Consider the following 144,179-nt stretch of genomic DNA (forward strand, 5'->3'; position numbering starts at 1 on the left):
GATAGCGTTAGCACAGTAGCCACAGCTCATGGTGGACGTAGGGAGATCTGAGCGCTGCTCTTCAGCTTCAGGGAGCCAGAAAAATACAAAGTGCGTACATGACGTGCATGGAGTTCTGCTCGCACACAGTCTGCAGTAATGTAACACTAAGGCTGGGCAAGAATTCAATGTTATGGTTTATCAGCTCTCAGTAGATTGGCATTATTACAGGGATAGAAAATAGTTAAGTTAATGAAATTGAAAATTAAACTTCTTGTCTAAATAAGAGTCGTGTGCAAATTGAATTCATGCGCTGAAAAACACAGGTCATTGCAATAAATATCCCTTTGTGTACTTAACACGTGATTTGGCCTGAATGACCTATATTGTGAAGTTTTTTTTAATACCACAATATTGATTTTCAACTATAGAGCCCAGCTCGGATAATTGCACCTGTTGGATGCGATATTCACACTGAATATGTGAATATCCCCCCCCCCCCCCCCCCCCTACACAACTCGCTGACCTCCCCGTGCCCCACAGTCACATGGCGCGGGCGAAGCCAAAGAATGCATATGATACCGTTGCTTACACTGGCAAACAGGCACAGATACAGAGGCCAGCACAGTCCAACATTGGGGGTTTAAGGTCTGTGCTGGGCAATGGCAGGCATTTAGTTCAAGACACACACGCACCATACGGAGCACATACCACAACACACATACAGTGCAGCGTGAAGACCAGCACAGACCGGCGCACATCTACTCCAAAAGAGAAGACTGGACTCTTATGTGAAGCTCGTCTTGTGTTTGTTTACTCTCCCCCCCCCCCCCCGAAGCCGTTCTGCGGTCGCCCAGCGAGCCGGGGCAAGGTAATCCCCGTAGGTAAACAGAGGCAGAGCAGGGGCCTGTCCAGTCATACCAGCCTCTCCACATCCCACCACGACACCCACACACCCCGGCTGTGGCTCGGGGCTGAAAAACTGCTACACCCACACAGTTAAAAGGGACGTTTCTCTGAGAGCGGCATTGCTTGGCCACGCCTTTGAATGGATGCAAGGATGAGTAGGTGAAAAGGCTTTTACATCTTGATGCCATTTTTTTGTTGACAGATGCCGTTGAGGTTCGTCAAAAAGCAGGGATGACGAATCTCAACAGGTACTTTACAATTATCTTAACAGGGATTCCTGCTAATCGCAGACATTGCGTACATTGTAATTGCCTGAAAATAATCATTCAGTGACGGAGGTGAGCTCCTCATCTCTTGTTTAAAACTAGTTATGACCATGCATACACCTCGGCCTCTTTTCTTTCAGTTTGCCAAATTGCACATGCACCACAGTGGTCTCAGCATTAACCAGAGGGAATGTTTGGTGTCAGAGAAAAACAAATCCATGACAAAGCTGGTTTCGAAAAATAACATTGTTTGAGGGGGAAACTGCGAAATGGTATTCAAGATCAATTAAAACTACTGGTGCCCAGTAAATTTGTCCGTATTATAACTCAACACACACGGTGCATTTCCCCGTTGTACTCCTACTTCCTGTTGACCTGTGGGCTACTACACTTCCTCAACCATCACATAGCTCATGTAAAATGTGAGTTTCCAGTTAGGTTGCTACAAATGACACACAAAAAAATGTACATTATAGACTAGCGCGTTACTGTGGGCATTTGAAGCAATCCCATTATTTTTGTGTATCCAAACATACAAAGCTGGTGTTTAACAAATGTCACACTCTTATCCAAACTGCTCATGGCAACATTGTTTTTAGGCTCAGCAAACTGGCGATTAACCATTGCGATAAAACGCTGGAACAAGTAGGTGACAAACAAGAGAAAAGAGAGGCTGGATTCTTTTTAAAAAAAATGCAATTTGTATTAAAAGTCTTGTTTTTTTTTTTTTCAAACAGACAGCCCACTGTTTAAAGGCTGCTCTGAAGTTAAACTTACAATCAGGTTAGATTTTGTCAACGGTACATCATCACATTTCCTGTTAAAAACAACAAAATAAACAGAACAAACTGAATTCCTTTGATTTAAGTGGTCTGGCAGGCGAGCGCCTGGTGTTGTCGTCACGTCTAGGGGGTTCCAGTACCTGTTCATTTCAAGATATAGGTTCGGCCAGACCAAGCAGACATTGCAAAAGTGAACACCTTAGACTCCAAAAAGGCCAACGTAAAACATACAGAAAACTGCCATTCCATCAACAAAAAGCCTATTGTGGGGTTTTTTTTCGTGTTTTCTTTTTTCCCCCCCAAGCCTCCACCCTTACAAGATTATCCCGGAGAACAGTTCACTAGTTTGAGGATTGCCACGCCGAGGAGTTCTTTTGGTGATACATGAAGGTTGGCACTAAATCTGAACAGCTGATTTGTTTTTGGAAAGGCACTCGACACAAGGGCGATCAGGTCGCCGTCCCCATGTCACTTCAGTTGAAATGTCCTCTCACGCGGCGAAGAGGAGATGAGGGGGGGGGGGGAAGAAAAAAAAGTGGCACACATCACGTTTACTCCACCAGCAGATAAATGTGTCAGTTTCTTTTGACTTTGGAGAAAAATAGGATTTGGAGTGTAGTGGGGCATCGCTCCGAAACGGGTTAGGCAGAGACATCACGTAAATCTGTACCTGCCCCCAGACTGTGCAGTCGTTTAACAAAATATACTCTCTCTCGCTGTGTCTTCTTCTTATACAGAAATATCCATTTATGAGAATCTAAGTGTTGCTCTCCGTATCCTTTCCATCGGGGTTAAGTTCCAGTCGAGAGTACAGTTGGAACTGGCGGGAGGGGGGGGGGGGGTCTGACACTGTGTTGACTTCGACGGTGGACACCGATCGTGCAGCGGAGTTACTCCAACCCAGCAGAATTCCTGAAGAGTGGACCCCTCCCTCTGTCTCAGTTGCTCCCCCCTTCTTCTTCTTCTTCCTCCTCCTCTCATCCCCCCTGCAGCATTCTTCCCTTCATTTTCCTCCAAGGCCGGGCGAGACACGAAGAAGAGTACACACTTGCTGCAACACACTGAGATGGGGGGTGGGGGGGGGGGGGGGGGGAGAGACAAGAAAGTCATGAACGAACCACAGAGGAGAGAAATAGATTTTCGTCTAGACTGAACAAAAAGCCGACTTGCTGTGATCCCTGAATGTAAGGCCTCACGGGGTCACACTGGGATCTCCCAACGCCTGTTGATCAGAATTCTGATTTCTGATCAACAGGCGTTGGCAGATCCCAGATCCCGCGTGTCAGCGTGGGAAAACTCCATCTGATCAGTCGTGAAGCGACTCCAGACGGGAGGTGAACAAACGCCACCGCCAACTCAGTCGGCCACAGCTTGCGCCTCCACTTCTGCAAATGAGACGGACGCCTCGTCTGTCGGCCGCGGGGCCGGTCTCAGAGCTACTGCAGTTGGAGCAAGAAGTGACAATAAACTAGACCCAAACAACCCCGACACGAGTCCAGTTCGTCCATCGTCAGTCATGGCCCTGCTCTCCACTCCGGTGCGATGCCTGGACGTGTCTATAACAAGTCTTCAGGTTGAATATGATTGGTGTCACCTACTGAGACGACGGGGTCGGTGGCTCCACTCACCATTGCAAACTTAAAACCGAGCAAAGAATAAAAGTCAATGGTTGTCCTTGTTGCCGCCGTTGTTTCTTTAGAGTATGACACAGGACGAGCAGCACTGGTCGTCGCCGTTCGGGGTCGAGGCATAGTTCATCTGCCGCACGATCTCGGCGAACAGTTCGTCCACGGAGCTTTTGTTTTTGGCCGAGGTTTCCATGAACGGGCAGTTCCACTCGTCCGCCAGCGCCTTGCCCTCGCCGGACGACACCTCCCGCTCGCCCTCCAGGTCCACCTTGTTGCCCACCAGGATCATGGGCACCCGCTCGTACCGCTTCACCCGGATGATCTGGTCCCGCATCGGCTTGATGTCCTGGAAGCTCTGCTGGTTCACCAGGCTGTAGACCAGGATGAAGCCCTGGCCGTTCTTGATGTACAGGTCCCGCATGGAGGCGAACTGCTCGGTGCCCGCCGTGTCCAGGATCTCCAGCACGGACGGCGACGAGTCCACCTCGATCTCCTTCCGGTAGAAGTCCTCTATCGTGGGGTCGTACTTCTCGATGAAGGAGCCCGTCACGAACTGCACGGTGAGCGCGGACTTGCCGACCCCGCCGGATCCGAGGACCACCACTTTGTACTCCCTCATGGCTCCCCGCGCGGCCGACGATGCTGCTTCCTCTGCGCTGTGCGCGCCGCTAGCCGCCCTGCTGGCTTCTCGACCCGCCTCGCCGTCGCGTCTCCGCCAGCAGTTTCGCCCGGGCTCCGGTCGGTGGATGCGGGGCGTGGCCGCCAACTACTGCAGCTAAACACGGTCGTTTGGGACCCACGCTCAGCGTTCGCCTTGTGGCATGTTTGACTCGCCGACGTCCGCCCGGCCGGTTCTTGTGCGAGCTTCCCCCGTTTTCGTTCAAGTCGCCACCGTGTGCCCGTCGCTCTCTGTGGCGGAGTCAAGTCGACCGCAGCCCAGGAGCTCGACTTCCCGTGTCGGCTTTCACAATAAGAGTGCACTCGCACACTGTGCCCTACAAAGTCAATTCCAGCGGCGGCTCTGCTACTTTATAAAACAAACAGCTCACACAAGGATCTGCCTGAACTGCCGCGGCTTTGTATAGTCGCGTTGGTGACGGCTAGTTTAAAACAACAGGTAAATTATTTTGAAAGCAAGCGTTTTGATTTCCTGTCTGGACGTCCCTGCCTACAGATAACACTGGGCTGTGAAGTGTCTGCGCTTCCTGCCCACACTCAGCACGCTGTCGACGTCACACGTCACTGACGACTCTCCCGTGTTGAGTTTTTTAAAGGTGCAGTGCGGCTGTTATCGCGCAATCAGCGCGACTGCTGCCCTCAGGGCCCACGCAGACCTGCTGCTGCCACACCTTAGTTTCGACATCACCGATCCTCCGGGCTTACTGCTGCTGCTTGTCTGACTCACACGCAAACAACTTACCGGAAAGTTTAATCTTCTGCAATTTCACTAGTCATCGCGTTGCATAACTCCTTCGTGCAATGTGGCACTTTGGTTCCCCCAAAACGCATCACACAAGTTTCCAAAGAAATGAAACAAGTCAATGTGGATAAAAATGTGGATAAAGCGATTAACTATGTTAGATAGAAAGTGAAGTTAAAGTGTGGACTTCCACCACCGTGATTCAAAAATAGCAGCAAACCTAAATGACATAACAAGCACTGCGAAGAGGAAGTTACTCACACCAGCCTGACCCCATATGTGACACATTCTAAACGTTTTGTCTTGCATGTCTAAAATCTCCTGTGCTTGTGTTCTTGACGCAGCCCCGTATCAGATACATCTTCGTTCCCTTGTTCAGTGACTTGTGCCACTGTCATTTTTCTGTAGCCGTGTTGTCAGGTCGATATCTGAGCCACACTCACACCTACCAGGAAGTAAGTTCCCTTGGCTGTTTCTCAGACTTACTCTGAATCTGGAAGTTATCCATGACTCATGACCTGTGGTGCAATATTTGATCCATGTGCAAAAAAAGCATGTGATGAGCTTTGTTATAAAATCAATTATCTTAGTAATCAAATTTCCCTTCATGCTGCGTGCATGTGGGTGTGTATGAGTTCATCAGTTTGTCCCATTGTAAGCCGTGAAATAACCACTGTTTCCAATCAATGCCCATAAGCGCAGCGCAGTGATGACTAAACCCCAGTGGTGACCTCGTCACCTCGGGGGATGGCTGGGAAAACTCAGCTCGATCAATAGAGTTTTAATTCATCAACAAATCCCCGCCAGCGATACAGTAGATTGCAGACAACAGTGCGGTTAGACCCAAGAATGGAGAAGCAAATTTCTGAGTCATAGTATCACTTTGGTAATTGAAGTTCAAAGCATATGTAATGTTGCCACACAAAGACAAGATTGTCTCATACTAGATAACACACAGAAACAAACGCAGGCACAAAACACTTGATTTCTGTGGTGTTTTAGAAGGGGGTGCCCGCCATATTTTTTTTTAAATTTTGAAACAAAACTTAACCTTTGAAATAGAAATTCCACCCCTGGGTGACAGTAAGTGAAATATGTGGATTGGCCCATCATGTGGGTTGTCTTTTTGGGGTTTTTTGCCCTGAAGCCAGACCCTCCTAACATCCCATCAAAGCAACAACAAGCCAAAGCCTATACAAAGACAGTCAGCCCTGTGCCTGCCCCCATGGGGAGCGAGGGGGTAATGTGACCTAAAGCCTTGTGATGTGGATTGTCACATCTGTGAGAGGGATCACCCTGGATGTAAAGAGTAGACTGTCAGAGCAGATTTTATTCTCACACACCATTGATAATTAGATAGAAACAGCCACTTATCAGTTAATGGTAGGTGAGTTCTCAAATACAATCCAACTGGAGCTGGGTAAAGGTGACGTGTTGCCTTTGACACAGCTGCCACAGTCTACACAGGAAACAAACACACAAAAGTCACATGAACAGCCCAATTTCGCGGACATTCTCCGGATTTCATGTCTGAAAACAGCTTTTTAGAGTTTTGTGACTGGCCGCTCTGTGAACACAAGTCCAATCTCCATCCTCCTTTCAGCTCTGCTTTAGGTCTGCAAACTTCTATGTGTAAATAATTGGTTCTTTAGTTTCTAAATTCTCTGCTATATATTTATCATTGAGTTCCTAACTATATGGCACTTGGTGTTGGGTCGGGTTGGGTGTGTTCCTTTAGTCTAATGTGCCTTTTAGCTGAAAACTGTTGCCCTGTGCCGCGTGGGAGTGACGCGGATGAGAGCAATGAATCTGAACCAAACATTAAAGTTGCAGAAAGTCCACAAAACCAAAAACAACGAGTTGAAAGAAACGCTTTATAGGACTAAGGCGAGCTGCAGTCATTGGTGATTATCTGATTGGTGACATCATTGTCGCTCGATTGTCATTTGAACGACTGTTGATGGAAAATATTGATTCTAGGAGCTTCATGGATAGAGACCGTGAGACAAGAGACCCCTGAATTCTTTAAATTTTTCCTTCACATCTGAGCTCTCATGTGAAATAAAAAGGGGGAAAAGGTCTCTATTCAACTTTGTTTGCTTTGCTAACATAGTTTCTTAATCCACAGATCTTAGCTTTCCTCACAGCTCCTTGTAACCTTAAGTGGCCTTGGCTCATCGCTCGTCACCTAAATACCACTTTCTTTTCATATCATCCCCAGCAGGCTCTAATTGAAATAGCTTGAAATAGCCTGAGGACTGCCTGTGTGTGATCCATTCAGTAAACGGTGAAGATCTGCTGCCACAACACAATGAGGTGTACAGCGACAGGTCCTTAATCCCCACTCCTGGTCCTGTGAGAGTGACAGCAGACTGATTCAAATGTCTGAGATGACGGAGCTAATTGATGATAGAGATAAATCCTCTCCAATGTTGTCATCCCACAGGGACTCGGAGGCCTTTCACACACCCAGAGGTTTCAAAGGGGAAAGATTTTGTTGTCACTTTGTTTGGATGTTCTGTTTATAGCCTCCCGACTTTGACTTAATTACTCTATTTCCGTAGTTTATTCTAACTCATCCTCTGTGGCAGTGTGTTTGTGCGTGTGTGTGTGTGTGTGTGTGTGTGTGTGTGTGTGTGTGTGTGTGTGTGTGTGTGTGTGTGTGTGTGTGTGAGTGTGTGCGTGTGTGTCTTGATTTATGAATTATTCAGATGGTGGAAGAGGCCCATTCATCATTTCAATAGTCATCCCAGTGCACAGTGTGAATGAAATATTTTCCAAAGCCAACTTGTTATTTCACAATTTCATGATTCACAACTACAAAGCCAGACTTTTGGCCAAACTGTGGCCAAACAAATGTTTTACACATTATGCATTCCAAGTGTTACTCATTACAGATGATACAATAAACATAAGCCAAGAAGGATAGTTACATCTAAATCACCTCCTCTTTTTATCCTCATAGCTGATCACCACTATTTCCAACACATTTAACATGTTTTATCAGAGTGAGAGTGAATTCAATTATTTAAGAAAAATCGTATAAATGTGATTTTGAACTGATGGAATGTTTCAGGAGTTCAACAAAATGACAATTGACACCTGTCTGGGGTGAAGCACACATATTAAACAAGGAATTAAGTTTGAGCAAACTGCATTTGCATTATTTGGGCATTATTATTTGCACACTGTCCAAACTCTGCCTTGAACAGCGATTCAAATCTGCTCCTCCTTTCTGCAGCGAGGGACGTTGTCCAGTGGAGGGCAGCAGACGTACATCCAATTCCGAGTGCAGACATTTCCTGCTATGAGTTCAGATGTTTTCCACAGCTCAGGTGAGCCAGAGACTTGACACTGAGGCGAAAGTGCTGTGAAATGTGCAGCGTATGTGTCATTTGACACAGATTATAGGATTGCATGAATAAAATAAGCGCAAAAGAAGCAATTCATTCGGATACATGTCAGAACATGTTTTATTGATAAATATGTAACATAGCTGTCTTCGAAATTCTGAAAGAGACACAAATGTAATGCATGAACACAGCAAGGAGACGATTGTTTGCCGACATGCTTAAGAATTCAGAATTCTCCAGAGAGAAGGAAGACAAAAGACAAAACGTCATTATGTTCCCAAACAAAGCCGGGACAGTCTGGAGAGAAACTGTCATTGACAGTGACATCTAAGTTTTCAACCAAACTAAATTACAGTGAATTGTTAAAAAGAGAGAGAGAGAGAGAGAGAGAGAGGGCAAGAGAATAGATGATGTAAGACCCGACCGAGAGCAGAAAACAGAAAGAAGCAGCAAATAGAAAAGAAAAGAAGAGAGAATAGACACAGGGTCTTTCATCCAGCCCACAATGCCAGCCTTTCATGTGTGGAATCTGGCCATCATTAATAATACATACAGTTCTATCCAGTTCACCACAGTTGGCCACTGGGGGTTAAAGTTCAGGGTTGAGAGTCACAGTAGTAGCCATCATCATCACAGAGTCTGACATTCTCACTTCCGCACTGAAGCTGACGGGGGGAAGTTCATGCTAATGAGGAGAGAAGTGCGGTAAGCCGGCGTGATCTTTTCATGGTTTGGGGCTCGAAGGTTGCCCTCAGGAGGCTGCGGCCGCTTTGTGAAGTCCTCAGGCCGATGTGAATATTCTTGTCACAACCAGATGACAGTCTGGGCGCAGCAATGTCCATGGTTCGACGTCGTGGCCAGAGGAAGAAACAACAAGAACCAGAATCCCAGCAGCAACGTAATTATGGCCAACACATTAGGAGCAATTCAGTGATTAAAAAAAGGACACACACACACACACACACACACACACACACACACACACACACACACACACACACACACACACACACACACACACACACACACACACACACACACACACACACACACACACACACACACACACAGTTGGACTTTGAATAGACAAATCAAACTTGCAGGAAGTGCTTGGGTGACATTCAAGACACATCCACACTAATAAGAAGAAGGCATTTGGTCTTTTCCTGTGAGCACTCTTGGATTGTTTTCTGTGGTGTATGAAAAGGCAAAATACTTCTGAATATACACTTTGCTCTTCTTTGGGGAAACATGTTTATTTCCTTTCTTGCTGAGAGTTACACAAAACCATCAATACCTCTCTCACGTTTTTTGTGATGAATACGAGGCTCCAGTCAGGAGATAGTTGAATTAGAAACAGGAGGATCGGCAGCAGAGGGAAACAGCCTTTGTTCATAGCTAATAGAAAATCTTAATTATTAACTTGTTATAAAACTTAAGTGTAAAACCACTCGTATGCCAAACTATTTATTGTCCCTGCGTTTAGTGACCCCCTCCATTCATTCCATCACCCTGAGGTTGTTAGACAACCAGCTGTTTCCCCATGATCCCCGTCCTTATCCAATCTTTTCATCTAACCAACTTTGGCTATAGATAGCAAATAATTATATTTCCCCCAGTGCCAAACATTTCATCCTATGGCTGCATGTAAACCACAAAATGGTAGTTTGACGATCCTGACTCAAGGACTTCAAGGCCTTTTCAGGAGCTTCTGGTCATATTTCATGTTCTTCAGCCAGTTTGCTCAGTTGTCATGGAACTGGATCTGTTGACATGAGAGCGGAGTAATGATTTTTAATCCAGAGCAATTTTTAGGACTTTTCATCTAAGTTGGCTTGAAAGTTATAGAAAGTTAAGCAATTAAAGTTGGGCAAAAAAAAGGACCCTTAAGAAATGAATCACTACATTTTCTGCAATTATACAGACTTCATGTTTGAAAACATGCTCAGTAATCTCCCAATTCATATATGGGTACACTGACTTCTACACTTCCTTCTAGACTGTGGCCACTCTTCTTGAAAAAAAGCTGAATCTTGACTTGATCACCCCCCAAAAATATTTCAAGCGACACAAATTGACATAAAAAGACTACATACACTATGCAAATGAATTCAGAGAAAGAAGAGCAACTGAATAAAGCTGTCTTAACGATTTCGAGACCATATGGGACATAAGGGAGGTGGGTGACCGGACAGCTGGGACAGGAAGAAGGGAGCATGGCAAGTGGGAAGTCAGGAGAAAGAGTAAGAGCAGTAGTCCACCTCTCTGAGTGGCAGTGACCATGTCTGCAGCTGTGGCATCTCCTTCGATCCTGAGGTTATGCACCTGTATGAATCTGGAGTAGTGACTTGACCGAGGGTCATGATGACAACTGTGTTTTCTGGATTCATCATTGACATAATTGATCAACTTGGCCTTTTTCACAGCTAAATGGATTTTATGAAATGAATAAACAGACGGAGAACAGTCTCTATCGGTCAGAAAGACAGGCTGGCTACAGTCGGCAGGCCAAAATTGACTCTTTAAAGTGCAGCCTCTGTGACTCAGCGCAGCCGTCCACCCTCGTCCCGTGCTGGATCAATAGTCATTGTGAAGTTCACGTGGCGTGAGATCAGCAGGCTGACGCAACAGGCAGCCAGGCCTCCTTTGCCCCGACAAAAGTGCTCATCCACGGCCAAGATCAGCTCAGTGAGCCATGCTGACGACCACTCAGTCATGACCACAGTCACTTGGCTATGTTTAGCAGGGAATCCAGGACAAGTGGATCAGCTTACAGGCGTGCACGCACATACACGCGCACACACATAGACAAACACAAACAGACACACACAAGAATAAGAATACACACACGTTTTAGGCCAGACAGGAAATCACAAAGAGAGAAAACCTGGTGCACAAGCAAAAACTGTTCAAGCGATTCAGTAGTGTTTTTCTGAAATAGTTTTTCTCTTGTCACACTTGAGTCGTGGGGGTGTAAAGCTGTTGTAATCTGCCACAGTACTTTCACAATGATATTCCTCTTTAATGATCCACGGCGCATTTTTAAAGCGCATCATTCCACATCATTTTCACTACATCCCCATTTCACTTCCCTCCGTGAAACGGTCGAGTGAGAGAGACACAACCTTCTCCAGGCTGAAAACCCACCCTCCCGACAAGATGTTAGCAGGACACCTGCGCAAGGTACGTGTGTGTGTGTGTGTGTGTGTGTGTGTGTGTGTGTCTCCGTGTGTGTGTTGCTATTTTTCACTCGGCCTGACGCAGGCCATTAATCACGCGCGGACATTTGGTGGCCACTACACTCTCGCACTGGTACCACTTACAGCTTTTACACACACACACGCACACACACACACACACACACACACACACAGACACACACACACACACGCACACACTGAAGTGCAAAGATTAATAGGGTGAGGCAGCCAAGCATAGAATCTAAACAACAAAGCTAGAAGGGAAGAGAATACAAGAAGGGAGGTTTTCTGGAGAGGTCAGGAGAGGGGAGCTGAATTTATGGTCAGGAGGGAAAGGTCAGAGGTCAAACCGGCATTGGATATGAAAAATATCAATCTAATGTGGTCAGAGTGCTTTTTGTGTCTTTCCTTGATAAACTCTCACTCTCTGGGAGCAGTTTCAGAGGGCAATGTGTTTTGTCAGCAATTTTCGGCAGAATGCACTCCACTGCTGATCATCTCTTTAGGGATAATGGAGGAGTGCGTGCTTATGCAGTGTATGCACGAATGTGTGGGGGCTCAGTAATATTTTGCACGTGTGTGTCAGGAGACTTCAAAGGAACTACAGTTCAATTGAGAAAGTAGAAGGTCTGGGAAGAAATTGGAGCAAATCTGATGTCAGAAATCAAATAAAAGAGTGTTTATTGGGTTTGTTTTTTTGTTTTGTTTTTCTTATTTTTCAGTCAGAAAAAATACATTGGCGAATGACAAAATCTCCCGATGGTACATTTCATACACACCTGGGCCAATAAAAGAGCAGCTATAAAAGAGAGTCACCTGCTGAGCACGCAGGACAACACACAGGGGAGGTTTGACTGTTGGTAGACTATGACAAACGAAGCAGTATCGGACAGAGAAACTGGAACTGTGCGCACACACACACACACACACACACACACACACACACACACACACACACACACACACACACACACACGGGAGAGGGGGAGAGATAATGAAGACACATAATTAAAAAGAACTTTGAAGTGTTTAACTTTGAAGAACTAAATCAAAAACACAAAGTTAAAGTTAAATGCCAATTAGCAGCCTGTGTCAGCATTAAGAGAGATCTGCTATCACTGCTTTTCCTTTCGGAAACTTCAGAACCGCAGCTCTTTAATAAGATTGTAAAGGATTTTCAAGCCCTTCATGGACACTTTAAGACTTTATCAGTTTTTTGTTATGTTTGAAATATGTTTGAATTCTAGGTCTACGTGATAGAAACTATTTGATTTTTAATGTAATCCAGCGGATGCTGCAAAGCCCATGGTGTAGACAGGCCATTGACACTAAAAAGGCTATGCGCATGAAATTATTCCTTTCTTTTGTTTATTTTAACAAAAACAAATTACATATATTAAAAAACAAAATAGACTTGTTCAATTTGGGTTAAATTGGGCTCCAAAACTTTGTTCCCATTGGAGAAGAAGCAACTTGGTGAATAATTGTTTTTCTTAGCCTCACAAAACCCTGAAAAAAATTCTTCTTACAATCAGCTTTTGATACATTTATCCCCCTCACACTCGGAAAGTGTAAAAGAGCCATTTGAATGAATTATTCCATCCCGACTGAAAGCCAGAGAACTCTGCCAGTAGTTTCATAAACACAGTTCAAGTCAGATCTAAACACAAACGTCTCCTCACCGGGAGGCTGTGTCACAGGTGTGGAGATCTGCTAATCCCTCACAGACACAGAGGTCTGCGTCTTCCCACGCACAGCTCAAGACTCGGCCTGACAGTTTTTCTTTCTTCTCCAATTCAATTGTGCATGTGCTACATACATGCCTCCACACCGCTCTCCTCTCTTTGCACACTCCTGTGTTTGATCCCACTCTCCGTAACACACGTGCCAACAGGCTGCGAACACGGAGCAGTGGACGTACTGTAGTGTATGATGCTATACATAACTTTTCCTCTGCAGAGATTAATCTTGCAGCCCGCAGCAGGGCAGTGGGCGGAGGGTCTGTTTGCCAGCTAATAAAAGCATCGGACTCTCAGTTGAGTGCACAGCTCATCACCCTTAACAATAGTTTCACAACTTGCAGAAACACTGCAGACGGAGCGTAGCTTGTTTTTCGTAGGTTTTTGTTTTTAGGTCACAGTTGTCTACACAGCATGGTCTTCCACTAAGGCCCTCTGTATATAATTAGCAGTTTGATGGTTTATTTAATGTATTTCTTCAAACTCTTTTAACTTCTTCTTGGCTACATGAATGGCCCTTGGTTTTCTATATACCTCCCCGAGCCTCTAATCACACTGTATATTCTGTATATCTACAAATTATATATATATATATAGTACAGTACATATGATACCATATAGTACGGTACATATGCTACCACTGCCCTAAGTCGATTAACCTTCACGTGTTCTTTCATTTTTAGCTCTTTATCTTTCTTAGTGCTTCTTTCTTTTGTCTTTCTGCTGAAGAGGTTTTTCTTTCTTTCTATGCCTACAAATTGGGTATTGTCCTAGTTCTCAGCTTCTTGTTCTCACACCTCGCCTTATCTTGTCTCCTCCCTATTTCCTTCCTCCTTCCAAGCAGTGGGCACCCGGTTATTTAACCTTAGTTCATTTCAGAGCTACACCTCCTATCTCCAAACTGTTATCAGACACGTCTGCGCTCTGAAAAAGGCTCTTGTCACAATCTGTTTGCAAAACTGCCTCCTTTGATATCTGTTACATCGGCCCTACCTTTTATTCAATGTACACGCTGTATACAGTATATCACGAAACATATAGGAATATTAGAACAACCTGAAAATGTGGTGCGACCATAACCAAGACAACCCATTTTTGGATCATTGTGACCACGTTGTATGAAATCAAAGTCGGGTCGGTTTTATGGATGTCATTCCACTAAGCCGATCGTTCAAGTTGATGGATGACGATGCCATGCAGCGGCAGAAAATCAACAAGAAGCCACGCGGGAGTGGCTGCACAGATATCGATCATAAGCTTCATGACAACCAAAATATGACAGCCCCGGCTCTGTCTCACACACTCTCCCTCACCTGTTCTTTCACCTGATCCAAATAATCCTCGTTCACCTCATATGATACACCCTTCTAATAATGTTGTTACTGGCAGCAGTCCAAGCCTCGGCGATGTCATTACAGCACCCATCGAATTCAAAAGAAGGACAGGTCCTGTTTGTCATGTCATCTGTAAAAACCGCGGAACAAACAGTGTCCTTCAGTTTTATTACACTTGTCCATAACAGTAGTAGACCAACACCTATATTTGCCTTTTACTCCCCGACGTGTATATGACTGACAGCATAATGAACATGAAGTCATTTCATGTTGTCAGAGTAGACCAACACCAGAGGCGACACCAGACATATTGCACCGAAATCTCATTTCAAATAGCTTTTAGTGTCAAAAGCAGCCTCACCCCAGGACATCTGATGGCACATCATTCATTCTCTGTAGCCGTGTGTGTACATATATATATATATGTATTTTTCCCCTTTATCTTGTCAGTGTTGCTGTGGACAGCGGCACTTTTGATTTAGATACAAACATAACATAGTATATGGTTGCAACAGATCACAGTGGAGGGTCATTTTAGATGGAATTTTTCAACAGAAATCTTCTCAAGACTCTTATATTCCTTTGCTTTTGTATTTTACTTTTTCTTGACTGTGTTGTTGCCCTGGTGTTTGTTGCTATCCATATCGGCCCTGCAGAATCTTATCTGTGATGTGTACCGATAAATGCGCACAAACGTGCTTGTTAGCATTGTGGGGCGTGCAGCGACAGCCTGAATCAGCTCACAAGTATTTTGCCTGTCAGTGATGTGCGAGCTCTTCTTACCTGGCCGGCACAGTGTTTGGGCTGAGTCCAGGTCCTCTTGTCACGAGTAGGCTGCCGGTTGGTGCAGGTGTGTTAAACGGCAACATTTATGTTTCGACATTTTGAAAAAAAAGATCACACAAACGTTCAACTTATGTCAGCAGGGACTGAGATTACCATATAAGTGCAACGACGAGTCACTGAACAAAATATTTTTCCTACATGTTTACTCAACTGCTGCAGGCGGAAAACTTGCTTGTGTGGCGTCTTCTGAAAAACTGCAGTGCTTTTTACAAACAGACACCACATTGCATAACTGTTAGACTGTTAATCTATATGTCAAGTGCAAAAAGCATGCACGAGTGTAACTTATTATGACATCAGAATGTACCATAGGGGTTCAGGATGCTGCATATGTGGTATGATATTGCTATGATACGGCAACAACGATGGGATTTCTGTCCAGTATGGGAGTTTACAGTGTCTCATTTGTTTTTTTTCCCGACACTCGGGGTCACATGGTGTCAAGGGATGCACTCGAATTTGCAGCTCAACGACACCACTGTCATCGCATAATTAATTGTATCAGGGGTCGTTCACCAAGGACCACACACTGACATTTTGATTAGTTTTGGGGGGGTTTGTGTGGTTAGCGGTAGTTTTGGACTCAGGCAGACACTCGAGCCCCTGTGATGGATGTGGTTGTCTCAGCTCGTACTGTAAATCTCCAAGAACAAAGCTCAGTATTTTAGTTTAGCCGCCCTGTGATTAAACTGCCCCCCGCCCCTACCCCCCACCCCCCTCTTCCTCTGGATCGACACACAAACAAACTTTGTTCTCCACAACTGCCATTACTTCTCACATTCATCTCTTCCCTCTGTTCTCCTTCGTGTCTGCTATTCAAATAGTCTTCCCCTGAATATACAGTGAAGAGAAAAAAAGAGATTTAGTATAAAGAGACGTGAGAGAGAAAAAGAGGTGAAAGGTGGCCGAGGAGGGAGGGAGGGAGGAGATACTGGCATGCATCCCAACTTTCTGCAAGTCAAGATTTGACACACTGGCACAAAAGCACTGACGCTGGCTTCAGATATGGTGCTGGCTGAATCCAGTCTCACGTTCGTCGAATCACGCGTACACAGGGCACAGAGGATTTATATCCCACGAGTAGAGAAAACAGATATAAATATGTATTAGTATGCCTGTGTTGCATACGCATGTCACAGTGGCTGCATCTCACAACACAACAACAAACAGAAATAACAGCTTAAAGAGCCACCTAGTCGAATAAGGTCTCCATTGCCTCCGGGCTCTACAACACAGAGACACACCGACACACCGACATTTGCCAAAGCCAGCTATGCCGTTTGCACGTTAAAGTCAGGAAATCAAAAGCCGTTTGTATTCCCGGGCGGTGTTTGGAGGGAGAGGGCCGGTCAGCTTCCTGTGCCCACAACACCCTCGGGTCCTGGCGACAGCCTCACACCCCTGTCTGCACCAATAACACCGCACCATTGTGACGGACACAAAGGCTGTCTTAGGATTAGCCAGGAGAAAAAGGTGCCACTTTTTATTCCTCCCTCGTCCGCTCACTTCCTCCTGGCTGTGCTGAAAAAGAAAGTTAACAGGGGGGCGCGCGCACACACACACACACACACACACACACACACACACACACACACACACACACACACACACACACACACACACACACACAGAGAGAGAGAGAGAGAGAGAGAGAGAGAGAGGAGGGGCAAGGCAGCGAGAGACAAAACTCTGCACAAAAGGCTCCAAAGCCAGCGGTGTTTGTTCACTCCCAACCGTGCACACATGAACACGGTGACATAAATTCTACAAATCAGAGAGAGAAAAAAAATACCCACAGTAGAATTACGTGAGTCTCATCACATTGCCGGGCGTGTTATAAATATAAAAGTTTATTGACAAAGATACACGTGGCCCCAGATTTCCTGTACAGGCGATTCACTTCCTTTTCTTGACAACCTTTGACCACATTACAGATTTACAAATGTATTAGTAGAGACATCAAACATCTATGTAGTCCGGAGTGAATATATATATATATATATATATATATATATATATAAATATGTGTGTGTGTGTGTGTGTAGAGAGAGATAGAGAGAAATAGCTCCAGGTTCAATTCTCCAGAATGACTACAACAGATTCAAAATAATGGTTATCTACCAAAGCACAAACACAGTGCAGTATTTCCTTTGAGGTATCTCATATGAACAAAAAAACTCTTCAATACTGATGGAGTCAAAAAGCAGGTGTGTGTGTGTGTGTGTGTGTGTGTGTGTGTGTGTCTCTTTTGTTCATTTATAAGCTAATAATCCCTGTGCAGTTGAGAAGTTAGAACCTGCCGTGGTTAGTCAGTGTCTCAGTGATGGGATGTCATATTGGACTTGTGCACTAAAGGTTTTAGTGATACCGACTTGAGCAAAACAGTTAACAACACTGACTCAACTGGAACGTCACAACATTCTGTACAGTGCACCTCAGAAAAACACACGCTCATTGCAGTAAATGTACACAACAATACTACGCGTATTATTTTCTGTTGTTTCGCTTTTTTTTTCCAGTATAGGGAACAAACAGGTTAACAAGGACAGAAAGGCTGTGGTTCCGTAGCCACTGCAGACCTTAACCTCAGAGCTGTCAAAAGTCAGTAATGGATGGAGAAAGAAATGAAGAGTGATAGGCAGCCCTCTGCGCAGAGAGTCCCTGGTCATAGTGCATTACAATGTCTGCATGGACACAACCATGCAGCAACCTCCGGTTCAGTGCATTCACTTTTTTTTTTTTTTTTTTCTTCTGGTAAAAGCCATCCCAGGTACATTTCCTTTACGGCAAATTCCCATCTGCTTAATAGCTATTGATTAAGCATAAACTCGGAGAAGGCGCTATCCATTCTCAGTACAATTTTTTTTTAATTTTCCTGAACAAATTGATGCACAGGACGTCATTGCCCGTAGGGAAACCTATTTTCCCCTTTCCCGCCTTATCATGATGTTCATTTTGTTGACATGACGTGAACGCAACAGTAACGACGCAATAAGAACGGCGAGTAATGGCTCTAACATTTAGAGTACGATATGTGTACAGAACAATACAGTACTATAGGTCATCAACATCGACAGGCTGCAAGCAAGCGATGGTTATCACAGGGTTAATGGACTATTCATCCTACAGTTCTATAAAAACACCGGCCGATAGATTCTCCATACAGCCTTCAGTCCAGACAGTGCATTCACTAATTCAATACCAAGTCCATCAGGTTTTCTAAAGTCAATCAGGATCCTCAGCCTGTACTAGACACTCGGGACCAGTCCTATCACTGCCTCCGGTCCCCATTCTCCACATACTCAGCCAGGCTGTTGAGCGCCGTCTCCTCGCTCTTAGACTGCAGGACGGTGTCCCCCTTCCTGGAGTTCTTTTTAGTGGCCCGCGACAGCTTCCTCCTGAAGGTGTCTCCTGCAAGGAAGTAAAGAATAGGATCCACACAGCTGTTTAGGCTGGCCAGCCCCCGTGTCACCTGGTAGGTGGCGTAGACGCGGTTGTTAAACTCGCACATGTCAGGGCCCTGGAAGTACAGCCTGGCCCTCATGTTGAGGTTCTTCATCACATGGAAAGGCATGTAGGAGACAGCGAAGACCGCGAGCACGATGATAACCAGGTGGATTGATTTCTGCCGCAGGGGCGCGTTGTTCATATCATTGTAGATTAACGCTTTGACAATCATGCCGTAGCAACAGAATATGATAATAAATGGGATGCAAAACCCAAACACAGTCAAAGTCATGCTGTAGATGAAATAACCGGGTAACTCATCCTCAGTTGTGGTGTCATAACAAGTGGTGGCATTGCGCTTCAAGCCGGTCCTGGAATAATACAGGATGGGGGAGATAGCTATGACGACCACCACCCACACCAGCGTGCTGGTGATAACTGCATTTTTCTTCTTCAGTCGACCCAGAGACTTGAGCGGGTGCACCACGCCGGTGTACCTGTGAACACTGATGCAGGTCAGAAACAGAATACTCCCATAGAGATTCACGTGGAATATGAAGCGCTGCAGGCGGCACAGCACATCCCCGAATATCCAGTCTGTTTTGTTGAAGTAGTAGAAGATGAGGAAGGGCAGGGAGAGGACGTAGCAGAAGTCAGCCAGAGCCAGGTTGAACATGTAGACGGAGATGCTGCTCCAGGGTCTCATGTGGCACACGAACATCCAAATAGCCAGGCTGTTGCCCACCAGCCCCGTGACGAAGACCATAATGTAAACAGTGGGCAGGTAGTAGAACTGGAAGCCCGTCTTGGTGAGGGAACATCCTCTTGTGTGGTTGTGGAGATCCGTGACATTCAGCAGGGAGGTGAAGTTCAAGTCTGTGGTCATGGTGTCAGGGGCAGAGGAGGGTGCTGATACTGCAGGGGGGTGGACAAATGAAGGCATGTCAATGCTTCACTCTTTCATCAGGTATTTCTCATGCAATCATGGACACAGGACGACATTAGATTGGTGCGCACGGGTGTACGCAACCGCCTGGTTTCGATTTAAATGACGTTTGCTTTCTAAAGCGGTTGTTCACATGCAGACGTTCAAGCCCCCAAACTTCATTTTGCCGAACGCACAAGGCAACAAACAAACTGGGGGCGCGCGCGCGCGCACACACACACACACACACACACACACACTCCGACGCACGACGCACGATGAACGCATTACCACACTCACCGCTGACACAGATTGATATCCCACATTCCTGAAGCATTCACAGCCGAGAAGGTTTCAGTCAACACGCGGGTGGGGCGTCGCGAGCTGTCAGGTGTCTTCATTCACCTCCTAACACTGTTGGAAGTGCTCTTTAAGTGGCGATATCCTTCGGCTTTGCGCTCGCTCTTGCGCTGGACCCAAAAGAAAAAGAAAAAAAAAAGTCCTGCGTCGGTTAGTCATGAGAGGCGACGGTTCCCCACAGCAGCGGCGGAGGGACGCAGCAGGGACAGCTGCAGGCTCTGGCACGACAGGCAGGAATTGCAAACAGGCTCCGCGCAGCGAGAGGAGGCTCGTTACGCGTGGGGAGGGGAGGTGCGCGCCACAGGGAAACACAGCTTCCCGTCTCCAAACGCGCTCTTTTCTGTTCCTCCCTCCTCCCATTGGACCCTTGACGGATCTGACCTGCCTGCACGGGCGGGTTATTGGGGAGGAAATATGAATGATCACCTTCCTAGTCCTGGTTATCAAGAGTTAAGATGATTAGGGGGAGTTAAAAAGAGAAAAAAATCCCAACGGTTTCATTTGGCACCCTTGTCTAACCGCGGCAAAATCTAAGATTTATGTTGTGTAGATTTGCGCAAGACAATGACAATATTAGGCTAAAGATGCACAGATTTTTCAGAAGCCAAAATGTGCATTGATAACAATACTGCTGCTTTTCATTTGAAATGCTTATCATCAGGCCACAGAACACAGTGCAAGGAGGAATTCATACTGCAGCGTAGTTGGACCAACAACTCATACAATCATCATTTATCGACTGAATTGGAAGAGGACAACGCTTAATGGACCACAGCGATATATCATGGATAGGAATTTGTCATTGCATCTAATTTAGCATGAAACATCCTTCCACAATTAGCCCCTGTCAGCGGACATTGATTGAAACGGAAATGAGAAGGTTAGACGAGGCAGAAACATTTATAAAAAGATAAAAAAATAAATAACATTAAAATGTCTGTGTTGTGCGACAAGATGATCATTTTGTGTCTCCTGAAAGGCGGAGGCGGACAGCTGGATGTGTGCGACATCCGCCAAGGACAAAGCAGGCACTGGCAGGGACACAAGAGAGGATGGTGGAGAATAGAGAAGCGAACGGCCACTGAGTGAGAGAGCCAAAGGTTAAATTAATTATGCTGTGATGCCAAACATCTTCAAAATGGTGAGAGTGGAGTGAACCAGAGCCGTAGCAATAATCTAATGGATGCTATTAATGACAGAGGATAAATATCCTCCGTAAACTTGGTAGATGTGCATTATAGTCCATCAGAGGATATGAGCTTAAGCGTGGTGTGGTGGCCTTGTGTAGCCATGATCTATATATTCAGGGGGGTTTTATATATATATATATAAAAAGAAGAATAAATATTACAGGGAAGCAAAAAATAGATATAATGAATGACATATATAAGTTTTAAGTTTTCATAATTTCATATATTTGGAAGTAAATTATGAGAAAATCGGGATAGTGTTCAATTACAAGATATGTAACTTTTTCCAATAAATTGTAGTCATTTCTCTGGAGACCAACAACTTATAAACTCTACAAAACCACTTCCTCTCTGCTCTCTTCCCACCACATTGGATTAACTGTTGCATACTCTCTTGTAGAAAAGCAACTAATAATAATTTTTGATGTGACACTAAATCAGTTAAATCTAGTGAAAGTTGCCGCAATAAACTAGATTGTCTAGAAATTATCAATTCATATATCATTTAATTTGTCGCTATGTGGCAAACAATACACAAATCCCAGGTACATCAACTGTGTACCTGTACCTTCCCCCTATAAATGTCACATCATTAATATATGACAAATTTACAGTATCACTGTAAATAGCCTACCGTGTCAAGTCAAGCCGTTCTTCTTCCACGGCAATTTGGCAACTCACAGCGGGTACATAATCAATTCAAGATATCTAACATACACCCGTGAAGCCAGAGAGAGTGATGGAATATGCCATTTGTGGTTAATCCTGGCTGTGCACTGCAACCACAGCGAATGTGCAGCGGTTGGCACCGAGGCCGACAACATGCTCAAAACAAATTTCTGCAGGCATTTTGATCGCTCAAACTCGTCCCTGAAACATGCTGGAGAGCAAGTTTGACTTCTGACGTTTAGAGTGCATCTGCTCATTCAGTCATTTCCTTGTCAAATGGCCCACTTTGCTGTCTTAAAGGACAGAAGTTAAATGAAACGCATCACTTTGATAATCAAAGTCTCAAGGCAGGGTGGGCAGAGGTAAGAAATGCTCCATGCATGTGCCATCACATTTCCTGCCAAGGAGCCTTTCCTATTTGGCTCTGACCTCCATTTTCTGCCCCAGACTCTAACCGGAATGGAGACATATTGGACACGGCTGGACGTGCACCGTGAGGTTAATTTAAATGTATTAAGCAGCGACATTTGTGAGGTCAGTGCGCCTCAACCTGTGAGAGGAGCTGCTGCGGCAAGTTAATGTTTCTCCTACATTTCTAAACCACATTTTATAGTGATTGTAACTTTGACTCAAAGTCGCCCAAATGAAAAAGAATTGTGTACTAGGTTTTCTGTGCTTACCGGAGTTGATACACCGTAGATATCAGTCAAATTAGTGGGCATGACCCACTAATAATAAAGTTGTGGAGTGGATCTGGATAAACGAGCATATTCCATAGACTGTATGCATGGCAGATTCATTATGTTTTTTTCTTCACTTTAACATGGTGGGATGGGGCATTGGCCTCTCTAGGCACCCTTTAGCGTTATGCCATGCATGCCTGGTAAACAGGTGAGTTAAATAATGGAGTCAAAAGAAGATAGTCAACTTCTGTGTGCTGTCAGGGGTTTATTGAGAAAGCAAAGGTTATTCAAAGATCACGTAAAACCAACATCTTCGTACTGAAGCTGAGGCTGCAACCACCATTGACAAAAGTTAAAGCACAAACAACTGAGACAATTAACAAACAGATGAATTTTTATAGAGGGGAAGGACAATCAAACAAGGACGAGCACAAGTATCCAATCTGATTCCCTAATTAGAAACCTTGCAACGACAGCCATACAAATAAAGCTTTAATGTATGAGCATTAAAATGGACCCTTGCCCACTTGAGTAATCTCAGCTACAGTGGTCTGGTTTAACAAGTAGATGGTGTTGCTGAATTTAAAAAAAATGGTCTACTGAGTGAGTTTGCTGACTCTGTTACATTTAATCCTTATTAACTGTCACTTGCTGTTCATAAAAAAGAATGGCGCTCAGGAGAGTACATACCTGTGCCAAGGCCCAACAGTCCCCTTTAATTTAATCAAGGGCGCACAAAATGCACTCAAAATATGCCTGATTTTTTTTCCCATTCATGCATTATTCCCTGGGAAATAGGTGAAAAGGTCAAATAAACAAAGACACAAAAACACCCATATATTGCAATGTTAAAGTGGAAAAAAAATATCCTGGATCCGCCCCTTTCTCCAGATGTGCACCAAGATATATTGTTGCGTAATCCTGCTGACAAACAAACAAACATAACCTCGTTGGTGGAGGTCAAAAATGAAGACAATTACCAAACCAATTGCATCAATGTATATTGAGTTAAAATAACACAGCAACGCTGGTTGGAACAGTGATGCATGTTGCACATTATTTTTGGGGAAAGTTTGCCTGATTTCCATTTACTCTGCTCACACTGTCAAAGACTTTAGTGAGTCATGTGTTCCCAGTCGGAACCAATCCATGTCAGCGGGAGCAGCGTTGCCCTGCACATGCTCCCAGGTGTGAAGTTAGATAAGGGTAAAGTTGAAATTACCTTCTGCAGCACCTATACCCTCGCTCAGTTTAGCGCATGGATCAGCGCCTTCCAGGCCAAAACATCCTAACCACCGCTACATTTGGTCTTCAGTGTGTAAAACGCATTAAAAGAATGTGCCGAGATGCGTGGCATTGCTGCAGACAGTTCAAAACAGATCATTGCTCGAGAGATGCAGCTGGAAATACGTGAGAACAAAGGCTTTAACAAGCCCACTGGGTCCTTATGTTTCTCAGCTGCACCAGTGATTGTAGCCCCATTCGCCAAAAGTCTATAAACCGATTGGACGTAATAACGCTTCTCTTCATGTCCCAGACGTTATCAAAATGACAAGTAAAGAGCACAGGAGCGAAGTTCTTTTTGTCTCAGTCTCTGACCTGTATTACTTTACTTCCTGCTTCGCTGGCTCCTCTGACAACCCAATCACCATCAGAGTCGGGACGGCAAACATTGTTTCCTGCTTATGTCATCCCCATTAATAGTGGTTGGACCGGGTCTCTGCAGCAAAAACTCAGATCCGAGGCAGCATTAGCATCCTTAGACCAGCATGCACCTGTCTCATTAGGAAATTATAATTTGAAAAATTTGTGGATCTGGGGGAAATTTATTTTCCTCCATCGCATGTAGACCCCGTTTCATTTAATTTATTCTCCTTGATTGTTTCTGTCCTTTCATTGAACTCTTTGTTTTCTTTGTCCGCTTTTGTGCTCAGTTTATCTGGATTTTTTATTTTCAATTCACAGCCTTCTTTATTAAATTTTTTTTCATCCATTTCCATGCTCGTCACATCCACACAGGAAGACCACCACACACAACACACACATTGTGACGAGCATCTCCACTGGTACCGATTTCTCTTATCAGCCGTCGCACAGACGAGGTTGGAAAATAATTCATTCTTCATCTGCCTTACATTTTCTTACCCTCTGCACCACTCAATTCCGTTTCATTTGAAACCCCTCTATTACTTTATCGTGCTTTCCCTTCAATTCATCCTTGTATGTTTTAAAATGAACATCCACATCCCTTACCCTCTCCCTTGAATTAACGCCCGCAGAGGTGAGTATGTGCTTAAAATTCACCCACACGGAAATTTTCCGGAGCCTCTATTCTCTCGTGCTCGTTCAGTGTTTCTAGCCTAAACACCCATTACTGCTGTCCTTCTATACTCAGGCACTAGGAAAGCAAAACATTTGGCAACATTTCCACTCATCAGCATGTCTGATAGCCTGGCTGACTCTTTCCCTGTGGAACTCTTGCTGTAATGACACTCCATGGCTCACTAACAGCCATGGCGCCAAACACAGCGCGATCACAGTGTGTCAGCTTTCAAATATCTAATTCAGTTGTATTAATGCGCGTCAAATCAAAACATGCATCATCTCAAGACCTTACATAGTGAGGCCAAGACCTTAGAAACCCAACACCACCATGAGCAAGCACTTGATGGAGAAGAGGGAAGAGGGGAGACCTGGTACAGCTGTATAAACTATAGTGTTCAAACAATATCTCACTGGTTGTTATAGCCATGATGGTAATTGTGATACTTACAGATATGATAGTGTTACCAATAACAGCAGCAATGATAGAGACACCAATCATAACAACAATAATATAATTGTAATAATAATAATAGCAATAACAACAACAACAGCAATAAATTAATTAAAACCACGCACACACACACACACACACACACACACACACACACACACACACACACATTGTTTTCCAGGCAGCGAGGCAACGGTGGCATCAAGCATCTCAGAATAGAACTGCTGAGGTTTCAGAAGGTGCAACCTGATGAGAATTTGGAGCAGACTAATGGAGCCATGTGGACATGTACACCATTTGAAAAAAAATAAAAATAAAAAATAGAAGACATCCACACTGGCATTAAAATAAACAGCCTGGGCTGCTTTTGTAGTGATGAGTCATCGTAAGAGGAACCAATTCAAAATTCTTCCGTTGGATTTCTGTTTTCTGAAGTTCAGTATTTGCCAAATTAATGCTGACAATAATAATAACTACAATATGAACATTTGCACATTTTTGGGACTTTTCATGTACGTTTAGGCAGTGAAAACTGAAATATCCCAATATTAGTTTAAAGCTCCAAGCAGCTTTGATCGGGGCCCTCGCACAAATACGCATCATTTTCGGGCAGGTAGGTTAAGTGCCTCAAATTAGCGATTTATTTGCTGAATGATATTAATAATTCACTCAATTACAATAAGTCCTCACTCTGACTTTGTCAGTGGAGCTCGGGTCCTAATAATGTAGAAGGGGCTGAAATGAGAAAAAAATGTCAGTGTTGTGATTGTATTAGGGAGCAGCAGTGTAGCAGGGCTCGTGTTCACATTGACAATCTTGCATATTAGGAATCAAAGCATAATATTTATAATATCATATAATTAACCAGTGAAATATGGTTGAAAACAAACCTTGCAGGGTGAATAAACATAAGATGAGGGCCTAACTTTGATGATGGGTTTACTTCACACATAAATTCCCTCCACTCACTGTGTGTTTATTCTACCAGACATCTGATATCCATCTCACCATTAGTTTCAATATACGACTACTCTGTAATCATGGGAAGAAACAGTTTACTTAAAGCTGCTTGACTCAATATTCGTTATATCAACAACAGATTGCACCGCTGCTTGTGTGAGAAAAGGTTCACTGGTACTGACAAACCCACAACTCAATCACCCAGCTCCGCAGATCACATCAGCTTTCACGGGGCATTTTGGCATCTTTCAGCTCACTGCTCGTTTTATGGCAATTCTGCTGTCATGTCGCACTCTGATGATCAATTTCATTAGCATCATTGCCTGCTGCAGAGGGCAAGCCTCTAAGACCCTGTACGCACCAAACAGCCAACAGAGTAAGCAACAAGCCAGCAGACAAAGTGGAGCGTTCATCTGCTAAAGAGCCAGATAGTAAGTGGCGATCAAAACACAAAAGGAGGCTCGATGTCAGACTTTTGCCTGGTGACCGGAGACACTACGATAAAGAAATTCTAATGTTTTACTGTATCTGCTGAATCTGTAAACAGGCAACGGTTGAGTTCAAGTCATCAAAAAATAAGAAAAGAATATTAACTCAATCAAAGATACACTGGAAGAATTTGGGAGGACTTGTACAAACTGGTAAACACATCACCACAGCCACCTTGAAAAGCTTCCCCTGACATTCATGACATCTCAAGTTCCGTATTCTCCTGCTCTGCTTTCTGCCCGAGATCCGGCATTCACACCGGAGGGACCTTAAAAGAAAGGTCAGTTGAGCTAGGTGCACACTTTAGTTTTCAGTTCACACACACACACACACACACACACACACACACACACACACAAAGGTCAGCTGCTCCCCAGGGCTCCTCTGACTGCAACTGTGATCAACAGGCTAAACCTTCTGACCAGCCCCATGTGCAGCCTGTGCTCCACCTACTCTCTTTCTATCTCTCGCCCTTCTCTCTGCCTACCTATCAATCTATCTGCATCTCTAAAATCTGATATCTGCCTACATAATGGCAAGGTGCCATTTAATCTTGCTGGTCCATGTCGGACAACTGACTTTTTCTATAATCACCTTTTTTTGTGCCAACTCTATAAATGACGCTGATCAATAAATGTTGGATTGAAAATACTGCTGATTAGTCCAGTTTGGTGATTTGCACATACCCACTGCAGTTGGTCAATGACCAGTGTTTTTTTCCACCAAGGACATGTAGCACTTATAAAGTGAGAATGTTTTGGAATAATAATAATATAAAGAGAGTAGGGCTAGTTTTGGACTCTGGGAGCTGACTGAGGATTAATGAAACACAAAACAGAACTGTGGTTACCGGTATTGTATTGAAACACTAGAAGTTAATCAAGGAAACATTTACAAAAGAAAAAAGATAAATATACACAAGTTGCTGCTAGTATTTAGTAACTTAATTCTTTTATGGGGCACGTTTAATTCTTGCTCATCAATCCTCCTCAATTTACTGTCCATCAGTCAATATTCGCAATGATTTCAATAAATCAAAACCAAGATTTCCATTAATATGCTTTCCCATAAACTTCACACTTCTGTGTTTGACATGTTTGAAGGTGTGTGGATAATGTTGGTGAGAGTTGAGGAAATCTGGTGAACAAGGCTAGTGAGTGTCTAACGGTGTGATCCTACCACACCATGGGACTGGGGCAGCCTATCTTTGGGTTTTCCTTGGAGATGAGTTCCAAAAGTGTTCAAGGTTTTTCCTTCAGCTTCAGCTCGACATCTTCATTGCTCCAACAATAAAAGCCTGACCTGTTTAGGTCGACAGGCACATTTTCCATGAGCCTTTAATAATCAGGAGATTTCCTCGGGGTAAAGGCAATACCAAGTTCCACATCTTAATGTTCATCATCATGGCTCACCAGAGTTCATCCAAACGACTGTTGAACAATGGTGGAGGCATGGCACGGATTGTTAGCATTGCTACATCAGCAGGGGTGCTACAAGGTCCAGTGAAGTTCCATTCACCAACATCCAGATGCAACAGAGGTTTCTAAATTCAATCCCCAAAGTTGGTTGAGAGGGCTTCAACTGCTAGGTGAGATCCTTCAGTATAGTGTTTGCTCTTTCCACAGGACGTGAGGCAGATGCAAGGTGGAGAAAGGTGATTGGCTCAGGTGCGGCTCAGGTGTTTTGATTGACAGACGACAGATCGGAGCGTCAACTATGGTGGGACAGCCATGAACTATTCCAGATTGAATGAAAATGAACTAGGATGATCATCTCCACAACTTTTGTTGGTACTTTCCTTTTCATGAGTTTGCCTTTCACATGTGACTAATGCAGTAGTAGATTGTCTGAGGCGGGTTCATTTCACTTCACCATTAGAGATGCACACTTTCTCTAGCTCTATCTGCAGATTGTCTCGGGAATGAGGACAAAGCCGTTTTTGATGAATGAATGGCTTTAAAGTCTGTTGCTTTTTGTCTACAAGAGAACCACCCTACCTAGAAGATTGTGAAGAGATTCTGGATGAGTGACGGGATCACTTAATCAGTTTATTATTTTAAGGGAGCACACAATGACTGACAAGAAACATAATGCAATTGGAACAAATTTCATTCTGTTCTGAAAAATCCTTGGCTCTACAAATAATTTTTCCATATGAGATGCCCATGAGTACAATAGATGAGGTACGTTGAGCACAACATGCTTCCTATGTCTTGAGAGGGAAATGTTTAATTTGTCCAATCATCATTTTTCATCATTCAAAAATGGTCTTGAATCTGCCAGAGGGCTCCCGTCTGCCAGATTGAAATATTTCGAAAAGGAATCGTTGTATCGTGTTCTCCAGTCCGTTTACCCAGCAGAACAAAGGTTTCAAGTGAGATAACAAAACAAGCACACTTTTAAAACTCAGGTTGCAACAACGAAGCCATAAAGACAGACTGAAATTTCCCCCTCAACAGAATTTATGTTTTATACGAGGGGGTCAAATAACAAAACATTGCCGAAGTGGAGAGTGTTAAAAGTCAAATGTGATGAATGTGCAGGGATGAATGGAGGCAATTTGAGAGGAGAGAGGTTGTCTAATGGAGAGGGTTCTCCATCATTTGTTACCCTGGCAGCTGGAAACAAGGATGCTGCTATGGAGATGCTTAAAGCAAAGTGGGGGTGAAAGAGTAGGGGCTAATGGCACACATTAGCGTAAAGCTCTTTGCATGGCAATATAGTGGCGCTACTGCTGACTTATAGACAGGCCTGGTGAGACATACAGGATGTACATTACATGATATATTTGTTTACAGGAGAGGCCCACATCGATCTACACTACATTCTGTAGAATTCCTACAGAACTGCATAATCTGTTAATAAAACAGATGTATGACTTCCGTTGTTTAAACCAAGATAAACATTTGCCTGTGGTAGTACTTAGTGGGAAGTAACAAGCTCCAATTTCTGTGGGTGTGCAAGTACTTTGGTGAAATATCCTACTCTGCGTGGAAGGCAAGAAATTAGTAAACAATTGGCGCTGTCTGAATGCTCATGCATCTCAGGGCATGAACATTATCGTCTGTGAACGATAATCAGAATGGGTTCTGCTCTGATTCATTAAATCCTTAATGGAATAAAGCCAGTTGATGAAAGCCGTTGCTGACAAATGGAAGGAGGCGGTGCAAAGAAAGGAAGAAACTGTCAAACTTTTCCCATTAGGCAACTAAGTCACCGTAAAATTGCTGAACATTCAGGGTTGAAAGTGGGCAAGGTCGTGCACGTCACGAGCAATTTGACAAGGTGGAAAATGACGCATGGTGTTGGTGTATTTGAGACAGAGCACCAAACATGAGCAGTAATTCATTTCTTAGAATATCAGCTGGTGTGTCAACTAGCATGTATGAACATAAGGCACAAAGTGGCTTACTCACTGTGTCACTCTCGCACACACAGTCACTGACGTGCATCAACGCGTGCGTACCAATAGCTTCTCCTCAAGAAATGCACAAAACAGATATCACACACACTTCAAAGCTTTGACTCACTCCAATGTTTAATTTCATTTTCATTCTCTTAATTCATTAATTTAATGCACTCCACAGCCATGTCGCACATCTTAATTATAAAAAGCTCACATGAAGTCAGTTTTCCAATGCAAGGAAGTCCCTAAAAAATAAAAGGATCTCTCCTTGTCAGACTGGTGCACAATGACAGGAGAGGGCGACTTAAAAACATTAAGGGGCCGCACATAGTGAGAAGGGAGATGTGACAACGGGAAGCATTAGTGACAGACAGAGGGACCAAAGGGTGAATAGATAAAAGAGAGAGAGAGAGAGGATGAGGGAAGGGCGATGAATATAAAGCACAGAACAGAGGCAAAACTGACAGATATGAAAAGAGAAAGGAGGCAACAGTGTGTAACATCTGGGAGGGGAGGGTGCGCCGAGAATGAAACAATCCGTCCTTTCTTGTTGTTGGAGGCAAAGAAAGGGACAAGAAGGCAGCGGTGCACCATGGGAGTTCCGAGGCATTTAGCTGGGGATGAAGAGAAGCAGGCTAATTACCAGGATCAAACTGAGCAGAACTGAAGGAAAGTATTTGATGTTGATGAACGTTGATCCATATTTCACTGTCACCTCCTCACGTGCAGCAGGAACTTCATCACACTAACAACGCAAATGAGTCAAAGTCCAATGTTGAAACACATGAAGTTGGAAGAGCGCATGCGTGAGAGGAGGAGAGGCAGGATGAATGAGAATTCAACTGGGACCGAAGCATGAGAGAAGTCGTCCTGACTGAACTTTGGCCAGAGAGCTACATCAGTTGAACTGTGTTGAGATAAAGCCTCAAAGACCTACTGGTGCGGCTCTTTAGACATTTAGTCTTGTTTAGACAATGTCTTACATAGTTTTTAACTGATGTTTAATGGAAATCGCTTCCAAATGTGAGCAGTGGAGCCATGTTTTGTAAACTGACAAATGGATAATGTCCTTTAACTTTGAAATACATGTTCATTGAGAAATTGCATTGAGTTACGGAAGGTAGCGGAACAGCGGCTACACTGGAGGTCAAGTCCTAACTTTGGCTCATTATACTGTGTATATGTGTAAGAATTGATTTAATCATTATTCACCTCCTCTTCCGCAACTATAAGCTTCAACTGCTGCTTATTGTACGTTGAAATACCTAAACTTTTAGGAGATGAATGTCTTTGTTTCCTCCTCCTGCCCCTAATCTCTCACTCTTCGCCCCCTCCCTCTTTGTCAGACCAATTAAACCAAGGAGCAGATATGCTTCTTCTTTAACTCCATAACTGTATGGTCTGGTAAGCACCATTGTTCCAGGCCTAATAAGGTGAGAGAAAGGATTACAAAAGGATGTCAGTGCAACTTCAAACACTTCTCCCCTCGAGTTTCATCCACTGGCCTGTTATTATTGATTCATTTCTATTAGGACTAAAATATATATTTCTATCCAGCGCTGGCTCAAATAAAAAGAGCCTCCTGTGATAAAGTGTCTGTCTGAGTAACGGTGCTATCAAGAATTATTCATACGGAGGTTCATGAGAAACTGCCTGCCTCAGTTTTGGCTGCCTCTATGAATACACTCAAGCTGAAGGTCACATTGAGGAGCTTGGTGGAGAAATTAGAGTTAGTGACCCGAGATGAAACAGCTATTCACATTTTGTCTTTACCTCATTTACCTCCCCGCAGCATTCCCTGTTTCCTGTGTGGCAGGAGTAAGGTCAGTTTACTTTTAAATGTACTCAGTTACTAGGCAAGTTTTGAAATTACTAATGTAATACTTTGGATTACAAAAAAATCAAATGTAAATACTTTTGGATTACTACAAAATCAAACTTTAAAAATATTCAACTCTACTAAACAAACAGACACAGCCATGCAATTTGATTTGAAAAAAAAAATATATATATATATTTTCTCTTGAAATATCTGTAAAAAAATGCATTTTGCACAATCAGCATTTGGATTTTTCCCTTTCCTCTGACAGTGGCAGACATTAGAAAGAAGAGAGGTACGAAAAACGAAAGAAGAGAGGTACCCACGTCGACATTACAAAGATGTAGTGATGAAATAGTTTTATTTTCTTCAGGAGAAACTGGTTGTTCCAGTCGCATTGCCGTCAGGACAAACAAGTAAGGCAGAGCTAATCCAGCTAAAGCTAAAAATAGAGTTAGTTAGAATGATGACATCTGTCCTTGCATCTCAGAATTCCGTAAAGGATTTCATATTTCCTGTTGGCATTCATCTTGTAATTTACTGCCCTTTTGTGGCTGCAGAGGGCTATTGTCTCCGGAGCGACCACATTGCATTGATCGATTTCATTTTTGTGGGAGTTGTCGTGTCCTATTGACAAAGGCTGGGGCTTGTCAATCAAAGTGGTCAGCAGCATTTTTTGGAACATTAGCGCACGCACATTGTGTATTATCCTGGACTCTCTAATGTGGAGTGTTTGTCAAACTTCCCTTAATCCAGCTCCCATTGCTCTGATATCAGTTATAATATTGCACATTATTATGCACAATGCACAAATGCATATGGAAACTTTACTTATTACTTCGACTTTCTTTTGTTTGTACAGCTTCAAGAAGTAGCAGTGGCAAGTAAACAAGCTAATTACACTGTGATTTATTTAACTTGCTCATTATATCTGCCCTGTAAATGTAATTTGCGCGTTTACAGAGAACCCGGCTCTTTGTGCAAGAGAAGTTTGAGACAGTATTAAAGCAAGGACATATGGGATTCTGTCTTCATTGTCTCCTGGAGTGTGTCATTGCAGTTGCTCGCAAATATTTCCAAATTCAGGTGGTGATTCTTTGAAAGTTCATTTCAATCAGCAACTCCTCTTACATTGACATGTGGCTGTGGCTCAGCGGGAGAATGGGACATCCACAGATCGGAGGGTCAGTGCTCCTTGCCCAAGACTATGACCCCAAAAGTTTTACACTGCGTGCGAACGAGATGCATGACCTAGAGACACAGCGCTAGATATAGAAGAATGTGCGTGTGTGAATGGGAGGACGTCAACGGTGCTGTAAAAGCGCTTTGAGTGGCCGTTGAGTCTAGAAAAGCCCCGCATAAACGCAGTCCATTGACCATATGTTGTTGCGATAAAATAATACACTTCTAGCTGATTTAATGCTGCATCTAAATTCAGCAGCAGGTTAGCTTTGCATAAAATTTTGACCTGGCTGTCCAAAGGTGAGCAATCCACTTACCAGTAAGTCTAAACCTCACTTTATTAACACTATTTCATTTGTTTAATCTACACCTTGTCTTTTTTCAGGAAGGCAGCAGAACCAGCAGTGGAATAATTAATTTGAAACTAATTAAAAGCAGCAGCCATTAGAGATGAGATCAAAACTGAGATGAGATAGAGAGAGAATGGGAGAGCTGCAGGTCCTATTCACCAAACTCCCCCGTCTCAGCATCAGGCCCGTCTCACGCTTCCCTAGATCACCGTGAATTAATTACACCGCCGGTGATTTAGGTGCCAATTGCCAGGGCGCTGATAGCTTGGTGATAGCCTCCGTGCAGAGCCAGACATGGGTGGCAGAGATGGACGAGATGAGAGAGAGAGAGGGAGAGAGAGAGAGAGAGAGAGAGAGAGAGAGAGAGAGAGGGAGAGAGAGAGAGAGAGGGAGCTGTGGAGGAAACTTATTAAAGAAAGGGATGTGTTATTGCATGCGCACGCACACACACACACACAGACACTTATCATGAGCAGCATACTGATTCACACTTAAAGTTTAAAACAGTCCCACCTCTCCTCCCTCTCAAGCCGGAGGACGGCACTGTGACAGAACGGACTCCAACCCGTTTTGGCTCCTCGCTCATGTGAATCGTCATCCTCCGAGCCGTCCACAGAGTCCTGTCACAAAGATGTAGTGTAGCCCACACCACAGCTGTTGAAACAGATTTTTCTCTCTCTCTCTCTCTCTCTCTCTCTCTCTCTCTCTCTCTCTCTCTCCCTTTCTTCCTGTGGGCTCTGGCATCTCAGTGGGATATTTTTTCAAGGCTTTGTGGGCTCTGGTTTTCTGTCGAGTTCAAGCCCCGACTGCTGTTTCATTCGTCCTCGAATAGCACCGCAGTCCTACGAAGACAAAAGACTGGTTAATGAACTCGCAGTGAAGGCTATCCGACAGCATGTTACGCTACATCTTACATCTAACCTTCCCTGACCTCCCGTCTCTTCCCTTTACCCTCGTCTTTGTGTTTGCTACATGTAACGCCAGGGGACATCCTGTCGCCGAGTGAATAGTGGCTGTTCATCTCTGGGTACAGCTGTGCCCTCAGTACCCTCTTTGTATGAGCCATGTTCTGTTAGCAAAATGCCATGCCAGTTCTTATGTACCCCCCCTGACCTGTTCTTCCTCCACTATCTAAGAGCTGAAATATTCAGTCAAATTCAGCAGATTGTGTCTCTGAAATTCGGTCGCGGCTCAGGGTCACGCCAAAAGCCTTATGGTGTGCGGAGTTCTGATTATAGCTTGAAGGTCGGAGCTCAAGCGTTTGCTGCATCGTCAAATTCACATTGAAACGCGACAGACAGGCCAAGTGTACTGTGACTCTCTCCAGTCTTTTACTAACAAACACTTAATGCCTCTAATGCTGGGCAAATGTCACAGATCATTTTCAACCAGTTCTGTAATAATGATGGATAACAATTTTTTTTAAATTTTTTTATTTTCAAATCAGACAAACACACTCTGTTGGTTTGTAGTGACCCACAACGGGACTTCGACCAACTGTATCCACGTACTGTGTTGGACTGATGGAGACTGGAAGTCATGGGGCTCAGTGGAGAGAGTAGGAGGAAATTTGCACTTTACACTTCACACAAGCAGGTTAGCAGGTTTATAGTAATTGTGTATGATCATTTTAACCCTATCAAACCCCAGAGATATTTAGGCACTGTTTTCAATTATTTCAATCTGCACCAGGAGTAGTAAAGAACCTTCACGGCAATGATAAGGTAGCTTAAGGAAGCACGCAGACTCCTTTGCACACCTCATTGTATAGCAGAATGTAAATACTCCGGTAAATTTGAATACTACTTTAAGAGAAAGTTCTTCTCATAAGTGGGAGAACCGGCCGGAAGCGTCATATGGTCTGTATCGACCAGGTCATTGTGCTAACGTGCTCCAGGAGACTGGGGACACGGTGCACCTTTAAGCACAACAGTGACCCAAAGCATAAGGACACGACAATGTTGGAGTGATTTCAGGACAGGTCTCCGGCCAAAGCTCAACCTTCAACCCCCCGTAGAACAGATGCTTCTCATACGATCTGATGGAGCTTGAATGGATCTGCGCCTCCTCTGAAAGTCCCGCAGAGAACAAAAACCAACGCTGTGTTCAGGGAGCTCTCTAGAATGTTAATGGATAACAGTGAACAAAACAAACTAAATGCAACTGACATTTCCCCAAGAAAAGGGACAGCTGCATGACCGCCCAATCACAAGCCTGCTCTTGGCAGCGCGGCAGATAGTTGGTGTTAAACTCCGTGATGGACTGCAACAGGCCGGATCGATACCTCTCCTGCTCCGAGAGCAGATGGGATTAGTCGAAACCTGCTGCAACTCTCCCACTCTCCTTTTTCCATAAGCACAGGGAAACACTCCCGCACACTTACTGTAAACAGATACACACACCGACACACTTACTGTAATCTCATACACCTGAGCGCGTGCACACACACACTACACACACACACACACACACACATCCAGAGACAATTGGATGTTTGAGCCACGCTCCAAGCGGCACTCAGTAAAAGTCAAGTGGTGACTCAGCGGACAGGTAACAGAGAGAGAGAGAGACGCAGCACGAGGGCCGAGTCAAGTTGGGAAACACCATGCATTAAAAACAATGCAACGATAAGTTCGAAGTAGAGGTGTCAGAGTGAAGTCGATGAAAGTCTGTTTCAACCCTGGAATTACCTGTCTACCTCTTTTTGTTTACACCCGAACGGCCTCATGATGTCTACTCTCTCTCATCTGTTTTTTATGACCTCCCTTTTCCCCGATGCACACGCACCCGGGGAGTTGAAGACTGAACTCCTGCCACCACCGCTGGCTTTTCTCCTCAGTCTTCAGTGCGGCTTCCCTAGTTGTTTTCCCCTCTCTCTTCTCTCTTTCGATCTGTTTTCGCGCTCTCCACTCTTCTCCCTCCCTCCTATTCGCATTAGTGCCTCCACAATGAGGTCAGCGCACTAGTCAGTGTGCGGGTCAGTAAAAGAAAACAGCATTGACTTCGACAGCGTATCTGAGGCCTTCCGTGAACACACACCGGAGGTTTGTCCGTATCTATGATGTACGAAAAGACGTGTTTGAATTTTGAAATTGTGTATCCAAGTATTTCCCTTTTATCTGAGGTAATTCATTAAATGACATTTATTGTGCATTCATGGACTCTTGCGCTCCAGGTGCAACTCTGCATTTACGCCCCCCCCCCCCCCCCACACACACTTGACAACTTGGTTGGGAGATACAATATTTCTCCACTCGCACGACCAGAATCACTCACACATTATCCAGCCCTTCTTTGTTGTTTTATGGGGAGACTAATTAAAAAACTAGGCCTGATGAGGGGCCAGTGGTAAGTGAGAGTCACGACGCGTGGCGGACAAGGGGTCGTCCATCATACTTGGTGAGGTGGGCAACAGAAGTTGCCACTATTGTAACAACATTGCTTCGTTAAGTCGCCACACGCCACAGAATGCTGCCAACGCCTGTGGACGGGAAGACGGGAGGGAGGGTGAGGGCAGGAGAGGGAGAGAGAGTGAGATCTGTGGAGGAAAAGAAGGACAAAAGCTGGGAGGGAAAGAGATAATGGCGAAGAAATGGAGGGAACGAGACAAGGCAAAGGAAGCTGATGACAGAGAAAGAGGGGAGGGGACTGTTCTGTAATTCAAGGTAGTTGAAGGATTTCTTTTCATGAAAAATAATCGGACATGTAAGGACCTGCAGCGTCCTGTTAATGCCGCCTTGGTCAACGTTTCCTCAAACAGCTCACGCAGCGTGTTGGCAACTCCTCCGAGGGCTCACGGCAGTCAACACATCAGAGGTTGGTAGCCATCCGTTCGTCTGTTCCTCCGACCGTCTGTCCATCTCATTTCCCCCCGACAACTGATTAGGAAGAGGAAATGATAACAGCAACGTGAAGCATCATCAATGATAATAGCTTCTTCAAATGTCATGCATATTCATTCATACACACACATATCCAAAATTGAACATATCTCCAATTACATTTGTGTTGGTGAACACATTCACCAGTGAACTGTGAGGAACCAGAAGCCTCAGCTGAGAGAGATGGTGCTGGTGCTCTCTGCTGGCCACACTGTGCATCACATGTTGGCACAAGCAGCATGGTTTTCATTTACCTGACCTGTGACTGGAAGCCAAACTCTAAAGCCCCTGCAAACTAGGGCATATGTTTTTTATTATTTTTGCCAACAATCACGAGTCTTTTCAGGATTGAGTGCACGTCAAACCTTGTGGTCTACTCAGCCACGTTGACAGAAAACCCCTGCGTCAGTGATCGAGGCACTGGGATTTAAATGGATGATATTTCATCATCATCTGATATGCTAGAAATGTTGACATGAACCTTGTCTCGTCCACTAGGTGCTGGTATTGCGTGAATGACTTGCCTCAACATTTCAGCTCGCCGAGATAATTTGCTTCTTGAAAAGCTGCATCTAAAATGAAGTCACATTCATTCTAGCAATCAGCACGTATACCCCAATATTCCTCCACCCCAATTAAAATCTTTGCTTCTAATTAGAAGCTTCAGTGAGTCGGACAATTTGATACATCGTGCATATAAATATCTGGTTTTGATTAATCACAGAATTGATGTGGAGTCCCAGAGTGCACAGAAAAAACATTAATAATATATCTGTAGCATCTCCCACTGCCTCACATCCCTGTCTCTCGGACTGTGAGATAATATGAATTGAATCTGAAAAAAAAAGTGTATTTGAATAGAATCTTAAATCTTTACCCTCAGTTATACACGTACATTTCAAGGTAGCTGATTATGTTTAGTTTTTATGGACTAAATTTCACAATTGAGGTCATTTATTTTCTCATTCGTTGTGTCTTGTTCATCTGTGGAAAAAAGGCAATATATATATATCTAGGCAAAAACAAGTCAGATACATAATTTATCTTTAAAAATATGATTTTTATATCATTCAAATTAGTTCAACCTCAAATAAATATACCAACAAACTCATACACACAATCTGCAATAATATATTGCATTGGTACTGCATTACTCAATAATATGTAAAAACATAACAAGTTTTTGTGTGTGTGAATACTTTGATACTTGAATTAGGTTTACCTGTCAATAATTATGTAATTTTACTGAAATGCAAATATTTTGAATGCAGGACTTTTAATTGTAATGGAGTATTTCTACACTACATGAGCAATGGATCTGAACACTACAGCCCCCTCTGATTTATATTCAGTGTACAGACACGTGACTGTTGACCTCGTGCTTCTAGTCCGACTCTCAGGAATATAATCATAAAGTGTATTTCCCCAAAATGTTAGTTACGCAGACTAACCTTGTACTACAACACCTATGTACTGTAAATTAAATGAAACTCGTCTTAAGGAAACTCTTCTTCACTTCAGTTCATTTGTAAATTTTTATTACATTTTTTTGAATTCATAACAGCAAGAATCAATATAGCAATACAGGCCACTTGAAAAAATGTGCCAAGACGTCTCACTCTCATCCATCAAAGTTGGCATTCACGTCTCGAGTTATTCACATGACGTTGTTGTTAATAACACCTCAGCAGACTCACTCATACCAGGTTCAGATGGTACTATTTGCCTCCTCTGTTACATTTCTGCCTTCTCCACACACACACTTCGCTCTGATGAGATTATATTGTATGGCTTTAGACTGTGGCGTACGTGTGGTTTCCCTCTACAGGTGCTTTTCCGGAGGAGGGGACCGGCATGCACACATGACACATCCTTTCAGGAGGCCTGAAACAAGCAGAAACAAACCGCAGCAGAAGACAGAATACATCATATTGGCACTACAAGCAGAGAAAACAAACAACAAACAAACAAAAGAGAAAAGAAGAGCTCCTTTTACGTTATATCATAAATGTAAGCATACATGCTTGTAGAAGATGAGAGATGACAAACATAATCAGGGCAAGATTTCAAACTAACGAGTTTATGACCAAACTACTAAAAGTTTTTTTTTTCTTTCAATCTGAAATGATTCTCTTTTAAATTCTGCCTGATGTTGAACTACAGTCCTGTTTGGTCAGTTTCATCTACTAAAAGCACAACTTACATAAACATAAAGAACATACTTATAACTATGGTGTTTGTGTTGCATGTATTTTAACTCTCCAAGTGGTGAAACTTTAGTGAGTATATTTTCTGGATTTTTTTTTTCTAAATAAACCACTATTCTATTTTTGTATTTTTTTATATATATTTTATTCCATTACATCGATAGAATATTGTATATTGTAAATACATCTTTCTGTGTAACATGTTTTCTTATTTAATATTACTCTGTCATGATTTTTTCTTTAAACGGTATATGTATTTCCTTGAACATGCATTCCTCTCTGAGACAGGACGTGTTGTGATCGGTTGGGCCTGGGAGGGTGTGGCCATGACACACACACACACACACACACACCTGTAGATACAGGCAGGTTAGGGGACCAGACAAACCCAGTCAGGCTCTTACGCTGGAGGTGTAGTGGACGCCTCCTCCGGAAGGTTACCGGGCAAACTACAAGCTGCTGACGAAAAAGAAGAGCAACACTTGGCCTTTTCTGAAACGGGTAGGAGAGTGAGAACTCAGTGCCCTATTTGATGCAAGCAATTTTGTTCAGCCTTTCATAAGATTTTTTTTTTGTGTTATCCTAGCAAAATTCCATGTCATTATAGACATTTTTTTTTTATTCAAAATAAGATCTCAATATACATGATTCTCTCTTTTTTGACTATGTACAGAAGTGCAAAAAAGTCAACCTTCATCACTTTTATCGCCTCAAGATTCCCCGCCCCCACCCTTTTTGTTTGCAGTCAGCTGAGGAGGAGATGAGTGTGGGTACTCGGCTCCCTACTCGCCACGTTCACCTGACCCCGTCAGCGACGCCCCTGAAAAAAGTGATCAAATATGCAGCTTGTTTTCCAACATGGCCCAATTTCCAGGGAGAGTAAAAATATTCAAACAATAGTAACTATTTGAAATGGATACAGTAGAAAATAACATCTTTACTCTAAACATCTAAGAACTAGATTTTTATAATAGACTTTTTTTTTTCTTTTCTTATTTGACTAGTTACAAACCTTACAATCATTAAAATATTACTCGGTTATCGGCGACGGTTGCCACAGTGACAACTTTAGCCTCTCTGTTCTATGATTTCATCACTGTTAGATACTCATATAAAACATCTTTGTTCAAAGAACACAAAAAAAAGACTAGAGAAATGAACAGTATGCATACAGTTCAACAATATGCATAAAGTAGAAAATATTGAGTTTACAATCATAATCATACTAAAATTAACATTACATGGAATTTCAGGGAACTGTGCATGAGGAACACACAAACACACTTTTACCTTATATTCATTGTAAGAAAGATAAATATAATGAGAAAAAAAGAAAAAAATAACTAATACCAACATATCATCCAAACAAAATAAAGTAAAACACTCCTCGTCTAAAGAAAAAAACCTGCGATAAAGTTAGGAAAACACTGACAAAAAAGTGACAATTACATAGTGCTCTGTGTGTGTTAGTATGGCGTGGATTAGGCAACTGGATGATTCAAAATGGCATGTTGCATTGTGCTGACCCGATGGTACATTCTAAGGCTTTGGATGAGTAATACAATCGTTTATATTCTTGCCACTTTCCCTGTACTATCACCCAATTAAATATGCCTGAAGGACACCCAGAACACAACGAAAACAAACAACCAAAAAAAAGTTCTAGAGATCTACTCTAAACACCCGATCCGTCTTTGGGCTCGCTTATGTGGCCCATGCATTTTTAAAAATTCAGCCCCACTAGTCTACCAACAATATCTAATAACAGTGACACAAAAAGACTTTGGCTGACTCTCTGAAAACATCTCTCAGGTAGATGTATCTAACAAATATTCTTAAATATGTCAGACCTTATATACACTACACTAAATCTTCCTTTACAAACCTGCCTCAAAATATGCATAACCATACAAATGAACACAAATCAGGTCGTACAAATCAAATATCCGTCGCCAGTCGCACTGTAGATGTGGACTTCTGTCTCACAGCAGTTTGGATACCAGCTGATCGCCGCGTGGTTTCAAAGCTATTCATTATTACATCATCATCATCCTCGTCATCATCGCTGGGAGAGTCTCTGGTCTCCCACAAACAACTCTTCTGACTTTTAGAGTCAATCGACTTTGCGGACATGGAGATTTCTTTGTGTGCACAGATCCCATCTATACAACTGACATCAACAGTAAAGTCTATGGATAAAATTATGATTCTATTCATTCAGTAGAAGATCTGAGTAAAGCAGACAATCTGGGGAAGGTGATCTAATCAGCAGTGGTGTTATTGGGAATCACAGGTAATGACAGGTCACGGTGTCGGACACTACATGCTGTCCAAGAGAGAAAATAGAGTTGTATTAAAGGGAATCGTTGAGTTTTATACTTTGTTAACACTGCTTGAATACCATTCATGTGTTTTGAGATGTATGGCACTTTACAGGGACGCCTGCAAGGTTAAAGACATGTGCTTCAAAGACAGAAAGGCAGGCTACAAAGGTTTGAAAGACACCTCACACACATTCAGTTGCTATTTTGCCTCTGAGTGCACTCATGTAATTTGGTTTGACAAAAAGAAAAAATCGGAAAGAAAAAATCAGTGTGCATGCATATGTGATTCAGTAAGATCATTTTTGTTTCTGTTTACCCAACTGAAGTACAAGGTGCACCTTTGTGTAAACAAATGGACACATTTAGGTCAAAGACCAACAATCGATGAACAAACAAACAGCAGAAGTCATGATTCTTGGTCGATGGACGTACCAATCCAGCAGTCGATCACCTCGTCCACTGCTCCACACATTTACCTCATTTTTCACATTCAAAGTGTTTCCGGTGAATAAAGGTAAGCGGCCTCTACCGAGCGAGAAGTCAGTCTGTAATGCAAATGGTGTTCTTTTCTGTTGTCGTGTAATAGTGTGCATGAAATACACAGGGAAACAATCCTGACAAACCCAGCCTCCTACGTTAACATGCAGATTTATTCCAAACCAGTCCACATTTCTGTTCTCGTTGCTTTGCTCTCGATGTTACAGGCATGAAGGGTGAGCGCTAATCTCGGAATCGACACCAGCACGTTCCAGTTCCGTCTGGGGAGAGGTTCACAAGACACGAGTGAATCACTAAAGACAGTTTGCAACGAAGGGCTTGGTTGACTTTCTTATTGTCTTGAAATCTGAACCCCCTTGATTAACAACACGGGCAAAGCTTCAACGCTATTGCCAGAGAATAACATTGATACTGGACAATTCTTCAAAACCCCAAAGAACAGTCAGTGGCAATATTCTTTCATTTCCACGGACAGTGCTGTTAAAATTTTTGCTGTCCACAATATTTCACATGCTATGCTATGATTAAGGTTTGCAGTCACATCTGTAACCATGATCTCTCTTTTCTGTCTATCTGTCTATCTGTCTATCTATCTATCTATCTATCTATCTATCTATCTATCTGTCTATCTATCTATCTATCTGTCTATCTATCTATCTATCTATCTATCTATCTGTCTATCTATCTATCTATCTATCTATCTGTCTATCTATCTATCTATCTATCTATCTATCTATCTATCTATCTGTCTATCTATCTATCTATCTATCTGTCTGTCTATCTATCTATCTATCTATCTATCTATCTATCTATCTATCTATCTATCTATCTATCTATCCATCTATCTATCTATCTATCTATCTATCTATCTATCTATCTATCCATCTATCTATCTATCTATCTATCTATCTATCTATCTATCTATCTATCTATCTATCTGTCTATCTATCTATCTATCTATCTATCTATCTATCTATCTATCTATCTATCTATCTGTCTATCTATCTATCTATCTATCTATCTGTCTATCTATCTATCTATCTATCTATCTGTCTATCTATCTATCTATCTATCTATCTATCTATCTGTCTATCTATCTGTCTATCTATCTATCTATCTATCTATCTGTCTATCTATCTGTCTATCTACCTATCTGTCTATCTTGATTTACTCCTGTATTTTCTTATCTTCTTATCTACTTCTAAAGAATGTACAGAACATTTGCAGTGGCCAAGTTATGATCCTGATATTTCTTGCAGTGCGAGTGCTGAATTCAACCATCTTGCTCGATGGACAGTTATTACAAATAGGTAATGCATTCATTTGCTAGTCCAGGGATTTTGTAGATGCTTTGAGGTTGTCAGGTAAACCACAACTTATTGTTTTATAGTTCTTTTTTTGTTTTGTTTTTACCTTTAGGTTTCTAGTCTAAGTAAAGTTAAGCAGCTACTTAGTGTAGCTTCACAGTTTCATAGCTGTTTGGTGGAAAGGTAACAGATGGTATTCGGTCCAAATGTGGTGTGAGAGATGTTGGAAAAAATGATGCAGTACATACTGTTCTGATTGAGACTCCTACATCTGGGTCACATACTTGTGACTAGTCAGATGGTCTGCAGATATCATTGGAATCTGATTGAGAGGGGGAGAAGGGAGAGAGAGCCAAAGGCAGAGTGCAATTAACAGGGGGACAAAGAGGGAGGGAGACATTAGTGGAAATGAGGACAAACACCACTTCAGCCTAAATTGATGATAAAAGATAAGCATAGTAATTACCCAAATAAACACAGTGTTGGATGAATAGCTTCTAAAAGATCAGAGATGAGAAGAGGCCTGTTGAAATCATACGATATAACACAGATACACTAGAAAAGTGAAAGAGAGCAGGGGAGGAGCAAACCTGATTGGCTGTTGCGGTTGCAAAGGGAACACTTGTGGCAGATGAGGTGGCTGCAGACACGTTGGCGTGAGTAGCACCGTGCATCATGGGTACTTGGGAGGGAAAGATCACAAAGGGAGTTGAACCAGAGCATATTGAAAGCTTTTCATCTAAACACATTTCTGTCGGTGTTCAGAACTCTAATAAACATGAGAAAAATAACTTTTAAATTACTGAAAATAAAAACTGTTTATTAGCGATGAAAAGAATAGAGTGCATCGCTTTTTAAGTCTGGTTGAATGCAAGTTAACTGCCTGTTGTTTCAACTTCACCAAAACGTACAATGACATTACAACTACTAATAAAATGAATACAAAAATTTAACTTAACAATCACTACTAATTCTACAACTATTTTCACTAACAATAATAATTCCTCATGTTTCAGTGGCACGTATAGCTAGACAGTATAATGAGGTCCTTTAGAGAATAGAGAGTTTAAGATGGAAGTGTAATGAAACACGTGTGAGAGGATTTTGAAGTGCAACAAGCATTAGGTGACAGACGGACCTGTGGCAGAGCGAAAAGTTCATTCCAAACCACAAATATGCGCACAATATAATAAAACACATAACTCCTAATTGAAATTATACAATTAAGTTTTAATAATTTTTATCAGGCATCATCACGTTACGTGGTGAGTTGAATGGAACGTGACAGAATAAAATGGTCTCAAAGAATAATCAGTAAGGAAAGCTGGCACTTACCAATACTTGTTGCAGGTGTCATGCACAATATCGAGCCTGCCCATCATGCATTGCAACAGGAGGGTGGAGTGAATAGAGGGGAGAAGAAATCAAGAAGTGTAATAAGGTCAGACAATATTGAATTAAAACTGTATGCTGTGATTGTAACAACATTTATTACTGATATTTACACAAAGTAATCTTTCTTTTATACACATTACAGTTGCCACAACCACACACACACACACACACACACACACACACACACACACACACACACACACACTGTACGGCAAAGGAAGCAAATGCAGGAAAGCAGTGAGGAGTGAGGAGAGTTGTGTTAGTTTGCGCCTGTCAAGCCCCAGTTTACTCTTTAACTGCTCCATTAAGTGAAGGGCAAATTAAACACCATCAGCGGTCCCGTTTTCAGCAGTTTGCACAGTGGAAGCTTTGAATGACCTGCTTTCAAAGTCCTCAGAGTGTGTTGCAGTGACCCCGACAGTCGAATGGCATGAAACATATGAGTCTCATCTGAGTATCCGAATCTCTCACAGACGGGAATCGATGGCAGGCTATTCTTAGGCTGTCAGATGAGAATATGGGACACGGTGTAAGATGACTACGCCGCGGCCAGAGAGAAGTGGTTCAAAGCAGCTCTCTCTTGCTCTGTGTGTGTGTGTGTGTGTGTGTATGTGTGTGTGTGCGTGTGTGTGTGCGTGCGCGCACGGATGGTTCACTTCATCTTGTATATTAAGGACACAATTTTCACTGGGGATGGAGGGGAGACATGTCCCCTCTCATTCTGTTTTAGTTTGATTCCCCCAATAAAAGCTGCTTTCTAAACTGTGTCATCTTGAAGTCATTCTGACAAAATTAGGAAGAAAAATTATAACAACACAGCTTATAGGCATAATTGTTGATATATAATGTATATGTTGATAAAATTATTTAAAACAATAATTGATATACAGTTAAAGAAGCAAATATCTCAAGTCAAGCCATTTACTCATACTAGTGATATTAGCAGAATATAGATGACTTTTATTGTGACAGGTTCAAAGACAAACTTTGTTTCATTATAGTATCACAATGTGTGATACTATAATGAAACAAAGTTTTAATATATAATACCAATTCATGTAGAAAATAGCAGTTATAGTATCTTTAAAAAGAAAAAAACATGAACACCCATGCTGTACAAACATGTACAATGGAGTCCATGAAAGTTTTTCAGTCTTTTCACAAGAGAAATGAAAATTTAAAAAAAATCATTCAGCCATTCAGAGCTATTGCTGTATCACAATCAGGGAGTTTTGTGAGAAACTCGGTGTGATTTGTCAGCCAGCAGTGATGGAAGAACTGCCACAAACACGGGGTCAAAGGACTCACCCGATGGTATGAAGGCAGCCTGCTGCTGAAACTGCATGTTGGCCAGGGCCTGTTGGTACTGGAACATGCCAGCGTTGAACATAGTGGTGGCACCGTTGGCTTTTTCAAGTGCAGGTCTCTTTGGTAAAGGAGGCAAGACGGGAGGGAGCCCCTGATGAGGGGACAACACCAAAAAATAAAGGGATGGGAAGTGAGGGAAATCAAAGGATGGTAGCAGTGACATTCAGGACAGAGAGAAGAAAGAATTCCATTAGAACATAAAGTTGCCCTTCCACACAGCTATCACAAACACTGGCAAGCAAGCAGTGTGGACTACACTACCTCTGTCAGGGCAAGACGGGACAGTGGCGCTAGCTGTGACGTCTATCTTACAAGTGACAACATAAAAACAATCCTCAGCACAATGGCAACAATGTTATAATATGATTCTAAATTACAGTACAAAATGTTTACTTTGCGGGCTAACTCATACCTATTTGTACAGACAGCTATAATAAAAGTTACATTATTGATTGTTGGACCTTTGACAGAAATGAGGTAGTTAAGGAAAGCTGCACTGCCACCTCTTACACAATTACACATGCATTATGGGAAGTAGGAAACAAAATCATGCAAATACCACCAAACATTATTACATAGTAAAATACTAAATTTCCATGCCACCAATTACTTGCTTTGATATTCACCAAAGGTGATGAACTGACCTTTGACAGTGAAACATGTGGAGGATTTCCTACTCAAGTCCTTTTTCGTTTTTGGTCCCTGATTCAAATTTTTCAACATTTTTGGGTGCTACAATCAGTTCATCACCCTTCGGCATTTCCTCAGTTCAGATGAACAAATAAATACTATGTTCGAACTACAAAAGTACATCTGCTAGACCACAGCTACATGCCAAGCTGAAAGGGGAAGAGTAATAGTCATAGTACCAGGTCAATAGTTGCGTCGAGGGGTCGCTTCATTGATTTGACAGCCGACTGAGTCTTAATTAGCAGGCAGCGAGCACATGATGGCAATGGGCCAATGGGGTTCAAGCGCAATAACATAAACCAGCAAGCGGAGGTGCATCATGGGGGCGGCAGTGCAGTGTGGGTTGGTGAGGAAAAAAAACAAAACAAACAAAAAAACAAACAAACAAACAAACAAATAAAAAAATCAAATCATTGGAATGCAATATACAACAATAACAAGACTAGGGCATGCACATTAATGGCTGTAGGGTTACTGGAGAGAATTATGGCCCTTAACATAGTGTACTGTCAGAGGAAACATGTGCTTCACAAACTGTAACATTGAGAACGATAGTGTTCTGGTCCAGAGAGGAGGATTAACAAGATTTGTTGAATTCAGATTTAAGGAAATCCTATTTTAGAGATTATAAATTAACTATGAATATTATGCAGTATAAACCTGGCCCCTGCTCCAGATAGTGGATGTACTCAAAGTCTGCTGTGACAGGGCAACTGCCGTTACCATCATCCGAATGGGGATGAAAACACTTAAGTTCTTACTCGGCACAGAGTTATCTCATTATACAATGGCCACGCTGTGCTATTTTATTTATTCATTGATCTCACTTCCCTATTTTGCTGTGTAGTTTTATTTTTTTTTGTTGACGGACTGTGTACTACTACTATATTGTAATAACATGCAATACAAATGAAAAGGTCAATAGAGGTAGATAATAAATCAGTTAGGTATTTCGGATTGATCATTTTCACCTTGATTTGAATCATTCATATTGACAGTACTTTTAAATATGTTATGTATAATTGATTATAATTTATTATATAATCGTATTCAAAATATGAGATTTTACCACAAATTGTCATTATAAATCCCTTCAAAGATAATTAACACTAGCATAATTAAGTTAATACATTTAATATCTTAAAGAGAAGAGAGGTTGCAGAGGGGAAGGTGCTACTGAAAATATTATTCAAATGTGGAGGCTGGCCTGATCTAATCATGAGTAATTAGTCTTTATGGAATAATTTAAAGGTGAAAAGTTAACTGAAATCAAGCTTACCCTCCTTTTTTTGGATTAGCTGCTGCATAATGCCATCTACAGCACTTGGCTGAGCAATACCTAATTGTAGAAAATTATCAATGCATTGCGGGAACAAGATCAAAATGAGCGGCAGTCAACAACTCAACAAACCTCCTGACTGGGGACAGCAGCAAAAATATACACCTAACGAAGCAGCAAAACAAGGGGGAGCAGGAGGAGGGGAGCAGTAGGCTCAGTCACGTACTGGCATGATCACTACGGCCTGCTGCTAATAAAGCACACATCGACTCTGTGTCTGCTCAGTGCACATCGAGTCAGAAACGAAAGAGAGCAGACAACAGTGGAGACTGGAATGTTCGCCGGGAGCTTGAGTAAAAGCACATGGTAGAAGATGTTGACTGAAAACAGTGTGCGTAGGATACAGGTCCAGGTCATGTTTTATGTCATCACAAAAGCTAGGTTATCACATGAAATCAGGACTTTTGGTTTTATATATATATATTCCTCTTGCTGCACAGCGCTGAGGATGCTTGAGTGCTTGTGGCTGGTGTGATCTGTGGACAGGAACCTACCATGGCTGCAGCGGCCGCAGCCTGGTTGACTTGGTGTTGGGCGGCCTTGATCTTGGCCTGCAGGTGAGCCGGCGGGTGAAAGTACTTGCACTTCTCCCTCGAACAGCGGCCCTTGATGTAGTCCATACACACGGTGACGGTGTTGTCATTGGTGTCGATCATAGTGCTGTCCGCAGGGTGGGCAAAGCGGCAGTCGTTCTCCCCGCGTGTGCAGTTGCCCCGCTGGTATTCCCGACATACCTGGGGCACAAACACACAATTTACAATTCTGTTATTTCCTTCGCATGACATTAGGAATTGGATCACAAGCCTGGAATACGCACAGTCGTGCACATTAAAAGACCCAAACACCAAACGCACACATTATGGAGTTACTGTTCACTTTACTTCACATTTGATGAAGTAATCAATCTGCGCAGTCATTTCTTGACAATCACTTTACCCGACAGAGCAGACCAATCTCAGTGACGGGTAGGGCCATTACTGTTGATTGATAGGCAGAACAGACTGTAACCAGCGTTTACAGACACATCAATCACACAAACTTTATCCATTATTCAAATGAGCTGTGCTGGTATATATGTTTTTGTTCCTAATAAAGGACAGAAGGGGGCAGCACCTGCACGAACAGTCAGGAAAGTGATTGCGTCAGTCTGAATGTACGGGCTCAATGAGGCTCATGGGAAATATAAGGCTGCTTACCATCAAGGGAGACTGCAGCTGACGTAATAAACAGCCCACACTTAATAGCGCGCGCGCACACACACACACACACGCACACAAACACACACATACACACACGAGGCTCCATTTTTTTGTCCAGAATTAATTTTTTTGCAGTGCAAAATTTCCATTTTAGTACATTCAGCCACCGCTGACTGTCCTGAAGAAACATCAAATGAAATTTCCTGGTGTGTTGTATTGACCTATCAGTTATTGTGATAGAACAAGCCATTTACCAAATGTCTGTTTACCAGCCGCGCTGTCTGCACACATAGAGGATTTGATTTGCGGTGGACCGGCTGCCAGACAAAAGGCCACCGGTGCAGTTATCTTGAAAACTACCCCTGCTCCGTCTCCTGTCATGACAGCTCATCATCTACAATCACTGGTAGGATGGGGTTGGATTCTCTCAATGTCTGTCTGTCTCTTCTTTCTCTCATGCACGTCTGTCATGCACTCACACATTCACATAAAAATACACACACACACACACACACACACACACACACACACACACACACACTCTCTCTCTCTCTCTCTCTCACGGACATTAATTTCCTCCCACACCCTACTGGTATAAAAAAAATATCAGACTGCCTTGTTGTCAGGCAGATGTTGGAGAGGCAGGTGAGGGAGGGAACAAGGAGGGGACAAATACAAATTTAAGAGTGGTTGATGAACAAAGAGTAGGGGACAGAGAGATGACGATCAAGTGAGGGTGGCTGGAAAATAAATGAGCAAAAAAAGGAAAGACCAAATGGAAGCAATTTGATGTTCTCGGAGAACCAGGTATGTTCCCCTGAACGGTGACTAATCCAGCATTAGAGAGCGCTAACCCAGTGAAAGTGCTTAGTTGGACAAACAGATAAAGGGCCAGTTAATCGTGTGTCTGTCCCCATGGTTACTGTCCCTCTGGGCCATTTACATTGCCGGCGTTGCAGGTAAGCAACATTATATGATTTTATGCACGCTGAAATGCTGCAGTATTGCTGAGACAGAGAGACTGGAAAAATACTTCTCAGGAAAACAGTATGGGGGGGATTTTCTTCTAAAATAGGAATTTCTCACAAAACCAGTCAGTCCGTAAAACATCTGCTGTGACTGGTATGTGTGTCAGTCCACAGAATTTCAGCTATGTTTATCTTGAACTACACACTAGAACTTAAAATATGGCCGGCCCTTTTCTCTCGGATATTTTTAGCAAACCTAGTTCCGGACAAATTAGGCTAGGATATGAGTTCTGCCAATCAAAGAGCTTCACCAGTGCACGCAGGCTGAGCGCAACAGGCAGAGTTGACCACTGGGTTCAAATATCCAGAAAGCAAAAAGACTGAACATGAGCAGATTAAGCCTCTACTGCCAATTACTGGTTTATAGATTTTATTAGGTTTATAAATATTTTATATCTGTTCACAAGGCTTTGGTACAGAATCCTAACAATTCGTTGCCATAAAATCTCAGTCTGAATGTTTTTCTTCTTGTCTCCAGTTTTCCATAAGTTCTATAACTTCTTCCCACCAGACAAGAATCTTCAATTTCAATCGCTGTCCTTCGTCTCTGTTGTAGTTGTCCCTGCTTGTCTCGACCCCCCCCCATGGCTGCAACAGGTCTACACATTGATTTCCTATCTATCTCTTTTTCCGGTCACAGAACCTTTCTCTCGCTCTGCATGTCGTCCACTTGTTAATCGGGCCGAGGGACTTCCTCAGCCTCACCTCCGTTAATTACCTCGCTGCCCAACTTTACATTTTGAATGTAACCTTCCTAATGTTCTTGCTCGCCTCCTGCCTGCCTCCAACGATTTCCCCATTATTCTGCTGCGAGTGTTTCCCGGGCGGGGCTACATAATGGATGAGATTGACTTACTGTCCAATTAATGATTATCTGAACACTGCTAGAGGAGCAGTGCTCATCAGATTTCATGACCGACTCTTATTACAGAGCAATGACACACCGTTCAGTATTACTTGAGGTTGTGCCTGTTGATGGGATGCAACATCGACAACAGCAATGTTTGGAGAGAAACTCTCATTAATGTGTATTTCTCTTTGCTCAAGTCCGCATAATGACTGTGTCATGGTAATGGGATAGAGTTACTGTAACAGAAAGTCTTTACCAGATACATAATTAAAGTCTACAAACAGAGAGTGTTGAAGAAAAACCCTTGCCTTTAATATTCAAATAGGCAAGCCCACATATCAAAGCCCAATCTCTTTGCATAGATGGGGAAAGGATCCTCACTGGTTGTAGTGTTTACTAGAGTTTTGTTGATCTATCTTTTAATCTGAGACTGACAAAATAATTATGCAAATCCCCTCGTCTGTGTGATCAGTGGTGTTTGTTTGTGTGTGTGTGTGTGTGTTAGTGTGCGCTTTATATTTTTCCCACTTGAGCTTGCGCATGTAAATGTGGTGTGTCTCTCACCTCCAGTCTGTCTGTTCTCATGAGTTTCTGTGCAGCGGCAGCAGCACCAACGGGGACATTGGGGTTGCTGGTGACCAGTACCGGGGCACTGGGCAACATGTCAGCGGGCATCAGGCCGGGCGACACGGGGCCAAGGTAGGGGTTAAATGCAGCTGCCGCAGCAGCGTTGGCATTGGTTGCAAGGCTGGGTGTGACTGAAAACATGGGCTGTGGGCACATGGGAAATGAGAGAGTTGGTTAAAATCGAGCACAATTAGGCAAAATCACCCCAATAAAGATTTCTCACAAAGTCTAAATATAAAGATGTTGACTATTCAATTACGTCTACCAATCATTCCTTGCTTCTACTCAAATAACCACTTGGACTTATCTGACAGTATACATGAAATAAGAGATGTGGGCAATTGTCAAAAGCCAAGCAAAGGATAGGAAGTGCAGCGGTGGATGTGGACACAAAGAATATGGCAACAATAGACAATTATTGAGCTGGAGAGACAGAATGTGTCTTGGTTGATGGCTGCCTGTCTTTCAGAGTATACACATTGGCTCTGTGTGTTGTTACCTACTTCACACACTTCATACACCAGAGATCATTAGGGAGTAACGAGGATGAGGGACATCCGGGGAGGAGAGGGGGCAGCAACATATGTGTTGTGCCGCAGTTTGAAAGAAGTCTCCTACAGGGAGACTAAAGACTATGCTAGCTGACGTAGCAAACTGCAAGTTTCCCCCTGCGCATTCCTGACCTCAGCCCCAGTCTGAGGATTGTCTCTTGAGCCACCGCCAACACGACACAGTGAGTAATAGAACAACGGCAGCCGGAGCTGGACATTTACATTCCTCCCAGAACCTCATCGCTCCTCGAGGATGACTCAGAAAAATCAGGCCTAATGCTGAGGACTTTCAAATTCTTCCAGCTCCCTTCTCTAATGTCTGAAGAATTATGCCCTACAACAAGAGCCTCTGAAGATACGGCTCGCTCAGGGTGCTCAGATATCTGTTTGGGATAGTATGAGGTCATTGAAAAGACTCACACTCGTGAGGTCTCAACGATGCAGTGATGTCACCCTGCAAAAAGTTGGTGACCTTGCCGAAAGGCCTTTTCACTTCTCATTGGATTGTTTACAATAATGACATCACAATGCAGATTCTCGCCATAAATCACAATCAGGGCAGATTGAAAACAATTATGTTAAACAGAGCATATTTACACAGTAGGAACAGGAAACAGTCTCCCTGCATGCCTCCTGACAGCAATTTGTATCACAGCAGTGATATTGTGTTTGTGAAGTTCCGTCTCAGACTTTCTCTGAATCCAAATTAAAAAAAGGTACAGTATACTCTAAAAATGTGCATTTTTTTTTTATTTTTTAGATTGTTAGATTACAGATCAAAGATAACTTTGCCACATCATAATTTTAGTTAACAACCAGATTGAGGAACAACGACTTGCTCTCTCAGAATGCTTTCAGACACGCACTGAAGTCCGGACATTTTCCTGGAGTGAACTTTTCCAGCCAGTCCCCTATTAAAATGTCCAGATGAGCCAACGTGAGAATACAGCAAGAACATGTCTGGCAGATTTTCACATCGAGTGGACTCTCTCCCCAGACGCCACCCAGCGCCTCAGTGTTCTGGAACTACTGCTTTTGTGAACACGCCTGACTCGGACTGTCAACGTCAAACTCCAGAAAACATTTTCAATGAAGCCAATGAACAAAATAGACAGATCAAAAGTAATGGAATGACATTATTCGTAGTGCTTCAGTTGTCTGCTGTATAGTGTAATGATATAGGTATGATATCGATATTTAAAATGACAAAATGACAAAAGGATGAAAACCTTGATTTGGTTTTGCTGAATATTGTTGGGATTGCTGCATCAGCCACACTGAGCTCACTCTTGGCGTAGTTTGTTTGTGATGCGACCACTTTTTCAAAACTAGACTTGTGTAGGCTGTTTATCCCCCCGCCAACATGGAAATACATCTAATTGCAGTCGCAAGACACCACAGGAATTCCCTCCCCTTGTCGCTTGTTTGGTTTTATTTCACTTATTTTTATACACTGTCTGAGTGAGTGAGTGAGTGAGTGAGTGAGGATTCAGCACTATGGATAGATATAATTGTAATGTTGGCTGTCCGCCGACGTTGACTGCGTAATAAATAAGCGTCATGAGCACCATCACTCACGGCCGGCTGCAATGGACACTAATTACTTCACCCACTGCACAGTTCCATGCGTGAAATGAAAGCACTCTCATATGCACTTGGAGGAAAATTCGGGGGCAGCTTTCCACCGAAAAGCAAAACAAAACAAAAAAAACCTGAAAAACAAACAGTGGGAGGGCGGCAGATACACTGTGGCAGAGATGCCAAAGACGAGGGGCAGGAAACTCAGCTGAAGACGCAGGGGAAGGATGGAGGAAGGAAGTCTGATTCCTGGAAAGCTTGGTACCTGTTCTTAGTTCCCTTTGCACACAACATGGCTCTGTTTCCCTGACTCGTCTCTGTGGTGCAGGTTTAAAGCCATCTCTCCTCACCGCTGTCCTCCTATCTTTTGCACTTTACGTACCTGTTTCGACTGTATTCTATTTATCTCTTCCTGCTTCACTCAGTGCCCCCCCCCCCCCCCCCCCCCCCTCTTCACCTTACTTTCTCTGCTCCATGGCATAAGCAGAAAGGGAAGGCTCTGCAGTCCCAGGGAGATCTATTGCTTCTATAAACACTTTCACGGCTTCTTCTGTTTCCTCTCAATGGGCCTCCCTACACTGCCCACCTTCCACAGATAAAGGTGATAAGCCATCGGCTTAGTGTGTTCATACATACATGTCCAAGAATGCAGCATCTGAAGCTCTTTTGAATAGTCTGAGGCAAATTTGCTCCTCTGCTCTCACTTAAACAGAAAGGGACAGAGGGAAAAACAGGATCACTTCAAGCCTTTAGTGACAGGTCTCGTTGAAAGGGCAGGGAACGATTCATGTGAACTGGCTGAGGAGGCTCCCGCCAGCGCGCCTTGAAGATCCTTGGAGTATTCAGCGGTATATACTCTACTTGGAGTTCACAGCAGAGCAATCTCTGCATGTGCATACGTGCACATATACATTTGTGTTTTTAGGTTGCAGCATAAAATAACCCAATCAGTAGTAGTGATTCAGTTCTGGGCCCGGCTCTTCAAAACCATTGTTTTTATTTAATCCAGGCCAACACCACCAACTCAAATGATGAACTTATGGTCGACGAACTGGCTTTCGCATCTGATGCTGCTGCTGCTACTGCTTATTTTCTTTTTGTAGTTTGCTTTACGTGCTAACTCCAACCACTGAGGGGGAAGGTTGCTAGAAAACGAATCGTAGGTCCAGATTGTGTTAGAGAAACTACAGTTTTTAAGGTCAAGAATAAACTTGCACACTCAAGTAACTGATGCCGTTAATTCTCATCCAGCAAACTTGTTTTTGTAAGATGACATTTTCATCAAGTTGATTTGAATAAAAAAAAAAAATGGGCAGAGAGTCTAACCTAGCGATTGGCTGGGTGCTGATCAGGATGGCTGCACCCTTGGTTGGGTGGCATGACACTGTGGGGCAGTGCTCAGACAATTATAACAATGCTGAATACTAAACCTTGGTTTTTCCTTTGGCTTTTCCTTGCATCTGCAAAATTTGTGTTCAGAGAAGCCAACAAAGCCAGGCCTGTGTCAAATAAAGCTAACTGAGTTATATGACAAACAGGGCCCCGCATATTTGTATCAACATAAATGTATCAACATTATGGTGTGTGGGAAATAGCTCTTTTGTTTACTGTATATACAGTTAAAGGACGCACAGCGGCAGGTCATTTTTCACAGCTATAGATACATGTGCATGCGTGTGTATCTCCTCACCACTGGCTGGAGCTGTGTGCCGGGCATCATTGCATTCGCGAGCTGCATCTGCTGGGCCAGCATTGCCATATTCTTCTGCTGGATGAGGTTGTTCCTTCCATTGATCTCCAGCTGGGTCTTTAGGTGAGGAGGAGGATGGAGGTATTTACAGTTCTCCCTGGAACAGCGGCCCTGCGACAGAGTTCAAAGGTGGATAGAGACAAGGAGAGAGGCAAATTAGAATAGTGTTTCCCCTCAACTGTTGCCTAACGTAGAGAAGTAACGAGCCTTGACTCAAGTCGCTGCCCTCCCATTTAGAAGGCGCTGACCTAACATCCCTGACATCTGGGCCTGCCACTGGGTTTGTCGCAAAAAGAAGACAGATCTGTTCTGCTTTCTTTTACCCTTTCATGACCTACAGCTGCTCGCTCGCTACCTTCCCCTTTTTCTCAAGGTCCCATTGAGAAACAAATTAGCCTCAAGAGCGACGATAAAGATGCCTATCTGCCATTACTATCAGAGAAAAAAGAGACGTGGAAAATGACATACTGTCACAATGATGACATCGATACACTGCTCACTTTGTACTTTTGAGTGTTCAAATGATGATCAGTTATCCACATGTTTGATTAATCAAAAGTTCAAAACCTCCACATGTTCAGTTTACACTCCCATTACGTTAAAGAAGAGCAGCTTATGCTCTGGAGACGGTGGAATTTGATACCCCAGCCTGAAAACTGACAAACCATTAGTCTCTGTTTTTTTTTTCTTTTTTTAAATAGTTTGTAGTTAATATCAATCACCTAACTAGACCAGTTGCTTCAAGTTTACTGTTCAACCTCTCCAGGGAAATCAGTGTTATCACATTAAAAAGGTCTTCCTTTGTTGCAAAAAAGAAAAGAGAAAGAAGAAAAGAAAAGAGGCTTGAGTTCAGAAAGGATAACAGCTGTTAAGTAAAAAAAAAGACAAGGAATTAAAAAGAAAGAGAACATTTTAAGACAAAGAGGGGAAACTCTTTTTCCCCCTGCTATCTGAACAGCTGCTGCTCTCTCTCTCTGACACAACAGAGGAATAAATTTGGGAATATTAGTTGGCCAAGATCCACGCTTTTCCTCCGTCCCACCACCTTAAAAGCTGTCCCACTTGATGCTTTACAAGCCCCGGTGAATCACTATTGATCTCTCTCAATTGAGACAAATTAGTTATTTGTCAATATTTTCCCATACATCATTTCAGAAAGAAAAGAAACGGCTGCAGAACATACAGGATACAGGATCAATACACAGTTGGAGACTGCCGCGACAATAAACATAAAACACGTCATCGAACTCGATCTAATATTCTGCCTGTGTCTATAGACGGTGAGGCGTGTGTCTGGGAGCTCGGTGCTGTGGTTGATTATATTCATCCAGCAGCCGGCAGCCCAAGGGGAGAGGGAGGGAATGTAATTTACACTCTCATAATGCCTGCTCCACTGAGCACTCCCCCGGATAGGTGTAATATCTCAGATATCCCCTCCTCTTTTTCCACTCGCCCTTTCTAATTCCCTTCATTTTACCTCAATCCCGCATACGTCCCGAGCCCCATGCTGATATTTGCTCTCCTTATCGTGCATACGGAGCAGATGCAGCGGCGCTGCTGTGATCTGGGAAACATGTTCACGTATGTGTGCAGAGAACAGGAGCAATACTCTCTGCCTCTGCCTTTGTCGGCTTCATTCTTTCTTCTCCTCTCGCCTCAATCTCCCCCCCCTATCAAAATGCATCCCATTACTCCTCGGTATAAATCGGCTTCCAGGGATGGGGAGGCCAACCCTGCCACAACTCCACGGCACCACCTCCCATGGGGAATTAAAGGTTGGCTGTCATGCTACTGCTTATCTCGGTGGGATTACCTGCTGCCCTCTGAGGCCCACTATGACACCTGCTTTCACAACCCTCTGTTCTCCCCACCTCTCCTCCTGCCGTCTCCTTGTCTCGCTCTATCCCTACCTCCCTCTCTCTTTTATTTGCCCGTGCAGCCTGTTCTGCCTAGCTACAGCCGGAGAGGTACTTTGCATTGGAGAGCAGCAGAATGTGAAGAGTTCCTCCAGCATTTCCATTGGCTGAGAGCGGACAGGAATAGTATTCCCAGTCTGCCGATTGGCCTAGAGGCACACGTTGACTATGCTCCAGGTCTGGCTCATTCCTATGCTGCTGCGACTATTGATCAGCGCTAATTGGTTGATGCCTTTTGATTTTCAGGGCACATTACCTCGGGGTGACTAGACTCGGGCATGTCAACGCCAGCCGTTTATGTGCTTTCGCAAGTGTGCATTTGTGTGCGATTACCTGTGACAATACACGGCATGTTGTTAGAAGACATCAAAACACGAGCCCAGGGCATTGTCTATATCGATTTACAGTGGTCAGCATTAAATAGTCTTTAAACACTTTTCAAATCTTTTCAAATATGTCGAGCTACCGTATACTTGGAATAAAACTTAATAACATGTCCAAACCAATCTTTTTTTTCTAATATGACATTTTGGTAAACCAGAGGGAGCAGTCTGTCAGCTTCTCTTTATGAAAGTTGGGATGTAGATAAACACATGGTTTCACAAAATATTCTCAAATATACATATTTCCTCCTCAAAAGATTAGGGGTAATACTGAACGTTTTACAGCCTTTCCTTCTATTCTATCCATTTTTGTTTTCTTTCCTGTTTGGGGGTTTGTTCCTCAATAGGGAAGCACTTACCACATTGTAGACATATTGCAAGATTATAGTAAGAGTTTTATTTCCATCATTTCAAAAATGTAACATCATTATGCAAAACCACGAAGAGCATCAAATGAAATAAAACGTGTTTCATGTAGAGAACCAAACAGCAGTTCAGCAGCTGAATCAGCAAACACATTGCAATATTTTTCGTGCCGTGAAATCTACTTTCAGCAAAATTGGAGGGAAGTAAAAGACGACTTGGAGGGAAGTCAAGACAACATTATGATGGATCAAAAAGAGCTTTGACGGGGAATGTTTTCATTGAGTTGCTTTTGTTCCCCTAATCCCCTAAAGGCCAAGGTTAATGGGATTATCTGGCAGCTCAATCACTTGCAGTAGTAGAATAACACGGTGTGAAGTGTTGCTTCAGAATTATTATAATGTGCAATCTGATCTGGATAAACAATATATCGTATGTCTATCATCACTGTTATGTTTGTGACATACACCATTTGTGAAAGAATTATGTATATCAATTATTACCTCTGGGATAGAAGAAGAAATCATAATTATTATGCTTGTAGCAATTTACATCTGTACATTTCATCAGCTGCATTCAGTGGTCAGTAGCTTGACACAACCCTAGCCCTCCGTTTTTCTACCAATAGCCTCATTATCGGTTGCTGCTTTGTTGTGTGAACAATTTGATGCCCCGTGAGCGCGTCCCCGTCGATCATCGCCGGCGATGCTAATGTCCTGGCGTCTCTCCTGCCTCTTTTCACTGCTACTCTCCCCCGTTGTCTAAACAGTGTCAGAGCAGGTTAATGGCGAGGGTGTCTGAGCCAAAGCAGCTCTCCCTCTGGCTCGAGCGTGTGACCACCAGACTCCACTCAAGTTGACTCGTCTCCGCCTTTCACCTGTCTGCCTGTCCTCCACTGAGACTCTAATATGCTAACAGACTACCTGCATCTCATCCATCCCCCTCGCCTCTCCTCCGCCTGCTTCGCCCCCTTCTCGTCCGACCTTTCGGGTGATTGTCTGGACTAGTCTCCCAGTAAGCACTTTGCACCAAACAAATTGTGTTACTTCTACACTAAAAAGCCACGCAACATATATTAACCTCTCAGGCTGAGGTTTTGGTTAACAGCCTCGACTTCTCATCAACAAATATAGATCCTGAAACTTGAACCAATTTTTGCTTTTGCCAAGTTTTGGCCGTGCCAGAGCACAGTTTCACTTTCTTTTAATTGGCAAGCCATTAGAAGAGAGTGAACCAGCTGTCACCGTCTCACTCTTCAGTGTATGTGTGTGCATGTAGGAGCAGGGGAATGGGGCATTCTGCTCCTATAAATCACCTTGGCCTCATTACACCAGATATCTTTCAGCCATATTTCAGCTTCACATGCACATTCGTGAATAGACACACAGCCTCGTCTCCGTGACTTCTGAGGACATTACACTCACTTAAATTCATTTCAACATAAACCGCTGATGCCTTAAAACGTGTCCTCACCTTAAATTTTAATGATTTACGTTATTGGAACCTTTTCCGTCCCCATGATGTGTCCGGGTAAACGGATTTAGGTCCCCACAACGGCAGTGACACCTGAGCCACACACAAAAGATTGACTATTATTTAATTTTAGGATAATATGAGGAACAATTTATGATGGCAGAATGCTGTTGATGCTTATTAATCAGTACAATGTGACGAACACAGCAAAATCTATTCCCTGGCACCTATGTATACATGCAGGTGCACATGAAAACAGGCACACACACACACACACACACACACACACACACACACCGTATAGGCTACATATGCGTGTCCTAACCTTGAGTTACTTCAATTACCACTGCGGCATTTTTACTGCAGTTTCAGGTATCACATGAGTGGCTGGTTCTGACCTCAGCAACAACATGGTTTTTAATCAGCATCACATAATCCTCAGTGACAAGGTTACATCCACGAGGCCGTCCACAAAAACAACAGCGAGAAAGGACAGTGGGCACCAGCGAGTCTTTTAACCCTTTAATTCCCATCCTCTGGACACACCATTCTATTAAAGCTGCTCTAATCAAAGTCTTTATACCCATAATTGATTAAACGAGAAACGAGTAGCGCTTCGGAGCTTTTCAGCATTTTTCTAATTGTAGTAACTTGCAGTAACCACATGGGTACCTCAAGTTGCCTGTTCTGCTCTGTCAGTCTTTTTTCATAGTACCCCAGTTATTTTCATTGTGCTCTACTTTTTCATTATGTACTTCCCAAAGTTATTTTTCTTTTCATCCATGTCAATGAAATGAGGGTTTCCAATTAAAGCAGCATAGTGAGATGAGGGTTTAGGAAGGTGTGTGCGTGTGTGTGTGTGTGTGTGTGTGTGTGTGTGTGTGTGTGTGTGTGTGTGTGTGTGTGTGCGAGCGAGCGGAGGATAATCAAAACCTCACAATGTCTTATTTGTTGCCCGTGGTACTTTGGCAGCTCTCTGAAGGATGGGTCTGTGGAAAGAAGCCGTGGCAGAATTTCTCTCACAGACTAGCAACAGATACAAAAAAATAAATACAGAAGATGAGGGAGGCAAACAGTGAGAGAGTGGTATGAGAGAGAGAGACAGATGTGGAGTGTATTTTTCCAGTTAATATTAATCAAAGCAGTCTGTGAAAGGGATTTCAGCAGCGTCTTTTCTGACGGATATCTACATCCTCCAAAGGGTTGGGTGGCCCATTGCTTTCCAGCAGGCCCTTCTGCACGTTCATTCCCGTAATCACATATTGATTCTAAATGATCTTTTAATTCACCCGTCCAGAATGACTCATTCCAACTTAACCACACATAATCCAACAGCCTCTGATCTTTTCCGCATTCCCTCTCTCTCTCTTGGCTCTCACTGTGCCTGGGCTCCCCTCAACCTGTGACTGCTGCAGCAGCACAATGAACACCGTGACCAGTGTGACAACTGTGGAGCTTAAGTCTGGACAGCCACCGTCCCAAACCCCTGTGCATTGTCAATTCTCTCCCAATAGCACCGCCTCTCCCTCCTGCACCCAAAGACAACCATCAATCAAGAACGCACCGTCTGGATGGGGACGTGATGAGAATACTTGCGCTCAAACACACACACACACACACACATACAGACACACACACACAGTCGTGCAATTTATTGACCAAAGGTTCCTTTTGGCAAGCATACAACAGAAAATGATGACATCAGACACAAAGAACGCCTGTTGAGGACTGAAAGTGCTGCCAGCAGACAGGCCAATAACACACACACACACACACACACACACACACACACACACACTTTCAGCAGGCTGTTTCAGTATGTAACTTAAAAACGGGTGTAATTTGCTTTAAAAATTTTTTGATATAACCTATCAAAGAGGGAACCTCCAAAGTCTGCAGAGGGAACATCTGTGGTGACAACAGACTGGGATATATACATCTGTGGAGGTAAACCCTGCCTGGATACAAATTTGCTGCAACAACAAGAGGATCATGGTATTCCTTACTATACCATACACGCTTCCGTTATCAATTTGACAAATTTTCTTGATATCGCAAAATCACTCCAGCTACAAAACCACTATCATGCTGCATGGTAGGAACTAAACCTGATAGCAAACATCCTGTGATCTTTATCTCCCCTTCCTCCGTCTTACTGTGTGCCACTGCTAATAATAGATGTCTATATAGTCTAATTATCTCTTTCCAATCATTTATCAAATCTGGAACCACCCTGGTGCATTAGTATAATAGCCTGGATCAGTTAATGACCTTAAAATCTAATTTAACTGGGCAGAGGGATACGTCTTTGAGACAACGACAAAGACAGATATGTGGAAAGAGGAATCACGGACAGTAATAGACGGAGGTGACACAGCTCAGATCGTCAGAACTCCCACTGCAATAAAACAGCTGATGTGTTCACAGAAAAACCCTGCTCAAGAAAGCGACGCTCGTCTATGTCCCAAATGACGCCGAGGCTCTGGAAAGCTTTTAGCCGTAGTGCTCAATTAGCCAAAACAGCAATTACAGCCCCCAAAAGCACTGGCAGTGTGTTTCCATGTTTTGGGTGGGTGCGAGCACAAAATCGTTAACACAGGAAGCTAATGATGGGGCAGAATCATTAGTCATCATGGGTAATGACAGTGCCCTGCCACTGTCCAGCCGAGCCGTTCCTTGTTTGTTATCCACTGTTCTACATCAAGTGCTGCATCAAACTGAAATTTAATTGTTTGATTGCTGACTACGTTTCATCAATGTTTTTCATAATCAGTGATGTGGAGCACAATAAAAAGGTGGCTTATTTACCCGCTGGTTAAAGTCTTTCAAAGGTGAAGATCCCTGCTTTATTTTGCAAAATATATATTTTTTAGCTCAAATAAAAAATTTAACTGAGGGACTACTTTATGATTGATTCACATAGAACAGCCACCAACTAATTTTCAATGTCAATTAATTTATGAGTTAATATGTCATTTTCTCATCAGTCATTTAGAGGATTACATGTCACAAACAATGAAACATGAATTAACAAAATTTACAATAACTTATTTTCCAACGAATATTGATTATGCAGCAAGAAAAAAGAAAGTTTTGCTTGATAGAAATATTGAATTAAAATTTTCCAGAGAGGCCATTTGTGAGAAAGCACCACTCGCCACTCGCCACACGAAAACAGGAGGATCATTTCACAGCAAGCGAGTGGGCGTGTCAATGACTGTAGACTAAAACACACACTTTCCGCAGCGGAATTATTGCCATGCCCTGCCTCCTGCATGCAGCATGCTCTACCCAGACACCACAGAAATATCCAGAAATGTTCCTGCTGGTGTGAATACTCACATCTGACTAACAATATTCTGTTGCTGTTCACGTGTGAAAAGTCAAGTCCTGAAAATCTCCGGAGTTCGTGTCTAGAAACTAGAACCGGAGCGATATGAGCCTTTCACAGACATCAGCGCTTATGTTCACCGATATGAAGTCTTTTATTGTACAGAATATAATGCAGAAAAAATGTGCATATATATATATATATATATATATATATATATATATATAAAAAAAGTATCGGAAATCTTGTACTCCCTAATATCGATGTATGCCCTCACAAATCTAAATCGGTCGGACTCTACTGGAGACGGCTATGCAAGTACTATAATCCTATAGTGGAATCCTTCTGACCAACTTCTTTTTTGTATAAGCCTTAGGATTTCAACTGTTAGTTATGGTTTAAAATATGCATGAAGGGCCCAAAAGCCAGTTGGAGAGGCCAGTTGTTGATTTCACAGTGGGACATCCCCGAGCCTTTGGCAGACAGTAAAACTGGGCTGCAAAATGTGGGTCTGTGGGATCATGTGGTGATCAGTCCCTCTCTTTGTTGGACAAATCTGGATCAGTCCTACATAGCTGTTGCTGACTGCTTTTCAGAATCAACACATTGAGATCCTTATAATCAGACGTCCCCACGAGTATAAAACCTATCAACAATAAAACTAGAAAAACTAGAAATAAAAACTGGTGTTAAAGAGATTAAATATGCTGTCAAAGTCAGCAGCAGAGCTTCCTTTTCATCTTTGCTCACAGTGCGGCGCTCACTGACCCCGCTTCAGTCACATAGCCGAGACCTGTTTATTGCTCGTAAAATCAGCTTGAGCCGAATAAAGAAGAAGTTCAGATGAAAAAGTCTATATTGTGTCTGCCTCTCTGGAGGACGCAGTATAGGTGGCAAGAGATGTCCTGGCTCCTGCGGGGGCTTCATTGTAGGGAACGTGCGGGGCAAAATCTTCAATTAGCTTTGTTCTCATTTGGTCTACCACACTATCTCCCCTCAGACAGACAAACACACACGCCCGAAAAACACACACGCCCGCGCACACGCGCACACACACACACACACACACACACACACACACAAGCACAAATAGTGATGCAGAGAGAGGAAAGAGAGGCCACCGTCAGCCCCAGAGATCTGGCCCTTCTTCTCTATTTCTCTTTCAATTAACCCTCCTCCTCCATCCTCTATCTGTTCATCTCTCTGCCTTCATCTCTGCATCACCACTGCTTCAAGTGTTCTCTATTCACAATCTCCAAAGTTTTCGTCTAATTCAGTTTTATCTCCTGTTCAGCATGCCGAGGAGACCGGCGGAGAGCAGGTCCATTAAAACAGCCACAATAGAAGACTGGTGAACAGGCACACAGGACTCAACAGCTTTTAGGCCTAAATGCTCCTTTTGCAGATATATGGGCCTCACTGGCTGCTGGGAACAGCCCCCTACCTCTTTTTCCCCTTTAAATATTAGCCTCCCCCGGTTTTTCCACATCCCGAACTTCCCCAATCTTCACGCTCTCCTTGGATTGCCTCACAGCCGTTGTCGTGAGGTGTTCGTCAAGAGTTTTCAAAATTGCTTGCTTTGATCTCTATTTGAAGAGAAAATGTGAGACCGAAAAAAGAAAAAGAAAAAGTCAATATGAAGTTGTCCTTGTCAATGAGCAGAAAATGGCCACTGACAAAGTGCGGCGGCTGCCTTCGGTCTGTGCTGTGATCTCTAGCAGCGAAACAAAGTTGCTCCAAAGTGGAAACAAAAGATGCTGCTGGCAACAGACGGGCCGCTGCCCTCGGCTAGTGAATACTGCATGAGTGGACACAAACAAGAAACACACACATGCAGGCGCACCAGTGAATTCTTAATGTCCCCCCACTTTGTACAATCATCTGAAAAGGGATTACATTTTTTGTTGCACTGCCTATGAAATGAATTGGGATCAGATGCAGTAGAGTCAGAGGGCTGGAATGTTCTGTTCTTTTCTACCTCTGATAAGTCATGGGAGACGTGGCAGACGATCACGTGACCACACCCTGAAGCTCTCAGCCAACAAACGGAGAATGCTGTCAAATGTGAGTGGAGACATCTCACTGACACACACACACACACACACACACACACACACACACACTCATATTCTCCTCCAACAAAGGGTGTCACTGTGCTGGCATCAGTAGCTAGTGTCATTGCCTCGAGGTTGAAGCTGATAAGAGAGGATTACCATTCATTACTCCATAAAGGGATGATACCCACACACACACGCACATGTACACACACACACGCGCACACACAGGAAAATAGCCACCTTTTTTTTTCCATAGCCACAACTTTCCTTTAAAAGACTAGGTTAACAATCAAAGGGAATTGATAGTAATACAAAGCAACAGCATGAAATCCTTTCTACCACAAACAACTGTGAAGCCGAAAAACTCCTGATGGAAGCCTCGACTTTTTTATAAGTTCTCACAGTACTGGAAGAAGAAGAGAGGGATTACAATTGAAAAGAAACAGATGACGATGTATCATATTACACAATTTGATGCAGGGTAAGATTCTTTTAATTTACTGATGTTTTCTTGCCGAAGTTACCATTTGTCCATCCAAGAATACTGAGCACAAAGGGAAGATTTGTTGAAAATATTCAAATTACATTTTTTTCTCTTTCTTTTTTCCTTCAGGACCTTGGCATCACTACTGCACAGGACCGTTCAGCAGACATTGTGCTTTGTTCCCATACGGACACGTTCACTCTGGTGAAAGTCAGAAGGAATAGAAACAGACATTGACAGTGTCATTTGTAGGTCAAGGAAACATTTTGTTAGTGTGATACATCACCTTGAAAAGCATGACACAGTGTATCTTAATTCCCTCCCACACATCCACACACACACAAACAGAGCAAATCATCCCGCCTCACTCCACGCAGCGCCTTTAGGCTGCACACTCATCCACATCGATCCACATTGATCAAAGTCGGCTTGTACCACTTCTGCGGCGAGCAGGGGGGAAGAGCAGCGTGATCACCTCCTGCAATAAGCCTCTCTCCCAATGGACTCACCCGATGTCACAGAGGCCACCGATGAGAGGAGAAGCCTCAATCTCATTGAAAAGACATAGAAGTCAGAGGGACAGGGGCCAAGGAATTGACTTCGAGCTGCAGTGAGAGACGGTGCGGTGACAGACAGGGTGCTGCCAGCGGACTCAACACAACACAGCTGCCCCATCTCTCTCTGATGACGAGAGAGATGTATCGCTGTAATCCGGTTAAAGCCTGTTGAAGAATTACAGTGTCCAACCTTCAGCCCTGCAACGCGTGCACCATAACAATACAGAGATATTACAGACATTCTTCAATCGTCCGCGGCACCGAACACACGACTGACACGACTCGTTCCGTTTCTACGCTCTCGGCCCCCCCCCCCTTATTGCTTTCTCTCCATCTGTACGCCATCTAGCTGCTGTTCATTCCTCTCCGTCTGTCCATCACTGTCCATGCCACTCCATTTGATGTCTATGCACCCATCCATCACTCTTTCACTTTATTTCACTCCATGTCTTTGCTGCACCGCCTCTTTTCCTCTCTGGATATAATCTGCCAGTTGACACCACCCCACGGTCGGTCTTTCTCTGCAGGGATCACAGTCTTCGCCTCATATTTAATGCCATGATGTTGCAATTAGAAAGACAGAGGGAAAGAGAAAAGCCACACTGAAAGCAGCATAAAACATCCGCTCCATAATGGTTATGAAGGATCAATACTCCATGGAGACAAAGTGCTGCTAAACAGTGTGGTTTCTGTTAATTAGCACTTCTATAATGATCTCTCTCTCTCTTTCCCTTCCTCTTTTCCCCACTCCCTCGTTTTCCTTATTTTCCTCCAACTCTTGCACTTTATTGCTCCCTTCCATTAAAACCATTTCCTTCTTTGGCTTCATCACTTGTTCATTCCTCTGTCTGTCTGTCCACCCAACCAATGTTCTCTCTGCAGCGAAACACAAAGTGAGAGGAGGTACAGTATCTGAGTTCTTTTCATAAGTATGATAAATATCCTTCTCTTGTGTTTGTGGCTGATGGCTCTCAAGGATGAGATTTAATGAACCTCTCATCCAACTCTAATTATTTTCTAATTAAAGGAGTGAGTGATGGGGGCAGTGAGCAAATTCATGAATGCATGTTTGTAACTGCAAGGGGAGAAAAATTAAACATAGATGATGGACAGCGAGACAGAAGTCGTACTCAGTTGAGGCTTGTTTACTGTACTCCCACGGGAATGGAGGATGTTTGGCAGAAAGACATGTTTGCAACACTGTGCCCCCTTCTGGGGCGACACGCAAGTCATAGGGGGGTCATCAAAATGGTTGGGGAGCATATGATGTGACAGACTTGGAAACTTGTTCAGGGTCCTTCATGTGACTGGGTGGAGCTTGGGCTACAAAAGATCTCTTGTAAAAGTTAGGTTTAAGGTCTTGTAAGGTTGATAAGCTTGTGGTTTTGAGGTGTTTTCTCATATTCAATTCACTTTTTAAACTTAAGGTAATATTGAACAATTAGACCCTGATCATTCCTTAATCCTGACCATCCAGGGGCCTGTACTAGGAAGCTGGTTATCCCATCAGGCCTCACGTGTTCATGTGGAAGAGGCAGAGTCGTCGATTATAAGCAATGTCATCAGAACCATGAATACAGTATATGAGTAACGAAACGCTGATTAAATTCAGGTAAAGCAACAGGCAAAAGTGACATTGAACAAGATGAAATGTTAACGATGTAATCAATAATATGATCAGAGGGCGACACCACTGGTTGCAAAAATAAGTCTATCTCTATAGAAGTTTATGAGAAAATGACCCTACAGTTTTCTGATTTATAACATCAGTAAAAAAAAAAATCCTGAGGAGTTTATGGTCTCAACCTCCAGTTTAAAGACTTCTTTAATACAGCATGATGTTCCTTTTGTGAATTATGGTTCCATTTACAGTAAAATAGACGATAAAGCATTGTATGTTTTGGTGCATGGATACAGCGTGATTGACACCGTCCAACAGATGCAGGTCACCCACAAACCCCCACACCCGGCTTCCTCCAAATATGGTTACTTCCAACTCCAGGCTTCAAAACAGAACCCACAATCCAGCGGGTGGCCACTTGGTTAAACCTGAAGTTACCTTGATAACCGCAAATACTGTTTCTTTGTACAGCCTCCTGAACAGCCAGAGGAAACAGTGTGGGGAGGGCCTGCAAATTCAACGCAGACGTCTCGTCTCTGGATTTTAAACCATCCAAACAGACAACGCTGACCACTCTAATTAACCAATGCTTGCGTTAAACAGTACGATTAATCCAAGAATAGAAGCAAATCTACCCTTTGTTTCCACTTTGATCATCCGAACTGTCTCCTGTCCCATTGAAAGGTCTCTGTTCCATTGTGCCATGATTTGAGAGCTATCAAGCAACAGCCTCTGTAACAACACACTGATGCATTATCAATTCAAAATGTCCAGCAACACAGTAGTGGGAGACTTGCTTAGCCTCCGACTCCCTGCCTGTTTTCATTTAACCGGACAGCAAAGCCACTCTAACGTGATTATGAAGGCAAAAGCTCAAGATTTCAGATAATTCTTTCTGCTTTACTGAGATCAGTGTGTGTGTGTGTGTGTGTGTGTGTGTGTGTGTGTGTGTGTGTGGTTGTGTGTGTGTGTGAGACTGCAGTAGAGAGTAAGCGCTTTTTTTTACTGTTTGTGTTTAGTGTCAAAAGTGAAGCATTAAACTTCAGAACTGCATAGCACCCAACTACCTGAGATCAGATTTAGAGCGGACGGTCATTGGCAGACAGGAAAGGAGACGGAGGAAAGGCAAGACAGGGTTAGACAGACTTACAGCGCTGCCAAACGACAACAGTGAGAGAACAAGTTGGCAGACGACTTGCTGTCCTGGAGTGAATTAATGTCCCGTTACTCCCCCTCTTCATCTACTCCCGCCCACCACCACATCCACCACCACTGCACACCTTACTTGTCCGCAGTCTAATTTCAATGTTTGTTTTACTGCATCACTCTCAAAGAATAACAAATGGTGTCCTTAAAACCATTCGGGGGATGGTGAAGTAAGAGATGTGGTACTCGGTGTACCAAGAGAAAGACAGTTCATTGAGGAAGGGGAGGGGCGAGACAGACTAACGGTAACTGATCAGGCCATAACTGATTAGCTATTCTGTTCACAACAGCAGGAGCAGCAGCAGCACTGGGACATCACGACTCTGCACAGACAAATTCTGATATTACCTCCATACTGCCTAAATGACCAGGACCCTGCAGCCACAAACAAGAAAAGCATGCCGATGCAATGCTAGAGCTGTCTCAGCCGTATGTGAAGAGAGATTTGCATGCAGAAAGATGTAGTTTGAGGTAACATTAAGATTAAACGTGAAAGAAGGAAGGACGGCAAATGGTGAAGGAGAGACCACTGCATGCGGTGGGAGGCTATTCCTGAACACCCTTGTATGTTTTTTGACTCTGATGTTATCGTGTCACGACTCCATGCTGATGCAGCATGTTTAAAGATGGACGGGTGCATGTGTGTGTGTGTGTGTGTGTGTGTGTGTGTGTGTGTGTGTGTCTCTGTGTGTGTGTGTGTGTGTGTGTGTGTCTGTGTATGTCTGTGTGTGTGTGTGTGTGTGTCTGTGTGTGTGTGTGTGTGTGTGTCTGTGTGTGTCTGTGTGTGTGTGTGTGTGTGTGTGTGTGTGTGTCTGTGTGTGTGTGTGTGTCTGTGTGTGTCTGTGTGTGTGTGTGTGTGTGTGTGTGTGTGTGTGTGTGTGTGTGTGTGTGTGTGTGTGTGTGTCACTGCTGAGGCAGCGTATCCACAGATGGATGTGGAAACGGTGGCCTCTCTGAGGACACAGAGACATTTAGAAGAGAGGTTTCGAGGGAGGACTCGCTCATGAATCGAGTCAGAGACAAAGTTAATAGCTGCTGGCTGTGTGTTCACAGCTTACTTCATGGCGGCGTGCTAATAAAAGCCTCCATCATAATGTCACTGTAGACTGCGGCTGAAACCAGATATGGTAGCTGATACCGTATCCTTTTTGGTTAGGCCCAAAACACGTATTCTATAAATGGATATGCAGAATGCCAGACGATGACAGATTAAACCCATTTGGTAACATTGATATTTTTGACCATCTCTTTCCAAAAAGAGCTGAAAGGACACTGGTATACAGTGCACATTCACACACATGCTCTGAACATACGGAATAATCAGCATAGTCTCATTTTGAAAGGACTATGATGATGTTCTTTCATCTAATTAGAAAGCGAGGACTCTCAGTCTGTCTTTTTTTGAACGTGGCTTGCATATCTCGAGAACCGTTCATCTCATTGGCTTCACCCTTGGTATGTGTATTGCCAGGGGCCCGAGGAAGAGCAGTGTTGAATTTGGTGCAATTTGGAAACGCCACACATTCAATAGTGATTAACCCCGAATAAACAGGCAAACAGTGCTCTGCTTTCTGTGCCGTAGTGGTGGCGAGGCAGCGTGACATAACAGCCAGTCTGCGGAACATATCATTTCAACAGTTCACCACAAAATTAGAAACGTTCACGGACCACAGCCAAACTCATTTCTGTCTCCATATGCCTGACTCGCTTGAATCACAGCAGTTATGTCAGATTGTGCGACTAATATGTCTCATCTCTAGCTCTGCTCAATGACACAACCATTAAATGGCAGGTGTATTGCGCAGAACTTACGAAAGCACTGTGTCAAGTGTGAAGTTGTGTGTATGAACACAAGCATTAATATCACAAGCCAACAAATTAGCATGTTTGAATTGAGACTGCACAAGTATGTAAAAAATATTTAAAAAAAATTAAAAATCTGTCTGGAAGAATAATGAATTTAAGACCCCTAATGCAGGTGCACATCTCTTTTATGTGCATTTTCAGCTTCACTCAAAGTGATGACGCACAATGAAGAAGTAAAAAGCATCCACGATGGAAGGATGATTCGTCTCTTCCTGGTGGTTGGCCACAGGAAAAAGAAAAGACCCCCAAAATATGATGAAAAACAATGAAGAATGGAATAAAACAAAGAAAAGGTATTTTTTTCGAAATGCTGTGTGTGAAATTGAAATGAAAGTGTCTGGGATGTCTGGGAAACACAAAAGAAAATAATGAAAATCAAGGAGGGGGGGGGGGCTGCAGGATGGGTTGAATAGAGACAGACTAACAGAGGTAATGAGAGAAGACGATGAGAGTGAGGAGCATGACAGCAGAATACAGATACAGAGCAGATAAACTCTGTTGGTGTGTTTCACTTTCAAAGAGTTCTTATCCAACATACTCCACACACACACACACACACACGCGCACACACACACACACACGCACACACACACACACCACACCACACAGCCCTACCTGGGTGTTCTACTGTGCTCTCATCTCAATACATATTGCCTTATCTATATTCTCCTGTTATCTGTTCTGTCCTCTGCTTTCCTCTGTCGAACACTTTTTCTCTCTCCCACACTCTCCCACACTCTAGTACACGCCACAAACACATTCTTTTTGTCATTTCAAGGACTTTGAGGTACATACTGTATATGTAGGTCACCATACAATCTCAATGTTATTCAGCTCAGGTTTTAGTTGCTCTATGTGCAAAGTGAAAATATATGTCTGGTTTTGGGGGTATGTTCATGTGTGTTGTCATGACTCTACCCCCAAGACTTTTGGAATTTTGTTATTTCTTTAGAGAAAGTTCTGAGCTCTTAAGTTCTCGTGGACTTTGGTTTATTTATTTAATAATTTTCTTGATTTCTCACCTCCATTGTGTACGTAGGGTGGATTCGGACTTTCCTTCCTATCGTCTTTTCCTATCTACTATTCCTTGATTTCAGTGGAAAACATCATTGGGTCAAGGAAAGGTGTAAAGGAGGACTGACAGGACTTAGGAAAATCCAACAGCACTGCTCAGAGAATCCGACTCGACTTTGACTATACTACGTCATCATGCGACAGCGGATGTTATTGACGTGCATCTGCCTTGGTGAAACTACAAATTTCTAAAGATGGACTACAAAAAGAATTCAGCGGTGTATTTTACCACCGTGTGGCATCAGATGTAAATGCTTTCTTGGAAACTAAATCCTAAGCAGGTAAGAATCTCTGTTCAGAGAAAAAAATGAATAAAAATGAACAGGTCGCTGTGATTACACCAACCACTCCTCGAAACTCAAATCAAATACCCAAAAAATCTATTTTAAGTATGCAGCCCCTGAAGGCTCAAAATATGACTGTTCAAAAGATGTCAGGTTTATCCCTTTCACATAAAAAAACAGAGATTTTATACAGATTTTACAGCATAGAAAAAAACCTCCAAAGAACAGGATAAAAATCTTGAGAGATAGTCATCCCACTCTAGGTTCATTTCAGAAATGTCAGCATGGTCAACGCGGGCCAGTCCATCATACTGTAATGGCTCACTCTCACCTGTTTCCCATCATGGTCCAACGGGGAGTTTATTGTATTTTGTCAGACTTAATACCACCCAGATTTATATTTTATTCACTTACATTGAAACAAGCTTTGTCTCCAGCTGCTAATAGCTACAACCTGCTGAACTGCTAGGAGCCCAAAAAAAGTTGTTTGTCTTTAAATTCCACATGAACTGGTCCAGAAGGACTCATATGAGGTTGTGCAACCAGCCATGCAGTAAATCGTCTTACCGAGAATTTGCGCCGTACTGAGAAAGGACGGATGATATTCATTACTAGTCATTATTCTTCAGGAAAGATCGGTAAAAATGTGCAATTGCATTTTCATGGGAAGGACTCAAGTGGGTGCTGCAAATGACTTGCCCTCAGAGGACTGGACTGAAACAAGGTTTGGCTGAATTGAAATGTTTTAAGGGAGAGAAAAAAATGTGCGCTTTCTGAATCCACTTAATACACATACAGTGACTAGAGTAAACAAGAGAGAGACCGGAGGAAATAACAGAAACAAAATGGATTCCTACCAAAAGCTAAGATCAGAACAGATACAACATTGGTTGTTTGGGGTGAATAACAGTTAAGCCGTCAAATAACATGCAAATAACATGAGCGGAAAATCCGCTTTGAGTTTTGTCTAAACACACCTTTAGGCGCTTAATTTAATTTCAATGATTTGATGACTTCTTTGTTTGAATTGCTGCCTTGTGAATCACTTGATATAGAGACAAAGATTGGTATTATTATTACAAAAGTTGTTTGTCAGGAAAACAAAAATGGGCAGATTTAAGCATGTAAACAAACCAAAGAAGAGGTTTGAACTATTACAACTAATCTAACCAAAGAAAATCTTTAAGCTGTGTATCTTGACTGCATCCTCACATCTTTGCGAGGTTGCTTTTCTCTGTTACTGCCGTGTTTCAAGGCAGGGAGGTCAGTTTCTCTGTAATGCCGGTCAATCCAGACTGACTCTGACTCATTTCCTGTCCACCTCTATCCCTCCATCCTCTGATACGTCACCCATCAAATGGGACTTTCCGCTACATTCTACCCTGACAGATAACACTGAATGACTGAATGATTTTAATGAGAGAAAGGGAGAAATAAAGAAGTATGCAGACCAGCTGCAACTGCTAAGAATACTTGTGGCTAAAGAGCAAAGTGCATTTATTAAATCTGAAGAAGCCTTTTTGAATACAAAGGGAAAGCCTATTTCTCCTTCCTCCCTTTCCATTGCCAGCCTGCATTCAAAAGGCATGAAGGGTGGGCGTTCATGACAAATTGTCCAGAAGTGTGAAGCCACGTGTACCACAATCCATCCCTTTACCTTTTTTTTTTTCCTCTCTCCACATCCTCCTGCCTGTCCTTCCCTATCCCCTTGCCCCTCTTTCAATGCTTGCTATGTGTTATGTGTTATGAATTCATCTGCAGATGAAGCAGATCTATCATTCTGTCATGGAGGCAGGGAAGGGAGGTAGACTGTGGAATGCCCTGGCACCGAGAGCAGGGAAGGGCTCTAAGCATAGTGCTACGCTCCTTCGCACATTCCCTGCTGCGCCCTCTCCGGCTCAGTCTGCCTGTCTGTTTTCATGATCCACGAAATGCCCCAGCAGTCCCCCTTATCCATTCCTGTCTTACCTGTACCAGCCAAACCCACCCCAGCCATCCGCACCAAGCACCCCATAACTGCAATAACACAGTGCCTGGCTTAACAAGAAATCCTTCCCCTTATAAACCAAGGTGTGGTCTGGACTGGCTTGACTGACCTCCAGCTCTGGTCTCCAGTTACACTGGATAACACCCTGTTTGTCAATCAGATAAAAGACAAATTACAGGATGTGGACAACACGGTGGAGAGATGTGTCAGATCCAGAATCACTGAACGCACTTGAGCAAAAATATACGGACTGACTTAACTGATATCACTGAGCCCAACACATTTACAGCAACTAGAACAATGAGGCAGCACTCTGAACACGGCAGTGTGAAGTTTGTGTGACATGTTTGTGAATCAATTGTGCATGTGACTTATATTCTGCAAATGTACATGCACATACTGGTCTTCTGCGGTCACTGTTCTATGCAATATACTATGTTATACCTTCTAAGCGCCAGCTAAGAAAATAACAATCTTTGCCACAATGAACATGCAGTCTTCTGTAATGACTGCCTTAATGCAATATTTGTATGCTCTCTCGCGACTTCCTGACCCAGTCCATTCTACCCCCCCCCCCCCTCTTTCCAGCTTCTCTGCTGTTTTATCCCCCCCGTCTCTGAGAGAGCAAGGAGCTGCATAGTGGGAGTGTGTTGTCTCAGTGCCAGGGCAAAAATAGACATTAAATTACAGAGCCTTCTGAGAACACCCCACTGTGCTGCATGACCTCAAAATAACACAGACAAATCACTCGCGGACTCACATACAAACATGAAATACACAATATGCTGCCCTACTTCTGTTTTTCCCATTTCAGCCTGTTGAAACCTTTGCAGCGTGCCAACAGACGGTCCAAAGCTATGAGGAAACTCTGAGTCTGATTCACAGATGTTAATGTGACTATGGCCACATCTCAGCTTACACAGACACACACACATACTCATCAAAAGTAATATTACAGATACATATTTACCCTCTTACCATGGCTACCTATGGTATCCTTAAGAATCTGAATCACTAAAACTTGTTCTCTGAAAAGGATCTCTAGTTGTGACCTAGGTTTTCCCGATATTTTCTGCATCATGGCCTGAATCTAGTATCAACCTTCCTGAAAGCTCGAAAAACAAGAAAGACAGGGCAGTGATGAACGATAATCCCAGGTGTTTGTCACACTCACCTTGAGTGAGTCAAAACAGGCAATGACTCTGCCGTTTTCCACTTGACAGCTCTTGGCAGGGTGGGCGAACTTGCACTCGCTGTCCGGTCGTGAACATGTTCCTCTCTGGAACTCCCGACAAACCTCCAACGTCAGCCACTTTGTGTCCCGGATCGATGTCATATTCATCGCCATTTTGAACCAGGCAGAAGGGGTCGATTAAGGGGGACAGCTATCCAGCAAATGCAATTATGTGTGCCGCTGTATGTTTCTAATGACACTGGGACAAATGAGAAGAATGAATAAGTAAATGACATGGGGGGTAAAAAATCCAGTTTTAAGAGGTTTTTGTCCGGCAGGTCAGACTCTTAAGGCCTGGGACTCGCCTACAGCCTGCAGCCCATCCTAAGAGTCTGTTTATGGCTGTAATAGGAATCCTTCAGCGGCTATCACCCAGGGCCCCGGCTGGTGACGGCCACAGGCGTTTGCTCTGCAATCTATCTCTCTCGTTCTCTCACACACACTTTCGCCTTGCTCCACGGCTGAGCTGTCAGATGAGATGAATGGCAAAACGCATTATCGATTGACTTGGCCCATGATGAAATGATGCAGGGCTGGAGGAAAGAAGGAAACAGGAGGGAGAGAGTGAGAGAGAGAGAGAGAGAGAGAGAGAGAGAAAAGGATGAGGTGGAGTAGGCTGTGGAGGAGGGGACAGCAAAGGGACAATCTCCTTCCGATCACAAGAGCCGATAAAAGCTGTCCTCACTATCAGACTCTGTGTGCAGAGGAGGTTGGAGTGGTTGACTTCCCCAGAAGAGGGCTGACTGACATGGATGGTCTGGCTGACGGAGGAGGCAGGAGATGGAGGGGAGGAGGGAGGTGTCAGTGGTGTGGAGACTGGCTCAGTGGATGGGGTTGGCAGTCCTGGGGCTCCTGGTGTGGCTGGCAACTCTGGCAGACATGGACAGGCACAGAGGCAGAGGTGGCTTCAGTGGAGCCAAACAGCCCCAGGGGTCAGCAGAAAAAAAGGCACTGCTCTCTGTAGGAAGAGGAGGAAAATTGTGTCAGTGGAGGGCTCAACACATGCACATAAACATACACAAACTCAGGCACACATTTGGAGTCACACACGGCTTCAATCAAACATGTTTCCCATTCATTCCCCAGCTCATCCTCTCTCTCCGAGTAGCCCTCACAGAGACTGCCAGGCTCCCAGCCGGAAAATCAAACTATATATATATATATATATATATATATATATATATATATATATATATAGACAGAAAATTGAAAGAATTTTTTTGCATGCGCTGGTGTATGTCCAAAATAAATAACCCATGATACTAAGATTTTGAGACCTAGCAACAATATCAACGGTACTGTAACAGGTTTGCACAGATCAACCAAGAACTTTAACATAAAAAAACATTCTATACAAAAACATTCTCTACAAAACATTTTATACACCGAATTCTTAATCTTTCTAATGTATAAATCATCATTTCTCAAAAGAGCTGCAATTAATTGTCTTGTTGCTAAGAAAAAAACAACATCAGAGCCTGTGTCATGAAAGAGAAAATGGTATAAATATATTTATATTCGTAACAATTGAACAAATGTTTGAGTATTTAAGTATTGATTAATGAGATACCAATCTGCTCATCCCCTGTGAGATTGAAACATGCCCAAGTTGGCAGCTGGCCAGCTAAGACAAGAGAGATACTGGTTAGATGAGATCACAATAAAAGACAGAATGTGACAAATCTATCCTCTTTTTTTTGCTCCTGCATGCTCCTTAAATCCACTCATCCAAACACTCTCTGACTTCCCCGCTCACATCAGGATGTTAAAGAACAGGAGAACTCCTACAGCTGCTTGCTCACAGTAAGTAGTGCCTTCAAACCTACATCCCCCATATGGTTACATCACTTCTAGGTCCTCCACACTGTAACAGAAGTAATGTTTTTCTAAGCTATTATTGTTTATGGTCTTTATATAAAGCAGACATCCCGACAGAAGATCGTGGGCAACTTTAAACAGAGTTTATGTAGGGTAACCTCTCTGTTATTCAAGTAGCCCTGTTATTCATACACTGGTGCTGTTCCAAAATATGCAGGTTGAGGGAACATATAACTCCTCTTCACTTCAGAGCTGGTCAGATGTGAAACCAGAGCCCAACTAACAGACATTAGTTTGACAGCAAACAGCAACAATAATGACTGATGTGAAGAAAAATTGTATGTGGTGCCATCTTGACAGTTTCCTAGCATTGGCTAGTCCAAATTACAGCAAAATAATTGAAATCTTTCTTAGGCCTGGCAGGGGTCTCCAGTCATGTTTTCACTTTGTTTGCACAGCTGGTATACCGAACAATATGTGGTTGGGTTCCCAGGCTATAAACTGGCCAAGCAGCCTTTGACAACTTAAAAGGCACATACACAGAGGCCACAATCCTTGCCTACAATGTCTTTTCTAAGTTTTTTGTAATAAATGAGATGCTAGCATCCAATGTTTGGGAGCAGCATTGGCTCCAGGTCCAGGAAGGTAAGGAGCTGCACTAGTTGGACATTAAATGCCACAGAATGCAAAAATGCTGACTATAGCGCTTGCATATTGTATCCACTAACATTATATTTGTCAATCACAGAGAAGTTCAAAGACCTTAATGGGGCTGAGTCTAATGTTAACCCTGTTAATTGGGGTGCAGTTGGGTACAGTGGAGCAGTGCTGGGTTGCCCAGCTGGCATCCTTTGACTTTGAAGTATAAGAACGAATGCAAATGCCCTCTCCATGTTTCCTGCAGCTGACCCACCACAAGGGAAGATGACAGAGAGTACCATGCCTCCCCATAACAGGGTAAAGACTGGGTGGTTAAGCAACAGGCCCACTAGCAACCAGACAGAACGATCGGTTGCCCTGCTCCTTTCCATTCTGATAAATCTGTAATCTGATCTAATCTAATTGTGTAGGATTGCTATAAATTGGAGTACCCCATACAACCTTGTAGGTGGGCGAATTGAAAGGAAGAACCAGATCCGTTAAATATACTCCACACCCTTGAGGCTGAGAAACAGAATACGTGAAGTACTTATTCAAACTGCTACAAGCATGTAATAACACAGTGCACAGAGTTTGATCCATCTTACTTCAGTTTTGGCCGACAGCTTACAGTCCTAGTGGATGTTATGGTACAGTAGGGGTTGTGCAAAAAAAGCCAACGCATGATTTGGAAGTCTGGGTCTATGATCATCATCAAAAACCGATTCATGCTTATAATTTGGAATGGGGATTCCCCTGATATCACAGAGAATGCTAAATTGAGGACACATTGTTGCTGTCTGTGGGCACCCTGAGTAAGACAAAACAACTTCTGTCCTTTATAGAGATAGACATCACACGCAGAGGGCTTGAAGAAAAGTCAGCAAAAAGGTAGGACTACCAATTTAGACTTGTTACTTGATCCAGCTATTGGTTGTAATTTAGTAGAAAGCACTAATGTCACCTGCTTTCCCCATTAAGTGAGTCAGTTCCTCAGTTACTCCAAAAACATTTCAGCAGCCGGACTCGTGTAAGCATTTGTTTTAATTGCAGACAATAGTGTTCCTTTTTCCAGCCAGAACTGTGAGGTGACCCCCACTAAGCCCACGAACCAGAGGAAGAAGCCACCAACTTTCTCAAGAGTCCTAAAGGGGCAGTAAGCGATTTCTATCCAATACACTTTTTGTGAAAAAAATCTGCTAATATTTCCGCATTGCTGTCGGCTCTCTAAATTTAAAAAAAGGTGTGGTACCACACAACGTGTGTGAAGTTTGTAAACATCACTCCCTGACACCTTAAGAGATGTGTTAGCGACAGACGCTAGAACTCAGGGGTTTTTGCCTCGTGGTTAGCGCATCTGTCTCCCATACCCAAGGATGCAGGGTTTGAAACCCGGCCAGGGCGGTCAAACCATTAACAATAATAAAGAGAGAAATAAGCTTTCTCCAAAATCGCTCACTGCCCTTAAAGGCAATGCCATGCCTGTTTTCTTAAAGGAGTTATGCTTTCTGGGGATTTTCATATAGCACTTGTGTAATACCCCTGTGGATACAGCTGTGACTAAATGAACAGCCATGAGATATAATATCAAATAAGGTAGATTTAATGAATGGGGCTCCACCTACATGTATTATTAGCCCCAGTTCAACAATGAAAAGTAAAACACATTCATAAGCCGGGAGTGAGTGTGGCTCATTAGACCAGGCTCACGTCAAAACAGAGGATTAAAAGTAAGGGGTAGAATAATATGAAAAATGACTCTGGCGTTGAGGAAATATATAAATTAAGAAGTCATCAATAAGTATCTTAGCATATGTGAATAATGCATTTGGCCATTTCCCGTAGCCAGAGGCAGGAGATATTATTACACCATCAGATCAACCAAGGAAATAAGTTGGAGTGGAGAGGTGGATAAGGCTGGGGATATTACGTGCCCACCGATTGCATAACACCTCAGTTCCCCTAACACAAATATTCGGTATATACACGAATACAGGCGAAACAGTTTGCACTGTCATCACACAGCAAGAAGGTCGTGGTTCCGACCAATCAACCATCCAGGGCCTTTCTGTGTGGAGTTTGCATGTAGTTTTTTATGTTCTCCTAGTATCTGTGTGGGTTTGCTCCAGGTACTCTGGCTTCCTCACACAGTCCACGATGGGGTGAGGTTGATTGGAAAGTCTAAATTGACCATAAGTGGGAGTGTGAATGGTTGTGTGTCTCTTTATGTTGGCCCTGTGATGGGCTGGTGACCTGTCCAGGGTGAACCCCGCCTCTCACCCAATGTTAGCTGGGATTGGCCGCACCCCCCTGCAACCCCTTAAAGGGTCAAGCTGGATAGATGATGGATGGACACACACATACAGACTCAAATAAACTCTAATAAACGGTTTGCCTCACTGCTGACCAACTTCAGCTGGGTTAGGGTTGAGTTTGCTCAGGCAAAGCTACACAGTCAGCCATTGTCATCCCTACATCTGAGAGCAATATACAGGTAGAAAGAATGAGGGAAAAAATTGAGTAAACTGGTGCCAGAGATAGAAAACAGTTATTCACCTTGTATAACTTCCAGAGAAGGAAAAAAATAAAGGAAGGTGAAGAATAGAAGGCAAGAAAACAATCCCCTGAATGTTTGATTTCCTGTAGCTGACCTTTGAAACACAAAAGACAGAGAAGCAAAAAGCATTGGTCATAACCTTCAGGAAAATAAGAGGAAACAATTTATTTCAGAACACAATTCCCCACGAAGGCACAGTGTAAACCTTGATCTGTGAAAGTGCCTTGGAGTCTAGAAATAAGAAGGTCTTGTTTGTTTAGACGGGAGGTTGACGGTTCAGACATTCCTTAAATGTAACCAGTTCTGTGAAGGGCTGAATCATATTTCCATGCTCTCTAACTTAGAATATTGGGACAATTAGTGACACAGACATTGTTATACATCAATGAAAATCTAGCTGCAGTTTTATACAGCCAATTAAAGTTAGTGGTATGAGCACCTTCCAAAAAGAAAAAGACAGAAATAGAGAAGGAAAGATAAAGGAAGGGAGGGGAAATTCAATCGTTCAAAAGGTTAAAGGGCGCTGACTGCAGCAGCAAAATGCTGGAAGCTTCATATTACACCGCATCACCGGCTGACCAGGATATCATCTATATACGACCTGCGCTGCCCTTTTTACTGAAAGGAGCAACAGGGAGAAGGGGGTGGGCTGCGAGGCGGAGCGTGCTGTCATAGACAAATAGAGTAAAGGCGATCAGAGGTGGTGACAGGGGGAAAGATAGATGTTGGAGGAGGAGTGATGGGAGGCAAACAGGAGCAATTAGTAAAAGTTGGAAGAAAAAAGTTGCCAGTATTGGCGGATATGAAAAGAAGGAATCGGAGTGAGAAGAGAAGGAAAAAGTAGATTTCTGTTCAGTTTCAAAGCACTGCTGGCGCTACACTGTGAGACCATCTTGACATTTCTCATCTCTCTTCATTTATCTTTCTCTAATCACCACTTGTTCTCCTTTTCTATTTCTATATTTCTCTTTTGAGTATGCGTCAGTGTTTCCCATATATTCTCTCCCCAAATCCCTCCTTCCCTCTTAGAAATCTGCTCGCCTTCTGCTAAGTTGCACTCCAAGTGTCATGTGACATAAACAACTTTGTGAACGTGGCTCATCTTTTAATAGTAGCTGTCCTGAATTTTTTTTCACCCATCGTCTCAGCCCCCTCTGTCTCTCCTTCTCGCGGTCTCCCCTCTTGTTCTTCGTTCACACACTACACCTTATGCTGCAGTACCACAGTAATGTGGTGCAAGGTCATCCTCGCCACGGCAACTACAGAAGCCATGCTAAAGGCAAGTATAAAGTAGAGGATGGTGTCACGGATAGCCTGATTCCACCACGGCACGGTTGAAATCAGCCAAAGGTTTCAAATGCCCGATATAAAATCTGAAGAGAATTGCACACTAGACTCATAGATTGTCCTTTAATAAGGCTGAAGCAGGTATAGTTAACGTGGTGCAATAGAAAGCAACAATGTCACGATTGCTTTAGTCAACCACTTATCCAGACACATTAAGAAAAAAAATTACTTACATTGATTTAAGTACCATCTTTCGTGTTTAAACTCTTAGTGACTGTAAGATTAATGTAGAGGTGACCAACAATGAAAGGAAAAAAAAAGTTTGACACATATCTGTCTCACGATTCTGAGTTTACCAGTTTGTTCTAAACGAGACGCCTTCCTACATCCGACATTTTTGAATGGCTCTTACCTCATTTGTTAAAATTACTAATTTCTATTCAGTACAACACTATAAACCTGTTTGCTGTAGCTTAGAACACGGACAGACAATGGGATACAAATGCCTGGGGAAACAGTACAGGAACATTAAATGCAGCAAAAGAAAGAATTATCTTTGATATGGTCTATTAAAGAGTAATATCACTTAGCTTTGTAAGTTTATTTTTTGCTTGCTTTTCTGCTTTTTCAACAAATCTAACAATTGAGTACTTTATAATACAAAACAGTTGCATGATCTTGCCTACTTTAAGAACTCTTGAAAGGACTCTTGATATATCGTCATTTGACTTTCTGTGTTCATTCTGTGGCTGTCTTATCTCAGCTTTTGTTAAATTACCTTTTGTTATCCCAGGTGTTGTCTCATGTTTTTTTTTGACATGCACATCCAGTTTCGTTGTTGGTCACCTCACTTCCTCTTGTTTCCCCACCTCCTTTAGTAGATGCACCTGCCCTAATGTGTGTCCGAAATCACCCACTCATACACTACTTTCCACGATACATCGTGGGATACAGTGAGAGCACTATTAAGGGTATAATCAATTGAACGAAGCATTCGCACAGGACTACAAAATGGCTCACTATATAGTGAGTAGGGGGTGATTTCAGACACAGCCAATGTGTTTCCCTCTTGTATCTGCCAGTTTGTCTTGTTAGCCCCAGTTTAGCGTCTTTGTGTATGACGTTATTGACACCTCTGCCTTTTTTAAGAACTGACTCCTGTGTACCGAACCTCCTGCAAGTAAAGACCGTGTTTTTGGTCTGGAATCTGCCTCATATTCTACAGTTGGGACCTTTGCCTATTTCTTTTGGACCTGGGTGATTAACACTATATATAATTTATGACTTTTTATGTTTTATGCTATCTTGGTGCAATATTATTGTATATTAGGCTACTGTGACATATACTAGCTTCAGTTTTTTATTTCAGCTACTGTGGGGTTGACAGATCTTTACCAGTGATCGTAAAAGTTGCCATTCAGGTTATATTATCATGCTCCAGCATATATGTTGAGTAAACATACAAAAATATAGGGCTGGTTGCAAGCATGGCTCTTGTGCTACCTGGCTATGTATCCAGCTTAAATCATCGAATATAATAATAAAGTGATATTTCAGATTTGCAAGATTGACATAATTGTCATAACAAATGACATATATTAATTTAGGATGGAGACGTGGCTTAATAAGTCACATGGCAATGAATAATGGAAGCTGCTTTTGCCAAATATATTGCATTTTGGTCTCCATAAATTCACATATACATGTGACACAGTGAGACCTTTTTTTTCTTACATCTTAATTTACTCACTGAGTGAAGGACCTGTCTGTGACATTAATGAGCTCAAATACCTTGCCGAGGGGACAACAGCATTAATAGGGCTCACACATGATTCCTGTTCAAGAAATGCTTGGTCCCTACCCATGCAAGCTTGAGATTTGAACCGACAGTCATCAGCTGACTACCGGTCATTCTGAGATGACACTCCATAATGAAAATTCAACAGATTGTACCATCAGGGTAATCTGAGACTCCGTTCCATTCCCTAGCATTGACCACAAACCATGAGACAACAGATTTTCTTCATCTACAGATACACAGTTACAGAGACATGAATGGAAGGTCAGTCAGTGCATTGATATTCAGGTCACAGCCATATGAGTAATATGTATGCATATTCACAGCATCAACCATCTCTCTTGTGAGCGTGCAAGAGCACACATTAACACGCACAATCTACGACCCCCCCTCCTTCAGCTGTAAGACAAACAGAGGGGAGGGGAGGCGACGAGGGCAGTCAAGTGGCACGTGTGCAAGCTGTCGTCTGCACAGTTATCAGTGCAAGTGTTTAAACAGCCTGACATGCGTGGAGATAGGGGATGAGGCAGTTATAGTAGACACCCACATGAATAGGGATGTGAGATAATAAGTGTTTGAATACATGGTTATGTGTACTGTGCATATGTGCATACATTATGTTCATCTACACAGGTATTTTTTGTCACTTGATTCCTCACTGCAGCATGGCTGGCTGTGGTTGTGCCAGTGTGGTGTAATGCAGTGGCAGAGGAGGGTGTCATCAAGTTCATGGACATAAACCAACCCACCGCCAGACTAGTCTGCTCCTCTCAGGAATAGCAATGGAGGAGGTGTGTGTGGGGGGTGGGGGGTCGCGCTGGAAAAAGCAAGCATGAGACGAAGAGTCACTGGCACAGACAGACAGGGTAGGATATAAACAGTGAGTAATAAAAAGGAGAGGTGCGAGGCATATAGATGCAATAGGTGGGACGGAGGCAGACAGATCCCAGACAGATCCCTGTTGTTTTCAAAGTCTCCCACTTTGAAAACAAAATGCTACCTTGTACCACCTCTGCATGTGGCATTTCAAGCACAGTGGCCTATATCAGTCATACAAATTGGGAAACACAAACACACACACACACACACACACCTGCACAGACAGAGCAGGCACACAGGTGAACCAGGGAATGATGAAAACAAAAAGAAACACAGACTGACAGACAGATAGACAGACAGGTAGACAGACAAGAGGGACAGGTAGCATGGCCTCAGAAAGACAGTGGGGAGATATTCAGCATATAATGAGATGGGAGCAGCAAAAGAGAGGATTTCAGAGCGATACAGAAAGTACAGCGAGATAAGAATATGACAAACTCGCCCAGTGCAAAATCCTTGACGGGAGACCAATCAGAAACAGCTAGATGATCACTGATTAGAGGCTGAAAGCCCCCCCCCCCCCAAAAACACACACACATATTGCAGTGCAGAATCCCAGACTTGCCGTCAGAGCAGCATTTGGCCAAACATGGGATAATCTGTACTCTTCAGATGTCTGTGACCAGTGATTCAGTTTGACACCTTAATCTGCGGAAATCACACAGGGCTCCTCCATGGAGCCAACTGTATTTACTATAGATTACATCTTCCACTTGTGTGCATTAGTCCAGTGACAGCTTTGCAGACTGCAGGGGAAACAGCAATCATACACCATTGACTGACTCACTGTGATTTCGCCACTTGCCAAATGGCCTCGTAGGACTCCCCCCAACCATTTGTCTGAGTGACCGACCTTCTATCTGTCAGTTATATGCGCTTTGTTGAATTTCTCTAGGCTCGGGACTCAAAGTCATTTCAATTCACGTTGTCAGGCCTTCACCTTGATCAAAACATCCCCCCCTTTTTTTTTTATCTTGATAATTGAATCATGTAAATCTGGGTACGGGTGTGCTCATGTCATTATGCACATACACACAAATATTCAAATGTTCTCCCCTCATACAAACTGCTCATCTGTATTCTACAGACCTGCCCTGTGCCTGCTGAGGACAGCAGGGAGATGACATCACTTCTAAAGGACAGATTAGTTGAGGGATGAAACGAGAAGGTAGGGGAGGAGCCAAAAAGAGCCCAAATTCATTGAAGAATCCAATTTCCAAATTTGGATCCGTGCAAATAGAACAGTCATTTGCAGGTAACCATGGATTCTCTCCCACTCAGCTGGAGTGTCTTTCTTCTGTCACGTAGTCAGAGTGGTGTGTGCTGTGAAATTAAGTATGTATCTGAGTGCCTCTGTGCTCTGGCTGTTCTATACTCTAATGACCTTGTAGATCTGCCTGCTCTGATCTGCAGAGAAGCTTTTTTTCAACCCACTGAGAGTCAGACACTGAAAGAGAAACGCGGAGTGAGCCATAAAGATACAGAAAAAAAGAGAAAAAGAACAGAAAGCTGCAGGGAGAGAGACAAAGACCGAGAGCGGTGAGGAAGTAAATCTGTGAAGAGAGGCAGACGTGTTGAGATTAGAGGGTGAGAAGAGGTCCTGTACTCCGAATAACACAGGAAATGAAGAAAGATACAGTGATGTTACAGCATCAGTTTAAAGTTTGGTAAATACAGAAATCGAACAAAAATAAACGGGTACGTAAAATACAATGTTTCCTCTAACACACATATTAGTAGGTGGGGCCCCCATCAATATTCAGGCAACATGGCGTTTTCTACTAAAATTGAGGTTCTTCCTTTTTTATACCTTCAGTTTTCTGTCACACTGTGTTACAGTGTAGAATTAAAAGTTTTCCAACAAACCACTGTGAGGTTTTTCAATTATATTGCGTAAATACAGAAAGTGTAGCCTTAGTCATTAAGGTTATGTCTAATATATCTTAAATGACAGTAGTTGGTCCCATCCAATCACCAGCCAATATCGCTCACAGACAGAAATATAACTGCATCTACTTAGGAAAGATTACTAAGCTCTTCAAAAATTGCAAATTTCAATGTGCGTGTGTGTGTGTGTGTGTGTGTCAACATGTGTGTGTTGCAGACAGCTTGGGTTACTGTAGTATAAACAACAGCAGCACTGTCATTACAGTGGAGGAGTGTAGGCCTGTGAGTCGGGGTGTGTGTTTGTGTTTTCATTCATTCATTCATTCATCCATAAACTTGAGTGCATATTTAGTTTTGGAGAGAGACAGAGAGTAGTCTGCCTGAAAAGGGAATAAGTGTCAGAGTGTGTGTGTGTGTTTTTGTGTGTGTGTTTTTGTGTGCGTGTATGTGTGTGCGTGTGTGTATGTGTGTGCGTGTGTGTGTGTGTGTGCGTGTGTGCGTGTATGTGTGTGTCTGTGTGTGTGTGTGTGTGTGTCGTAACTATTCTGCGGAACATTAAACACTAGCGTCACCCATTATTAGGTCTCCTCAGCTCTTTTCCGCATCTGCGTATGTACACACACATCCAAACAAACATGCACCCACACACGAACACCCTACTTATAAACAGACATATACGGCAACTTACTGAAACACACATCAACACAATGTTCGGATGGTGATTACAAATTGTTAAGCGCTGTAGCAGGACAAGGCAGCAAATTTAAGCCGGGACATTTTCAAAGTCTTTGCGTCTAAACACACAAAGTATCTCACACACTCCCACACACACACACACACACACACACACACACACAAACACAGACTTAACAGCAAAGACTTACTGTATCTGTGCAAGGACTCATCTGACTGCTGCTGAGGGGAGAATGGAAAGTGAAAACCTCATGCTTGCTTCGCGGCACTCCTCTCTTTCATTCCCTTCATCACCCTCCTCCCTCCCTTTTTCCTTTGCTTTCTCCCTCCCCTGCCTCTTTTCCTTCCTTCCTCCTCCTCCTCCTCTTCCTCCTTCCCTCCCTGTCCCTCGCTCCCTCGCTCCTTCTCTTGGCAGAGTCCTACTGTATTCAGATACACCAGTCTCCATATAAGGCAGCACAGCTAAACATGTCACACATAATTTATCCACAGCAGGCTGCAAGTTCACCTTTCACAGCTCACGCTTGGATCGTATGCTCAAGCGGGAGGAGAGGGGAAGAGGAAGGGAGGGCGACGCCGGGGAACTCAACTCAGGCAAACTTCTACTGTCAACATCCACGTTCCCCGTAATTTCACACTCCGCGAGAGAGTGCGTGCATCTGCGCGCATGTTTGTATGTTAACAAATGCCGACAAAATGCTACGGGAGACACACAAAAAAATGCAATTCACCTGCACGGTTCCAGCAAAACACTCTCCCTCTTTTCCTCCTCCCCGTCTCTCTCCACCATCTGCATCTGCAGGCTGTAAATCTCATACAGATGCTGTTTGCGAGACCTGTCCACCTGCCTGCTCCCTTTCTCTAAACCTCTCTCTCTGCTCTGCTTCTCTGTGCTACTACCTCCACAAAGCATGACTCACAGGTGCAGAGAAATGGGTAAAGAAAAAAGGCAAATGAAATTAAACAGTAAACTGAAACAGAGAGGAGTTAAACCTTTCTGTTTGGGATTGAAGCAGGGAACTGCAGGGAGAAGACGGGCAAGATAAAAATAATAGGACAAAAAATAAAAACGCCATGCAGAGTGCTGTTGCTGGTTGATGCTGTAAGAATCAGCGACACTCCCTCTCATCATGTGTGAGGTTTTGTGCAATCAAAGGCTTAAATAACACATGCCCGCTGACCTCTCTTCTGCCTCGCCTGGTTGAGGTATTTATTTATCTTGTTTTCTATTCACAGCCTTTATCTTGCACTGGAAAAAAAACAAGAAAAAAAATGCGGCATGCAGATTGCAGTTGTGGTGAAGCTGGAAAAAAAAAAAAAGAGGGAAAGCAGAGAATGTAGCAGTGCTACATGATAGCTTTCTCCTCCCTCCTCCACAGCTACAGTCCACTCACAGGACAGCAAGAGTCACAGCTCTGTTGCCATGGCGTCTAACTCCATCAAACACTACGTCAGGTGCATGCGTGTCGAGCTGAGCACGTGTGAGCGCATGGTGTGGTGGTGTGTGTCTGCGGGGGCGTGTGTGTGTATGGTGTCATGTGGGTGTTACCAAGTGACTCAGAGCTACATCACCGACTTGGCTGCGATATATCAGCGTGTTTTTGAATTTATCACCGTATCGGCGTGTGTGTGTGTGTGTGTGTGTGTGTGCGTGCGTGAAAGGTGTTGATTGAACAGCAGCCTGCTCTGAAAGGAACCTATGATGGATCTCTGTGCTGCTCTTAGTGTTAATGTTAAGCTCCAGCTTCTATAAATATTTATCATTTCATTCATAGGGCCAGAGCAACGCACTACCGACACAAGTGATATGGAAGTATGATTTGATGTGTGCCCAAAAAAGGCCCTGCAGTAATTTTTCAGAAGTACAGGGAAAGGGATCAAGGTGTTTCCCGAGTGTGTACAAGTTGGATTGTGATTGTTTGGAGTCTAGAAAAAAAGGGTATGCCTGAGTTGTGCTCTGGAAATATTTTTCAGGTGCCTCATTTAGCGCAAAGATGTCAGATACAGATGTAGTACCTTCCTCGTGGACACTTGAGTAAGTCAACTGCTTTCCCACATTTCCTTAAGAAGTTATCTTGCATTCATTGCCACATGTGAAAAGAGGGAACAAGCTGTCACAACACAACACTGACATTTTTTTCCCTTAAAGTCGTGTTATGGTGAACTTGTCAGTAATATGAAGTCATGCCTCTGGTATAATTCACTCTGGTTTGGTCCACCAACTCCAGAGTAAAATATCTGGCTCACCGTTAAATGCGCCCCAATGTTCACCAGCTCGCCACTAAATTTGTCTAATTTTTTTCATTTTTTAAATCATTTTGTCACGTTTCCTTTTGCAGGCCAGCAAACCAAAACAAGAAGTTAAAAAAGGCTAAAAGGTTTGTGGAGCTGAGGTAAACTGCAGGTTGATTGCACAGTGTAATGGCGCTAGAAAAACAACAACATCCACAGTTATATTGGTCCCCTATAGGAGAGACGGATACGAGCACGAGCCATCATCAATCACATTCGCGCTCATTCTGATCATACAAAAACAAGGCCACGGTTCCATGACCATGAATATAATTCCATGAATTAAGAGAGAAATTAGGGGAAAACAGATACAGGCAGAGATAAAGTTGGAAAGAGGAAATCTGGATCCATAAATCATGCTTCTAAGCAAAGCCAGAGCTGGACAGAGAGCGAAAAAATATCTATTGGAAAACCTTGCAGATCTTACTGAATGGAAAATCCAGCACCGAGTGAACCGGTGTGTGTCTGAGAGGTTTTTCGACAATCATCACAGACCTCCGCTCTATTGTTGAGCATCTAAGGTTAAATCATGAAACCAATCATCTTCAAACAACAGCAGCTATTTGAGTCTTTTAAAACTGCCCGACCTTGCAGAGCCTCTGCGCCTTTTTCTCCTCAGTTTGAGAAGCTCTCTGTGCGGGTACCAGCGTATTCAGGGGCCCCCGGATGTGACCTCAGTGGAAAATGTTGGAATCTGACAACTATAACAGACCAGTGGTGGAATAAATGAATTACCATTGTAAAAAAAACACCCTTCTGAAATACTTCTGAAATGAGCACTGTTACACAGAAGCCTGCTGGATTTAATCTTGTGATCTCCTTGAGCCAGCATTAAAAACCCTCCTCTCACAGTATCTCTCTGCTCCAATCGTGCAGCTCACTGAAAGACACAAACTTTCAAGAACACCCTATTTACCCAGATGACTATGGTATATAGACGCATATGCATACACAGAGAGTTTTTGAGTTTTTTGGGAGAACAGCTTTGAGTCTCCAGCACACCAACACTGAATTATTACAGAGAGGAGGCAGAGATAAAGATGCTACTGTCACATCGGTGTCTGGCGAATCAGGTGACGATACTGATAGTGACAAATAGTGAGGTAATGAAAGCGACCGTAATGAGAAAGAGGAGCCTCTCCATTAGGAGTTTTGACAGGTGGAATTCTGCAGGGGAAGAGCAGATGTCTGCAAAAAGGAGAAAAACTGAATATCCAGTAGATATTTATTTTTGGTCTGATGCCTTTTTTTTGCCATTTCATCCCGTACACCATGAAAGCTCTTTTGCAAAGTCTGTCACAGTGTTCAGCATATACAGTACAACTTTCCATGTCTACATTATACACGCTGTCAAAAGATGCAAGACATACACATAAAACAGTCTGACAGCTGCTTAGAGGCTCCCATGTGTTGAGGCATAATATGAATATAATTACTTTGAGCTGGATTTTATTTAAAAGCTAGATTTTAAATAATGCAACTTGTGTTTTTCTTTCGGTTCTCTTCAGCAATCAGCATGTATATCTGACATTTAAAGGATGTCCTGTGGAAATTAAGAGACTCTCATTTCTAACCTGTTTCTGTTTCTGCTGTATTTCCACATGACAGTGTTGACACTTGAGTTCACAACAGGGTCCCTGTCCTGAGGAAATAAGTTTTACGCTGCCGCAGACATGCTTTCCAGACTGTCTGGGTTTCTGGCGCAAAAAATATGATCACAAGCCCCACCGACCGTTAAACCACAAAATGACCCATAATGGTGGAGCCATGCTATTACCCGCCTATGAGCATGCACCACTGTCATTTCACACAACGTGTAGATATCTCGAAAGGAGGCTGTTTTTATGGTATAAGTATTGTATAAGAATCTGTAGTGTTGTGGAACCAGCTACTGTAACTTTTATTTTCATCACAAAGAGCTTATGAAACGTAGTCGTAAAACACCTTATCAGTGTTTGTCCTCATAAAAATAAATACAAAATATAACTGTTGAATTCCTATTGCTGTTCCTATTACCTATTACTATCTTAAAAATCAAACTTTTCATAAACATCATGCTGGACTACAGCCATGAGAATCACAAAGTGAACACAATACCAAAAGAATTGATCCTTTCCTAAAAGATGCAGCGTACACCAGCAATCGGTATGGAATATCCTAATTTGCTACAGTTAAACTGTATCTGTATTCTGAAGAAGAAAAAAAAAGACACTGAAACAGCTATTTCCACATGCCAATAAGCTTTTTCAAATCTCCTCTCCAAAATGTATTTTCGCCTTTAGACAATCTCAAACAATATTTCCAAAACAAAAAAAGAATCACTAGCAACAGGAGGGTAAGTTGTCAAAATCATAAGACGTCAAATATTAATAACACCCTGTCGTCTGTGTAGAGCAAAACTCCACTCTGCTCCTCTCAAGAGGCGGAAAGACAAATAAACAGATGATCTGGTAAAGCCAGTCGCTGTCCACTCGGTCAGAGAAAAGCCGTCTTACCTGCCTGGTTGACTGTGTATGTCTCTCGCACTCGGTCCGGGCGTATGGGAGTGTGTGTGTGCGTGTGTGCGCTAACACACAATCCCCACGAGCAGGAACTGATGAATCTACACGACTTCAGCCCTGCAGCGTGCAGTGCATTATGGGGTTTCAGTCTCTCTCTTTCGCTCCCCTCTCGTTCTCTCTACTGTGAGTGTCGCTCGCTCTTCTCTCTCTTCCTCTCTCTGTTGGCACAGCGTTGGAGGGGGATGTCCTCTCGCCCTGTCTGGAGAGAGGAGGGTGAACTCACACACAATGCAGAAGAAGCCTCATGATGACGACCACCGCGGCTCTGGTTGCCGTGGCAACAGCCTCCCTCTCCCCTCCGCCTCTTCCTCACTCCTGGAGCTCTCCTGGCGCTCCCTCTGTGTATTCTATTAAAATAGTGAAATGAGCGGAACAGAAACAGAACAAAACAATGTTTTACCAACTGGGCTCATTCTACTTACCTCTACAGCGTCTAGTGGCTAACGCAGACTAGACTCGTGTGATCACGTGATTGATAACTGTTGCTTCTGTCTCCTGAGATAAAGATAGAGTGGCGGTGGGGGGTTGTAGGAGGGAATAGAGACGGATACAGATACAGTGTGTGTGTGTGTGTGTGTGTGTGTGTGTGTGTGTGTGTGTGTGAGAGTGTAGGGGGGTGATTTCGAGGTTCCTGGAAACAGGCTATAGTTCCTGTTTGTGGTTTATTTCCTTTTCTCCATTGCTACTGCCAGTGCACTGAGGCCTGCAGCTATTTGATAACACACATTTCAGTCACAATACCAACAAGGGAGGTGCAGCTGGACAGGCCATTGACATGGGTCGTGTGTGTGCACACATGCATGCAGGCAGAGAGACAGGGAAAAAGACTGACTGGTCCCCTCTGGCGTAATTATTTCAATTTTCACCACTATTCCCCTTCCTGCAGGCTACTGTTATTTAGTCGGCTGATTCAGAATGATAATTGGAGCTCAAGAAAGAGAGGGTTGACAGACAGAGAAGATCAGAGACGGAGGAAGAGAGAGAAACAGAGGGATGAGTACTGTAAAGGAGAGAGAGAGAGACCGAGGGTGAGGCAGCAAAGGAGACGAGACCTCCTCTCCACCGTCTCCCATGGTGACAGAGTGGGTGGAAGGCTGTGGCTGTCCTTCAGGCCCTGTAAATCAGCAGCTCACAGCTGAGTCCTGCAGCGCAACCATTGCACTGGCAACCCCTGATACTCAGTCTTTCAACAACTAGCCTTTTTTTTTTCTATCAGATTTGTCATGTTCTCTGTATCCCCCTCTTCCTCTCAGTCTTGCAGTGCCCTATCATGCTCCAAATCCAACCCAACAAGAATCCTCTCTTTCACCAAAACATGTTCATGTTCATCCATTATGATCAGGACATGTGATGATGCTGGAGCAAGATGGAGTCAGACCAGTTAAGAAGAAAAAAAAAAAACCTACATCTACCACAGATTGTTCTCTGTCTTCCAGTAGCCATGGGAACAAGTAGGAAGTAGGATTCACTGAGCATTGATTGTTGAAATTCTTTCGAGGATGATTTAATCAGTGAGCTTGGCAAAGGAAGGGAAAGGGAGCGGAGGAAGGTATAGACAAAGTGGAAGGCAACAGGTGGTGGTGAGAGTGAATGTGCCAGGATACGTGTGCTTGTTTGTCCACGCAGGCAGCAAAGTCATTCATGCTCCACTTCCCACTGTAGGTCTGCTGAGAATGTGAAGCTAAGTTAAAGCTACTCCTCCGGGCGGTCGGCGCTCAGCGGGAAAGAGAGCAGCATTAAAATCAATAAAAGGAGTTTTTCCGTGCCTTTTTTTTTCCCCTCCTTAAGGGAAGCATATATGTAGACAAGCAGGTAATAACCCTGAGCGCTAATGTACTCCAACTGATGAGGGGTCCTAGACTGTGAGGGACACTTAAAAACCCTGCTCAGATTTGAAAGGCAGGGTGATAAGTCTGTTCTCTGGGACTAATGACAACAGCAGGTGTCCACGGGCGCCGAGCGCCACATCTATTCATTGGAGACATTAACACTAACCACCGCACACACACACACAGAGAGAGCTCACTGGTCATTGGAACTGCTCATTAACAATGCCGCAGCTCCCCTCAGGCGCAATGGCCATTGATTAGGCGTATGCATAATGATGGTGTCGGTGCTGTTGTAATTATTATAAGCCCGGACTCTTGTTCACCTAGGTTTCGATTGTTGTTGTTGTTGTTGTTGGGTTTTTATAAAGCTCGCCTGAGCTGTAGGCATAGTGGCGCTTTCTAATTCTGTGTGATAGTGGTCTTATTCAGAATTACTGAATGCCACATTAAACAACAAATTTGAACCTTGCGCACAGTATGTATCGGAATAAAATGTCACATGACCATGCCCAGAGATGGAAAAAAAACTAAAAACTGATATTTAGATATCAGTGAATGTAGAGTCTGCTCTGGGAAGTATCTCTCTGGAATATTTGAGTGGTGCCTTGCAGCATCAAATATAATTTAGTCATAGAAAGAAAAGTGTTAATTGCACCTTCTAGTCCTTCATTTAAGGTAGATAATTGGCTGAAGTTAGATTCAAAAGTAGGGGTCACAAATATAACCTTTAGGCTTCTGTATAATGTTGCATGCAAATGAAAGGAATATGAAAACAGAGGGAACATTCTGTGCAGTGGATATCATTAGTTTCCTGTTCATGATTTCACATATGCCGATATCCTGAAAAGTCAAAAAGGTTAAATTTAACTATTTCCAATTATCTCTGATCGCTCGAGGCAGAAATATTATAAAGGCTCGGTTTGGTGATGACAGCACAGTAGCACTGAGCATCTCAACAGCACTGCATTTCAAACTGCAATTTAAAGAGAGCGTTCCTGGGTGTAATCTGAACTGCAGTATTAAACGCTTAAATTCCACTTTCTGGTGGCAGGTTGAACAGCCTTTTCAAGCGGGGCGTCTGACAGCAAAATAATATTTACCCATTTATATTTTAACACATATTTCCTCATCCCTCTCTGAGAGACACAGAGTGGGGACTGGTGAGGGGTTTGTTGTCTGTCTGTAATAATCAGTCCGTTCCCACAGACAGAGACTCGCACCAAGCAGAATGGTCAAGTTTTCACAAGTTTTTCATATTCCTTCACATGCAGACTATCAACAGTTCCTTCACTATCAACAATATGGGCCCTTTTTTAGAATCCTGGTATGCTTTTTTTGGACAATTTTGTATATTTTCTATATGTGTAATGTGGTTTAGGTGCCTCAATAACCCTCCATTTGTTTTCCCCTTTTTGTGGCTGGGCACATAATCCAAGACACATCCCTTACTCTGTGGGACAATGAAGATACTCTTGAATCTAATGCTGTTGCAAATGAGAGCTAAATTAAATCACCTCTGTACCTAGAACAACATTAACTTAAAACAGATATTTTTGCTTATTCTGTGCAACAAACAAACACAAAATTCAGCAAACCTTTACAGACACATCTGTTAAAGAGTATCCAATAATTTGTTCCCTGCTCAGGCTAGAGACTGAAAGAAAATGCCAAAATATGGTTTTCAACCCTGAATTAAATGTTGTTGCTTTTTTTGTCTGAGAAACATCCTCCACACAACACCAATGAAATGTCAAGTGCAGCTCAAGTAATGATCATGGAAGTTATGAAAGACGAAAGACAAAGACGAAAATAAATCTTTAGAGTTTGGCAAAGTCCGAACGTACCCATCAACAAATAGCGAGGATGAACGGCATACAAGAGAGGCCTTGATGTTAAACCCAGGCATTAAAAGCTTTTAATACCTAAAAACCCTGCAATCACAGCCGTGTGTACTCGGGTGCCGCTAGTGATTTTCAGCCCCATGAAAAGATGAGTTATTGGGCCACGCCACGCAGAAAATATTAAACTGCGCAGGCATGAGTGCAGCATTCTGCCTGCGGGGGAATTCCTAATTTGATCAGAGTTTACCCTCTATAAGAAACCAGACAACCGCATTTCAGTCTGCATCAACAACATGAGACAGACATAACTTGGGCATATGACTTTAAAGGGCCCATATTATGCCCCCTTTTACACAAGTTACATTGGTTTTCAGGTGTGTGAACTACATGTCTTTGCCATTCCATGTCAAAACACCTCAAGGATCAAGCCACACAGCCCCCTCCTCTTTCTGTATAAACAGCCCTGTGAGACTACGGTCGATTCCAGTACTTTCCTGCTCACTCCTCGCCCCCCTCCCTTCGTGTTCCGCAAAGCTCCGCCTCGCTCCTCCCCGCGTCTGCTGCCATGACAACAGTCGCACGTAACAAGGCACATACACGACGTAGAGACCCGGGAGGCCCAGAACACGTTCTCGCCGGGAGCCGCGACTGACCGCCGGCAGCCGCAAGCCGCGACCGAACGCCGGCAGCCGCGACCGACCGCCGGCAGCCGGGAGCCGCGACCGACCGCCGGGAGCCGGGAGCCGCGACCGACCGCCAGCAGCCGCGGCAGCCGCGACCGAACCGCCGGCAGCCGGGAGCCGCCGCAAGCTGGGAGCCGCGACCGACCGCCGGCAGCCGGGAGCCCGACCGACCGCCGGCAGCCGCAAGCCGGGAGCCGCGTCCGAACGCCGGCAGCCAAGGGGGGGGTGCTGCTCAGGTTGGGGGCGTGGTCGCCCCAGTAGCAGGAGTCAACTTACGTCACTTGACGCCCGGGCTGTGAATGGCTCGTTTACAGACCGTCTGCACGATAGACCCAAACCACGAATCAACGACTCATTGTTTTCTTTTCATTCTTCGTGGGCTGGCAGACACCCCAGATAACCAAATATACGTGGAGGCAGGCTGAAAAGGTGCCTGGAGCATAATATGACCCCTTTAAGGTGATACCAGTGTTTCCCCTAGGTTTGCTGGTTTAGGGGGGATTGGGCTTAGGGCTCGTTAGGTTTCACAAATCATGTTCATCCACAGTCTTTTATACAGGAATGAGGAATAAGTTGTATAAGGAAAGTGACCTCTGCTCGCCATTATATGTAAAATACTCCAAATATATATCTATATATATAGATATATATACTTATCTATTTATTTTTAATTAAAATTTTCAGGGGGGGGTGGGGCTCCAGTTGGAGGGGCGGGACCCCCACCCCCAATTCTATGGTAGGGGAAACACTGAAATACTTTTTACATTGGCTGTCTCTAATACAGGCCGAGTCACTCAACAACAAAAAATTGCCATGCGTTCAAACACAGATTAGGAATAATTGCTGTTTGAATTCTTATAATTGAAAATGATTCGATCTTGTTTTGTTTTTCTTCTTTTAACCAAATAAACTCTTTTTCCACAGGCCCCCATGTAATAACGCCAGAGGAAGTGTCACCAGGCGCAGAGACGCTCACCTCCTCCCCCATGTGGGAGCAGGGCTGTTGACCATGGCACCACGCAGGGCACACGAACAGCTGATGTAGCATGGTTAGCTTGCTGAAAGTTAGCTTGCTGAAAGTTAGCCGGCATTTGCTAAATAGGGAGCGAACTGTAAACAGAGTTGTGTCTGTGAAGATATCAAGTGACTCAAAGTAGACAACTTCACTGTGGATTAAGCTGAAAGGTGTAATGTCCACCACCCACGGACATCTACCTTCATGTCAGGAGAAACTGAGTTCTAATATGCGGAAGTCCAGACTTCCCCTCAAGAAGCTGGAGACAAGACGCTACATGCGATTGGCTAGCTGACATTTTCGCCCCTCCCTCTACACTGAATGGTTTGCTCTGCTTTTGGAACTGGACCGAACCATTTCTCGGAAACAGAGAGGGGGGGGGGGGGGGGGGGGGGGGGGGGTCGAGCCTCACGGAGGCTTCCTGGATATTCACTTTTGTAAAAATAAAAAATAAGAAGAAATAAAAAACTTTTAAACAAAAAACATTTTTTTTAATACTGTTTGGTTGATAATATGATATTGAAAAATGAATAATGCTCTAATATTTTGGGGGGGGCCCTGTCAGTCACAGGCCCTAACAATTGGCCAACTACACCCACCCACCCAGCACATTGAGTGCACTCTAAATGGGTTATCATTTTTAACCTTGAATTAACAGAGACTGAGAATGATGCTGCACTATTTGGCTGGAGCTGTTGTCTAAAGTGAATTACAATAAGTGCATTAAAATTCCTTCGAAACAAGAGCTGGATATCATCAACATTAGGAAGTGCATTCCTCCTGAACTAAAAGTGCACAGTGCTGCAGTATACTCATGTTTTGAGTTTTTATTTATTAGTTGTGGTTTTTCTTTGGTGGAAGAAATTGTTTACTCCATGTAAACAATGTACGAATTCAGCATTCAGCATACATTGTACAACTGTACCCCCCACTTAAGTAAAAGCCATTCAATGAAATCTGTTTACTGTGTTTGTCGTCCTCCAGCCGTCAGCTTGACAACCAGTTCAGCAATGATGCCCCCTGCTGCATTCCGCAGACGAATGTCACTCCATTGTTAGGACAATAATGGGATTTTTTGAAAAGTGACGGATAGAAGAAAATCCCTTGTTAACGCCACTCAGACAGAGTGGCGCAATGTAGCTGCAACCCTGTCAGTTTTATGTTGATGTCTTGCTGGGGGTGAAAACAGTATGATCACAGCTCTACTAGTACACATACTTACTCAAGTATTGAAGGTACAGTCAGTTACCGAACAACGCAGAGAAAAGAGCTGCTAATGTACGTCAAATGTGGATGTGAGTGAGTAAAAATTAATTTCCCTTGTGAAAATGTGATATGAGAATGCTAAAACACTTTGTATTGTTTTATAGCAGGTCAGACTCTGCTCGTGGCAGACATGCTCAGACCTCTGATGAATGGGGGCTCGATCAAAAATACCTGACCCTGCCTTGAGAAGAATCAGTGTACTGAAACACACACACACGCAGGCAGGCGCACACACACACACACACACACACACACACACACACACAGTTTGCAGCCAACAGACATACATATGCATACACATGAAGCAGGGTGGGAGTGAACAAATCGCAACAGATTGCCCTTGGTAACCTTCTGTTGGTAAATATTCATAAGGCCCGTCTCTAGACTCATATGTAGCAGAGAGATGTGAAAATATGTGTGAGGGAGGGGAAACGTTACGAATGAGATAATGAACATTGGAGAGTGCTGAGAATGAGAACAGATGCTGAAATGGAGAGGCAGAAGTGCCTATGATTACAGAGGAAAATCAGAAAACATTGGTTTTATTATTGGTTTTGGTAGTTTAGACACACATGGAATTGAAATGCTTCTGTCAAAATATGCACATACTTGTTGAATATAATTGGCAAATGTGGTAGCTTGTAACTGCAAAAGCAAAACCCAAATGAACTTGTGCAGTTCAACAGAGATGCATGAACAAAACTGACAGGGGAGATTATGCAACATACCAGGATCACTGACTTTCTGCGCCAACAGTTTGAATTTAAAGCCCAGATGATAATAACATGTTGAAAGAGATTCCAAGTGTCTATGAACCATGTCTATACTTCACACATCTTCAGAAATTTGACTGGGTTTATCAAACTGTCACTTTTGTTGCAGTGGGAAATCCTCAAAAAGAATCACCTGCAGCAGCCCGCAGGCAATATGAAATCGAAACTTTCTGTTTGATTAGAAGAACAAATGCCTCGTGAAATGATATTGCCAATGGTGAATGTGAGTCTTCATAACACACTGTTCATATTCATAAGGCTATATTATTCCCCTAATGAGGTGCGTTGTCGCTAAATGATTTAGAACACGTCTTCATTTATTATTTCACAGTACAAAGTCAGAATACCTTTCCCTGAAGGCACAAACTCTTCTTTAGAGTCAGAGGCACACATTTCACAGAGCAGATCATCCCAGAGGGCAAGCTACAGGGAAGTCCTGGTAGGCAGAGCAGATCATGTCCACTCTGTGCACCACAATGCAATCCTCTGTTTTTATTCCATGTGTTCTTTCACGGTGTTAATATATATATATATATATAACTGACCTGGAAAAGATATCATTCCTGTACGAAAACAAGTTGCGGACCTTCTGAAACTGTCCTGCTGTCAGGGTTCGGTATCCTGAGACGATGTAGATCACTTCAGGTGCGCATGACTCACTTTTTCCTCCAGCAGTGTACATACACTATGCCTGCTACATGATGTAAAGATCTCCTCTGAGTTCAGTAATATGACTTACATTGACGAGAGCAAGTGTAAAAACAATGGAGCATGCAGCACTTGTTCGAAAAACAATGTTCTCAGTAGTGCTCACTGAAAAAAAGGAGAATTGCAATTTGTTTTTGCTTTTACTTAAACGTTGTTTTTTTTGTCACACAATGGGAATTTCTCGCCCGACACAACCCTCTGCTTCTGTATCAATTGAAACCTTAAACAAACATATTCCTGACATCTCTCTCTCCTTTAATGTTGCTAAAAATACGTAGGCCTATGTCTCTTAGAGGCGCTGGCCAGCTTAATAGACTAATTAACTCAAATCCCAGGAGTACTGTAACAACCAAATGAAATTAAAGAAAACATCTTGCGCAACACTTTTCATTGGAGTCGATTACATGGTATTTTTGTTGGTTTGCCATAGTATGCATGAATAGCCTTTTTCAATCTCTTTTTTTTTTTCTTTAATACATGTAAACCATGCAAATCTCTGTCACACACTCCCCAACACAGAGATTTTTTTTCCCTTTGCACACCCCTTTTCTCCTTTCCTTTCGAGACAGTAATCCCCAGCTGCAGCACTAATAGCATTAGCGGAGCATATCCAATCCCCTTAGTACGACTACAGGGAGCTGCGAGCTCCGACCTACACTGAGGCTGACACTCTTGGGGACTACGCTACCCATGCTGCTTCAGGAAATCCATGCACATTACTCAGCTCATTACTGATTTAAGTAAACTATAACCAGGACTAAACAAAGAGAGAGGGGTGCAATAGATTGTCACTGTTATCACAGAGACACTGACACACAGTTGAGACAGGATGTTAACTAGAGAACAGTGTAAAACCCCAAAACATATAAGCGTGAAACAGGAAGTAGAGAAAGCAGATTTAGACTTTGGTTTTGTCCCTTTTAGCCATTCTATCGGCGTGGCTCCAGGGATGCCAATTTCAGTTGGTGAGCGACTCAAGAGCCAACCTGCCGGCCCAACATTTTATTCTCTGTGCTCCGCAGTCAATTCATCTCTGAACGAGACATGCAGCCAGTGGCTATCTTATACCCGTGCCTTAATTCTGCTGAGACAGACTATTTTGGCATTCGCGGTGTAGAGCCCCCAAATACTTCCAAATCTCAGATGCGTTGGTGTCATGATTGTCTCCTCAGGACGGCATTTCTTTGTTCTCGATTTTCATAGCAAACACACAATGTGACTAGTTTAGTTTACTCTACTTAAAACGGTCAGTACTCAAAAACTAGATTCAAAAAGGTAATTTGAGTTTGAATATTAATATCAAACGAATGTTCGAATTGAAAGGGGCAGCCCTAAGTATGTTTTACATGAGTAAATAACATGATACAATGTTAGTCTTCTGTGAATTCGATGAATATCATCACTGAAATATGGATGGTTTTTTTTCCGAACATCTGCTAAATTACTAAATTGCCCATTAGGTGAAATTTTAACTTGCGAGTCGGTGGAGTCTCAGAGCTCTATTCATGACGTATTCATGACATCTTGATCACAACAGAACCACCACATGTGTGAACATGGAGGATGCCAAGTTAATGATGAACAGGGACTTGTAGAAAGGGATTCATTGTGCTGTAGTGAAGAGAAGACAAAATTGAGGAAGTGATAGAAGACATATATGGTTCAGTTGTGGACATGTAATTAACCATGGCCTGGAAAACAGGTATGCACTCAGTCAATACTGGAATTCCAAGGTAAATTCCAATGTGTGGAACTGGGCGACTACCTTGTGCTGGTGGCAGAAGCCACCAGCCTCAACGAGAGCAAGAGATATGTAAAATGGAGGTAGCAAGTAATGATATTGCACTGAGAGAGATCCTGAGTGCAACCTTAGAGGACAGTTGCCGCTTTCAAAATATCAAATCTGTAAGCCTCCCTATAGTACAGATTGATGAATAGAATTTGACCTAGAAATAAGTCAAGGTACCATTTGAGAGAAACAGACAGAGTGAAGGAGCCGTGGCACCGGTATGTTGAAATTAAGCAGTGGTGTGCACTATTGAACTTTGTTCAGGGTTTTCATTCATTATCAGGGCCTGTATGTGCCTATTGAAGTTGAGAGAGGACACAGAATATTTTTACTTTGCTGTAACTATGTTACAGCAAAGTAATGAAGCCAAACTGACTTGTATTATAGAGAATAATGGCGATGGCATGGACAGAAATCCCTCACACCCTTGTGTTTGTGGATGGGTCAGTCTGGCCAAAGGCAGGAGACGTGGCCAAAATGTAATAGGCCACTGAGCCATGCTGGATGATCCAGAACAAACGGCGATGTCACTATGTGCTGCAATATCTGAGAATGGTGTGTGATATTCCCAATATTGCCCCATGCAGTCAGTCACCCAGATCCTCCTGACGTTTTTGGAACACCATAGATTCTATTCCTGAGAGAGGTTCAGTATGTCAGGACATGCCAAATTGTGTAATTGTGGGGGATAGTGCAAGCTTCATGCAAATGTCATCAAGGAATGATTTGCTCGCTGCAATGGATGTTGTCAATCTTGTCTGTCCACACCCACCCTCATTGCAAAGGTGTGTATCAGATGTGATGTTGATGGAATTCTGTGGCCAGACGGACCGGAGCTGCAGGACATCCAGTGAGGTGGAGTATTTAAGTGTAGCCCTTCAGCAGCGTTAATGTGTTACGGGGTTTGGCTACCCAGCATTTTTTTCTAAATACTTCATTTTAAAGTTTTCAAATGTGTAAAAAAAACTCTTATTCCCACTTAGTCTCAACAACATGATATACAGACACCAGGAAACCATGTAAAATAAAATAAAAAAATTAAACAAAGATGAAAATTATGTAATTTGTGCCCCAAAATAGTAACATTTAAAACCAAGGAGTAGGAGAACACCCATTTTAATATCCCGTGGTAATTTAGCCAGACTCACTCTGGATACTTCTCACTTTGGATTCCAGATGAATTCACTTACGTTTAACATTTATTTGCATTCTATTGTACGCAATGAACCAAAAAAATTGATGATAATGAATGGGGGGCTGGTGTGTTCGGAGTTTGCTGCATTGTCCCTGAATTGTTCATTTACACACAGAGCAGGGAGGCATATGTTGTTTGCTTATGCAAAAGCAAATTATGTGTTTGTGCGTGTATGCACTTTTACTTACGTAAGTTCCTATGTCTGTTGGCTCTACACATGTTTTATGTTCCTGATACATATAAGAAAAAAAAATGCACATATATAGATGAATACAGATGGAGGGAAATGATATAAGTAAAGATACATATATATATATATATATATATACAGCCTGCTGTTGCCTCTGAATAGTCCATCAGCTACGCAGTGCAAACAAACCTTGTTTCCAAACACAGCCTTCTAAGGCAGAGCAACACCAAGCTAACCAGAAAAGGACTTGTCTTCCTTCCTCCCGCCCCTGTTATCCAGCCCGCCAACCACTCTTCTTCTCGACTGCAGCTCTCCATCTCTCGTCCATACCCATTGCTCACAGTGAGTCACTGACTTGGAAAAAGGCTGCCGTCTGCTACAGCATCAGCTCATAAGTAATCATTCATCCATGCAGAGTCAATATTGTTTAGTTTTTTTTCTTCTTTCCTTTTTCCATATCTGTGTGTGTGCAAGAGGGAGACGTGGTAAATCGTGTCGACATATGCAGGGAAGGAGGGATCTACAAAGGAATCAAAGGGGAAATGAAGGCGGGAAAAAAAACAGGCCCTTGTGTGTGTCAGGCCTAAGAATGAGCTGTGACCTAATGAGTGTAGATGAAAGCTGACTGTCTGAGCTAACTCAATTCTTTGCTCGGCTAGTCACAGTTCTTGGCGTAATGATGTTTGGTCCAGACTACCGATGCCACAGCCAGTGCTGGATTGCCTCTTTGTGGTCATATGTTTTCCTGTGTGCAAAGACCTTCTTCGAATGTTGAACTTGGCTCAGGCCGCACACACGGCATGACATCAACCACTCTGTGCAGCACACATCCGTTCAAGACATGTTTACAGTGCCTAAACCATCGGCATGCCTCTATCCTTGCTCGTATAAACACAGAAGGTGGCTGACCATGTGCACACTTTGTGTGCGCAGTGTTTACACAGGACAGATAAAGAAATATAACCAGAACAGGAGGTAAGGCTGCAATCGGTGGGGCTTGTGGTTAAATGAGGGACAGGAATGAAACAACACAAGGGTGAGGCTGTTCCAGGGAGGTCTTAGCAGAGGGTGTCTGAGATTTTGAGGGCCGAGGTGTAGATTGTATACAAAGGTGATGAGGAGGAGGCATAATACTTGCCTAGGAATGCAGTGAAGCTGTTTGTAGTGTCGAGCAGGCCAATGAAAAAGCTTAGGCGTGGAAGTCTGCCAAAGAGGTGATGAGAAAAGCGGCTTAAAATCATGAGATCTGGAAGTCTTTTTAGAACTGGATGGAAAATCCTTCCTGCACCATTACCTCCAACTCTCATCTGCACTGCATAATGCATTCACCCCCTTTTTTCATGCTCCCTATCACATCCGTTACCACACCAGTGGTTCCTGAGCAGATTTCTATACCCGGCCACATAAGGATCTAAAAAATATCTTATTTTTTCCCTTTTGTGTTATTGGCAAAATAATTCAAAGCAACAAAGTTGATATTTAAGAGTTTCATATAAACTGAGGCTGATGGGAATCTCTCGCTTTGTGGTCTTGAACCAAATAAATTATGGTTGAATTATGTTTTGACTAGATGATGATGCAAAATCAAAAAAGTCGGCGAATAATCAAAGTTGTACTTGATTCTGAGGGGGGGAATTCCATGAGAATGCATTCAATATTTGATATATTTCAGTCTGGAACAAAACCCTACTGTTAAACATTTGGAAATGTGATCATTAAAAGTAGATGTATTAGGTTGAGTTAATGACAAGGCAAGGCAGTGCTTTGAATTACAAAGGAAACAAACTGCTGCAGTGAATAGGTTCACTCTAGATTTATCTCCATCTGATCAAAAATCCAATTTAGATCCACCCCTCCTTGACCACACACCCATGCAGACCCCCCAGAGGGCAAAGATGGAAATGAGAAAGAGAACACTTCCTGAGGATGTAAACTGTGCATCAGGTGCTTGGGGGAACATAAAGACCGGCACATGAACAAGTATAGATAAGCATACATAATTTATGGCCTATTTTGTAAAGTTATACAGATCTCTCCTTATGAGGGAAAAAAATAATGATAAAGAGCAAACATTTAAAATATTTGCGGTGCAGTTTCTCTGGTCTTGTGAGCACCTCCAAACATGGTCTCTCCCTATTTCCTGCCTTTATTTTCTTAAAACCAAATTGAGACTGAGACAAATTCCTGTGGGCGATTTATTTAGGCGAACTGTTGGCCACTTTGACAATGGCTGGCAGAATGAGTCCCGTCCCTTGGTGCCAACACACACAAGCCAGGAAGTCAGAGACCCCACAGAGACATTCATCCACCACTGAGACCTCATAGAGAGGGATACTCTATTTAGAATCTGAGCAGTCGGCAGCAGAGGTGAGCGTCAGTTCGTAATCTTACTTTTCAATTTCACCAAATTCACAATGAAACACATCCAGATAATGGCACTGCTCAGCATACTGCCCTCCTGCAAGTGGCTATCACAAACCTTTGCTCAGTGATGTCCTCTGCGGTGCCACGACATTCCCCTGGCCACTCACTTCTAGCTTTAATGTCAGAAGCATACCGAGAGAGAGCAAAAACTCTCTCTCGGTATGCTTCTGACATTAAAGCTAGAAGTGAGTGCGCAAAACTGAGACAGGTCAAGAAAATTGCAACGATGACGAGAGGGGGGGGGGGGGGGGGGGGGGATAGGAAGAACCCCGACAGGAAGGGGGAAAAAAGGGGGGTGAAAAATACAGAAAGAGGGGGAATGGAGTGAAGAAAGGCTGATGTCAGTGTTGCAAGGGGAAGTTTTCTGTCGTCAGCGGACACTTGCCTGTCAGCTGACAAAGCTGCCAACTCAGACCGCACAGAAACAAGAGCAGCAATATGCTTTCTAGAGTGCCTGGAAATGTAAAGTGTAAGGGGGTACTCCCTCTATCTCTGTCTCGCCGACTAGAGCAATGTGCCGTAATTTAAAAAGCACCACGGAGGCTTAAAAGACGCTGACTGTCTCTACTCACCCTGTTTCAATTTGTTTTACATAATTTAAGCTGTTTAACAGCTCCCAGGTTCCCCAACAGCAGCGGTATGATGTCATCAAGTCGAGACACAGAACAGGAGGGTCATTATTTTCGGTGCGGTGCGGTAATGTTCACATCTGTAAAAGCTGGCGATGCCAGAAATGAAACAAGAGAAGTCTTTGAAAAGGCCCTGGGGTGTGTGTGTGTGTGTGTGTGTGTGTGTGTGTGTGTGCATGTGTGCATGTACTTGAAAAACAATTTCTCTACAGAAAACCCACAAATGCCACCTGCCGACATGAATGATTGCGATTCACGTGAACTCAGTCAGACAAGGACGCAACAGGCAAATCACACACAGATGTTGTGTCGCAGCAGCTGCCAGTTTAATGCAGGAAATAAGTTGCATAGCCGAGTGAAAAAACCCACAAAGGCTCACTCAACTACCGTTCGCACCCCGGACCATGCGTTATCTTAAAGTCTGCGTTGGGCCAAAAACACAACAGGGCAGCATTGAAGCCGAGGTTTTCCTAGGATCTAGGAGATCGGGCATTAGCTGTGGCGTGACATTAGCTGCGCTTGACTAACCCCCAGAGATCCGGCAGTCAGAGACTGAAGTGAAAAGATGACGAGGTCAGTTATTTGCCCCATCGGAGGACAGGAAGCCTCAGCTCTGCAACGTGGTTTTGAATGTAAACGTCCCAGTAGACGGCAGATGCAATCATATCAGCAATGCTGAGGAGGCCTGACGCAGCAAACACCGGCAGACAGTGTAAAACAAGCCTCTGAAGCTGCCGTGAGTCAGAATGAAACAGATCCAGGAGCAGCTGAAGAATACAAGAAACATTTGGTCCCAGACCTCCAACAAGACTTGCCCCTGACATGAAGACAAATGTGAAATAAACGAGAAAAACATGCCAGACTTGTTTTGAGATCAAAAAACACGAGGGGGGAAATAATGAGGTAATTAATTCAGAGGACTCCTGGTGGAATTTTGTCATTCAGTTTGATAAAGATTGGGGAATAGGATCTGGATGATGGTCTGCAGGACTTAAGAAGTATCATTAAACTGTCACTTTGGCCTGATAACTACCTGCGTCGTCGGGGTTAAGTTTTATTTTCTCTCTGCAGCAGTTGGGAGGAACAGGAAGGGAGATTCGATTTGACGGTGTCTCTGACACAGATAGAACATCATGAGCCTGACTGCTTCTCTCACCCAACTGGGAATTGGCCATGAGAGCAGAAGCTAAGGTTAATATATAGTTTCGCAGTTAATGATCGTGTTTCATTGAGACGGACTGAACACACACACATTTGAAACATGACATCAAGCACTGTTTGGAGGCTCTTAAGGACATTTTTAAACCACTTTGCATTACCTGTCCTGCATGTGACCTCGAAAAAAGTGGCTGAGCGCAGGTGAAGCCCTCAGTCTCACCGTTGCCTGAACGGGGCGGGTGTGCCTGCTGCTTAGACAAACACTGTTGAATTATTGAAACGTCCTCTGACTCAAGCCCATGAGGAGATGTAGAGACAGGGCTTAAAAGGAGCGAGAGAGGTGGTTGAAAGGATGATAAAGGAAGATGTGAGACTCTGGTTTGAGAAAATCCAAAAACTATGGACTCAGGTGAGCAGAGGAGAGAGGTCATGCAGAGAGCATGGAGAGGGCAGAGGGCCAGGCGGCTTCCGGATGTATCTGGAACATATGCGGTAAAAAGATGCCATGTCTCCCCACCTCTATCTCTTGTAATACGTACTAAAACACTCAGAAGCCCTTGTGCTACATCAGATCCAATTAACTCACTGTCAAATGTGAATCATGTTGATAATTAGTGCAGAGTTGTAAAGTAATAAAGCTTTAAAGTGTGTCACCTTCCAGAACTGGGACAGTGAAAACTACAGGGGCTAATGGGAGCATCCACTCACGATGGGCCAGCGTGAATCTAACACACACACACACTCACATCTCACTGATGTGTTAGTAGAAGAGTCGATATAAAACAAGACCCTCACACTGTTGTCAGGCTAAATAATGTATTCTTATTTATATGCAGAATGGATTTTTTTTTTCTCCGATCAGTTGGTTGTTTCTCTCTCTTTTTCTGTGTGTGTGTGTGTGCGTGTGTGTGTGTGTGTGTGTGTGTGTGTGTTTGTGTGTGTATTTGCTTGTCTTTCTATGTTTTTGTGGACAAATTTTTAGCTTGACAACAATGTAAGGACATTGTGGCTGGTCCTCACATCATCAAAGGACTGTTTGAAGGTTTTCAGGGTTCATTTAAAAGGTTAGGGGTTAGGGTAAAGGTGTGTGTGTGTGTGTGTGTGTGTGTGTGTGTGTGTGTGTGCGTGTGTGTTAGTGAAGTATATAGATTCACACACACACCGTCGCACACCATCACAAGTAATGAAGGCACTGTGACATGCTTGTTTGCACAGACCTCTCTGCAGTAGTCCATCACAAGCGCCGTTATCTGTTTTGTCTCTTGGCTCACTGCTCCTCATTCTGTCGCCTTTATTTACAACTAACTGGCAACAATTAGGATTTGCCTGCGTGTTCTGTTTATTCCATCTGTTTGATTCGTTTTCAACTAAATAGGTTTGTTTCTTTTGTTGCTTCCTAATTCCATCTTTGTCAAATCCCACAGCCATAAGGCAGGACACTTTTGGAGTTTTGGCGTGTATAGTACAAGTTGTGGGCCAACACTGACCTCTGCTGGATTAAATTTGAATCAAATGATAATGATAATAACTTATATGCAATTCTCTTTAATATGAAAGCAAGTTTCTTTTTGAGGTGGGTTTCGCTCATTTCATAGTTTTTAGTTAACACATTGAATGGCTCTTTCAAAACACATACACATAAAGGTGCAGGAAACCGCTGTGTTACAAGTCTTCTGTATTCAACGTTTAACAAGAAATAAATGAAAAAATGCAGAAAAAAGGACTGCATTATGTGTTGTTTATCTTTTCCACATTTTTTTTCACACTTTATATGTGATCTTGCATGGCTAGAGTCCTCATACGTGGCTATAATATACATACTGTCTATAAGTGTGAGGAGAAAAAAACAACAAGGGAATATGGGGGATCCAAAACCATGAGTATTTTCGTTTTTACATCCAACATGAAAACTGAGCATTGCATTTCGCAGTCACTCTTTTTCGATTCCAACAACAACCTTAAAAAAAGGACTTTCACATAAAAGGCCAAAAATATATCAGTATGCCCTTCACTGAGCAGCCTGGATTCCTAATGTTTGATCTGTTGAGGTCCTGAAAAAACTATGGTTACAAAGAGGTGCAGTAAAATGGAAAGAGGCATCGTATGCACAGCATGGACAGCTCAAGATAATAAAATGAAACATTGACTGGTACTGTGTGAAAGGACAGCAGCTTTTTAGCAGCTCAGCGGAAAAACTCTGATACAATGTTTGCTGTGGTCTGCCACAAGAGGGCGCTCTCATTCTATAAAATGGCAAATTAAAACCAACGCTTTCATAGCAACATTTACAACAAAAAGATACAGCATTTGATCATCTGTTATGATTGTCTCATTCTTTTCAGTCATCACAGTCCTCTTCTCTTTCCTCTTCCAGCCAGGAACATGTCCAAAGCAATTTAAAGAAAACAAAGAAAAAGTACTTTGAGAGTGATAAGTAAAATATATATATATATAACTATCTATATATATATATATATATATATATATATATATATATATATATATATATATATATCTATATATATATATATATATATATAACTATCTATCTATCTATCTATCTATATATATATATATATATATATATATATAACTATCTATATATATATATATATAGATAGATATAGATATAGATATAGATATCTATCTATATATATAGATATAGATATATATATGAAACATGAAATTAAAAGCAAATGTTTTTCAATTATTCAATTTTTTACTACAGTATCCTTTGTTCAATTGTTCAATTGTTCAATATATATATCTATATAAATATATATAGATATATATATATCTATATATATAGATATATATATGAAACATGAAATTAAAAGCAAATGTTTTTCAATTATTCAATTTTTTACTACAGTATCCTTTGTTACACATTTGTGTCCTTAAATTGTCCTTTCTAAGCTCTTCTCAAATGTGTTTTACTGCCTGTCTTAACAACACAAACCACGCTGTAGGAGTTGACAGAAGATAGCCAAGAGAGCACTGCCTGATGGTCTGAGAATTTTTTTTTTCTGTTGATATTGGACGGACATTTGTTTTGTGTGACCTGGAGCAAGGCCATTGCGATTTAATTCAGAGATGATCACACATCCTTCATCGTTTATACAAACAGAGGATACTGTAACGTAAGCCAACCCATGGCAGTATTAAAATAGACTTAAGTCATTGCCCCACTTTTGGCCTCGGCTAAAACAAAACCTGACACTACTAGGGGACAGGAATGTTGAAAGATTACTCTTGATCCCACAGAAATGTAACCAAACAAACCACTGTCAGTCCAGGCTGGGTTTCTTGAGGACATACCCATTCGATTATACCTACCTTACTTTTACTGCAGGGCAAGTAAAAAAAAATAATATAATAATATCTCTCAGTCACATGTCTCTCAGCAGCAGGTCATGTGCTCTCTAAAGGCTGGCCAACATTGTAAGCTTTGTTGCCAAAATATACCGTGGGCTCCAAATGAACTACATCCATCTTGGTGTTGTGCAACCACAGGAAAGGTGTTTGACACAACAGATTGATAAATTTAAAAGTCAACACTGTGGCATCTGCATGTGTTCCAAAGCAAAATGAATTACAGTCATAGTCGACATTATTATCACATTACTAAAGCTAATCAAATTAGAAACAGGAACAGTTGACTGCATTTTGTTCCACCATGACAGCCGTTATAATTCGACTGGATAGTTTTGCTTTAACTGATCGAAACTAACATGTTCAATGTACTGTAGAATACAGTAGAACAATGTCCTGACCAAGAAAAATAAATAAACTAACGATGCAATGAATAATCACCTTACCTAACAAAAAAAACAAGTTTGAACATTAAGTGGAACATTTATTCTGTCTCCACTGTAATGCAAATGACGTTTTTGCTATGACCATATTCACAATGTCCCTCTCTTGCGCTTCTGAAAATAAACGTCATCTCGCTTCATCCGATGCCGTTTTTCAGTTCTGCAAAAATAGAAGTGCTGATTGGAAACCATCCTATTTGCAAACTAAGAGCATAGAGTAAATACAAATGACTGCAACTTTATGTGATACGGTACAGTAATTCAATGCATTCCAGACAGGATACAGCACAACAGCTACAGTACAGATATGTGTGAACAATTTTGGTTCCAGTGTTTCCACCTGGGGGACTGTGTGCTAATTGTGTTCAAGTTGTGATGACTTGAGTTAATGATATTGAATGCCAGTGCTTTCTGAAGGAGAACATGGATTTGTGTGTAGAGTTTTGAACAAGTGAATATTTAGAGTTTTTGGTAGCTAGCGTTATGGTTTGGGATGTTTGGTTAATAGGTCTAGAAATCGAGAAAAACTGTAAAGTAGATTGTAACTTCTGATTCAATAGGTCCACTACATGTTGTTGTTCTTGTACTTGTCCTAGGAAGGGAATTTATTTCACATGGTCTGTTTTAAGACCTTGACCTGACACGCTGTTTGCTGAACATTTAAATGATGTTGCATGTGAATAACATCACATACTGTAACTTTAAAATGATAACGTGCCAGTTTGTTGACTTAGGTAAAGCAATTGATATTGTTGGTCGTATTTAACAAACTGTGGTCATGTAGACCTGAACCTGTTTTGGATTCTTCTTGTAGATCTCAGGAGGAGTTTTTGTAAGGTAAAAAAAATATGTTTTCCTATTTCACATTACAATAAAGAGAATGTGTTTTGTTCAATCAGAAAATAGTCTTCTTTGCTTCTTAAATTACCATTTTATGCAGATGACACCATTCTTCTGAAACCTATTTGTTCCTAATAATATCCAAGTAAGACTAACTATTTTCTCAACCAACCAGCTCTCATTAGCCTAAAATAATAACATTAATAACCAATGGGCACACTATATTTTAGATTTAGTGTGCTTATAGTAGTAAATTTCATGTCATATTTTTGATTAATGCTATTTTGGTGAATTTGGAGAATTTGGTGCCCTTCTAAAATCTCTCTATTGAATTATATGTTCCATAGACATCCAATGTGAATGGATGAATTGCAAAAACAGGCTTTTTTATGCACAAAAATGTAATTCGATTTTCTATTCAATTTGCTGCTTTGAGAGAATCACAACGTGCTATTGAGCAACACCACCTCTGACCGGGCTCAAGACGCTGATGCTGTCTTGATAATACCTGTCTTGATATGCTGTCTTGATAATACCACTCACAAGCTGTATGTATATTCTTTAATTGAGTAAAAGCTGCAATACCAAGCTGTATGAATACTCATACAAAACATACAAATATATTTTAAACCACAAAATAATTAATTATCAAAAGTAAATCGATTTGAATCCCAGTCTGGCCAAGGTTCTCGGGGACATAAAATTGACCAAAGGAGTGGATATGAGTGTGGTTTGTTTTCTGTCTCTGTTGGCGTTGTGATCAGTTGGGGTCGGGGACGATAAATAGTATGTTACAATTGTAGTTGGTTGACATTTGTTTCCTGAACTGGTATTTAGTCACCGATTTAGTAACTAACTGCCTCAGAACAGTTAAATACTTTCCCAGTAATTTGTACTACATATATTAGGATTTTACTGGAAATTTCTAGAAAACTACTAGGAAATAACTGGACCAAACAAACAATAAACAAGGTTAGCGGACAAATGCTTGTAATTTAGTGCAGAAAGTCGGAAAATAAATGTTGAAAATGCATACAATTAACATCTGACTACTGAGACACATAAGAGGATAATATCTTACATAAACAAGTCAATATGTAAATGAAGAAACTATGCTGATTTAAAACTAGCGAACCACATAAGATTTTTAATGTGAAACCAACACAGGAACTACATGTGTTCAAGTTGACTGAAATAAAAAGGGGAGGTTGGAAGCGTATGTGAGCAGTACCAGGAAGGATAAAGCTAGTTCTTGTTCTTAAGAAATTAAATGACAAATGTGATAAACTTGACACTTGATTCTATAAATAGGGAGATAGACAGAATATATAATCTGTAAAATTTAGAGAAGTAGTCAGACTTGAAATGACAGTGAGTGACAGCGGAGACTGCATTACTCTATTTTTTAATAAGTAGGGGAAATATTGAGTGCCATCAGCTTGTCTGTTTTACCTGCAACAACCGAATCCATTTTTGTATTTTGAGTTTTTTTTCTTTTTTCTTTTGTATTGCAATATTCTTCAGCTTGGAGATTGTAAGTACAGTTTTAGAATAAAACTGGGAAAGGGATTAACAATTATATGATTAATCATTCAATTTCACATTAGAGCCGCTCATGCATGTTTAAAAGGCACATGCTGTACTGTAGTTAGTTATGCCTCAGCTTATTGCTGTTCTTTGTTATAATGTAAAACAGTTTGCATCAGAGTTTCTGCAATGCAGGCTGTCCTCATTGACGTAAAAAAGATGGTGTTTTTAATTTTCAATTGGCCACAGTAAAATGAGACTTAACAACTGAATAATAGGCAACAATATTTAATCAGGTGCTGGAAGGTCAGTGCGATTAAGTGTTATATATGCACTGTAAATGCAAACGACACTCAAAAGGTCTGTTTGCTCCAACAACAAGGTACTGTAATTTTTCCAGCCATGTCATGTTAAGAGGCACGTGTGCCACCAGCACTTATTGTTTACTGTTTCCAGTGCCCAGATAGTGACTGCACCTGTTTATGCTCTCATTCTCTTTTCATGCTAATCCAGCAACTACTACGACTACACCATGGTAAGTCTTTTTTTCTAACATATCCAATATTGATGTTTGTGCTGAATGTTGTCAGCTTTCAACCTGCTGTGCCTCTACTGAATCTGTTTTTCAAAAATGTCCTTTAAGTTTACGGCTCCAAGTCATGAGACCTTGGACTTCCTCTCTTGTTGTTCTCTCTCCTCTCCCAAGGTGCCCAATTGTACGTTGATAGATGACGTGCTGGAGAGGTACTATTTATCACCATCCTATGCTATTGAGTTCTGCATTGGTTTCCCTGGCAACCTTTTGGTTGTACTAGGCTATATATTTTGTTTGCCAGACTGGCGGAGCTGCAACATTTACATCTTCAACCTGGCAGTGTCTGACCTAATCTTCCTCTGCACACTCCCACGCCTGTCCTACCTCTATGCCAATGAATCAACAGAAACCAGTCCGTATGCTTGCATTATCAACCGCTTTGTCCTGCATGTCAATCTTTACTCCTCCATCCTCTTCATGGTTTGGCTCTGCATGGACCGCTTCCTGCTCATAAAACACCCAACGCGGAACCATTACCTGCTGAGGCCACAAACGGCCCTGATTGTGACAGGGCTGAGCTGGCTGGCTGTCAATATGGAAGTTGCTCCAATGATAGCACTGATGGTTCAGGACCTACAGAGTGGAAACTGGAGTCGCTGTAAAGATTTTGCCAGCCTAAAAGGAGATGTTGATTCATTAGGATACAGTCTGGGGCTAACCTTGACTGGTTATGTTCTTCCTCTGCTTGGACTTTGTGGTTTCTCCTACCAAATTGCCCATCTGCTCCATGTCCAAGAAAGGGCTCTACAGCACAGGACGAAACCATACAGACGGACTCTCAGGGTTGTTGCATCAGCTGCAGCTATGTTCCTGGTCCTCTACACTCCCTACCATGTGCTGAGAAATATCAGAATAGCATCTCAACAGGCCTGGTCTGGAATGGATCTCTGCACACGGATGTATGTAGAGGGCCTGTACATCTTGACCCGACCACTGGCCTTCTTGCATAGTGTCATCAACCCTGTCTTTTACTTCCTCATGGGTGACAGGTTCAGAGAGCTTCTGGTTACTAAGCTCAGGAAGTTGGTTAGAAGGACAGAACAGTAAAGACAGTAAAGTACATTCCAAATAGCACATCCACACGTGAAACAGCTGTCTTTACATTTTGCTAAAATGTTGTTGTATGCGCGCCTTTGTTTTGTAAAGTATAATTGTGTTGTTGTTGTTTTTTATTGTCATTGATTATGGGACAACAAATAAACTGCAAAACTGTCTGGTGTAGTAAATGTTGAATGACCTTTTTGGTGCCTATTAATGATGTGGATGTGTTTTGGTAGTGACCACAGATGTTATCATTTATGATGAGGAATAAAACAAATGTGTCATAAAGGCAAAGCTCCATTACATGTTGACAAAGTATAGTAACTTGTAAAATAATAATGTAATTAAAGGTCAGTTTCTGTTACTATTTTCATATTGAGGCTCTGTTTCTATTTTTATTTTAACACCATTACTTATATTTGTAACTGGATCTCATACTTTATTATATTACATATTTGAGTCATAACTCACACCATGAAGAATTAAATACCAGGCTATGTACAGTGTCCATGATTCAACATTCATAATGAAAGCAAGAAATGTGATATTGAGACAATGAGATAAATCAGCAGAAAAGTACACATGAGGACAAATACAAAACCTGAAGCTAATGTAATAATACTTTTGGAAGATAATTACTGCTACTCAGACAACTGAGACCATTAGCAGTAATATTGACTTAACATAATAAAGTAATGCCCTGAAAAGCTTTGTGGAAAAACAATTACAATTTGACCTTTGAAAATTAGGATTTGTTGTCAATCCTTGTTAACAGTGTTCACTAATCCTCAGAGAAAATCGTGTTTCCACAATGTGCATATATGCATGATCAGTGTGTGCACGTTTACTCACATTCTTGTGTGAACAGAGCACGTATTTGTGTAACTTCTGCACTGTATGTAGATGTAATCTGTGCAAAAAAACTGTACATTATTAACAGTGCAAAGGAATCATCTGCCATAATCCATTTCACGTTACTTTTATTAGCACTCCATAGCTTTGAGGGGATTTCAGAACAGCCATTCCTTTTAACATACTTAGGGAAAAATAAATGCATAAAGTACATGCATGCACACCTGCAGACGAGGCCAGTACACAACAGAATATGACCACCACAGTGTAGTGCATGAATAATCCGCTCTACACCCAGGAGTTGTTTGGTTTCTGTCCTAATGAACAATGTTGATCAATTTCAATCGTACTTATGTGTAAGTGGTTGGTTCACACTCATGCATCATCCTCTCTACTATCTAGAGAAAACCAGCAGCATGTTTGTTTTTTTCCCCCAACCTCTTGGTTAGAAGGTGTGTAGGTGTGCATATTGGTGGATTTGTGGACATGTCTGCAGAACGTTTGCAGATTAACTTTACCTCAGCTATACGAACGACTCACAGATCCAACAGGGGATGCTTCGCCAATGTAGCGCCAAGAGGATTTGGTTTGTCCGAGTCAGTCTATAGAGTATATGTTTCTCAGCCCGTCATTCTTACTTCCCTTTCACTGTGTCTAATGGACAAAAGACTTCTGTGCTTCTTCTCTTTTAATTCCAGGTTGTTTCTCTTTTTTACACAGAAGTTGAGGATGCGCACAAAGTAGAATTAATCAGTGGTGAAAGGTCAAGTTAATTTATTGTCAGATAACATTAACATTTAAAAATTCTAATCATACACTCTACAAGTGGGGAATCCAAAACAATAAAAGACAGAGTCGTATTTACAATTGAAAATGTAGCAGTGCTTAAGCAAGAGCCAAGTTTCTCTGTAAAGCTCTGACTTGTTTGAAATGTTACATATATCATGTGGTTGTTTATTATTTTTTTCTAAATGAGATAGTGTAAAAAAAAAGAAACAAAGACATGCCTAAAAGCTGATACTGCCAGCTGTTGCCAGCTTATTTTAACCTTTATCTCTTGTTATCTTTTAGATAGCCAGTTCATGAGCAGAGAAGTCACAGGATGATGTCACCCACAGGCATAAAGATAAAAACGGGGAGACAAGTGCATGGTGTTAAGACATATGTGGACATCAGGGACAAAAAAATTGTCCGATGACAAAAAAAAACTGCAGTCACACTTACATAGATCGGAGACATGCATCTTTATGCCAGCCATTTATAAACTTGACCGACCTGTCTGGCAACTTCCTCTAACAGGAACCAAAGTCGTTTCTAGCATATTTATTATTAGTATGTTGAAGGTCATATTCATGGTTCAAATTAGATTTATTCTTCTTTTTAAATGGGGGGGGGGGGGGGGGGGGTATTATAGGGAGTTATTCCTAGACATTATCCTTCTGTGGGCCATGCATCACTGAGCTTAGCTCAATCACAAAAATGTGTGTATGCATGATGTGAAGCATGTTCTGAGGTTGTTACAGCATCATCCCTTACTAATAATTAACTTATATAACCACCAATACTTTGTGTGGAATGTGGCTAATCCAAGTTCTTTGTGTGCAGCCCTGATGTGCAGCTTTTATAATGGAAACAGGCAAAAAACTTTTTTTTATTTTGGAAATGAGACTAGATGAAAGAACATGTTTTGCTAATTAAGATGCCATTCACTCTGCAAATAAAATGTGTCAGTATACCAGCACATATGAGCTCTGTGCAACGTTTGTGTAGTTGCTAAAAGTACTCTTAGGAAAAGTGTTGCTGTATTTAAGAGAACACCACTTGTCAATGTTTGACGGAATGCCAGAAACCTTTACATGGCTTTGCAAATACATCATAACACTCTCAGGTCTCAGTTTCCAGCTGTGCTCAGTGTTAACTGATTATTTCAGCCAAACTGAATTTCTTTTGTTGTTGTGAAAACCCTGTTAAGCTTTTGCCAAGATTGATCCTGATTCTTAAAACCTCCAGTGGTATGAATTACTAACAAATATGATTGGTATTGATGCAGTGCACAGATAGCGGGTCCTGCAAGAGCAAACAAGAATGAACAGCACCACGCATGGCCAGAAAGCAAGCTAAAAAAATAAATAAAATTCAATACTATACATTAACTTTTGGGATATTACAGGGTGGCAAGAGTGATGATGCAATGTGTTCCACTCAAGCTACCATATGTGAACAAATCTGAAATATTCTTTCAAAGTCCTGTTTCTCGACCTGATATCTAATGTGGGGAAATGCATGGGAAAGTGGGAAAATAAATGAGCATGACCCTGGAGAAAGAAAGTAACAACATAAAGTTAAACACCAGATGGGGGAAATTTGTACCTAACAAAACATTGGTGCACCGTGGCGAAAAAAACTGGAATGGATTATGACAGTCAAGAGTTTTTACAAGTTTTCCTCGAGCCATTTCATGTAGTTGTCTGTCATACGACGAGCAATCAGGAAGTCAGTTGGCCACACGGTGAACATCAGCGCTCCGTGAAATCCTGTGTCGTAGTGTTCATGTGACACCTCGACACCAGCAGCACGGAGCCGTGTGGCATACATGATGCCATCATCTCGGAGAACATCATACTCACATGTTATGATGTAGGCCTTGGGCAGAGAGCGTAAGGCTGTGTCTGGAACCAGCAGGGGTGACGCCCTCGGGTCAGCTAAAGATCGAGATGGTCCATCCATCTCAACTGCCGCCCCTCCAACTCCCTTCACCACCGCAGGAGCACTGTAGTTGTATTCTCTACGATATGTTTCTGGCAGAAACGCGCTCCAGTTGACAAACTTCAGCAGGCTGGAAGACTCCGGGTTGTTGTGGGTGTTAGCCATCATGGCTCTGAAAAGGGCCTTGTCGCTGGTGAAGTACTCACTCCAGAAACGCACCATGAGGGTGCGGGGCAGGATGGGCATGTCCTGATTCTGCTGATATGAAGGAGTGTTCAGGTCCAGAGCCTGCAGCACTGGGTAGATGAGTGCTTGGGCCTTCAACTGAATCTGCTGTCCAGGCTCTTTTTGTAACTGTGAAGAGACAGAGAGAGATCAGACTGTGTTCAAAGACTAGTTCTCCTTCAGATTAAACATGGGCTTAACGTTTTTTATAAATTAAACAGCATGAGATCAAATGTACCTGTCATGATTGTTTACAGGAAGAATTGCATCAGCCTCAGTATCAGCCTCTATTTGTCTTTCTCTTCACTGAGCTGCCAGGAACTATGGTGATACACAGCAACTGTCTGTATGACCCCAAAAGACCTGAATCAGGCTGTCCTCATGGATATAGTGAGAGAAGTAGAGTTTCATGCCAAAACTAGAAGTGCGCTCAGAGAGTGCATGCCTATGCCAAGACTCACGCCCTATCTTTCTTTGTTTAAGAAGATGTGAAAAATGTCCCGGATCCACCCATTTATGTGGATACACTCCAAAATGTAATTTGTTTTTTCCCTGGGTCATGCTCCACCCGTCAACAAAATTTCATGGGGTTATCCCGCTGACAGACAGACAATCAAACAAACCAACGACAATGAAGACACTCAGCCAAGGCCCAACAGTCCCCTCATCAAACCATCCGCTAGATCAGGAATGTTTTTTGGACAGTACAGAGCTAGGAGATACCCGTCTCCCTGTGCCTCATCTCATTTGTCATCATGTCATCATTCCCATGACCTATTCTCTATATTAGCTGTGATACAGGGGAAAGAGGACTTTGTCTTCGCTGTTGGCTCACACCAGGTGCCCATGGCTGGCATGGAATACCAATGGCGGCCATGGGCACCTGGTGCAGGGCCAACATGACGATCAAACATGGGCACGAGCAGAAAAGTCATGCAGAGCCATTGTTGGCTCTTTAGGCAGACATCGTGGTTGCTGGAGGAAAGCTTTGGAAGAGTTGGGAGATTGTTGTCTTTATATTGCCAGCTCTACTAGAGGTAAATTGGCCAATCCTGGCTCAGTGCAAACATGCATGAAAAAAGTGAAGCGTGCACAGAAGCAAAATCATTGCGATGCATGCATTCTGTGTGTACAAGTGTTGTTTTCAAGTCAACCTTATTGTCATTATACTTGTATACAACAAAATGTAGTCTTGTTGTCCTGTATTATATAAGTGCCTGTATTGTGTGTAAAGCAGGAATAGCATCAGGAAACCAACCCACAAACTAAACTTAAGTAAGAAGTAAGTTTAAATAACAAAATTAAATTCCAAAGAGATTGTCTTCAGTGAGCTCAACTTCCTGCTATGGTAGGGCTTAGTGTTTCCAACCTCAGTTTATCTGCTCAGGGACCTGTTGCCCATGGCATGGTTTTTATTTTCTCTATCTCACGACTTTCCGGTGAAAAAAATCACAAAATACACAAGTTCTTGTGAGTGTGTGTTTACTGTGGATTGGACACTTGGTACTGCCAGTAACTTAAACTTTGGCGATCAGATAATTATCACATCCTTTGCCTGTTCTACTCATTGTACAGGTATTTGTGATATATTTGCTTAAAATGAACATAGTTACATAGTTGAGATAAGAAAAAGTCATACATGACAGACTATAAAAAAATAACTGGTAACCTCAGTCCCAGTACTGAACTTTTTGTGTTCAATACTATTTTCCATAAACCGGCTCATTAATCTTATCTCATGTAATCTCTTCATACAGGTTTTTTTTTCTATACATACCAGGAAAAATTAAGCGAGAGATAAAAAAGAAAAGAAAAGGATCAGAACCTGTTGAGAGACTGCAGCTGCCAGGTTTCCCCCAGCACTATCCCCAGACACAGCAATACGTCCTGGGTCCACAGAGTACTGGACCAGCACCCCCTTCTGGAGGAAATGTTTGACCACTCGGTATACATCCTCATACGGGACAGGGAAGTGGTGAGCAGGGGCGAGGCGGTACCTTTAAAAATAGAAAAAGTGCTCATTAAATCCAGAACATATATGAATATGGAAGAGCCAGAAAAAGAAAATATGTTGACATTTTCATTTTCAAGGCAATAACAGGTGGAAAAGATAGGATAAATACGTAATAAGTATAAATCATAGTGGGAAGGCTGCGTTAACAAAATGTACTTCTGACCATTGGCAACTTTCTTGCTTATTTATAAAAGAAGTTTGTTACGAAAAGTAAATTCATTCAAGTGACATGTTTATTTAAAGATCTATTTTTTTTTAAACACACACATACATACATACATACATACATACATATATATATATATATATATACACATATATATATATATATATACATACACACACACATATATATATATATATACATACACACATATATATATATATATATATGTATGTATGTGTGTGTCTGTATATTCTTCTTGCAGTGATCTGTGACCTATTGTTGTCATCTCTACAAATGTTTCAGTGTATGAGCTGGATGTTACACATGGCTGACTCTACAGTAAGCTTGTAAACTACTGGAATTACTCATGGAACCTTTAACAAATTGCACACAGGAATTTGGATGAGGCCGATAAGGCCATGTATAACCCCACAAAATCGCCATACACAGAGCCACTCTACCGCGCACCGCCAAATACAGTATCAACAAACACAAGCGCTTCATACACACAAAAAATAAAGTATGACTTTGTACTGGTATTCACATAACTGTTCACCGATAAAGCTGAGAAACTGTGGGTAGTGCATTAGAGGATAGAGAGACTGCTGGCAAAATCGAGTTGCAGCACTGGGGGACGGAGGTAGAGCCGGTTGTGCCAAAAACAACAGTGTAGTGCAGCAATGAAAACCTGTTTGCTTCATTCTAATGCATTCTCACTTCCCTTCCAGCCAGTGACTAATGAGGGAGGACAGGCAAACATGACAAAAGAAAACTGTGTGTGAGGCAAAGTGTAGATGGGAAAGTGTATTTTTATCCATCAACAACACAAATAAATCATGACTTTGGTAGCTTTAAAAATTAAATGTGCCCATCCATTGCAGTTGCTGTAGTTTGTGCACTTTACTATCTGCCCATAGCTGACATGAAAATATGAAATACTTACTCCACGGAAAGAACAACTGCATCGAGCTCAGTGACTGTTTTTCTGGCCAGGAGATCATATGGACTCATCCCTGCATGGACAGAGAGGACAGACAGATTGGAACAGAGATTGCAAAAGCACATCGGACCACCAAAATAACTGACATCCATCCATTGACGTCAAACATCACCGTAGATGAAGGTAACACTGAAGCAACAAGAGATTAACCTGTCTAGCGGCACGTCTTGGCAGGATCCATGTTATTGTAATAGTTACAGCCAGTCAACAGATTGCGAGAGAAGCATGACACGTGTCAAACTGCATGTCACGTCTTTAGGTTTTGGCAGGAGTAACCACCCTCTGAGGTCCCCACCGCTCCAACAGACGGTGCCTTATTTCTAAGGGGAACCATAAAAGCTTTGTGGGGTTTTTTGCGTTTGGTGCTTTGCTTATTATTTATGAACCTGCCATTACAGCCATCACTTGTAACATCAATCAAAGGCCGAACTTTCCAAATGCTTTCTCTTGAGTAAAAGTGGGATGACCGTGTCATGAACACATCACGAGAACATGTATTACCCACACATCCATCTTTTATTCATTCTTAGAAGTCACCACTTCATAATTATCCGTGATCAAGGAGACAGACAGGCCAACCCATCGACTTACGGGAGCTGCCAAGGCACCATCCTCCGCCGTGCAGGTATATGACAGCTCTCCTGAGCTCAGTTTCACCACCCGGCTGCTTTGGCTGGTAGAGCACCACCTCCACTCCGTCGAACGTTTCCTCTGTCACCTTGACGTGCTCATCAGACAAAGGTACGACTCTCTCAGCCAGAGTAATGAAGTACATGACCCCCATGTAGTCCTTCAGACCGAGTAATTCACTGAGGTCTGCCTGGAAAGAGAAGCACAGAGACAGTAGGTTATATACGGTAGACAGACATGTTATATAATTCCTCATTGTTCATCAAATCTGGGACGGTTGCACCAACTGGTTTTACCCCTGGTCTTCAGCTAAGTCAGTCGTAACATGGTGTTTTAAATATGACCTCACAGTGAGGACCCTTTGCACCATCTCACTTTCTTGCTAAGAATAGGAGGAGCTTAGACTACAGTCTTATGTTCTTATGTTGGTGCAACTGATGTTTGGTATATTTTAAAGGCCGGCCCTAATAAAGAGCGGTTAAGGCCAGTCTTACTAAAGACCAGTTGGTGCAACTGGCCCCAAAAGCTATTACTGTCGCCTCATGTACAGTATAATTAAGTTATTGTGAGATGGTTTATCCTATGTAAAGAATCACCTTGACCAAAGCTCATAATAGTCGACAGAAACTCTTAAGATGCTAATCTTTGTGGCCACGTTACAGAGGGACACAGGGAGACTATACAGTCATGTGAATCTTGTCTGGTAACACGTCAACAGCCCCTTGAGTTATTAGTTTTTGGACGTCATAACTCTTTCATAAGTAATAAAAGAAACAATATGATAAAAAAACTTGGCGCGAGTGCATTACGCCTGATGAGGTAAATAGTCAGTGGCTGGCGTGAGGCTGATCAGCTGATGCACTTCCACTGTGGCCACATAGTACTCCTAGTCATCCACTGATGATGTACCATCAGGCACTCGTATCAGTCGGACAAAAAAAGGGGGGGGGGAGCTACTGAAGCACTCTACTACTCTTTGCTTCAACGAGCAAAATGTTCGTTTGCTGAAATAAAAATAGAAAGGGTCCAATAAAAGAGGTTACAGTAAAAATATACTCTATTCAAAATTGAACCTTATGTAAAAAAATACTGGATATTTGGTTTAAAACAAAGAAGAACGAATGTACTGATCATGCAGGCACAACATTACAACCATCTGCCTGATATTGTGCAAGTCCCCCTCGTGCTGCCAGAACAGCTCTGAACCATCGAGGCGTGGACTCTGCAAGACCTCTGAAGGTGCCCTGTGGTATCCGGCACCAAGACTTCTTTCGCATCAGATCCTTTAAGTCCTGTAAATTGCAAGGTACGACCTCCATGGTTCAGACTTGTTTTTCCAGCACATCCCACTACAGACTTCTTTTTTTTTTTCCCCCGAGCACATGTTGGCAGGCAAGGTTTCCCAGCAGGACATTAACCACAGCATCATACAGCCTCCCCTTCACAGTGCATCCTGCTGCGGTAGGTAAAAGAAAACGTGATTAATTATACCCAGGCCAACTTATAAATTGCCCCGTGGTTCAGTTCAGTGCCCACAGATGCTTTTGGCAGAGGTCGGCGGACAGAACAGGGAACTCGGACTGGTCTGCAGTCCCTTATGCAGCAAGATGTGATGCACTGTGTGTTTCTATCAAATCAATGTTTGTTTTTTTCAGCAATTTGTGCTAGCTCTCCTCTGTGACATGAGACCACACTGGCTGGCCTTTGATCCGCATGAGCATCATTGAGTCTTATACACTCATGAACCTTTCACAGGTCCGCGGGTGGTGGATCACCCCACAGAGCCTGCTGATCATCTGACCATCCCACCACCACCCCCCCCCCCCCGTTACAACAACATATCGAGTTAAAGAAACTGACATTGGGGCTAATCGGTGTACCTGTCAATTGCGATCAGTGTCTATATTCTCCAAGACTTACATCTGATTAAAACACGTATTCAGTCAGTTATAATAAAGGACGTCTGTCTGCCTGCCTGCCTGCCTGGTTATATAAGATGCTGACTCAATTAAAAGGTTTGAATCGGTGATGCATTTGGATGTTTTAGATGTTATAAAATAATATCGATAGAATCTCTTACTTTATAATATTGTTCATTATTTTTTGTGCAAAAATTTTGTATTTCAAACTTATACTCTCCACTTATACAACACAAAAAAATAATGTATTTTACAAATTATAAATATTTCTTGATTCATTTCTTGATTCCTTTTTGTTATTCATAAAACTGTAACACCTCTCTAGACCAGTCAGTGAATTGATTATATACATTTTTTTTATAGTGTCAGAGATGTGGCAAAATAATGCTTCTATTAAATGTTGTAATAACGTTACAACCACCTGCGGACTACCTGTATATATATATGTATATATATATAAAAACTATGTTTGACACTTTATATATAGAGAGGGTATCAACTGCACCACAATAGGCTCAGTAACCCGCAGGAGTCTAACGGTCATAAACAGAGTCCACTTCCCTTAATAGGGTCTATTATTAGAGCAGGTGAGCAGGACTATACAACACATGGATTAGCATCTGATATAATCTGGTGTAACCAGCATGTATATCCACATCAGCAAAATAAACGTTTGGACTGTGGTATCTCTGAGAGAACCAAATCAAAAGCAAGACAACTTGCATATTGTTCTTCTTAACATAAGGCTCAATTACCTATAGGCATTACAGAGATACGTGCACATATACCCACAGTGGGCTGCTGGGAAGCTTATCCCATATGGATTTATTTCTAAAGTAACTTTCAGGGCACGCAGACTTGATGTCCAGCCAGTGGTGCAAGATTTCTGCGCTGTTGGCCGTTTTCTGTTTTCCTTACCAGGTGGCTGAGACTTCTGAAGAAGGAGTTGGTCAGCATGAGTTTCCATCTCTCCTCTATCTCCTCGGGAATGGGCTCGTAGACGTAGTACGCGGCAAACGAGCAGAGGGCGACGGAGAAAACGATGCTTCCCAACCTCATCTTCCAACGTGCGTCCCCGGCGGCTGACTGCAGGGTGCGAACGCGAACGGGCTGTCGGCTGCGCTCCGGCGCGCGACGCGGCTTAAGCTCGGGAATTAATTTTGGATCCACACCAGCTAAATGTGACCGCACGTGTCCGGTGTCATTTGATGGTTATCGGCGTGCATGTTCTTGGCCGTTTTCTCTGCTGCTCGCGCGCGTGCCGTTGTGCATGTCGCTCCCGCGGAGCCTCGGCATTAATTGGAGTGTCGGAGACATGGAGACTGGAGCGCGCACGCGCTGCGCTGCGCTCACGAGGCGGAACCCGTCCCACCTCGGCCCGCGCCGCAAATTCCTCAGGTGCTCCGCAAACGTCCACGGCTCCGGCGGGATGCGCGACGAAACTTTGCGCCACGATGCAAGGGGGTGCACAAATGAACCCCAGTGAGAAATAGAGACGGAGGTAAGGAATAGCATTAGACCGCGTAGTGATTTCGTACGCAAGTGTCACTCCGCATGCTTGCAGCTTGTGTGCGCTCCATGACGCATCAGCCCAAGTCGCCACAGAACGACACAAACCTCTGCTACCGGCGCGCTTCTGGTGTTTGCTAACAAACAGGGACGGTTGCAAGGCAGCACAAGCTAATAATATTGTAGGTGACGGAGCCAGATGAGTCCTGGTTCTTGGCAGGCTCAACTGTCGACGCAATGTGACTCTCTCGTGCACTCGTGGTCATGTTTTGGAACGAGAGGAGTCCTATGTGGCCACTTCGTCACGCAAGAGGCACAACACTGCTGTGCGGGGAGCAGTCAAACAGGTCCACACAGGCGTGAGGCCATAGAGTCCATTTTTATTTTTATGACTTATGATCTTAAAGTCTCAGGGGCAGTTAAAGATATGGTCATTACTGACAATTCAGTTGTCAGAGTCAAACAAATGTACACACATGCACTTTTCTCGTAGGACACGTTCAAGAAATCAGTGCCTTCGCTGGTATTTACTGTAATTGATCCGGAACTTCCCCTCAGAGCCATTTCATGCTGTCAAAAATGAGAGAGGAGAAGTGGGTTGCATGTGAGTGAAATGCAGCCCGGACCAGAGAGAAGCAGACCTCAAATCAAAGGCCCGGAATTAAAGAACAATTAACGGATTAAAACTAAAAGGCTTCATCAAGGTTAGGGCGCTCTCAGTGGCATTTTTCATTCTCTGGTTGGAAAGTAGTGTAACCGTGTGTTATAATAATAATAATAAAAAAAGAAAAAGCATGCCCTCCATGTGACTCTGTGCTATGCTTCTTTTCAAACTTTTTCCCCGTCAGGCTGGAACTTGTAATTGGCTGGTGTTTAGTAGCAGGCAAGTGTCTCCCTCCACCCAACTCTCTAGCGAGATGCCATCTGCAGGCTCCAGCGTGTGATGGAGGCTCGGTGAAAGCCTCTGTGAGTCTGATCACTGCTGAGCAGTGGAATACTTAATCTCTTCTCTGAATACAGAATCACACTTCAGACACTCTCTGGAATTCCCTCCCTCCTTTTTTCGCCTCTAACCACCGGCCTTCCACTCAGCTTCTAAGGGAGACCACCTCAGTTGGTTAGTGAATCTTTCATGGAGCTCTCTTCCTCTCGTTGCGTTTCGTAAGTGGGGAGGACGGCTGTCATAAGGTGCGTGGGTGGGGATGTTGTCTTCATCTACGTAGAGCCATGCTGTGCAGTGCTGGGCCACGTGGCTGCCCAGCACCCTGCTGGGTGAGGGGGAAGCTCAAGCAGATGTGAAAATGTCTGAAGACTCAAGTTTGAGTACTGAAGTGTGAGCGTGTTTGAATATGTGTTGATACATAGTGTGTGTGTGTGTGTGTGTGTGTGTGTGTGTGTGTGTGTGTGTTCCTGAGTAAGGCTGTGAAAGCTCACATGCATGAATGTAGTATTCAGCTGTGCGTGCACATTCTCGAGTTCAACACATCTACAGAGGCAAATTAAATCTTATGATTAAGGAACGTAATCCAGAGCTTCACTGTCAATGAGGAGTATGAGCTGTAATTTTCAAAGGCCCCGCTGAGGCAAAGTGGATGAGCTGCGTGACAAGTGGTTTCACACTATGCTGAGTTTAAGATGAGATGAGCGAAGGAACATTTGAAAAAATAATTAAGAAACAGGCTTTGGTGCATCAGCCAACTGGACATCAGTATCATACAATGCACTGGTTAATAATCCTTTAATTTCTATATTATTTCTTCAAAGTATGTATGTAAAAAAAATCCACATTCTCTGATGTGTTTTCAAACTCTTTAACGGTGTTAGTTTGACTGCCAGTAGTTCGACACATGCTCCACTGACAGGATGCTATGCTAAATGTCATCATTTTTTCTCTTGATCGCCTGGAATGTAAACAGAGAATCATAACATCAGTGTACAGCTCATTTTTTCATTAACCTGCAAATGTATTATTAATTGAATTAACAATATGTAGAGAGTCAATATTTGTCATCTAAATTCTGACCTCACATACCCCACACAAATATAAAAGCATATCAAAAGATCGGCACAGCACAGATTTGGAGGAGAGTGAGCAGTGCAGCAGCAGGCACGGCAATCCCAACTAGTAAGAAGGAATAAAACAAGGCTTCTACACACTGCTCTATTGCAAAGGGAACGTTGGATACATACTGAGCTTGCTTCCAGTACAGACAGTTCCAAAACATGCATAAACACTTCCCACCAAAGTAAAGCACAGCACCTGAAGTCCAGCACCGTGTTCACAGCGAATAGTTCAATATTGACAGGAAAGCAAAGACCTAAACACAGCACCCGGCCAGCACAGAAGTTCTATTCAAACTAATTACTTCTAGACTTGTCCTTCATAATAACGCAAACTTTTTTTAACCATAATTGCCCCATATAGAGTTTGATGTCTATCAGTCTTAAATTAACTTGTAGCTTCCTGAAAAAACCTTGATTTGTCCATAGAGGAAATCCAGGGGATTTTTTAAAGAGCCTTCATTCAGATTCAATCAACCAGGTTCAGAATATCATTGTGAGAACAGCAAAACCAGAGGAGGGGAACATCCTGTGGGCACAGGACAATGTCTGATGCAACTGCCCTGATAGCCATGGATATGTATTGATTCCACTCGTGTCAAGTAAGATCTCTAAAGAGATTGTCAGAAATGTTTGTTCAGAATAATGTGTGTTTATCAAAACCACCCAAATATTAAAGTGTGAGTCTTATTCTCATGCTGTCAAGAAACAGTGTGGTTGCCAGATTATGCAAGCCACAATAGGGGGATGGAATAGAATTGTTTTCTTTCCCACGTCCATTCAGCTAAACAACGTGACTATAAACCTGCAGAGCACACTGTATTTATGTGAAACAATCCTCTATGGTTAAACATCCATTTGTAATTCTGAGCCTGGTGAGATGCCGCCTTGTTGTTGGTCCAGGTCCTGTCACTGTGCAATGGTGCATCTCAACATGGTACATGTTCTGATGTCTGTGCTTGAACGTCACAAATGTTTTATGCCATTGTCCTACCAAATGTGCACCGCTGAGTAACCAATGAAATACTACACTAACTGAGATATAAATGTATCATATCATGATGAATAATTAATATATAACAAATACATTTGCCAACTGCTGAACAAAGAACAATGGCTTACATGTTGAATGCATTAAACTAAAGTTTGAAATTTAAAGTTACCGTGATTAGTCATTAAAAAAATCACAATGTTGACCACATCTATTGGGTTTATAATGTTCCCACACAATGTTATTTCTCACTTTGATGAACCAACACAACCTTGATCAGTTACTATTTTGATGAATTCACTTAAACTTTGTTGTTTGTTCAATGTATTGTATCAAGGGGGGTTTCAAACCACAAAGTAAGTGTGGATGACAGAAGCTTGTTTATCCCCAAAGCAAAGTGTTGCATGGTTTTCCCTTAAGTGCCAATGCTTTCATTATGTACAGTACGCAACTGAAAGATGAGCAATTTATCCTTTGAGCTGGTATTCCAATAAAGTCTGTATAAATGTACCTTGTGGGACTGTGGGCAGTATTTGGCCAAGGACTGGAACAAAAGTATTGAATCAGGTATCGACCTTTTACGGTTATAAGGTAGTGTTCTTTATGAGGACAGCACATTCTATCAAAGGTAATGAGGAGCCAAGATAATGCAGCTAATTCAGATTAGAGAAAAAGAGACAATAAATTTTTGCAGCTTCAAAGCCCAACTAAGCTTTTTCCCCCAAAACAAAGATGGTAAGGTTGGAAGTAATCTCTATTTCTTCTTACTGTAAAGAATCCTAATCTAAATCAACAACTAGCAAAGACACAAATAATATGAGCCAGGACGCTGCAATGGGAACCATGTCCCTTCATCATAATCAAATATGGGAACTGTAAAAATCTGAAAACCTTTACCTATAACATGAAGCTCCAAATGTCTAAAGTAGTGTTCTTTTATAAGAAAGCAACTATTATAAGTCATACAAAACTTTTCCTTTACACTGTATAACAACTGCTCAATTAAATTAAATACCTTAGTAGAAAGCTTTACAGACAATGCCTAAAAGGCCTTAATATTTTTGTTTCACATTCATGCTTCAACAGGTAAGAGTATGCAAAAGAATAAAGATTTGTTTTCTACTATATTAAAGTTCTTTGCAAAATTGCTTGTCATTTTCTTATCTCTCTGACCTGTATCTTTTCTTATCGGCTAAGCCACTTAGAAAACATACCATCTGGGTGATTACAGACTTGTACTTTGATATAGTCTGGGACTTTTATTGTCAATGTAAATGTGCCATTCACTGGAGAAAGTTTTTTTTAACTTTTCACTAATCTTTACAAATCTTCATCCCCCATTTCCACAACATCTTCCCAACGTGACTAGAAACCACAGCAGCTGTAAGGATCTTGAGGTTTATTATTTCCACACTGTGCCTCATGATCATGGGACTGGGTGTAGGAAACAGCAGTGGATAAGCTCTTTATCAGTGGACGCCTATGCAACACTTCTGTCGTAAGGAATGTTGGCCTCTCACCCCATTCCACGTGAATTTCTTCTATGCTATCACCAGACACAAGGACACCACAGGGTATCTGCGTTTGGTTCCACATTGACAAGACAAGTCATTCTTGGCAATTCTCTGTAAAATAAACCCAACTCTGAAACTGATTTTTGTTTCTCATAATTCGAGGTGTTAATTATGAACAGAAAGGTTCTGTGAGGTTTGGACCAACTTGGTGAGGCTGTGTACACAAGCAGCGGTTTCAGCTAATTGTTAGTCAGCAAGCTGATATTATCATAATGAGCTAACATACTGTATTTGCACCAAACTGCATGGCAGTTTATCCAGACATGTCAGTCCAAACCACAAATCGCAACCTCATGGTGGAGCCAGAGGGAAACTCCAGAGGCTCAGCAAAGACAGCAGGCCTAATTCAGTCTGGGCCAATCAGGCGGACTGACTGGCATTCATAGGGGAAATATACCACAACCATTTAGTCTGTTTTTAAACCCAGAGGATTGGAATTCCCATCAGAAAGACTATCAAAACAGTCTTCTATTACTTTACCATGAGGCTTAATCACACTATTTCACCATGCTTTTATTACACTGATGTTTTGATTATTTTACCTGAACGCACTGTTCATATTTTATTTTATTTCAACACTCAGAATTGAAAAAGTAAATAGGATATGAGTTTGTTTTAAACCTGTGTCCTTTGTCATTTATCGACATTCTGAAAGTGTTGTAAAAAAAAAACAAGAAACATTAAATTATTATGAAAAAATGTGTAATTCAGTTTGGCTGTGGTTATTGAACTTTACTCTCCAGCAGATGGTGCTGTGACCTAAATGAACTGCCTTTAATAAATTCTTCTTCACAGCATATTGTGGTTGTGTTAAAAAGCCGGTATCTCTAAAATGTCAACTATTTTAGAGTTTGCCACAATAATCAGCATATCAGCACAGAACTGTCAGAGGGGCGATTAAATGTCTAAAATGAGGAAACAAATGTCCTGACCATGAAAACCACAAATGATCATCAATTGTGACAATAAACATGTGGACTGATTTTCTATGGGTTTACCGCCTTCTTTGTTCAGGTAATCGAGTCAGAGGCGAGATAAGCAGGTGGCAAAACTGTGTGCTTCATGTTCACTGTATCGATTGTAATATTTAACTCATCATGTTTGCATGAAATATGTCCAGAATCTACGTACCAGGCCTCCGGGCGGCCTACTGTTATTTAAACCCCAATAGATTTAACACAGATGCTCCTTTGCCTACACTCTGCCAGAGAGACCCCCATGGAGATGCATGCTGGGTAAACAAGGCCACCCAGTGGCCAAACAAGTGATATGATGACATTTATTTATATCTGATTACTTGTCTCCAATATCCTTCTTCCACTATTAGTTAAACACTAAACAAATTAGAATGCGCACGCACACACACACACACACACACCGAGGTATTAGGCTAAAGTATTAAGCACAATACAGGCACAGATATTTTGTAATTCATCCAAGTTTTTGTAAATCAATGCTTACAGTAATGCTACAAGCTGAAGTCTGTTACAATTCAAACCTTAAAATGACATATTTGAAGTACTTTTTGTTGTGAATTATTCTCATTTCATCAGTGATCACCTTTCCACCCTCAACCTCCAAACTCATCCCTGTCTGTGCCTTTGCACAGTGACCTCTGCAGAGCCCTAAGCTTGCATGATGTGTTGCTTTGCTGACCCCTAGAGGTGAAAGGTCAAAGCTGTGTAAACCTGCCCCACACACTGGCTTTCTGCTGGAACTCAGTTGTGGTTTTGCCAACACATTAAATACATCACACATCCACACTCGTAAACACAAAGGTGTCAGAAACGAGCTATCGAGCTATAAGAACAATAAACCAGTAACAAGTCCAACAGGGGTTGGGTCCACAGACACACTGGAGGAAGTACAGGAAGCCTGTACTGACACACAGGCGGGTCACCATCAGGTCACCGTTAATGACTATACCATACAAACATAACACACTTCTGCGTCACCTTTAAATGTTCAGTTTACATGCTGCCTCCCATTCAGTATTGAAACTTCAGTCTGGTTCTCTGTCTGAGTGAAGCAGATGGAAAAAACAGAGTCATGACACTAGACCAAATCCGATCTGACACACTTACACGTGCAGAACAACTGTAGCTTTTGACGGCATCTCATCTCCTTAGCTTCTTGCTTTTGCTGCTATAATCAGGTTACATTCATTTTCTTTTAATAAGCCATTTTACAGAATTGATCAAATTAGTTTAATCTCGGTGCTGCCTGTCTGTGTAATATGATCCAGTATTTCCAGCCAGTGCACTAAAAATGTACTATGGCAAAACCTCAGGACCACCAAGCCCATAGAAATGTAAAGAAAATTCAGACCATAAAACCATAAAATCCATAAAACACATCCATTTCCTAATCCTTGTTCTTCACTCAGCAGGTTGATGAATTACATTCAGGCAAGACTAGACAAATTGAGTTCAGGGTTACTATAAGAACAGATATACTGTAGATAGACTTGCTAAATTACTGATGAGGATCCAATAAAATTTGCAGGCCCGGATAAATTCTTAAATTCCAGTGCCCACAAGAAGATGTATGTTTGCTTTGGCATTAATCCTTGATATCTAGAGCTGTGGATTATTTGCAGATTGTTTTTTGCCTGTATCTATTACATTGGGCTTTATAATATCAGCAGATTAATGGCACACAATGCTGCAATATGTTATTGACATGGTTTTATCTTTGTCATATATAGGTGGAAACACAGGAGCTGTTTTGTTTCAATTCCTGAGTTGAACAATGCAGCACTGTGACCTACCTACCTTAAAATCAGAACACACATATATTCTTTTAATGTTCAGTTTGAAATAAGGTCAAAGAGGATAACAGGCTGGCTCATCTCCCCTCGCTCCTTCTGTGCCTTAAATTGAGTGATTTGAGTTTCTGGAGGAGTGATAGTGAGACTAGTAAAGCACTCAGATTTGTTCCTGTGACAGAAAACTTGGCCGGTGCTGAGGACACAGAAACTGGAAGACCTACTGAGTGAGATCACTGAGCCTGAAGTCTGATTTTGATGACTTTTTGGCTTCACACGAGACGCCACAAGATCATTAGAGTGAATGTGAAAGAATGGTCCCTCACAGAGAGGCAGTGTACTTTGGGATTTTTGCAAGGACTTCAGCATTAAGTCAACATCATTACAGCTCTATTTTGTACAATGTACAGTTAAAAGACATTTTGTCATGCATATTCACAATATCACAATACTGTGGGACTGTGTAAGCTTTTAATTTGAATTATTTATTCATCTATTTCCTTTTAAGGAAAAGATCTGGCCTTAGCATTTATGTGAACGATGGAAGTTCTCTCATTCAACACATCAGCCATTGAAACCTGAAGGTAAAATAACAAAGGCTAATATTTCATCATCAGTCATTCAGGCCTGCGCCCTTGACGACTTGATCCTTCTTGATGGGTCATGTGAACAGCACACCTTGGCTGCCTCCTACTATTCTGACAAAATCCCAACCATCCAGCTCAGATGTGGGAAGCAGCATTGAAAACATTTGTCCTCGGTTCTGATCGTGTAATGATTCAGCAGTGACCTATGAAAAGGTTAATTAAGTTAAATAAACAGAACTTGCTTCACTATAGTGTGTCACTCCTCGTAAGATTATACATTTTCTCTGCTCTGTCATTCTGCAATCGTTTCATGCTGATTCTGTCGACATAGCTCGTGAGCTTGCCCGTTGTTTCGACGCCAATTTTCTGATGAGCTTATGTTTTTAATTATAGTCAAATAAAGTGCGATGTCATACAATCAGGGGATTATTTGTCTTTAAAATCATGGATTTTATTCTTTATTCCTGCTTCGGCTGGTCGTACGTACAACAGGTACGTTAGGTGGTGTGTGTTTTCAGAAAAGGAATAAAAAGTGGAATCAGAAGGTAATCAGGACATTGGCAACAGGTAGACAAACAATTCAAGTAATGATAAGATCATCGAAGTTAGTTAGATGATGTTGCCTATATACATGGATGTTAAACTACTTCTACTAAGAGCCAGTGCTGATGAGGAACAACCAACTATGCTCAAGACAGCAAACAAACAAAAGGTGTTGTGACATGTTTTTTAAACTATTGGTGAAGTGCGTACATCTTCTGCTAAAAATACTGTATCATCAACATTACTATACAACGTAACCAGTGTAGAGTTTATTCATATTGTATAGAACTGGAAGAGTGACAGAGTAAAATGGAGATGTGGCAATGAACCAATTTGAACAAAAAGGTTATTCAGCCATCAAATCCTCATTATGCTACCCATCCAAACGATTCCAGAAAGGAGGTGTCCCTTGTCTCACTGCATCAGTGTGCAAACATCATGTTTGCATGTGCCCTGCAAAATGAATTGGATTTCATTCCTGGAATCTGTTCTATGTTTAGTGCCGTTAGTCAAGCTGGAGACATCAGTCACATAACTTGCTGTCTTAAAGCCTACGATGTGTGTTGCTCAGGAAGTGCACATCTTGGTTATTCTATAAAACAATTACAGCAATGTAACTGTTCCTACACATGTTGAACGTAATATGTGCCCTGGTGCGCTCCATTATTTATCCATGGTCCCTATCCTTAAATTCTTATACACAGCTGTTCTCACAATTCAGCCACGGTCTTAAATTTATGCAACACAAGAAAGTGAGAGCTGTTTTTCATTAATTACATTCTCCTTCGATGAACGACCTCACACGTGTGTTCAATTTGTCTTTTGTTTTTTTATGTGTGCTGATGAAAGAACGATAATAAACCGAGAGGGGGCCGTACAGAACTACCAGCTGGACCTTGAGATCCTCTAATGCTCCACTCGAAGGCACTGTTTTTTTTAGGGCCACTGGGCCCCGAAGGAACACTAGACATGGAAATAAAGTGGGAAAACAAAAAAAAAGCAGGGAGGTTTTCACAGTCCTGAAACACTCATCCACTGTTCTCGAGCATTAGATCAGAAAAATGTTGTCATGTTTTTCCCGTTGTAAATTCATGTGGCCTTCGGCTTTAACCTCTGGATTCCCTGGGAGGCGCAGAAGTTAAATACGGCAGGACGCTCAGTGGCATACAGTGTCTGTGCTTCTGTAGCACTTATAAATTGAGAATGTTTAGGAATAATAATAATATGAAGAGAGTCGGGCTAGTTTAGGTTGGACTCAGTGAGACACACGAACTGTGGTTACCGGTATTGTATCGAAACACTAGAAGTTAATCAAGATAACATTTACAAAAGAAAAAAAAGATTTATAAATACACAAGTTGCTACTAGTTATTATACTTAATTATTTTACAGTGCACGTTAATTCTTGCTCATCACTCATCAGCAATTAACCATCAATCAGTCAATAAATCAAAACCAAGATTTCCATTAATTTGCTTTCCCATAAACTTCACACTTCTGTGTTTGACATGTTTGAAGGTGTGTGGATAATGTTGGTGAGAGTTGAGGAAATCTGGTGGACAAGGCTAGTGAGTGTCTAACGGTGTGATCCTACCACACCATGGGACTGGGGCAGCCTATCTTTGGGTTTTCCTTGGAGATGAGTTCCAAAAGTGTTCAAGGTTTTTCCTTCAGCTTCAGCTCGACATCTTCATTGCTCCAAAAATAAAAGCCTGACCTGTTTAGGTCAACAGGCACATTTTCCATGAGCCTTTAATAATCAGGAGATTTCCTCGTGGTAAAGGCAATACCAAGTTCCACATCTTAATGTTCATCATCATGGCTCACCAGAGTTCATCTAAACGACTGTTGAATAATGGTGGAGGCATGGCACGGATTGTTAGCATTACCTTTGTTAGCATTGCTACATTAGCAGTGCTTCTACAATGTCCAATCAGGTTCCATTCACCAACATCCAGATGCATCAGAGGTTTCCAAATGCAATCCCCAAAGTTAGTTGAGAGGGCTTCAACTGCTAGGTGAGATCCTTCAGTTCCTGTGGCTGGCGAGGCAAAATGTGAATGATTTGTATAGTGTTTCCTCTTTCCACAGGAAATGAGGCAGATGCAAGGTTGAGAAAGGTGATTGGCTCATAGATCCAAGGTGGAGAAAGGTGATTGGCTCAGGTGCGGCTCAGGTGTTTTGATTGACTGATGACATATTGGAGCGTCAACTGTGGTGGGACAGACATGAACTATTCCTGAGTGAATGAAAATGAACTAGGATGATCATTTATTTTAAATCATTTGTGTTACACTGCTGTACATCTGAATCACTCAGCAGCAACAAAAAGACTTAGCTGCATAGGCTAGCTTTTTTTATCTGTTGTGCCTGGCCAAGACATTCTCTGTAAGACAAGGATTGTTTCACTGAAAAAATGTATACGACTTCCCCCTGTGTGATCAAGAGTTAATCTCTGATGGAAGGCTGGGTGGAGCCTTCGATCTGCTGCGTGGGGCGGCGTTTGTGGCCTCTTTGAAAAGGGCAGTGGTGGTAACCTGATCTCTGCAAGGAGAGGGATGAACAAAGCAGTAAACACATGAGTTTACAACTCTCTCAAATGACACTGTATTCCTGGCATTCACAATGTTTATTCATGCCAGAATGACACATTCACATGCACTAACTTGCTTGAGCATTCAACTGCGTATCAACCACAACAGGCCTCCTTTACCACCAACAACAACAACATGAAAATAGTTAAAGCGCATAATGAGGGATGCATGAAAAAAGGAGTGGAAAAATGATTTACTAAATGAAAAGCTCTAGGAGTTTGATCAATGTAATCCCTAATTGTATTCATGTTTTGTTGAGCGCGCCTGTAAAGAAAATAGGTTGAACATGTAAAGCTGGATCATTATTTACATTTAAAGATGACATGCACAGACCACCATGAATGCAACAATACAGAACAGGGGGGTGTAGCCACATATTTTCATCCATATTGTGCACATATTGTATAAATAACCCTGCGCTCATCACGAATTCTCGCTTGTTTGTGCATGTACACAATAAAAGATTAATCTGAGGACAGATGCATTGTGTTTCTCATTACATGACAAATAAGGCAAATGTATTATCATCACTAACAATATGTACAATATTTATATAGAAAGGAACTGGTGATGATAATATGAGAAGTTACCATGACATCTATAACATCACACCTTTCAAGTTTTTAAGTAGAAGGCAAATTGATAGTTTAGCTTTGCATACCAAAAAAAAAAAATTGTTTACATCGCTCTGTGTAACTTTAAGTGCCATTTACGTGAGAAACATCAGGACAGCCTCGAGGTTGACACTATGATGGATAAACATTACCTTGGGCCACAACTGGTTGTTAAGCAAACCACTTGTGGTCAAATTAATATATTCTTTCAATCAATCATTACAAAACAAACGACAAAATACAAAACACAGCTGTCAATATAAACCAGTACAGCCTTCCTGTATTTGTGCTTTATGCCTGTGACATTTATAATCATTATTTCAAAAACAGTAAGCAAGCATATCTCAGCATGAACTGTTTATCACAAATTCACAATATATTTCCGACCGGCACATTTGAGATATTCCATACACACCAAAAAAAATAAACAAATGGAAGAAATAATAATAATCCTCATCACATATTAGAGTAAATATCTCTATCAGTTACTCTGAGGGGTTATTTGTCACAGGTCTGTTTCCTGTTACTTTAACAGTATTGCTCTTTTCAATTAGTGTAGAAAGAAACAGGTAAAAGGTCTGGACGGATAAACATGCACACACACACACACACACACACACACACACACACACACACACAACAATTAGTCGACTGCAGACTCAGTGCCAGAGTCCCATAATGGATAATAAAAGCATGGCAAAGTTCAGCAGGGATCAGAAGAGAACTCTCCTCTGAGAGCAACTACCTTAACTGTATAGCAAGAGCCTGAAATCTGGAGAATAAAGAGCAAAAAAACATTGACAACTGAAGTCAGTGACTTACTCAACCTGAGCTAAACAGAGTTTTGCCATAAGGCCTTATAGAACATGAGAGGAGAGGGAACTAAACCAGGGAAGCAAATTACGTTTTTTTGTTCTCACTCAATTTGTTTTCTAACCTCTCTTCTTGTGTGTATTCATAGACCCAAACCCAACCATCTGGTTTTGTTTAGTTTTAATCTTGAAGAATGAAAATACTCACTGGTCCTAAAACACATTCAGATTAAAGTCATAGCAATGAGAGATCATGCTGACCTCAGAGCTGTAAAACAAAGATCCATCATTAAATCATCTAGCAGCCCATTAAGAACCTCCAGCATTTGCTCACTATCATGAGCATTAACCAAAAACTCTTCTCACCATCACCATGATTTACATGCTCGCTGACACAGATGTCGGTCAGTGACTCAGTGGTAATTCAACTATGACGAGGTCAATGCCCATGCACCTAACTGCATTTTGAGGTCCAATGAAATTTCTGGGTACAAATATCGCCAAATTCCAAACGCCAGCTAAAGGCAGAAATCCCTCAGTCAAAGACATAAACTCAAGTGTAGTCAAACACTGTGACATCGAAGTGTGCCGTGGCCACAAATCCATCATTTGTAAGTCCTTGAGGAAAGGATATAATGAAAAAGAATCAAACGAGAAAGCCAAGTGCTACGCAGTAATCATGCAGTGGTGTATTTATTAATGAAGCAATGTTGGAATTATTGGTTAATCAATAGAACAGATCATTAAAATAAAATTTAATTGGGAAATCACTCAACACTTCCATAGCCTGTTGCTCGACAGAACATTAACAGTCACCATCTCCACAGTGTGAACATCACCATGGCAACCGATGTCAACCCTCTGCTGTCTCTAAATTCCGTTGTCACACGCTCCCATGGTGTTGTGGCTTTTGCATTCTGCTCTAGACTTCTGGGCCACCATACTTCTGGCCTCTATGGCAACTTAAAGTGTGCACACACAAACCCCACAGTATGTGCATGCAAACACTGGACACATAATATATTCCACTGGATATCTTTACATGCACATAAACACACATGCTCATGCACAAGCATGCACACACACACACACACATTCACATTCACAAGAGGAATAAGAATGTGTTAACTGTGACAGACTGTGAATGTCAGTAGAGGTCGCGTTTTTTTACAGCTCCGGCACATATCACAGCACGATCATGCACAAACATTATTGATAGCAGTTTTGGTATTCACGGAGGGGAGATGTTGATAAATGTCAAGTGAAATTGTTATGTGGTTTCCTTATGGCGTAACCTTTGATTCAATAGTAAACAATTCTGGATGCTCGACCATTAAAATTCAAAACACAACTGGAATGTTGCAGCAACTCGCAGATCGTCTGACAGAGATTTTGACAAAACAAAGGACTGGGCTCCTATAAATCTAGATTGTTTCTACAATTATATAATGTATATTTTATATATATACCATGTATATGAATACCTGGAACCATGCTCCTAGTTGGTCCATTAATATGTTTAAAAATGCTTTAAGTTATGCACAAGTGTACACCTATAGGACATGATTTGATTGAACTTATATCAAAACTAAAAAAAAAAAACTGCTAAAGACAACGGGTGCCTGTCTCCATTGGTTGCATTAGTGTAAACTATACTAACAAAGCAAGTGATGCTGTAAATAGACTCACTCACACACCAGCTGAAAATTGATACATTTATTTTTGTCAAGAAATACTTTGGCACATTTTTCAAATGAGTACCAATTACTTTCGAGGCACCTTTTGTCAAGCTACTGAAATTCAACTGCTCTACAAAATAAATTTCAGTGACCTTGTTTACTCTGGTAAAACTTAATATCAGTCTTGATGCCTGGTTTATAAGCATGAAGCACATTGACAGTGCTGTGAGAGAAGTTTTACAAAACCACACTAATGGTGTAAAAATAAAAAGACCAACCGTTTCTTTGATTGAGCCAGATATCCTGAACTGCCACAACCTGACCCTTGAGGGCCAAAGGTCATCTGACTCACAACAGACAGCTGTTAACCTGTGTGACTGATGTCAAATTGATTGGACAGGTCGAGAGAACTGGGCTCTTTTTCTTCGGGATCGTTGAGGGTCTATGAAACTTGAGTCAGAGTCTATGCATGAGCGAAGGCACAGAAGTGAATTCCAGGAATTGGAATTGCTCTACAACACGAAACACACAAACACACCACTGCTGCTACATCTATGCACACACACACACACACACACACACACACACACAAACACACACACACACACACACACACACACACACACACACACACCCTATTTACTTTGTAAATTCATTGTGATCACGAGTCATTAGCTCACAAAAGAACAGAAAGATCTGACAGAATGTGAAGGGAGTCAGAAATACAGATGAAAAAATAAGGTGACATAACAGACGCATTTGGTGAAAAGGCTACACATGTCACATATTAACATTTTCAATGAATAAAGAAGACAACACACCGAATGTGGCACTTTGCCAGAAAACTCCTGAAATCATACAAACCCAAATTTTTCATAAAGGAACTTTCTTCCACTAAAATCTGTTTTTCTGCCTAAACTGATGCTGCAGTTTAGGCAGAAAATGCAAACAAACCAATAAAAGAGCTAAATTTGGATGATGTGGTGGATGAAAAGCTCCCAAACTGTGCAGGTCTGGAATGAATGACTGAACAGTTGTATTGACCTTCAAAGTAAAGAATAAACAAAAGGTCTCCTTGGCTTGCATTTTGTAATTCCAACCTTTCCCAAATGTGGGCTTACAGATCAATAAATCTTTGCTGTCTCGCTTCGTGTACTGTATATAAAAATTCACTTGGATGCTTATTCTTCTCCATCCAGAAACTGTGAGAGATACTGTCTGATGGTTTACTGCTCTATAAGACAGATGTTTGGATGAATAAGTTGCATATAAAATTGCATTTAAGACTATTCTAGCACTTTAAGTGCCAGTTGACATGCACAGGAATTAGTCTGTGGACTGCAACTATGGGTCTAATATGGATCTGCTGAATTATTAAGAGAGAATTCCACGCATGAGGAAAAAAACATGCTGAGAGTGTCTCATGTAAGGTGATACATTTTCCAATCCACACTATTCCTGTCGTTCACCTCCCACAGAGGTGGGCCCCCAGTCCTGATGGAGCAGTGAGTGTGAGGAGCTGAGGCCAATACTGTATGTGTCTACAAATTCCTCAGAGCCTACCAGCTAGCTGTGACTTTTAAGGCGAGCCCTCCGTCCACACTCCCTTCAGCCCACAGTGTGAAGTGAAGAAGAGAATGATATTATTCAAGCATTTCCCTTCATCAGCGTTAAGCGTTAGTCAGGGGCTCAGTATCAAAGTCATTTAAAATCATCCCTGAAACCCAATTTGACCTCCAGAACATTTTGGGTATTGTATCTTACAGAATAATACAGTTGCCTTTGTAGTACTTCACCATCTGGAGTGAATCAAAGCTGAAGGGAAACAGTTTCCTTTGCCAAAAAAAAACTGGACGAGACTCAACTTTATGATCAGTGGAATCACAAACAAATCATAGTGTATTGGCCTCATAATCATGCAAACACACACGCACAAACCTGTTACAAGTTCTGTTCTTCCCATCACCCCTCTCCTCAACTCTCTAAGCCTCTTATCAATACAATTTGTCATGTCTAAGAAAAGGAACAGTAATGCAACATGCAACCACACAGCGACTGTTGCATTGCTCTTCTTTTACAGTACAGCAGCTGTAGCAAAGCAATTATAGTTCTTGGTTTCACAGTGAGAAACATGGCATACTGAAGCAAAAGAAAATATGATTCAGTCATCAGTGACAGGAAAAGAAGAGAAGAGAAGGGAGAGGTTTTGGTGTGCACGTGTCGGTGTGTTGTCCAGATGTTCAAGTGAACAACAATGACAACACATGCAGTGGAACATGCCAACCTCCCCTGTGACCTGAAGTATCTGATGAAAGGGATTCTTATAAACCCTCGTTCCATGCGAATCACTTGTCCGCTAACACACTTGGTTTGTTATCTGATCTCTTCGCTTATTCCTCTGTGGTTATGCCATGTCATCAATAGTTCTCTGTGTTACAAAAGGCAGTGCACATTAGTGCACATTAGAAAAACACTGCCCTCAAAAAATGTGAGTCTCTGCATGGGTTTGCAGGCGTTGTATGTGTTTGCTGATGTTTAACAGTGTGGATTTCTGGATGTGGTGAACTGACAGCTTTGTGAGAGGGAACATACCGGTAGTATTTGGGAGGCCAAAACACACATGGTATGATTTAAACACAACTCGAGCTGTGGTTTGATGTATACTTTTCATAAACACTGTTTACAAGTGGATGACTCAGAACCTTTGACGGTGACAGTCACAATGAGTCACCAACAAACAGAGGACACGCAAACTAAGGCAATCAGTTGGTTTTGCCACCTAGTGACAGTGAGTCATTTCAATTGGAGCAATGTAAGATGCTAATGACTGTGCCGGAATATTTGCTCCATAAGTAATTTAATTTAATTTCACCCAGCTCCCTGTAGAAAACAGAGCGTTGAGATGGCTCATTTGAAGGGGGAAAAAAGAGAGTAAAATGCTTATTGAGCTCATCTGTAACACATTTGTCCTTGACCATCGTGACTGGAACAGGGCTTTCATCTGAAATGAAGGGTTTCACAGAGTTAGTGGTGTAGATGAGCTTGGGGCAGTTGTGAGATCCAAATG

At 42.4% G+C, this 144,179-nt stretch overlaps 5 protein-coding genes across 21 annotated transcripts; 1 reads left to right on the forward strand and 4 right to left on the reverse strand.

The window, feature by feature from the left end:
* Positions 1–1,840: 1,840 nt before the first annotated feature.
* On the reverse strand, positions 1,841–4,730 carry LOC118299459 (ras-related protein Rap-2b). The gene is made up of 2 exons (XM_035623233.2): positions 3,565–4,730; positions 1,841–2,997 (listed from the first exon to the last, which is right to left on the reverse strand). The coding sequence occupies exon 1, from the start codon at positions 4,181–4,183 to the stop codon at positions 3,632–3,634; it is 552 nt and encodes a 183-aa protein (XP_035479126.1). The 5' UTR covers positions 4,184–4,730; the 3' UTR covers positions 1,841–2,997; positions 3,565–3,631.
* A 12,556-nt stretch (positions 4,731–17,286) lies between these two features.
* Positions 17,287–20,516, reverse strand: p2ry1 (purinergic receptor P2Y1). Its single transcript, XM_035623798.2, has 2 exons — positions 20,129–20,516; positions 17,287–19,818 (listed from the first exon to the last, which is right to left on the reverse strand). Exons 1-2 carry the CDS (start codon positions 20,163–20,165, stop codon positions 18,728–18,730), a joined length of 1,128 nt encoding a protein of 375 aa, XP_035479691.1. The 5' UTR covers positions 20,166–20,516; the 3' UTR covers positions 17,287–18,727.
* Positions 20,517–39,114: 18,598 nt separating this feature from the next.
* Positions 39,115–93,118, reverse strand: LOC118299239 (muscleblind-like protein 1). Of its 12 annotated transcripts, XM_035622783.2 has the most exons (15): positions 92,974–93,118; positions 92,486–92,898; positions 76,826–77,098; positions 76,578–76,673; positions 76,081–76,339; positions 56,245–56,415; positions 52,363–52,569; positions 49,216–49,455; positions 47,562–47,615; positions 46,633–46,783; positions 45,265–45,300; positions 44,520–44,611; positions 44,396–44,426; positions 44,178–44,251; positions 39,115–42,882 (listed from the first exon to the last, which is right to left on the reverse strand). In XM_035622783.2, the coding sequence occupies exons 5-14, from the start codon at positions 76,252–76,254 to the stop codon at positions 44,220–44,222; spliced, it is 1,188 nt and encodes a 395-aa protein (XP_035478676.1). In that variant the 5' UTR covers positions 76,255–76,339; positions 76,578–76,673; positions 76,826–77,098; positions 92,486–92,898; positions 92,974–93,118; the 3' UTR covers positions 39,115–42,882; positions 44,178–44,219. The 12 variants fall into 12 exon arrangements, with proteins under 12 accessions (XP_035478676.1, XP_047191594.1, XP_035478678.1 ...); XM_047335638.1 differs by having other exon boundaries at positions 76,081–76,673; XM_035622785.2 differs by having other exon boundaries at positions 46,633–46,750; positions 76,081–77,098.
* A 19,523-nt stretch (positions 93,119–112,641) lies between these two features.
* Positions 112,642–116,224, forward strand: LOC118299240 (succinate receptor 1-like). Of its 3 annotated transcripts, none has more exons than XM_047335780.1 (3): positions 112,642–112,703; positions 114,747–114,768; positions 114,940–116,224. In XM_047335780.1, exons 2-3 carry the CDS (start codon positions 114,766–114,768, stop codon positions 115,873–115,875), a joined length of 939 nt encoding a protein of 312 aa, XP_047191736.1. In that variant the 5' UTR covers positions 112,642–112,703; positions 114,747–114,765; the 3' UTR covers positions 115,876–116,224. The 3 variants fall into 3 exon arrangements, with proteins under 3 accessions (XP_047191736.1, XP_035478687.1, XP_047191735.1); XM_047335779.1 differs by lacking the exon at positions 112,642–112,703 and adding an exon at positions 113,962–114,240; XM_035622794.1 differs by lacking the exon at positions 112,642–112,703 and adding an exon at positions 113,961–114,240 and having other exon boundaries at positions 114,747–116,224.
* A 608-nt stretch (positions 116,225–116,832) lies between these two features.
* aadac (arylacetamide deacetylase) lies at positions 116,833–140,506 on the reverse strand. Of its 4 annotated transcripts, none has more exons than XM_035623424.2 (5): positions 137,303–140,506; positions 123,424–123,652; positions 122,776–122,845; positions 121,478–121,649; positions 116,833–119,781 (listed from the first exon to the last, which is right to left on the reverse strand). In XM_035623424.2, exons 1-5 carry the CDS (start codon positions 137,375–137,377, stop codon positions 119,155–119,157), a joined length of 1,173 nt encoding a protein of 390 aa, XP_035479317.2. In that variant the 5' UTR covers positions 137,378–140,506; the 3' UTR covers positions 116,833–119,154. The 4 variants fall into 4 exon arrangements, with proteins under 4 accessions (XP_035479317.2, XP_035479318.1, XP_035479316.2 ...); XM_035623425.2 differs by lacking the exon at positions 137,303–140,506 and adding an exon at positions 137,013–137,293; XM_035623423.2 differs by lacking the exon at positions 137,303–140,506 and adding an exon at positions 137,008–137,293.
* Positions 140,507–144,179: the final 3,673 nt, after the last annotated feature.

Source organism: Scophthalmus maximus, chromosome 11 (genome assembly GCF_022379125.1).
Source record: "Scophthalmus maximus strain ysfricsl-2021 chromosome 11, ASM2237912v1, whole genome shotgun sequence".
Lineage (NCBI taxonomy): Eukaryota > Metazoa > Chordata > Actinopteri > Pleuronectiformes > Scophthalmidae > Scophthalmus > Scophthalmus maximus.

What these genes read in the sequence shown, in the direction of transcription:
- LOC118299459 (XM_035623233.2), bottom strand. Translation starts at nt 4,183, where the DNA reads ATGAGGGAGTACAAAGTGGTGGTCCTCGGATCCGGCGGGGTCGGCAAG.
- p2ry1 (XM_035623798.2), bottom strand. Translation starts at nt 20,165, where the DNA reads ATGCTTCAGGAATGTGGGATATCAATCTGTGTCAGCG. An exon ending in GATATCAATCTGTGTCAGCG is followed by an intron (nt 19,819 to 20,128) that starts GTGAGTGTGGTA and finishes ACCCCCCTGCAG; the next exon opens with TATCAGCACCCTCCTCTGCC.
- LOC118299239 (XM_035622783.2), bottom strand. Translation starts at nt 76,254, where the DNA reads ATGGCGATGAATATGACATCGATCCGGGACACAAAGTGGCTGACGTTG. An exon ending in TGAGAACAGACAGACTGGAG is followed by an intron (nt 49,456 to 52,362) that starts GTGAGAGACACA and finishes TTTGTGCCCCAG; the next exon opens with GTATGTCGGGAATACCAGCG. An exon ending in GGCTGCCTTCATACCATCGG is followed by an intron (nt 45,301 to 46,632) that starts GTGAGTCCTTTG and finishes CATGATGGGCAG; the next exon opens with GCTCGATATTGTGCATGACA.
- LOC118299240 (XM_035622794.1), top strand. Translation starts at nt 114,865, where the DNA reads ATGTCCTTTAAGTTTACGGCTCCAAGTCATGAGACCTTGGACTTCCTC.
- aadac (XM_035623421.2), bottom strand. Translation starts at nt 126,440, where the DNA reads ATGAGGTTGGGAAGCATCGTTTTCTCCGTCGCCCTCTGCTCGTTTGCC. An exon ending in TCAGAAGTCTCAGCCACCTG is followed by an intron (nt 123,653 to 126,299) that starts GTAAGGAAAACA and finishes TTCTCTTTCCAG; the next exon opens with GCAGACCTCAGTGAATTACT. An exon ending in ATGGTGCCTTGGCAGCTCCC is followed by an intron (nt 122,846 to 123,423) that starts GTAAGTCGATGG and finishes CTGTCCATGCAG; the next exon opens with GGATGAGTCCATATGATCTC.